The 144179-nt window shown below is 39.8% G+C and overlaps 2 protein-coding genes across 7 annotated transcripts; one reads left to right on the forward strand and one right to left on the reverse strand.

The window, feature by feature from the left end:
- Nucleotides 1–1157: 1157 nt before the first annotated feature.
- On the reverse strand, nt 1158–68386 carry LOC100557540 (cysteine-rich venom protein pseudechetoxin-like). 3 transcript variants are annotated; one of them, XM_062959167.1, is made up of 16 exons: nt 64029–68386; nt 61473–61672; nt 60205–60316; nt 53527–53588; nt 50696–50815; nt 49679–49766; nt 46680–46828; nt 43759–43853; nt 38211–38299; nt 14135–14196; nt 13338–13445; nt 5368–5455; nt 4165–4313; nt 3151–3245; nt 2049–2137; nt 1158–1408 (listed from the first exon to the last, which is right to left on the reverse strand). In XM_062959167.1, the coding sequence occupies exons 4-16, from the start codon at nt 53584–53586 to the stop codon at nt 1281–1283; spliced, it is 1320 nt and encodes a 439-aa protein (XP_062815237.1). In that variant the 5' UTR covers nt 53587–53588; nt 60205–60316; nt 61473–61672; nt 64029–68386; the 3' UTR covers nt 1158–1280. The 3 variants fall into 3 exon arrangements, with proteins under 3 accessions (XP_062815237.1, XP_062815220.1, XP_062815229.1); XM_062959150.1 differs by having other exon boundaries at nt 64000–68386; XM_062959159.1 differs by having other exon boundaries at nt 60205–60319; nt 64000–68386.
- LOC100557734 (serotriflin) lies at nt 54060–107428 on the forward strand. Of its 4 annotated transcripts, XM_062959193.1 has the most exons (9): nt 77097–77203; nt 84861–85070; nt 87804–87868; nt 90485–90607; nt 91987–92077; nt 93844–93992; nt 99079–99173; nt 101903–101994; nt 106918–107428. In XM_062959193.1, the coding sequence occupies exons 3-9, from the start codon at nt 87806–87808 to the stop codon at nt 107043–107045; spliced, it is 741 nt and encodes a 246-aa protein (XP_062815263.1). In that variant the 5' UTR covers nt 77097–77203; nt 84861–85070; nt 87804–87805; the 3' UTR covers nt 107046–107428. The 4 variants fall into 4 exon arrangements, with proteins under 4 accessions (XP_003215259.2, XP_062815263.1, XP_062815247.1 ...); XM_003215211.4 differs by lacking the exons at nt 77097–77203; nt 84861–85070 and adding an exon at nt 54060–54247; XM_062959177.1 differs by lacking the exon at nt 84861–85070 and having other exon boundaries at nt 77119–77203.
- Nucleotides 107429–144179: the final 36751 nt, after the last annotated feature.

Below are 144179 nucleotides of genomic sequence, written 5' to 3' on the forward strand. Positions count from 1 at the left end.
AATTATAGTATGCCAAGTACATCATGTACAATCAACCAGCTGAATATCCACGAGGTCCCCATGGTCCCATGATGAGCTAGCAGTAACAACAAGCCACAAGACCCTGGCCACTCTTCACACACCTACGTGTATCTATTCCTTTTTATTAATTACCATTTGCAAGCTGCATTTGCATTACAATGTGGGTCCTGTCTGAATATTTGTGGCATGTTATATCAGCATAAAAATAATTGTGGAAATGGGTTGTTGTATGTCTGTGTGGCCATGTTCCAGAAGTATTCTCTCCTGACGTTTCACCCACATCTATGGCAGGCATCCTCAGAGGTTGTGAGGTATGGATAAACTAGGCAAGGAAAGGAAAAAATATGTATCTGTGGAGAGTCCAGGGTGTGGCAAGAGTCCTTTGTCACTGGGAAGCCAGCATTAATGGCTGCAATTTTCCAGAAACTGAATAAATGTAACTTCTGGAAAATGCTAAGGGCATTTCTGTAAATACACATGGGGCACATTCTTTTACTTTTGTCTTGGTGGATAGGGAGTTAATGGATCTTTTCTCAATGAGTGACGTAAAGACCTGGCACATATTGTTACAGACAATGCCTGTTTACACTGTGTTTTGGCCTCCTATCTGTATGGCTATGACTGCCTATTGCTGCTGCTTTGACAACTTAATGTTCTGTTCTTTTACCTGCTCTCAGGACAGGTCATCGTCCATGCTTGCCTGCTCCAGCTTCCTTTTCTGTAGCTGCTGAAGGGAATAATTCTAAGAAATGTGTGGACCTTCTCTGCATGGGTAAAATGGGCATCATCTGCAAAAAACTGTGGGTTGACAGCAGAGTCACCTATCACTCTGGGCACATGTGTTGCTGTATTGACTTTTGTGTCTTGTGGTGGCATTCCTTCACTTGCTGGTTAAGGACAGGGAGCAATACTACATTTTACACATCATGGTATAGCAGCAACTCCGCCAGTGATGCTGTGAGATTGCATAGTAATCCACCCATCTTGTATTTCTGGTTTCCAGTATTAGCATTTACTTATTATAGTTTGAAACTATCTTGGAATGTGTTGTACATGTTTTTGTCTGACACCTTAAGAAAAGTGGAAAATGGAAAATTAGACAACATTACACGCATACAAACAAACAGAGCCTTAAATTTTCAGTTTTGAAAATATGTTTATAACTTCGAATTGAAATTGACCTCCCAGAAAACTCTGAAATATGGGATGATTTTAGTGACAATGCAGAGTTCTTCTACAAGGAGCAGAAAAGGTTCTTGTTATTTTATTTCTGTCTTGCATAGGCAAGAAGCAGCGCAGTCTTCCATCATATTTCCGTGACTGCAACCAGGTTGTCTTGCTAAGCTACCACAGTTAGAGTACTTATCATCGTGTTTGCAAGGGTTGGCTGAAAATGAAAGGACATCAAAATTAATACAAGTTGAAATGCAACCAAGAAGGAAATCTTTAAGGAGATTTTTTCTTAAGTACGGCCATTTGGAAGATTCTTTAAAATAGAGAATTTGAGATCACTGCAAATATATTAGTAGCCATTTAAATAGATCTATTTATTGAAGTAGTAGTAGTCAAAAAGTAGGAGTCCAAAAATCATTTTAAAATATGGAAGGTCCTGTATGGGAGGGTCTCTCTCATTCTCCCATCTTCCTGTTTGTTAATGCTATGTGATAGCATCATGGGTTTTATTTTGGCTCCTCTATTTGTTGCCCCCAACAAATGGTCTCCAGGGATTTTCACAAATAGCTATGAATCTGCCCCTAGTTACACAAACACAGCTTTTTTACTGGCTGGGCATATGCAGTGGTGCAATTCTAGGGTCTGGACTCGGGGGTTTCTTACCACACTACCCTTTGTTCCTAGGGACAAATTCAGAAGTGCAGTCTATATATAAGCATAAACTTGCCATCTTCACTCACTTCCTTTCTTATACAACATGGTGACAGTAAACAGGCTACGTTGCATCCGTGTTCTAGTTGGGTGTCATTTTTTTTAAAATTTCTGCTTTTATAATGGAAGTTTCTTTCACTTACTGCAAAGTCCATTGTCACATGCATATGGGCAGTCTCCACAAGGTGGTCCTGACTTATATGGCGTTGGAATTAAGTGCTCTATGTTTCCGCTGAAAGATAAATATGAAGACATGCATACTCTAAATGAATCTGGATGCATCTAAGCTTATAGCAGCACTGGTCTTGTCACTAGAAGATTTTCTCAGTTAGGAAAAAATGTATTTATTGAACAGATAAACACATGGGAATGGGCCTCATGGGCCATCTAGTCCATTCCTCCTGCTAAGTGCAGGATCTCCATTGAAAACATCCCTAGTAAATCCAGCCTCTTTCTTTTTTGAAGACATCCAGAGAAGGAGACCTCAGTATCCAAACCACTCTTAGTATCAATAAGTTTCTTTTAAGCTTCAATTGAAATCTATCTTGTGACTTAATACCATTAGACCTGTTCCTACCCATTGGGGCAGAAGAGACCAGACCTTCCCTCTTTCTTTATGTATTTATAATCCTTGGGAGATTTAAAGAGTATAATCTCGTGATTCGTCTGTCATCTCTTCACCCAGTTAAACATGCCCAGTTTCTTTAAACTTTTCCCATATGTTCTCCTTACTTCTTCTCATCTTTGTTGCCCTTCTCTGAACCTGCTTCAACATGAGGTGCCCAAAATGAGGTGCCCAAAAATGAATGCAATGTTTTTGACAAGGCCAAATCAGCATAGCATATTACTTTTACTTCTCTCTATTTGGAAACAATGCTTCAATTAATGTAAGCTAAGGTAGCAGTCACGTTTTTGCTGCAGCATCACCCTTTTGGCTCATGTTCAACTTATGATCAACAATAATCCCAAAATCCTTTTTGCACCAAGAGAATAACCTGAAAACATTGGCTAAGGTCTTGTATCAGGAAATATAAAGTGCTCTTATGATGGAATTATAGTATGTCTCCTTTTCCCCCTGTTGCAGGACTTATCTTCCTTTTGACCGGCCATGGCAAAAGGACACACACTCAAACATATGTTAGAGTTACACTTGGGATGTCAGTTGTTATGTAAACTGGTTTTCTTTGCAAGTTACATTTTAACAGGATTATATCCTAGATATGTCAAAAACATAAAAACACATACGCAGGGCAGTACTGGCATACATAGTAGAATGGAAAAGGGGCGCTAGAACATCTGGCTTCATAGCATCCGACTTGGTAAGACCTGTACCAAACTACCTGTAGATATCAAAGCAAACACAGAAAAAATGATATTTGTTGTAGCATAAAAACGTGAATGACATACTGGCCTAAATTCTGTTACTATTCCCAAATAGAGTCATCTCACTGAGTCAGTTTTTATGCAAATCCTTTTTGATTCAGTGAGTCTAGCTATTGGATTTAATTCCACAAATGTCTGGAGGACATGGTAAAACAAAGAAATGTTAGACAGAATGATATGCTAGTGCCTGAATAGTGAATTAAAATGTCATATTTCTAGGAACAATCTAGCCAAGGTGCATGGTGACCCATCTGCCTGGAAACAACCCAGCGGACCCCAAAGTAATCTCTTAGGGTCCTTCTACACTGCTCAAAATGCGAGAGGTATCGGCATTTAAAATTTCAATTTCTCTGGAGCATCATTTGGATGTGGCAACATAGATGGGGCCTTACTGTGTCAGATTTCTTTTCAAAGGAGCAGCAGAACCAGCCTCTGACAAGGCTAGAATACATGGCAGATTGTTCTAAAAATATAAAACTCATGTATTCTGCTGCCCTGGAATCTAGAACTTGGAGCAATGGGTTTAAATGATAGGAAAGGAGATTCCAGTTGAACATTAGGAAAAACTTCCTGACTATAAGAGCTGTTCAGCAGTGGAACTCTCTGCCTTGGAGTGTGGTGGAAGCTCTTTCCTTGGAGGCTTTTAACAGAGGCTGGATGGCCATCTGATGGGGGTGCATTGATTGTGCTTTTCCTGCATGGCAGAATGGGGTTGGACAAGCTCTTCCAACTCTGTTATTCTACGATTCTATGTTTACCTCACTAATATCATTTAAAAATACCACCACTCTCCCATATGTTTTCTACCAGTTCCTGTATGAATTGTATGGATTTTTCAGTTGAACATACATTTGATAGAAGATAGGATTAGGCTACCTGAGTGTAATGTCCAATTACAGCGTTTGGGCTTGTTTTTCCAACGCCATACTTGAAATCTTTCTCCTCATCGTAAAGGGCCTGAATAACGACATCCCAGCGAGTAGCTGCCGTTGACATGTACAGATTTTCACCACATTGTCTTCCATCTAGAAAAAAGCAAATATTAGCAAAATACTTTGTACACTCAATTCTGCACAAAACGAATGCTTTCTAGTATTCTAACCCAACTTCAAGAATTCCACCTTTCCCCCCAAGTTAGCTGGACATCCCTTTGATTTAATCTTTAGAGGTCAAATCAAAATCCTCATGTTTAGATACATGAGGATTTTGATTTAACCTCTAAAGTATTTACCCAATATTCCTTCCTTTTTTTGTAGAAGAATCCTTTAAGCAACTCTGAAGGTTTTTGTAGTCAACACCTCCCAACAAACGATTCCCCCAGGCAGGAAGCAGCCAGGCTTGGAAGCTGCCAGGCTAATCGGAGCTAATCAAGCTAGCCAATTGCATCATTCACACTTGCTTCAGGCAGACAAGAGTTCTTTCTCCCACCCTGAACATTCCACAGATATATAAACCTCTCTTACCCAGTTTCTAACAGACCTCACAACTTCTGAGGATGCCTGCCATAAATGTGGGCAAAACGTCAGGAGATAATGCTTCTGGAAAATGGCCATACATCCCGGAAAACTCACAGCCACCAAGTGTTTTGTATTATTTTAATTGTTTGTGCATGAGTGCAAACTATATAACACCAAATTATTTAGAAATCTGGCAGCCCTATCCAGATCATTTTCAAACTACAAGTTTTTATATTATGAATTGATTGTTTTAATATGTATGCTTTTAACTCATGAGCTTTTAACTGATAACATTGGTGTTTATGTTTTTAACTGTGTTATATGTCTACTTGTTGCATATCTTAATCTGTTCTTCCTTTCGTTAAGTAAGGCAAGGAATATGCTACTACTATTACTACTATTACTTCTATTAAGTGGTTTGCAGCTAGAGCAGAGAGGTTATTCCAGTTCAGCACATGCTCTCTATCTTTCCAACAATGAGCCATCACCAATATTATTATTGCTGCTGTTTCATGTTTTACGAACCAAAATTCATTGTTGGTACAATATTATCCAAATACTACCGATGTGTGGAAGGCTTGCCAACTATATTCATATTGTGATTACTTATAATTGTACTCACCAACCATTCTCTCTGCTTTTGGGCTGTGCTCTTGAATACATTTGAGTGCCCACTTTTTTGCATTCTCAGCTGCTTTGGCATTCCATTCCTACATGGGAAAAAAGAAAGAAAACAACAAACTCTTGAGAATACATAATGTAAATATGAAGATGGTAAAACTGCTCTGCCTCTTTGTCAGTTTCATCTTCCTTCAAAATTTGGGCCCCATTTACACTGCCATAGAACACAGTTTCAGAATACAGTTTAACAGCATTATATTGCAGTGTAGACTCATAATCCAGTTCAGTGTGATTAAACTGTATCTTGCGACTGAATTCTATGGCAGTGTAGGTCCAGCCTGGGGGAGGAGGAACATTTGAAAATCCTGGATCCTGTACTTTTTGTAAAAACAATATTGATTGCATAACATTTCTCTCAAACAAATTATTTTTGGACTATTCTTCCACAAGTCAAAAGAATAATTTGTCCAAATCTGTCTTCTTTGAAAGCATAGATAATTATAAAAAGTTAGATTGGGGAAATTGTTTGAATGAGATAACTGATTGTGCTCCAGTTTCTACTACTGTAGAGTTTGGTTCCAGGATCACAGGATCCATGGATGTCCATTTCTAAATATATGCAATGTCTTAATAAAATTGTGTCCCTTCTTAAATGCCGAAGAACTCAAAAAAGTGACACTGTGTTGGATTGTAGAAGATACAGAATAAGATTTTTGTTCTTGGCTCAGTATACAAAGAACAGGAAAACAAATAAAGAGGCAAATCCTCAATTTCCAGGGCCCCACAAACATGCAGGCAAAGAGCCAGTGGGTGCCTGAGTATCTGCCATCAATCACCGCTTTAGGTATACTTTGAATACAAAGGGCTGTGAAGGCTTGCCTAAGCTTTAGGGCTGTGCAATCGATGAAAAACATATCTCAAAACTCATTATACAATTAGGGGGCACCAGTGTTTCATTTATAATCTTTTTCTAAAGTATTGTTAGCAAAAATGTCATTACTGTAACGAGAGTAACGAAATTTCGGTACTTTTTCGTTATAGTAATTGCACAAGTGGGGAAACTTTAATGGCTCATTTCTCTCTCATTTTTACAGCTATTGGGAGTTAAATTTGCAACAATGGTTGAACACATTTACCACTGTTAGCCCATTAAGTTTTGAACATTTCATGTATCCATAGAGTTTTGGGGAATTTTAAAAGTTTTTATAAACATCATTTTTAAAAAGAAACTACAGACGATCTCCTTGAATTTTCATCTATAATGAAACAAGGTAACAGGGGATCATGCCCCCCAACCTTCAGAAAAATCAATACACCTACTGATTTTAAGGATTTTCTAATAACTTTTGAAAAAAATGTGGTTATTTTTTAAGTTACAACAGCTATCTCATCGAAAGTCTCTCATATTAACCAATATTACTTCCATTTAGGGATTTCTTCCCAGCCTAGCACAGAGATTTACCTACTAGAAGTATCAGTCAGTCCTTCTCTTTGAGATTCAACAATTTATTGGAACTCTGGCTGGCCACTGCTAGGAGGGACAAATCTCTCCCCTATATTGACTGGGGCTTTCTGCTGCTGAGTGGAATTCTGGGAAATGTAGTTTAGGGCAGGCCCTTTTGAATTTTATGCCATAAGGCTCTTCGCATTCCCAAACTACATTTCCTGGAATTCTGAGCTTTCTCAGTTTCTTTCCCAGTGAATTCTGCTTTCTCCCTGCTGCTTCCCTCTCCTATTTGCAACTGGCCATTCATCTAAAGAGGAAAGGCAACCTTTTTGGCTTTGCTTTGCTTGCTTGTGCTGAAAATGAAACTGACTTTGGGAGCCTTTCAAGATTTACAAAATTTAAACAAAAAAGAATTGGGTAAGTTTAGATTCTTAAGTTTTTGGCATGGGCCACACACACGTTTTGGATATTGCCTTGTAAGTACGAATTTAATGAATTCAATCTGACTAATGAGGACTAATGATAATTTTGCACAGCCCCACTAAGTTTTGAAAATGTCAGGTAGATAGCCCTTTTGTTGTCAAGTTTGTACAGTCTCAAAAGTCATTCCCAACCTTTTTTTGACCAGGGCCCACTTGACCATGGACCACTCTCCAACATTACTACCAAAAGGGTTATGAATCAGTTTTTTGTCAACTTTAGATTTGGTTTGGTTATTTGCGGTTGCTGATTCAGAAAATTGCATTGGATAGACCACATCAGCTCTAGTTTCTGAAATAGAACATATGCTATCCAGTAGTTGCCATCTGCTCGCCTACAGAAATCATATTTAATAATCTAGAGCTGATGTGGTTATCCAATGCAATGGTCAGCTCTGCGGAAAGGAGTGGAAGCAAAATAAACAAATAAATAAATAAAGAGGAAGGAGGTTCGCAGACTGGATTTTTGTTTTCGTGGCCCACTGCTGGGCCACAGCCGACAGGTTGAGAACCACTGGTCTAAACTTGTTGGAAAATTTGGAATGATTCATAGCCTGCCTATCCTGGTAAACACCATGATTAAAAATATATTCATGGAGCTTCTCTTTTGAGTTCAGGACAGAGAGCTTATCAGACAGAGTGGAGTGGAATTTAAGCAGCTTCTGATGTTTTGTAGTCCAGGCTTTGCATTCTGCTAGCTGTTCAAAACATCCCTTGTGGAGAACCTAACTGAGGAATCTTTTATACTTCTCCAACAGTTAAATAGGGTAAAGTGAACCCGGGATATAATGGAGGGGGGATCAACCTCTGCCCAGACCAAAGCATCCTAGGACGCTAAATTCCCCCCATCTGATGTCCTAAATCAATAATTTAGTCTGTTGAAGCCCTTTGCACTATAATAGCCCACTGTCATGCAAGAAAGGGAACAATCAGAAGCAAATGCTGGAAACATATCAATGGAAGATAGAAAGTGAATAAGAAGATAAAGAAATTCAATAAATATGCAGAAAAATAAGCAGAAAAAATGAAAGGAAAACAACATAAGGTACATATCATTTTAAAATAACATATGAAACATTTACAGCTAGCTCTCCATATTATCTAGGGTGAAAGGTATAGAACCCCTGTGAAAATGAATATATATCTTGAGAAAATATCATTTTAGGAATCACTAGGTTCTCCAGCATGACTCTATAGTCAACCACCAGTAGAGGTTGATGATAGAATCACCTTGGAGGACCACAGAGATTACTAGAGAATGTTCTGTCTAGGAATTTCTGTCCTCCGTTGTGACTCAGGTCCTTTCTACACTGCTCTATAAAATCCAGATGATCTACTTTGATAATCTGGATTATATGGCAGTGTAGAGGGGGCCTAAATGGCCAACATCTGGAGGAAGATGACCTCAGAGTCTCACTGGAGGACCTAGAGATCTCTAGAGATAGCATTCTAATCAAATCTGCAAAAGTCAATGTGGAGCGGTGAGGGCGACCACTTTCCTTGCCCTTCCTGGCTTTTAAAACAGGCCAGTGGTGGGTTGGTAGATTGGTTTGTGAGAATTATTAATGCCTCTTTAGAACAGGGCAAATTTCCATCTTGCCTTAAACACGCGATAGTGAGGCCAGTTTTGAAGAAGGCCTCTTTAGATTCTACCGTTTTGAGTAACTTCCGACCAATCTCCAACCTCCCTTTTTTGGGCAGGGTCTTGGAGCGGGTGGTTGCCTCTCAGCTTCAGGGATTCTTGGATGATACTGATTTTCTGGACCAATCATAGTCTGGTTTCAGACCTGGGCACAGTACTGAGACGGCTTTGGTCGCCTTGGTGGATGACCTCCGCAGGGAACTGGACAGGGGGAGTGTGACCCTGCTGGTTCTCTTGGACATCTCAGTGGCTTTCGATACCATCGACCATGGTATCCTTCTGGGACATCTCTCTGGATTGGGCCTTGGGGACACAGCTTTGCTGTGGCTCCAGTCCTTTCTGGAGGGCCGTTCGCAGTCGGTGAAGCTGGGGGACACGTGCTCGGACCCCTGGCCATTGACCTGTGGGGTCCCTCAAGGTTCTATTCTGTCCCCCATGCTTTTTAACATCTACATGAAGCTGCTGGGAGAGGTCATCCGGAGTTTTGGAGTTCAGTGCCATCTCTACGCAGATGACACCCAAACTCTACTACTCTTTTCCACCAAAATCCAAGGAAGCCCCTTGGATACTGGACCAGTGCCTGGCCGCTGTGTTGGCCTGGATGAGGGTGAACAAGCTGAAGCTTAATCCTGACAAGACAGAGGTCCTCCAGGTCAGTCGTACGTCTGATTGGGGCATAGGGTGGCAACCTGTGCTTGATGGGGTTGCACTCCCCCTGAAGGCGCAGGTCCACAGCTTGGGGGTCCTCCTGGACTCAGCACTGACACTTGATGCTCAGGTGTCGGCGGTGGCTGGGAGTGCCTTTGCACAATTAAAACTTGTGCACCAGCTGCGGCCGTACCTTGAGAAGTCGGATCTGGCCATGGTGGTCCATGCCTTAGTTACCTCCAGACTGGATTATTGCAATGCGCTCTACGTGGGGCTGCCTTTGAAGACAGCCCGGAAATTGCAACTAGTCGTGTTTGGCAGCCAGGCTTCTAACTGGAGCAAATTACAGGGCGCGTTCAACACCACTGTTCAAGGATCTCAATTGGCTGCCGTTTATTTTCCGAGCCCAATTCAAGGTGCAGGTGATCACCTACAAAGCCCTGAACGGTTTGGGACCCACCTACCTTTGTGACCGCATTTCCCCCTATGAATCTGCACGGTCTCTACGCTCGTCGGGGGAGGCCCTCCTCTCGATACCACCACCTTCGCAATCGCGGTTGGTGGGGACGAGGGAGAGGGCCTTCTCCATCGTGGCCCCCCGGCTCTGGAACTCTCTCCCCAGGGAGATCAGGCAGGCCCCCACCCTCCTCACCTTTCGAAAGAGCCTGAAAACTTGGCTCTTCCAACAGGCCTTTGGTGACTGATCTCCATAGTAATAGATTGACCTGTTGCTTATCTCACTTATTATACCCTATTCCTTTAGCAGGCCATAGTGTATGCCTTCGCCAGCACTTTAATGGGACAATCATTCTGGGATCTACCTCACCTTGATTGAATCTGACACTAATTGCACTTTTTTGGCCCAGTTCTTTTTTAGAGCCGACCCAGGATTTTATCATAGTATATTTACTGTATCTTGACCTATGACTTGTTTTATTGTTGATTGATTGTTTTATTGTTATGTTTTTATATTGTTTGTGACCTGGACTTGGCCCCATGTAAGCCGCCCTGAGTCCCTTCGGGGAGATGGGGCGGGGTATAAAAATAAAATTATTATTATTATTAAGAGATGGCTATATAATTTAAAGGATCTAAAGTATATCTAACTAGAATGAACTGCATTATGCCTTAAAATATTAGAGTAAAAGTAAATACACGACTGATACATTTAAACTAGCTAGTAATAATAATGCACAATAGCAGCAAAATTCAGCACTAGATTAGACAGAAGAAATTTCCTTCTCTGTTTTTGTGGCCAGAAAAATGAAATCTGGCAATTGTCTCTGTTTAAGACTTGCTCCGATCTGCCAATAAATAAGTCAAATACTACACACATTTTTTTCTGAAATTTTCAAGAGAGTGGGCAGTAGTAACCTGAATAAAATTACATACAAACTAATATGAGTCAAAGATTCTACAACCCATTTCACTGTAAATTGGGCATCCAGTTTGACTAGTAAACAACAAATTGTACTGGAAAACAGTTAAGTTCTCCAGATAGCAAACAGGGCTCTCTTGGGAGACAAAGTACAAACCTAAATACATTAGGGGACAAATTTCTTATGTGATAGACACAGAGTACTAAACGCCAGTGTCCTTCATCCATAGAAGGATACCTGTGGTAGGTCTGGTGGTCCACAGACTGGCCAAATGCCTACACACACACACACACACACACACACACACACACCTAAAATGGAAAGTAGCCATAGTTTACTCCTGGCACTGAACAGTGTTTTTTTTAAGTTAAGCAAGATGGCCCTATAACCTATAGAAAGTAGAAATCGCCAGTTGTGAAGGCAGTGGGCGGAGTCATGCAAGAGAAAAGAACACTGGGATGCCTGTGGTGGAGGAAAAACAGAAAATCTAAGATGAAATGGTCCTCGCATGAAAGTCTTCACTTGGAGGGTGGGCAGGATGGTATTTGTGGAGGACATTGGCAGGGCTTTTGGACACTTTTATTATGTGTATAGATAGATTATGATTGGGAAAGGTCACAAAACAATATCTTCTCACAATTATGGTATGCCCTACAGGCAAATTCAGATAAAGTGGTAAGCATGAGATAGATGACAGATGTCAATTTTCTTATAATCTAAAGTCCCAGGCTTTCAACCGGTAAGCTTTGGCTTCACTACGTCATGGTATTGTGAACCTGAGCAGTGATAGCACTCTCTGGTAAATAGATGTTATCTCAGCTTCTACTTAGTTGTGCCTTTAAGAAGTGTCTATTCGTTCCGCATACATGCCTAGACAGGGGAAGGGAAGGAGAAAGGCAAAGCATGTATGGGAAACTATTTTGAAGAGAGCAACACAAAGAAGGAACTAAAAGTAAGCAAGAATGTTGACATTATCTGTCAAAAGGAATATGAAGCCAAGATCGGAGGAAATGTATCATTATATTTTGACAAGTCTCCACCCCATAATTATGATTGTTTCTCATCAAGCTTGTTTGTTTAAACTGAATTTACATGATCAGCTCCTATACAGATCCTCACATGACAAACTTAGGACACACAAGCCTTCTTTTCCATTGGCATGCAATGATTTCATAGAGTTGAAAGGTTTTATTGTTTCAGATACTTAGCAGATATAAAAAATCTAATGAACAAAATATCGTGTTTCATCACACAATCATCACATTTTAATCCAGTGGTTCTCAATCTGTGGGTCCCCAGATGTTTTGGCCTTCAACTCCCAGAAATCCTAATAGCTAGTAAACTGGCTGGGATTTCTGGGAGTTGTAGGCCAAAACACCTGGGGACTCACAGGTTGAAAACCACTGCTTTAATCTCATTTTTGGTAGGAAAAAGGGAGGTGCGACTATTATGTAATGAAATAAAATTGTTGCTTTCTGTTCGCCAAATTCCATTTAAAAAAATAAAGAACACCCTGTTTTATATTCAGGATGCACACTCAAGAATTCTGTGTTTGCTAAAATTGTCCTTGAGGGAGAAAGGGATGAGGGCGAGCTTCGTGTTTATTTACACTGTCTGTGAAGAGAAAAGAGAGTTTCTCAGCTTTATAAACACCTGTGATGACTATGTGAGGAAAAGAAAAAAACCATTACGGGACCATAAAACTTTGGGTGAAACTATTATGTGATGAAATGTGGTAGTTTACAAATCTTAACACAAGGGATCTGAGGAGGCTGCTCCACAAATGAAAATAAACTTTTTCAGTGTAACTCAGGCTGAATCTACATTGCCATATAATGCAGTTTCAGAATGCAGATTAACTATATTGAACTGATTATATGGCAGTGTAGACTCATATAATCAAGTTCAATGAAGTTAATCTGCGTTCTGAAACTGCACTAGATTCAGCCTCATAGGAGTCTTAGCACAGGTTTGAAAGCACTGCTTTTCAGATAGCATTCAAAGAGATAGCTGTGCTAATCTATTGTAGCATAAAACGACATCAGATTGCATGTGTTGAAGTGGACTGTAGTCAATAAAAGATTAAGCTAGTATTCTTTTGGAAATCTTTACTGTCTTTCATGTAAAAGAAGGAAACTCCAGTGAGTTAGGGCATCATGCTGTGGCTTCACTCCTAAGTACGACTCAAACTCAACTCAGTGGGATGCAGTTCTGAGTGAATGTGTTTAGGATTAAATTGCAAAGGAAATATATAGCACAGATCAGTGAGACTAGTCGTGGCTTTTGTTCCTGTCAAAACATTTCAACTGGCAAAGGTGCACATTGTAACCAACAGAAAGGCCAAGGAGGTACCATGCAATATTTTTTTTGCCTTACCATTTTTAACATGTTACTAGCAGATGGTCTGACTCCTCTACGCAGGGCATTGTGCTTGTCAACAATGATTCTTTGATCTTCAATGGAGGTTGATTCTGCTGTATGCATCTAAAGTGACAGGAGATACATTTTTTCACGTGGATATCTTGATATGAATATAAACCAGTTTTTCGCATAGCAATTGATTTTAGCAATGACATCACTAAAAAAGTGGCGGAGAGGCTTTTGAAGGGATCCCTATCTCCCCCTCCCGCCCTCGCCTCTGGTTTTTCACTCAAGTCAAGGCTGCTCTGCTTGTCAGAATCCATCCTTCATTAATAAGCAGTAGTGATGCAAAAAGCTCTCCCTCCACAAATTTAGCTTTGAGGATCCAAGAATGGAGTCTGCCGATCTATGCCTGAGCTTGCAGCACATTGTGTATATGTGTATGCGACTTCAGAAAAATGCTATGAAGTTTCTCCGTTTACTTTGCTTAACTCTCCTTTCTCCAGCCCCCCCCCCCCCCCCAATGCCTCATTCCTGATCTACTTTAAAAAGCAGTTTGTCAACAAATTTCTGGTTTGGTGAAGGGGGATGCAACCCAGAAGGAATTCAACTACAGCCACTTACCTTTGCAGCTGTCACCACTGGCCCCACCATGTCAGGGTCAGATGGAGACCAGGTATGGGGGAAGAAGGAAGGAAGGGGTGGCGAGTTCCCATCAAAGACCCCTGGAATAATTTATGTCCCAATGATTTTAATAGCTGTTCAACATAAGCCAGGATTGCTAGCACTCTTTGCAAATTTTAGAAACTTACATATCCAGGTAATAGTTGCAGTACAGTAGGAAGACACAGCAAGACAATGAACAAGCCCATCTCTGAAAACAAAAGGCATAAAGATTTCTATTTACTTTTGCAGTCTATATGTAATGGTAAATATTTCCCATGACATTAAGTCTAGTCATGTCTGACTCTGGGTGCTCACCTCCATTTCTAAGCCAAAGAGCTGGCATTGTCCATAGACATCTCCAAGATCATGTGGCTGGCATGACTGCATACAGTGCTGTTACTTTCCCGCTGGAGCAGTACCTATTGATCTACTCACATTTGCATGTTTTCAAACTGCTAGGTTGGCAGAAGCTGGGGTTAATAGCAGGAGCTCATCCCGCTCCCCAGATTCAAACTGCCGACCTTTTGATCAGCAAGTTCAGCAGCACAGCGGTTTGAATTGTTGTTTTTACATTGTTTTTAGGCATTGAATTTTTGCCTATTTATTGTAAGCCGCTTTGAGTCCCCTCGGGGAGAAAGGCGAGGTAAAAGTGATGTAAATAAAATAAATAAAAATAAAATAAATTAACCCACTGCACCACTGGGGGCTCCTATACAGTCTACTTACTGAAATTGGGGATATCTTTTGTGTGTGGTGGTTTAGATTCCAAAATGCTTGCATAGCTTTAGCCAGCCATGAAGTAAATATATATCACTCAAACCATAGTCTTGACTCCTCTCTTCCCCAAATATGGTCATTCCTTCCTAAGTTCCTTGAAGCAATGGCAGGTATATCTATGGCCTATGGATAGCTTTTTGGGAAATCAAGTAGAAATGGTTTAAATCTTCCCATGGCTGTTAATGTTTTTGTCTATGTTGAGCTTAATATATTGAAGGATACAATGTGGAACATATGTCCCAGAAGCAGCAAACATAGTGGCATACAAAGATGTTACCACCTGTCAGCTGCAGGCCTTTGCCATCTTAAAAATAAACCAACTTGAGGTAGAATAGCATTACTGTATTTCATCACATAATAGTCACGCTTTTGATCCCTTTATTTTTTCAGAAAAAGGAGTGTGCGACTATTACATGATGAAAACAAATGGGTGCATGCGTTCAGCTTTCAGATTCAGCTGCCTGAAGCACTGTGCCTGAACGGCAAGCGGGTGAGTTGGGAGAGTGAATGAAACACCATGCCTGAAGTTGTAGATGTAAAGGTATCTTCAGGCTTACCATCAAAGTAGAGAACTGCTGTTCTCAGAGAACCTCTATACTGTACATTCTCCTCAGTAGAAATCTGATGCTGAAGGTGCATCTTCCTTATCCTAACTTCACTAACTGCTACTCACTTTTTTGGAAGCAGACAACATTGGTAAAGCAGAATCCTTACCTTATTCTCCTGAGTATGACTGGAAAAAGTTTCTTTGTAGCTTGTAAGAAGGTATGGAAGTTAGTGGATGATGCTAATACCTTTATATAGACTTCCTGTTTTCTGAGTTGCCAAATGACTCAATGTTCAACGGTAAATTGCACTATGTAATTATGATCAGACAGATGTTCACACGTGTAATGATTTCATTTCTGGGAATTGAACAATAATTTTCTAATACAACAGAAAAACTTTGTTTCTTGATGCTAGCAAGAGATTAAATAATCCATTTAAAGTTTCTTATAAGCATCTGAATTATTGCACAAGTTCATATATGAGATTATGAAATGTTCATAGAGAACAGAGCCTTTAATTCCTATTTCTTAAATATTTTGTAACTAAATTTGAAGATGAAAAAATGAAGACGTGTGTATTATGGGTTATGTGTGAACAATGCAACAGCCAATTGTTTGAATGTTGTGTCTTCTGTGTGGTTCACATAGAAAATTGGGCTAAGAAAACAGAATTGGTTGTAAGTCAGATGTTTGTAACTCGGGGACTGTCTGTAATCAGAAACGTCCATGTGGTTATACTCCCTATGCCAAAAGAATGTTCCACATAAATTAATATATCCATTAATACAGGTATGGACGGGAAGGTAAAGGTAAAGGTTTCCCCTGACGTTAAGTCCAGTTGTGATCAACTCTGGGGGTTGGTGCCCATCTCCATTTCTAAGCCGAAGAGCCGGCATTGTCCATAGACACCTCCAGGTCATGTGGCCGGCATGACTGCATGGAGTGCTGTTACCTTCCCGCCAGAGTGGTACCTATTGATCTACTCACATTTGCATGTTTTCAAACTGCTAGGTTGGCAGGAGCTGGGGCTAACAGCGGGCGCTCATTCCGCTCCCAGGATTTGAACCTGGCATCTTTCGGTCCGCAAGTTCAGCAGCTCAGCCTTTAACACACTGTGCCACCAGGGTTTTCCATATCCTGCTGTTTCCCAGTAATTAAGTCACCCATTGCTACTGATGTGCAAAACCCACCAACAGCTCACAATCATAACGTACTTTACAAGCATGTTCCTATTTTGAAGTTTCCTCACATTTTGATGCTACTTATTGACCATAATAATAAAAGAATATAAATATAACATACTTCACAATCATGTCTACAAATAACAATATTTTTTTGGGGAAAAAGACCTGACCTAGGAACAGAATTCTTTGAAAAAGAATGGAAAACAGCCTAAACATCATATGATTAGTAAAGAGTAATTTGGATGTGGCGGGAAAAGAAGCAGCAGTAAATAAAAGAAGGAATAGTGATCTAGATAACATTTGACCTACTCGGAAGAATCGTAAGATATTTCTTTTCCTATAAGTGGATAGCAAATGTGCATCTTTCCAGTAAATGATGACTTAAGAAACTCTATAGTCTTTCACTGCTGATGTTGAAATATCAGGAACTCTGGATGTTTTCTTCTTCCTGGTTTGTATTTGTTTATGCATTGAAGATACCCAGTCAGGATTACTGGAATGGATGTCTGGCATACCATCTTTTAGCTATTGCGTAAATTCAATTAGCATCAGCATAGAGACACAATAGATGCACATGCCTTCCATTGTATCAGTTTCCATTGACTGCTTAAGCGGATTAGGGATTAATTTGAGTATGAAAATTTCTCGTGAAAGGCAGAAGGCAATGAGTAACACTATGTTACATGCCAAGAAACAATGTAGTAGTCTGGAATATAAGCATGCAAAAAGATCTTGTAGCACCTTAGAGGCAAAATAGACTATGGCTTCATCTACAGTAGGACTAATGCAGTTTGATATCAGTTTAACTGTTGAGGCACAATGCTAGGAAATCTTAGGATTTGTAGTTTGGTGATGAACCAGGACTTTTTGGCAGAGACAGCTAAAGCCCTCAAAAATTTACAACTCTCATTATTCTATAGGATTGAGCCATGTGAGTCAAAGTGGTATTAAACTGCATTAATTCTACAGTGTAGATGCACCCCAACTCTATGCAAGCTTATGCTACCAACTTCATAAAACTCATTCTATAAGGTGCTACAAGATCTTGTAAGCTCTGCACTGTAGGACATGATATGGCGCAAACTTGAGATTCACAACTTGAGATTCACAAGCATGAGATTCTTCTGCTATTGAAATCATTAGGCCAGTCATATGTTACCAAACCAATACCATACATTTTCATGTCTTGAAGTTTTGCTTCTCAGTTTGATTTTCTGATCACATGGATCATGAAGATGGAAAATTGTACAACTATCACTATGACTCTTTTTGTAGGTGCTATGAAGGTAATGGTAGCAGAGGAGTCAGAATTAAGGAGGGAAAGAGGAGACACATTGGAAAAATTATGCTGGACCAACAATACAGCTTTATTGGAATTAGAAAAAAACTTTTAAAATGTTAACCTGCCTTTGTTCTTTCCAAAATAAAAGAGAGTGGAAGGAGAGGGGAATATTTGTGTGCATGGAAGAGGTGGATAGTGACAAATACTGTCTTGAGAAATCAGCAGCCCAATGTGGGAGGATTTAGAGGATTTTTCTCTGCAGCTCAGAAATCTACCCAATAATAAACTTTAAGAGCAATCTGTGCTAGAGGAAGTGAGAGGGGCTCTGTCTGGCTGCCTTTGAGACAACACCTGTGTGCCCTGCACAGTGGCAGTGGTTGTATCTATGTGAGTGGGTGGCTGGGTGGAATTTTAGGTGTGGATTGTTTGTGGTTATTGTAATCAGAAATCTACACTGCCATATAATGCAGTTTCAGAATGCAGATTAGCTGCATTGAACTGGATTATATTGCAATGTAGATTCATATAATCCAGTTCAATCTGCATTATATGAGTCTACACTGATTATTATAATGCAGTTCAAACTGCGTTATATGACAATGGAGATGCGCCCTGAATCCACTGACCAAAAAGTTATCGAAGTCCAAACAGCTTCAAGTGGAAAGTCTCTTGGTCATCCCATTATGCAGAACCAAAAAAAGCACAACTTTCTAACTCTGTGGTTAGACAGTCTACTTGCTTTTATTCATTTCCCCCCTGTTGTCTCATCTTTTACCTATCAATTCACCTTCTTACACACTTACTCTTTCATATGAATGGTAAGCCTTCTTGAGCCATAGCAAGCCTTGTGGGTTTTCTCGACATGTGTCAAGCGTTGTGGTTTCCTAATCTGGTGACACAACATCAGTGCCCACTGTCTACATAAGCGGCTTGCTTTGAGGAAATGGTGAAGTTTTTACTTATGCTAGCTAGATCTTTGGTGGCACAATAGTCATAGCAATGGTAATATGTTAGTAATAGGAAACCCAGCAAGTGACTGTCTATATTGAAATCACAGTAACAGGTTGTAGATCTTAGGTAACAGATACAGTAACAAAGAGGTTTAAAAATGAACATTTCAAATCCTGGCTAATTTAAACTATAGGTAGCAGAACTAACAACTCAGGATTCATCCCACACAGTTGCAAGGTAGTTTCAAATAGCCTTAAATATCTTTTTTCCATTTCCTCACCTGCTCTCCCCCTCTATTTTGTAAGGATAATTATATGTGAACTAATCACTGATGCTGTGTGTGTGTATATAGCTTCTGAATAGGCCTATTGTTTTAACAAAAGAAGCCAGGATTTTCAGACTGGCCAGAAAAACTGGTCCTGGGGAGCAGTAAGGCACGTTTTGCTATAACTAGATTTGCAACTTCATGCAGCAGCTTTCAAAGTACAACTCGGTCCCCCTCCCCAAATGACAGTCATTGATCTTTGACAGATTTTTTTCCCCCTCCAGCTACATGGATGTTTAGAGACATTTTCTCACCTTCAAATATATATGGCCCAAAATGTCCTTGTATGTTTATGTACAAAAACTTGTGGAAATGGAAATACACTTGCTTTGTGTTGGGCAGTTGTACTGCATCAGACCACGGTGATGCAGCAGGTTAAATCGCTAGGCTAGAGAATTTGCTGACCGGAAGGTCAGCAGTTTGAGTCCGTGGGACGGGGTGAGCTTCTGTCGCTAGCCACAGCTTCTGCCAACCTAGCAGTTCGAAAACATGCAAATGTGAGTAGATCAATAGGTAGCACTTTGGTGGGAAGGTAACAGTGCTCCATGCAGTCATGCTGGCCATGACCTAGGAGATGTCTATGGACAATGCTGGCTCTTCAGCTTAGAAATGGAGATGAGCACAACCCCCCAGAGCCGGACTCGACTAGACTTAATGTCAAGAGGAAGCCTTTACCTTCTATCAACATGAGACGAAAATAGTCACAAGACACAGTGCCTCCTTCAGAATGTCAGGAGCAAACAGTGGCTGAGATGGGGCTCCAAAATGGCAAGGCAAGCTCCTTCTCTCACCTGTGTAGTGGTGGCATTCAGAAATTAAACTAATAATAATAATAATAATAATAATAATAATAATTTATATTCCACCTTATCGCTCCAGAGGGACTCAGGGCGGATTCCAAACATAAAAGGCCCAAACACAACAACAATACACCTATAATAATGAAAATTGACAGCCCAACATATAAAAACAAAATTTAGCTTAACAACTAAAATTAAATTAAAAACACAACCTGTTACAAAAAGCAAACCTATGATCAAATGGTCAGAAGGTGACAATGACAACCACTAAGCACTAAACATGAGATTGAAGAAAGAGAAATTGCAATGTCTAATCCTTGCTTTGGTCAGTCCAAATGGCAGAGTAAGTGTTCAAAGTTTGGCTCCAGAGTTCCTCCTTGTGCTCCTGGCTTACAACAGTGAGCTGATTGCTATTTCATTTCTTTTTTTCCCTGGTCAATATCCCTTCAGCCCCAAGGGACAAGTAGCTTCCAAAAGAGATCATGACAAATGGGACAAGCAAGCTTCTGGTTTGCTCTGATCAACCTGCCTAACTTTGAAGTGAAACTAGATAAAGTTTATCCTTATCTTATCTCTCTTTTACAGAATACTTGTTCATATGTCTGAAACAAAGGTTGGATAAGGAACAGGAAGGTTCTCTTATCCTAAGAGAAGAAAGGAGAAGATAAAGAGAGCTTATTCAAAGAATAGCAATCTGAAGTCCTAATTTCTCTGGGTGTTTGTAATCTTCAATTATCAACTTTTTGTTTGGCTTCAGAATTTACAACTCTTGGAGCCTAGCTTATAAATACGCGTAGCTAGTTTTGATCAGAGGAGTGAGATTTAGGAAAGATAAGGAGATACTAAGGAGAGATCAGTAGAGACAACCATACACTTGTTACAGGACTAAAACCAGAAAAATTATTTCAGATGAATGCTTTTATGAGTAAAATCCATAGACATTTGGCTTGGTAATTTACTACAAGGACTTTAAGAACTAAATGTATGCATAGTTTCTAATGTCCAACTATTCCCTAAGAGTAAATTCTATGCTTAAACCACTGAGAAAATTGAATTGTGTTATGGAACAACTGGAGATAACAACCTCATAAATATTCAATAAACATTTAATCTGGAAACAGTAAATGAATGATTCATCTGACACTATTCTGCATTCAACAGGCCACTGTTTTAGTAAAGAGATGAATTCCTGCTCATGAAAATCAACTGGAATTTTATTTATTTCTGAAAGCTTATCAACACAATAGCTATTCAAATCTGATGGCTATACTTAATTTCTATTATATATGACATCAATGACATAACAGCTTTGAAGAAATTAGTACATGGCTGTACACAAACCAACAGCCATGATGTATAAAACCGATAACCACTACAATAGTTACCTTATTGTGCAGCTCACAAGAAGCGATGAATACCAGAATGCAAGTCTTTGCTGTGTTTAAGTTGCTTTGGTTCTTATACTTTCTCAACAAGAAAAAAACCTGAACAAAGAGTCTCCAGAAGGTATGAATAGCTCATTCATGACTAGAAGAGTAGAAAAAAGCAAGAAGGACCAAGAAGGCTGTTTAACTCTTTGCAGATTCATTTTTTTTAAAAAAAAGAAGAATGGTCACATTTGTATTTCCTAAAGCAATATTGTGATATGAAAATAATGATGTAATCACACTACCAGCAGGGATAATACTGATTCCATTCTGTTCATTATTGTTGTCTGTTATGAGCTATATACATTTTCAGTTTCTGTTTAAGCAATAACATTGTAGTGCCAATTCTCCCATAATACACTGTTTGATTTTTATGCCTATTTTATATACCTGGATCACATAAAAATTTCTCAGACAGAAATGGATAGTGAGTGGGAAAAGTTTTAAAAGCTCTACGCTAGTGAAGGGTCAGGGCAAATATTCACATAAAGAATGCTCAAACTTCTGTACAATGGCACTTATTTCCCATGCCAGTAAGGTAATGCTTAAGATCCTGCAAGGTAGTCTCCAGCAATACATGGAGCGAGAGTTGCCAGATATACAAGCTGGCTTTAGAAAAGGCAGAGGAACAAGAGACCAAATTGCCAATATCCATTGGATAATGGAGGAAGCTAGGGAGTTTCAGAAGACATCTATTTCTGCTTTATTGACTATTCTAAAGCCTTTGACTGTGTGGATCATAATACATTGTGGCAAGTTCTTGGTGATATGGGGATACCAAGTCACCTTGTCTGTTTCCTGAGAAATCTGTATAACGACTAAGTAGCCACAGTAAGAACAGACCACGGAACAACAGACTGGTTCAAGATTGGGAAAGGAGTACGGCAGGGCTGCATACTTTCACCCTCCCTATTCAACTTGTAGGAAGAACACATCATGCGACGTGCGGGGCTTGATGAATCCAAGGCTGGAGTTAAAATTGCTGGAAGAAACATTAACAACCTTAGATATGCAGATGATACCACTCCGATGGCTGAAAGTGAGGAGGAGCTGAGGAGCCTTATCACCAAAGTGAAAGAAGAAAGTGCAAAAGCTGGGTTGCAGTTAAACATCAAGAAAACCAAGATTATGGTAACCAGACTGATTGATAACTGGCAAACAGAGGGAGAAAACATGGAGGCAGTGACAGACTTTGTATTTCTAGGCGCAAAGATTATTGCAGAGGCAGACTGCAGCCAGGAAATCAGAAGACGTTTACTTCTTGGGAGGAGAGCAATGACCAATCTCGATAAAATAGTGAAGAGTAAAGACATCACACTGGCAACGAAGGTCCACATAGTTAAAACAATGGTATTCCCTGTAGTAACCTATGGATACGAGAACAAGCTGAGCGAAGGAAGATAGATTCTTTTGAACTGTGATGCTGGAGGAAAATCCTGAGAGTGTCTTGGAACGCAAGAAGATCCAACCAGTCCATCCTCCAGGAAATAATGCCCGGCTGCTCACTGGAGGGAAGGATATTAGAGGCAAAGATGAAGTACTTTGGCCACATCATGAGAAGACAGAAAAGCTTGGAGAAAACAATGATGCTGGGGAAAATGGGAGGAAAAAGGAAAAGGGTCCGACCAAGGGCAAGATGGATGGATGTTATCCTTGAAGTGACTGGCTCATCCTTGAAGGAGCTGGGGGTGGTGATGGCCTACAGGGAACTCTGATGTGGGTTGATCCATGAGGTCATGAAGAGTTGGAAGCGACTGAACGAATAAACAACAAAAAGTAACAAACAAGCAGTATGGGAAAGTGAACATTTCAACCTAGAAAAAAGTAAATGGTATTCATTAGTCTTTGTTTGACAAATGTATATCTATCACTGTCTGTCAAAATCAGGTTAGTTGTACCCAGCCAGCTACCCTGTCATTTGGGGCCCATACTCTGCTTTTAGTGTTTGTAGCTGCTTGAATCGACTGGATAGCCATCCTGACTGCTTCCAGCCACTCTTCTTGTCATGATTCACCGTAAAAATGTTCTCACTCCCCTTTAATAACCATCATATGCACCATGTAACATAATTTTTTTAATGCCCACTTATATGCTACTTTGGATCCAATTTGAGGGAAAAGTAGGCTATAAATATATACATAATTAGGAAAAGTTGTGTTAGATTAAATGCCACATATGTCCATCATTAACATTATCAAGTTTTAAACTGTTTATTTTATCTTGTTTTATACTTATTATTGATTTATTGTTTATATGATTTTAATAAGTTATAAGCTGGTTTGGGTCCCGTGAGGGAGAAAAGCGGGATATAAATAAAGAATTACCATAATCATCATCATCATCATCATCATCATCATCATCATCAAAAGTTACAATTAAAGACCCCATAACACACGTTATTCATGCCTCTAAAGGGCAGGAATACTCATATGAAGATGAAAAACATGTCTGTGTTGAAGCTTGTCTTGGCATCAAAACATTATTTAATAGTCCCCAGTAGGTTGATGAGGTATCTTTAATCCATTGAAAGTAAAGGTAGGTGACTGTACTGACCTTAGTAAAAAAAAAAAAAAGGCTAAAACCAAGTAGACATGCCTTTTATTGTGTATTCAGCTCTACGTCTCATCTGGGTTTTTGTGTGTGTTTTATTTATTTATTTTGTGTCAAAAGCATTGCATAATAAATAAATTTAAAAGCGATAAAATAAAGGAATCACAAACAGCTAAATAGTTTTAGACCAAAAGCGGGCAACAGCAACCGTATTGTCCGTAGCTTTAAACAACTCCTCCTCCATGCATGAGGCAGGGCATTATGGGCAAGCATACATATGAGGAGTTGTTTGTTCTGTTCTACAGTCACACAAGGTGGAGGATTCCTCCAGGTAGTGCCATCTTGCCTGGTTGTCTTTTGATCTGCCCACTCCGCTTCTCAGTCTGTTCAGGGACTTCCAAGTTGCCCATTCTTGGTTTGCCCCTGGAGAAAGTCCCAGCTGGGGCCATCCAGTTGGGATTGCCTGGTTTAGCTGCCCAGAGAGATACTCTTGCTGTTGCTGGGGGAACATCAAGAAGAGTGGTGATTCTCATGAAGCTTTTTCTTGATTTGAGTCTGCTGGTAGGAGGCTGATAGCCATTTTGAGGATGGCTTTCACAGTGTTTGACCTTATTTCTCTCACCGTTAGCAGCAACTTCCCATCGCACATCCGGGGGGGGGGGGGGAGATGCCAGCTAGCTTATAGAGTTTATCAACAGGTGTAAGTTTAAGGCATCCTGTGATTATTTTACATGTTTCGTTCAGTACTATGTTCACCAGCTTCGCATGGACAGACTTGTGCCAGACAGGACAGGCGTACTCAGCAGTTGAGAAAGACAAGGCCAGGGCTGATGTTCTTATTAATTGTGGGTCTGCACCCCATGCACTGCTAGTAAGTTCCCGCAGGATGTTATTGCATGCAGCTACTTTGTGCTTGGTGTTCATACAGTGTTTCCTATATGTTAGTGTTCGATCTAAGGTGACGCCAAGATATTTAGGATGGAAACAGTGTTCGAGCTCTTGGCCTTCCCAAGTAACTTTGTTTTCTGTTGGCTTCATGGTTACGTAGGTGGAAAGCACACACTTGTGTCTTGGCAGGGTTTGGCTTCCGGTGGTTCTCTTTGTAGTAGCTGGAGAGATCTTTCAAGGCATTAGTGAGCTGGCTTTCAACTGTTTCAAAATCTTTAGCTTGTGTTGTTAGGCCAAGGTCATCAGCATATATAAAGCTCTTTGTGAGTGGTGGTTGTGGCTGATCGTTCGTGAAGATGTTAATCAAAGTCGGGGCAAGAACGCTGTCAAGAGTCAGACGCCAGTTACAAAACAGAGTTTATTCCGAAGATAAGCCAAAAAATAACATAAACACAGGAAATATCCTTGAAACACTTCACTATTCAGTGTTTCGAGAGTAGATTGGACAATAGTAACTCAAAAACGAGCCACGCTAATTTCCCATGCTGGCATTCAATAAAAAACTAAATAACGCTTCAATTCAGCTTTGGAAAACAAATAGAGTTAATTGCTGGAAAATAAACAAACTAGAAAAGCAGTAAAACTGCTTCCACGGTGCAGCTAAGCTGAGAGCCTCAAAGGGATGATGAATAGCCGTCGTCAGAAGAATCCAAGGTCAGGTCAGGAGGCAGCAGAAATTCCGAAAGACAAACCAGTAGTCAGAAGCCGGGAAAAGTAGTCAGTCAGAGGGCGAAGCCAGAAGCCAGGTCAAATACCAATCCAGAGTCCGAAGAGGGTGCAGTCATCCAAACCAGGCCCACGAAAAGGCACAAAGATGGTATCAGCAGATCCGAATCACAGTCCAAGTCCAGTCTTCACGAAAGCACAGAGATCCCAATGGCGCCTCAGCAACACCTTGCCACACGCAAAGTGCAGTGGCCAAACATTCCCATTTTATTCCCCTTCCTCCTGGGTGACCAAACACTCACACCCAAACACCAGGTGTCCCAAATCTACTCAGAGTCTGAACTCCACACAGCTAGAGCTCGTGGATCTGGAGTACCTAGCAATTCGTCGGAGTCCCAATCATCCTGCCCACACTTAGCCCCATGAACACTTAAAGAACCATCCTCCCTTCTCCAAGCATCCCAATTGGGATCAGCTCCTGCAGAAACCCCAGGTTCAGAAGTATCCATAGACCCCAAATCCCCAGACATCTCCGGTGGCTGTGCCCATTCAGTGCCCGCTTCCCCAGCCACCACCTGTTCCTCAGCATCCATCTCCCCATCTGAATCTTCCTCAGAAGATCCCCCATATAGCTCTCTAAGTCGCTTCCTGCGCAACTCCTCCAGTGAACCCTCATCACGAGGGTTTTTTCTTCCTCTTCGAATTCCATCACCATCAACCATAATCCCCGAAGGCGCAGTCACAACAAACGCTGCCTTGGGGTAAACCATTCTTTTGCCTCCTCCATCTACTTTTCCTGCCCTGAAACTCCACATAGAAGCTGCAGTTTTCCAGTAGGGTCTGGACAGTTTTTGTAAAGTCAAAGTCCCGGGTAATATGGTAGACTTAATGCAGCATTTTTCTATGTTGCACCGTGTCATAGGCTGTCGTAAAGTCCACAAAAATTGTTCCCATAATGCAGCCTTTCTCATAGCCTTCCTCGATATGCTCAGCCAGATTAAGAATTTGACCTGTACAGTTTTTCCCTGGTCTGAAACCTGCTTGTTGTGCAATAAGCTTAGGTTCGATGACAGGTCCTAATTGATTTAATAGCATCCTCTCATATACTTTATATAGATGACATAAGAGAGAGATTGGTCGGTAATTCCTGGCATTGGAGGCATCTTTACCAGGTTTTAAAATGGCAATGATCTTAGTTTTCCTCCATATTCTGGGAATCTGTTTGTGTGCCAAGCATTGATTGTAGAATTTCAAAAGCCAGTTTTCAGCTTTGGGCCCCAAGTGTTTGATTTGCTCCATAATTTAGTCATCTAGGCCAGCTTTACCAGTTGTGTTGTGAGAGGCTGAGGCAGAGATTTCTGTGGCTAAGACTTGGCTAGATCTGGGATTATGGATCAAGATCGTGATATTCTTAGTCTCCAAGGAGAAACAGACATTGGGTTATGTTATGGTTCAATTGCCTCTTACATCTTCTTGAGGATGATGGTGGTGAAGGGGTGCAGAAAAGAGACCAGAAGCAAGAGACACTGCATACCAAGGAAAGAACCAGCCTAACCATCAACTGCAACCAGAAGAAAAAGGTGCTTGTGGTAGAGGATGTACTGCCCAAGGGTACAGATGGTACATGTTAGCTAGCCAGATAAGATGAACAAGAAGTTACTGTACAGGATATACAGGATGTATATACAGGATGTTAGTGACAAGTTGCTGGAGCCAAGGAAGAACAGAAAATATTATCCCTTTCTTCTGACATCAGGAACAGTGCCAGAAATACCTTTAAGTAGACTTTTTTGGATCAGGGGTTCTCACACTTTGGTCTTCAGATGTTTTGAACTTCAACCCCCACAATTCCTAGCAGCTGGTAAAATGGCTAGGAAGTCCAAAACACCTGGAGGACCAATGGTTGAGAACCACTGCCTTGAATATGAAGTCTCAGGTAGAAAAGTGAAGAGTTTAATGACACATGTGACAATATTTTCAGTTTTCCCAGAGAAAGATGGAGGACCACACAGGGACAGAAAGACATTATAGCTGAATGACTGGCTATTCAGATGGTGTCAATGGGAGAGATTTGGCTTCTGAGACCATTGTTTTCACTTCCTAAAAGGACAGATGGTCTACATCTCAGAAAGACCAGGAAGAATGTCTTTGGCAAAAGCATGTCCAATTTGATCAATAGTGCTTTAAACTAAATTCTTGGGGAATTGGAGATGGTAGCTAAAACATTTGTCTAAATGCAAGCTTTAAAAGTAATGGGAATTCTACAGGAGAAGCTGAGAGAAAGAATGGGAGTCACAATAAAACTCTCAGAAGAATAAAAATGAAAACAAAAATGCTTTAGCTATTTTACACCACTGCAGAGAGTTTTAAGACAAACCTAAGGTTATAGTGCTGGTAAGTTAAACATGGTGCTATACATATAACAGAGATCTGGTGGGATAACAATTGTGGGATAAAATCTGTTAAAAATAGATTAAAATTTGAGAAAATAAAACGGCTGTACAACAAATTATTGGTGTGTCTTGCAGGCAATTTCCTTTTTTCAACAGATGGAGAGAGACACCAAGTTGAAGAGAGGAACACAACATAGAGAGAAGCAATCCTCCTCTGGATTTTGTCAAAAAGAGGTTGGGCAGACACATGCTGGAGATGATCTAGTGCAGTGGTTCTCAACCTGTGGGTCCCCAGATGTTTTGGTCCTTAACTGCCAGAAATCCTAACAGCTGGTGAACTGGCTGGAATTTCTGGGAGCTGTAGGCCAAAACACCTGGGGACCCACAGGTTGAGAACCAGTGATTTAGTGGGAAATCCTGCAATGAGCAAGGGGCTGGACTAGATGGCTCATGAGAACTTTTCCAACTCTATGATATCTCCTAGTGCAGAATCTAGTGTTGTGTCCAGCCCTGTACTGCAAGTATTATTGCCACTCTTTCATTCATGTACAGAAATCCCTCTCCATCATAGGTTTCCTCATTCTAGTTATCCAAATCTGAGTAACCTCATTGGCATATCATATAAAGGCTCGTCTCATAAAAAAAATCCTCCACTAAATATCTGAAGCAGGAGACAGGTGCCATCCTTAACTGTACTATTATCAATATCTTAGAACTTTTATGTACTGGATCTGGTTGGCTCTATATACAATAATAGTCCTTTACAGAATGTCCCTCCATTTTCATTTCAGTGTGTTATTTGTTCCTGATAATTGAGGTCCCTCCATCCCATGGTCAGTCTCTGTAGAGTCTCATTCTTTTAATTTGATCAGGCTTCTAGTTACATGATAAAGATAATGATGGTTGGTGGTGATGGCATGATAAAGATAGACATATTAATATTAGTCTTATTAACAGGTAGAGATACCTGCACCTTCTCCATGCCTATCTGGGGGCCCTTCACAGTAACTATAAGAATGGGTTAAAAAGGATCAGATTACGTTTGCTCAATCTCATCAACTGAGGGAAACCTCCTTTCAAAAAGGTCCTCCTTTATCCCAGTTCTGGGCAAAAAAAGTGGATTTTCCCATGACTGTGTGGCCCTGCATTCATGTAAAGTTTGGGATTTCCCTCTTTACCGCCCTGTAGAGACTGCTTCCAGCTTGTTCTACTTTTAAAAAGCCCAAAACAGCTGATCAGGAGACACGGCTGATTTCCAGCTGGTTTAAAGACAGGAGAAGCGGAGAGCCATTTGAGATTGCTGAAAGTATTTATTTTAAACTTTATAATATTAAATAGACTGTGAATAAGCAATTGGGGAAAAAGGGAAATCCAGTGGATTTTTTTAAATCTCGCCATTATGCGCTGATGTTTATAGGCACACATGGGAATCTTTTTTGTTTTTACATTGAGATTCGCATGTGCGTACATGAGGAGCAGCACATAATTGAGTGATTAAAAAAAAAAAAACTTCTGGCGGATGTTCCCCGTCTGCCCTCCATTTAATCCGAAGACACAGAATGGCTGTGAGGATGACGGGAGAAGAAAGCCTGGCACTGGCAGGTCTGTGTGAGGACCTGCTCTGAGATCCTGGGTTTTATTTATCCTCCCTTTAAAATCCTCCTTTTTGTGCTGTCTGGAAGCTCCCTGGGTATTTTAGTTTGTTCTTTCTGGTTTATTATTATGATTTAGTACTTTGCTAATGTCATGAGTAACCTGATGAATAGCTAAGCACATTGTGCTGAGGCACATAAAGTATCTTTTTACCTCATAACTAATGCAGATCTTCCAAGATATACTCAGAGAACAATTCATGACTAATGTTCATTTCAGTTCTGAAATTTATGTCCTCAGTTATAATAGGCAAGTCATATGGTGACTTTTACGTGCTTCACTGATTACAGACGTAATCTTTCCTTATTCTTTGTTGTTGTTTTCTTTCCTCAAGTATGGATTTTCAATGAGTTAAATACATACTGCTATCATTCATAACTTAATGTTAATAACCCAAATATAAATAACCATGGCCACAGGTTTTTTAACATTGTAGGTATGATAAATTACTGATATTGCATCTCTATTTAGATTTTGAAAAATCAGGATGAGATTTTTTTTTTTTACAAATGTGCTTATCCAGCTCATCATCTGGTTACATATTCCCAAATTTTTGTACAGAAGTTAAAGTTATATAGAAATAAGCCTTGTTCTTTGATGCATACGTTGTGAACATGTCTGAAAGAAGCAGAAACAAGTTTTGACGTATTAGTGTAGTTGAGGCCTAACAAATAATACTTGTAGCACTCTCCCAAGCTGAATCTACAGGGGCTAGATATTGCACCCTTTTCTGAATCCCAGTCCAGATGGAACACACAATGTCAGTGGAAAAATACTTCTTTTCAATGCCTAAGAGCTTTAAGACAGTTTTTAAAAGCTCTAGTTTACTTCTCTGTTTTTGGAAAGAAGTGAGCTTCTTAAATGCATGGTTTGATCTTTGAATTGGGACTGTAGTTGAATTGGGGCTTGATGGGCCATATGGGTTGGTGTTTGACCAGATACTCCCACTACAGAAGAGGAGCTCCCTTGTTAGTATTTGTTGCTGCTAAAACAGGCAGCTCCACTTGCCTGGTGCCATACAAAGTCAATTACTTATCAATGGAGTAAGAAATCACCCACAGCTTTTGTTCAATAATCTGCAGATAAAGATCAGACTGAGAGGTCACCCTCAAAAGCCAGTCAGTCAAAAATCGCAAGTTCAACATGATATTTATAGCATCAGTTTTTTTTCCTGATGCTATAAAGTTGGTTATATTTAAAATACGTGTTTTCCTCCTCAATATAAAATAGTTGTATTGACTAGCTGGGAATCATGCACGCCTGTCTCACTATACAGTCATTCTATAATTTGCATCTAATTGTAAAAGCAGAGGGTTTCAATATTTCCATGTAAATTAAAACTGTTCATCCAAAGTTTATGCTAATAGAGTCCATACCTGCCAGATCTTGTCCAAAACTGGTTGAGACTAGAAAAAGATAGCAGACAGACATACACACACCCTTATCTTTAACAGATTATTTCTGTCTCTATTGTCTTTTGTTTTTCAGCCATTCATCCAGCAGCTTCCAGCAGTGGTCTTAGCTGTCAATGAGGGAGAGTGTGTGTGCATATTTGATGCTTTGGCTGCATCCTATTGACAACTGGCAAATCTTTTATTGTTTATTTGATTTGATTTTTGTGGGAACACATTTACAAGTAGGCATTTACTTCCACCTTCTCTTCTGGCTTTGCTTCATAGAAGCACAAATGGGTAGTAAGAATGAAGGGACAAAAAGGCTTTTTGATGAAGTGATTGTACACATACAGTAGAGTCTCACTTATCCAACATTTGCTTATTCAACGTTCTGGATTATCCAATGCATTTTTGTAGTCAGTTTTCAATACATCGTGATATTTTGGTGCTACATTCGTAAATACAGTAATTACTACGTAGCATTACTGCATATTGAACTACTTTTTCAAATTTGTTGTATAACATGATGTTTTGGTGCTTAATTTGTAAAATCATAACCTAATTTGATGTTTAATAGGCTTCTCCTTAATCTCTCCTTGATATCTAACGTATTCGCTTATCCAACGTTCTGCCAGCCCATTTATGTTGGATAAGTGAGACTCTACTGTATATCACAGGAATAAAAATGCAGTCCAGCTTCTCCCCACTTCTCCAAGGCAACACGGGAACCTTCCCATGTTGCAGTGGTGGTAGAATGCTCCACTTCGCCGCCCCTTTAAGCATGGATCCCCACCAGAAGTAGTAGTACCTCATGTAATAAGAGCCAGCGGGCTCCGTGCTTAAAGTGGCGGTGAAGTGGAGCAAGCCACCAATTCTTCCCCTGTCTAATGAGATCATATGTAATGGAGGTCCATGTGGCTACTGAAACTGGTTTCATTTGGGTTAAAACAGGTGTATGTGGTAGTAAAGGGGTCAATGCAGGGCAGGATACCATGCTAAGATACAGCCTACTATAGACTCAGCCCCAGGTGTGGAACACATCGATAACAGGCAGATATGGAGACCTCCTATGGCCATGACTACTTGTTTCAATGTGCCCTGCAATCAGGAGGGCTGTGAAGACATGGTTTCTCAGAGCTTTGGTCTGCAGTGTCTCAGCAACACTTTAGCTGAAGTGTTGCCAGGCTGTATAGTTAGTTTTTTTGGACCATGTTCAGTTATTTATGACCATAAGTGTAAATCCCCAGAAAATATGATCTCCAATAACTTGGATGGCAGTTAATTCGTGATTTTAGCTGTGTTTCTATTGTAAGAGTGCTTATTGCCCCTGGAATCAAAGAACTGAATCGGAGCAGAAGGGATATTTATCCTAACCCCATTTTGCTCTGCAGGATTACACAATCAAAAAACTCTCTCAATATTGCCATCCAGTCTCTGTTTAAAACTTTTAAAGGAGGAGACTCTGTCATTCTCTGAGGCAGCAGGAGATTCCATTGTCAGACAGCTTTTACCATCAGAAAATTCTTCCTAAAGTTAAGGTGGAATCGTTTCCCTTCCAATTTGAATCCATCACCTAATCAAGCCCATTGACGAATCAATGAAGAAGGACCACAGATTAGGGAAGAAGAATTCACACTGTGCTGGATGAGATTACAATATCTCCTTGCAAGTGCATCTTGACAGGAGGGCCAGCAACTTATAGTCGCTTTACAGCAGGGATCCGCAGACTGTTGGGAGGCCAGACTATATGGAGGTTGAATGAAAACTAATGCCTCCACCTTTGTAATTCCTCAACAGATGGCAATATTGGTATGTGGCAGGTACTAGCTTGTTCAGTAGACTCTCTTCTACAGTTCCATTTGGCGGGAAGCCTTAGCATTGAATGATTGTGTTGTTAAAGTGTGAAATATGGAACCCTGCACCGATGGTCAGTCAATGCGACTTAAGCAACAGTCATTGCAGTCATTGAATTTTTGACAGCAGAAGATGTCACCCCAAAGGAGATTCATCAGAGAATGCAAGCTGTTTATGGTGATTGTGTTGATGTGAGTACTGTGCGTCATTGGCCGAGTAAGTTTAAAGATGTTGAGGTGGGAACACCTGACTTGTGTGACAAACAAAGAGTTGGACGTCCTGTCACAGCAACCACCGAGTTTCACAAGCAAAAGGTTGACAGATTGATTCAGGACGATCGTTGCATCACTCAGAGAGAAATTTCAAGCATAATCCGCATTTCACAAGAACGTGTGGGTCACATTATTGCTTTGCTTGGCTATTGGAAGATCTGTGCCCGATGGGTACTTTGAGATGCTGGTTGTGGAAACAGAGTGTTGACTTCTTCCATGACGATTTCAGAAAACTTGTTCATCGTTGGCAGAAATGTATCCAATTGTCTGGTGATTATGTGGAAATGTGAATAGTGGTAGTTAAAGAGCACATTCTAAGGATTTTTTTCCGTTTGATTTATTAAAATATTCCCATCCAAACCGAAGTAACGAAGGTGGAGGCATTACTTTTCATTCATTCCTTGTAGTTTAATAAAAAAATAAATTCCTATGCACACTGCACATATCTTATTTGTAGTGCAAACAAACATGAAAGAACAATACAATATTTAAAATGGAAAACAGTTTTAACCAACATAAATGTACCAGTATTTCAGTAGGAAGTGTGGGCCTGCTTTTGACTGATGAGATAGTTAAGTTAATTAGGATTGTTGTTGTCCCTTCAAGTCATTTTAGATTTAGAGTGACCTTAAATCTAAAGTTTAGGGCAGCGACTAGGGAAATGGCCCTGGAAGGCTGCATCTGGCCTGTGGGCCTTAGTTTGGGGACCCCTGCTTTAAAACTTACACCCAAATTCAAACTGGATTCACCATCCCATTAGTGAAGGGCACCAAATGGGTTCTCCACCTCACTAACATACCTACCACAAAATCTGGAGCCAGTCCTAAGCATAAATGCTTTGGGCTGTCCCCAGAGACCATTAAGGTGTTAATCTGCTCTGCTCCTGACCTGCATCAGTGGCAGGGTGGAGTCTTGTGTATCCAAAACCGATTAGGACTTTTGGCCATCTGATCAGGAAAAAGGGGAAGGGGTGTACGTAGGGAAAAGGGGATGGGGGCACCAGCCTCTGTGGACAGCAGACTTGTACACATTGGAGCTGGTGTGCTGCCCACACTCTGCCCAAAGTACAAGGTTGCTCCACAGTTTAGCTGAATTTCGGGAGCATTCTCCATCTTTGTTTAGGGTCGAATCTGGTTCAGTTCAGTTTACCTTATGTTAATAACAGGAAGTCCCTGGAATAATTTGGACATCCAGGAGCAACTTCTGGGCCGCCAGCTAACAGTGCATTAAATAATAAGTAGAATCGTACTCTGTCAGAACAGGGAAATTCTGTTTTGCAAGGTTTGTATACGTGGAATGTTCCTGTAGCAGCAACCAAGGCCAGGAGGAGACTAAGGACCTCATCACAAAGGCCAATGGATCTGGCACGCATCATGGCAAATCAATTATTTTTTAATATTATTTATTTACAGTATTTGTATTACGCCCTTCTCACCCCGAACGGGATTCAAGGTAGATCACAATGCTCATATACATGGCAAACATTCAATGTCATCAGACATACGACATAGAGACAGACACAAAGGCAATTTAACATTTTCCAGCTTCTGGCTTCATGAGCGTATGCTCGATTCCGGCCACGGGGGAGCCGCCACTTCATCATCCACTTGTGACATGGAGTCCTTGATGGAGTACTCTCTCATTCCTTTCCACACGCTGCTGGAAGTTTTTATGATGTCGTAAATTCGTTAAATTAGCCTCCCTACATAAAGTGGTCCCTAAATTTTCTACTTGACAGATGCAACTGTCTTTCGAGCTGCTTAGGTCAACAGCGAGCTAGGCTATTAAATGGTCAGGAGCTCATCTGGGCTTTGATCTTATGATCTCTCGGTCAGTAGTGATTTATTGCAGCTTTGCAATTTCTTCACTAATTAAGAAATAAAGTGAAGTGAAGTGAAGAAGCCTTGCTACTATCCAGCTGCGCCACAGCCCGGTCCCATGGGGTCCCAGTGCGGGAGCGTGGAGAACCCATTGCTCCATGTCTCACATTGCCTGTCTTACCTTGACCCCCCATCCCATAGGGGGAATTATCACCACCCGGCTTCCCCTCATTGCTTCTAAGGAAACTTGAGAAGCCTCCCATGTTACTGTCCTGGCGGTGTATATCACTTGCTCTCCTCTTTCAGCATAGAGCCTGGCCAGAAGTCCCTGTGCATTGGGCTCTGTGTTGAAAGTGGAAAACAAGTGATGTACGCCGGGCAAATCAACCTGTCATAGAATCATAGAATCATAGAATAGTAGAGTTGGAAGAGACCTCGTGGGCCATCCAGTCCAACCTCCTGCCAGGAAGCAGGAAAATCGCATTCAAGGCACCCCTGACATATGACCATCCAGCCTCTGCTTAAAAGCCTCCAAAGAAGGAGCCTCCACCACACTCTGAGGCAGAGAGTTCCACTGCTGAATAGCTCTCACAGTGAGGAAGTTCTTCCTAATGTTCAGGTGGAATCTCTTTCCTGTAGTTTAAAGCCATTGTTTTTGCGTCCTAGTCTTCAGGGCAGCAGAAAACAACCTTGCTCCCTCCTCCCTATGACTTCCCCTTACATATTTATACACGGCTATCATGTCTGACGAGGTCGAAAGAGAACTAGAAACAAGGAGGAGGAGGAGTCAGAGATGGTGAGAGAGAAATAGAGTGAGAAGGTGATCCTTGGTATTGGCTGAGTTTTGGTTCCAGGACCCCCAATGGATATCAAAAATCCATCGATGCTCAAGTCCTTTTATATATAGTAAAATGCCTTATATAAAATAGCAAAATCAAGGTATGCTTTTTTGGATATTTAAAAACTATTTTCAATCTGTGAATGGTTGAGTCTGTGTATATAGAATTCATAGATACAAAGGTCCAATTGTATAAGCCCAAATGGAAATGTTTCTCACTGTCCGAACATCTGGAGCAGAAACTACAGGAAGTTTTGAGAGACATTTGTGAGGGAGACTTCTCTAAAGTGCCCTATATTATATGTACTTGGGTAAAGTTTATCTCATGGGCAGGTTTGGGGACTAAATTGGATTTTGATATCACCCATTAATATGGCAAGGTAAAACTCTGGGGCTCAGCACAGGGATCCTCAGATCTATTCCTCACAGAGGCAAAAATGCCAGCCTTGACCCCTGTTGCTGCCATTTTACCACCAAGGTACTCTGAAAAGCCTTTGGCCACTCCGTTCAGAGAAGGGGACACTTTTTTTTAATTAAAAGTTAAGATGCAATATTAAGTCATATAAAAAAGGAACCATCCTTTTCTTTGAGTGCAATGGTAAAAGATGTGAGAGAGATTAGAAAGATTAGAGATTGGTCTGTGCTTCTTTTAGATTCTCCTGCCATCTAGTTAGAGAAGATTTTTTCATGAGAATTAAGGTACAGTACTTACAGTGACTCATAATAAGTTATTCCATAATAATATTAATCATAAGTGGATTTATTTTTTGATTACAATTTAGTCTCATTTTTAGTCTTATTCATGAGCAGATACAGTAAGTGCTGGTTCCAATCTAAACTGAACTAGGATGTTTGTCCGTCCCTTATAATTGTTAATAATATGAATGATATTACTAGAGCAGTTTATTACTTTTGATAATCACCATAGGAAAACATTTTAGTTTTTTAAAGTAAAATCAAAAACTTTATTAGTTTCTAAATTTAGATACAAATCAGAAAAAATACAAGTTTGATGGATAAAGCTGATTAAAAAAGACACCTTAGAAATCTGTGAAAAGACTTTTAAAAGTATATATGTTAGATATAATTTCCTAATGAAACTATTTTCTCCTGTAGAAGAGTACAAGCTTTGCTCAATGATGCTCAAAGCTGTATGATAGGCTAATTTAACCAAGTATCAATGCCGTACTTTAAATCAAAAGCGTTAATTTGGATGAGTAATTGACTAGACCCTTATTGTATTTCTGTGGTACATTTACAAGAAGCCTCGCAATCTTTCATTAGAGAAATATCACATCCCCATTCTTCCTTTAAATTTTTACAGTTACTGTAGTTATCGTCATAGTTGCATGGATTGGCTGAAAATTAAAGAAAACAACAAAACAGTTTTACTTGCACTGGAAAAAGAAAATGAAGAAAGTAGAAAACCAAAATGCATAGCTCACAAAAAGAGTGCTAGTCACTGGTTCATGTAATTGTGAGAAGTTCAATTTGCTTCTTGATGCGGTAGTAAACTTTCTTCATGCTGCCAATGAGCATGGTCTGTCCATGACAATCCGAAAATAAATGAGTGAGCAAAGATGTCAGACTAAGGGCCTCTTCACCTTTACCTTTTTTTGGCAGCAGCAATGGGGTTTTTAAATTCAGCCACGGAGCCCAGTGGCTCCCACCACACTCTGGAGAATACTTTCAGGGTGGCTCTGTGACTGAACTGGCGCAAAACCCCCAATGACACCGAAAAATTGCTACCAGTGGCCGACGTATGGCTCCCCATCTTTTCATAGGGAAAGATGGATCAAGCTGGCTTAAGGAGGCTTTTCCCCCGTCTCAAAAGGTAGGGGGGAAGTCGGAATGGTGTGAGCATGGGGCAACATGTCCCCACCCCCTCTGGGTGCCACCAAAATCATAGTGATCTGCGGAGATCCAGGACGATTCTGGCAGTGCATGTGAAAAGGCTGTAAGGGAAACTCTACTTGACAGCATTAGGATTTTAATGATTTTTGCATATAGCGATTAATTGGATAATTCAAACTTGAGTCCCTTTTATGGGAGAAAGGAGGGAGAGAAATAATGGGAATCAATGCATGGGTGGACATGTCAGAACAGGGATAGACAAAGAGTGGTCAGTGAATCTCATGCAACATGTGAGGATCCCAAAGTGTGAATGATGAAAATCTCTACGTCCTCTAAAAATATGTATTTGTGGGTATTTTTAAACAATCCTTTCCCAACTCACTCAAAAGCATGAACCCCTCAGACCTTAAAAACCTTGGAATAATCTAGAAGTAACTAGGTTGCAATCAAAATCTGATACTTCCTATTTCAATTTCAGCTGATTGCTGGTTTATTATTATTATTTTTTGATGGAAAGGGGTTTGATGGAAAGGGGTTTCTAGGTTTTGGTGCAACAGTGTGGCCACCAGGGTACACATGGGCAAGAATTGTCCCATTTTCTCTATACAGTATCTGCTAACCCTAACTCTGTAAGAACTGGGACATTAATACCACTTTTGTCTCACAACATTCATTCACATACTTACTGCATAATCCGTTGTCGCAGTGCTTTGGGCAATCCCCACACGGTGTTCCTGCTGCATAGGGGGTGTTTAAAAGGTCTTTCCTGTTTCCTCTGCAACATTAAATAAATATAAGTAAAATGAAAGAAAACAATACAGATAAGTTTGGTTGTCTACAACAATAAAAAGAAGTTAAACTGAGAGATGTGGTATTGGACCCCTTATTGCTCCAGAAAGGCCACTGTGCTGCCTGGGAGCAGGAGAGCCTTTTGCTCAGGCTCCCTTGTTACAGAGCTACCTCTATTCTCAGGAAAGCAGACCTGGTCACAATGATTCATGCCAAATTGCCCCCTAGGCTCACTATTAGAAGGCATTCTGTGTCTGGCTACCCCTGAAAATTGCTTCAATTATTGCAAAATGCAGCAGTTAAACAGTGGTCAGGTGTTTGTTTGCAACTTCTTATTTTGTCTGAATTGCACTGGCATTCAGTTTGCTTCTGTAGTCAATTTACAGTGTTTATTTTGACCTATAAAAGCTCAAATGGCTTCGGGCCAGGATATAGTGAAAGACTGAATCCTCCCACATCAGCCTGCCTGGAATATTTAATCCTCAAGAGAGGTCCTACTGCATGTCAACTTGTTGTATTATGTCAGTGGATACATGTGTTAGGGCAGCATTCATGTTATGGAGTTCCCTCCCAAGGGAAACCAGGCAGGGTTTAATCCTGTTGAGTTCCCACTAAAAAGAGAGGTCTGCACTCTATCACCTACCCTTTGGTCAGTAAAATCAAAAATAGTTTTTTCACTGTTTTCATTAAAGTGGCATTTTTAAAACCTTTTGAAAATTATTTTGGTTTGTTTTAAAGCATGTTCTAATTTCTGTTCTCTGTTGTACATTGTCTGAGGGCTTTTGGCAAGTTGAGAGGAAATATTTAAATAAAACTAGTAAATATTGGAGATGAACTACACTTCCTACAAACTAGACAACATTGTTTTTGTGTCCAGGCAAGGATGAGTAAGAGAAGTAGGACATCTGAGATACTTGGGTAGTGTCATGTGGTGCAGTAACTCATGGTGTCACCGCTGTGGACCTCCTCCCATACTGCAGTATTAGAGCTGAAATACCAGAAGATTTGACATAACCAGTGACTAAAAACCCCCAGCAGCAATGAAAACAACAGAACACTAGTATCATGAGTAGACAAAACCACATGAATCAATGTGTCATCATAACTTGGCCAATAATGATAGCTCTGACTGGAGAACATGTGCATTAGAAGGTTCAAACACTAAATAAGCATAGTGTTTTAACTTTGTAGGTATATTGGTACCGTATATGTAAGCAGGACATACAAAAGATGAACATGAAGAATACAACTTTGCTACCTCTGTTTTTTCTGCTCTGCAGAAACAACTATTATTGTGCCCTCAAATCCCCAATTTCTTTGTAAACAAAAGTCTCAAAATGCATTGGCCTTTTCTGTAAGATGCTTCCACCCCTGTTTTGACTACCTCTTAATTGCTAATGTCATCTCTTTCTACACTCTTTAACTGTGTGCATTTGCACAGAGAAGATTAGGGTTACAGCAGAATTTCTGACTACAGCCGGAGAAGCATTTGGGGAAGTAGGTGTGTATTCAATTTAGATTTCCTCTTAAGTTGGTGCTTTACTACCCATTTTTCTCTTTCAATGAAACTGACCTGTGGGTATGTGTATGCTGGGGGACAGGTTTTTAGTGAGAAACAGTAAATCCTATGTTATGGTTCCAATTCAGATGAGATTTTTTCAACACGTACAAATTGAAGTGATCTATACATGGAAGAACTCATTTACATTGCTGCTTTCTCTGAAATTCTGCCTTAATACAAAAAGTATTAAAGCACTAAAAGTCTTCCCACCTATGAAAGCAGCTACAACTTTTAGAGCAAAGGAAACAGCGGGGGCAAAGAAGTTAGAAAAAAGAACAAAAATATGCTGGTTTGAGTGGGAGACAGGTAAAAGAAGAAAGCACCAGCCAGAATGAAGGCAGGCACAGCAAATGACATTCTTCAAGGGCCTCATCGTAAAGGCCAGGCGGAATGTCCTGATTCACCTGACATTGTAGCAAAAGGAGAGGGACAGCGACCCAGCTCCCTCTCAGCTCCCTCTCAGCGACACCCAGCTCCCTCTCAGCGACATTTTCCCCATCACACGGGGCAGTGTTGCTCTCCTAGAGAAGTTGCATGCCGGCTCCATTGTGCTGACTCCATTGGAGTCAGCACAACACAGGATGCCTCCCATGTTGTGGGGAAAGCTTTCACCCCAGTTGGGGGCTGGACCTCTGCCAGAAGTGACACGACATTGGAGCTCCCTCCAGAAGACAAGGTGAAAGCCTCCCAGGATGCTAAATTTTCCCCATATGATTAGATCCCTAGTGATATAGTACAAGTGAGGAGGCGGAAGACAAAGAGGAAGAGGAGGAAGAACCATCAAGAGCAGCTCTTATCTCCCCCCCCCCCCTTTCTTATTAACAGCAGTGTTTTCCTTTGTATTATGAATGTGCAGCTTAGCCTTGCTGGCAGAAAAAGGCAGGTAAGAAGGCAGATGAAAAGGCGGGCAAGATGTGTGGTGATTAGCCAGGCTTTCTGGGCCTTCAGGCCCATCAGTGTGAAGTCCGCCTGCAAGAGAGGGAAAAAGAGAAGGGAACATACAAAGGTGGTCTTCCTTCTTCTGCTTTTCTCTTGCTGCCGCCTTCTCTTTCCTCCAGCGACTTAGAAATTGGGAAGCAGCTCTAACAGCAGTGGTGGCAGCAGTGGCCTACTGTGAGCGAGAATGTGTGTAAGAGGAAAAAAAACACTGGGGAGCAAAAGCAAGGAGGAGAAGTGAGGAAAAAAAACAGCAGCAGCAGTAACAGGAGAAGATGGTATCATCCTCCTCTGATGTTATCCCGTGGTGTGGACTGTACCACATGCACCCCCCTTTTGACACCACTGGTCTGAGAAGTGGTTGATAGCTGCCAACTAGACATGTGCACAAAATTTGTATTACAGTTTATTATCATTTCTCTCATATCTTCTATTTATTTGGAAGCACGGAACGGGATGCTCCTCCGCACACGAAACTCAGCTTGACACAAAAGCCTGCTTTCGTGTGGAGCCGAAATTCTGTGCATGCACACTTCTTCTCTTTCTCCTCCTCCCCCTTTCCCTCCTTTATGCCCACAATGCTCCACATTCACTCATGGAAGTCGTGGTCGGGCAGCCTCACATCCAGACCTCAGCATCAGGGTGGAAGGATCCACTGTCCCTCCCTCCTTTCTGGGAGTGTGTGTGTGGTGGGGTGTGTGACTGAGCAGGTACTCGGCTGCAGGCAGGCACTGACAGGTGCACACACACTTTTGCAGCCTGCCTGCACCCTGCAACACACACACTCTTTTTCCAGGGAGGATGTGTGTGTGGTGTGGGGTGTATAGGCACTGACAGGCGCACATGCACTTTCCAGGCCAGCCTGCGCCCGGCCACACATACACTCTCTTTCCAGGGAGAGTGTGTATGTAGTGTGGAGTGTGCAGGCAGGCTTGGAAAGCGTGTATGCCTGTCAGTGCCTGCCTGCAGCCGAGCGCCTGCACAGTGCCCATTCACACACCCCACCACACACACACGGAAAGGAGGGAGGGGTGGTGGTTCCTTCCGCCCTGATAAAGCATGCTTTCTGAGGTCCAGATGAGGGGCTGCCCAGCCATGATTCCCGTGAGTGAATGTGGGGAATTGTGGACGCGAGGGAGGAGAAAGAGAATAAGCATAGTGCCCACATATGCATGCACTTGCCAGTGACTGCCAGGCAGCCAAGTGCCTCAGGAAGGGGAACCTGTGGGTGGGAAGCCCCCTCCTCATAATGGGCCAATTTTCAGGCCCCAAATGAAAGAACCAAAAACAATCTTCCCAATTTCAGGAGGCTTTCCGAAAATGGATCACCCCACAAAAATGTCTGGAAACGAAACAGGATAAGCATTTACCCGAATGCACGCCACTACTGCCAACCTTTTTTCTGTTGATGTTTTTATTAATAATTTCCAAGTACAATAAAATAAAGAAAAAAGCATGTATGTATGTCTGCATGAAAATAAACATAGCAAAAACATATAATCAAGAGCAAAAATATATTTAAACTGATCCGACTGTCTTTGCAACTATAATAAAATATAGTTGTAATATATGAAATCCTTCTTCTTCATCTAAAATGTAATTCATATACTTCTATTAAGCCAGATCTACTAATAATTAAAAACACAGTTATATTATTCCCCTTTCTCTGCAAAAAGACAATCAGAACTCCCACCCTTTCAAAAAAGTCATTAATGACCTTTCTCCAATCAAAGCAGTGGCTGGTAATCTTTGAAGAGATGAGTTGACAACTAGATACATAGTCTACAGGATTGTCCTTCTTCAGTTCTTCTCTGACTTATTAATGAAAAATCAAGTCCCACAAAGCCTTCACTTCTCCCATACTCCAATGAACTTTGAAAACTTTATATGCTTCTGTTTATATGTTTGTGTACCTTGAGTTCACAGATTTGGTGATTAAAATAACATTGTGGTAGTCAGAGGTCTGTCATACTGTCAGCCCTCCATATCCATAGATCTCAACCCACCAATTCAATCATTCACCACTTGAATGTACTAAAAACATTCCAAAAAGCAAACCTGTATTTGCCATTTTGTATAAGGGACACCTTTTTTTTTTTACTATGCCATTGGATATAATGGGTCTTGAGCATCTATGGATTTTAATATCCAAAAGAGATCCCGAAAGCAAACCAAAACAAATACCAAGAGCCCATTAGATATCCTTTCAAACTGCAGCCAGCACTACTGGTCAATTATGGACTGTATGTGAAAGATCCTTGCACTTGACACTGTGGAGCTGTGTGGTTCACATACAGCCTTCAGCTTCAGGAATGACACTTGATTGGTCAAAACTCAGAAATAATGTGGCCTTGTTGGTACTCATTTCTCTAGGAAGCAAACTTGAAATACCACAACTGTCTTCAAAGTGACAGAACATTAGAAATATCTCAGATTTTTTCAATCCCTTTTCCAATGATAATTTTTTAGCTATAAATCTATTGCAAAAATAATGCTGCTAGCCTTATGCTAAAGAACTCTAGAATGAAACACACTAGTGGGCTACCAACGTTACGCTTGAGTGTGGGATGAAATAATAATAATAATAATAATAATAATAATAATAATAATAATAATAATAATAACTTTATGTTTATATCTCGCCACCATCTCCCAAGGGGACTCGGGGCAGCTTACATGGGACAAGGCCCGACAACACAATAAAAATAAAAATACATAAAAAGCAATTCACAATATAAAAATAGGATAAATAATAATATCAACTGGCAACCAGATACAGTTTCTGTCATCTTCATGGGTGGGTAGATTAAAAGCAGCTGTACAGAATAGGTTGATAATGAAAGTGCATGATCATGTGACAAAAGATAAGGACCAAATAAAGTGCAGGATAGATTATTATGATACATGAACACTGCTATGAAACAGAAAATTACAGAAGGAATACTTACGCAGGGCTGTACTGGCAGACATAATAGTTTTCGTATCTTTTATTAGGGCATCTGGCAAAACCACATCCCACTTTCCAAGAACGATACCAAACCACCTGCAAAGGTAGAAGTGAACACACTGTGAACGCATACCAAAAACAACTACTAGAACAGTGGTTCTCAAAGTGTGCTCCGTGGACCCCTTGGAGCTCCATGAAGCATCCCGAGAGGCTCTGTGATTCCTTTGGTCCTGAGAGCATCCCAAGAGGCTCTGTGGTCCCCTCCCCCTCTAAGCTTTCCCTCCTCTTTCCTGCTCTTCTCCCTCACCACTAAAGCCTTCTCAACCTGCCTCTCACCTTTCTTGCTATCCAGATCCTTTCCCCTTCACCTTTCTTGCTTTCGTCAGCTTCCTTGCAGAGTCTGCATTTTGGGTCACTGGCTGATTTTTCAATCTTGGTCTTAATTGCATTTGTTTTGATGGCTTGCTCCTGGGCTGCATGAATCAGGACTTCTGTCTCCTTCTTCAGTGTTCCATTGGTGAGCCATAGCCAGGTCTTCTCCTTATCAACTTTTCCTTCAATTTTGTCAAGGAACTGCTCATGCAATGCTTTGTTGTGCTAGCTGCCAGCTGTAGTTCGTAGTGCAGTTTTCTTGTACTGATTCTTTGTCTGCTGTGCTTTGAGGAGTTTCTGACTGAGGAGTTCTTCACTTTCCTTTACATATTCTGCCAGGGCATGTTCTTCTTTTTGACTGCTTGTTTTACTTGTAAGAGTCCTCTGCCACCAGATCTTCTAGGCAGATATAACCGGTCAACATCACTGAGAGGATGAAGTGAATGATGAATGGTCATGAGTTTTCTTGTTTTTCTGTCCAAATTGTCCAGTTCTACCTGCATCCAATTTATAATGCCAGCAGTATATCTTATGACAAGTATGGCCCAGGTGTTTATGATCTTGATGGTGTTGCCTCCATTGAGCTTGCTTTTGAGAATTTTTCTGACCCTTTGAGGCCTCTGGCTGGTGACACTTTATTGTTGGGCCATTAGGCATATTTATGACCTCACTTTCAATGATTTTTCCCTTCTTCAATGCCACTGTCAAACATTTTTCTAAACCAAACTCCATGCTGATATCAGCACTAAAGATTCCGACAGTGTTAATCAGAGACTGGATTTCTGTTTCAGTTTTCCCATACAGCTTCAGGTCATCCATGTACATCAGATGTGAAATTTTGTGAGATTTCTTAGACGCATGATAGCAGAGGTTTGTTTTTTGTAAGATTGTTGACAGAGGGATCATGGCAATAATGAAAAGCAGTGGGGATAATGAGTCTCCCTGGAAAATTCCTCTTCTGATGTTGACAAGTCCATAGCTTGCATTTCCAAAAAACAGTTCAGTTTTCCGGTGCTCCATCATATTTTCAATATAAGTGCCAACGTTTTTTTAATTATTATTATTATTATTATTATTATTATTATTATTATTATTGTTATTATTATTACAAAGGCTGAATGGCCATCTGTTGGGGGTCCATTGATTGAGCTTTTCCTACATGGCAGAAGGGGGTTGCACTGGATAACCCCTGGGATCTTCCACTGCAGTACTGTTAAGTTTATGTTAGTAAAAAAGTTTGCTCATGTCTGATATATATACATGATATATAATATAATATATAAACATTTCTTCGGGCTCCACGAGAAACTTTTGCTTCAAAAAGGGCTCTGCAGCTGAAAAAGTTTGAGAACTCCTGTACTAGAGGATTAAAATAGTGTATTTTCATATGGTCACATACAGTAGAGACTCACTTATCCAACATAAATGGACCGGCAGAACATTGGATAAGTGAAAATGTTGGATAATAAGGAGGCATTAAGGAAAAGCCTCTTAAATGTCAAAATACACTATGATTTTACAAATTAGGCACCTAAACATCATGTTTTACAACAAATCAAAAGAATAAGCAGTTCAATACACAGTAACGTTATGTTGTAATTGCTGTATCTACAAATTTAGCACCAAAACATTGCAATGTATTGAAAACATTGACTACAAAAACATTAACTACTAAAATTGACTACAAATAAAGATAGAATTGCTGCCAAAAGAAACAACTGTGGATCTGGGCAGGAGGCAGACTGCGTTGGATAATACAGAATGTTGGATGAGTGAAGGTTGGATAAGCGAGACTCTACTGTACTTGTGCGGTTGATGTACAATGGATTTTCATCTGGATGCACAAGCTCCTTTTTTGTATTTTGCTTCTGTTGTAGATAAGCATTTCTCTAACATGCGGAGAACAATATTTTCTTTTTCTTTTATGTGGACTTCCCTCAGTATAAAGAAGGAAAGGTCCAGTGGATCTGAACAACTAACATTTTCTACAGCATAAGATTTTCTGGACAGCTTCACACTTCATCTGCCCTTGCAGAGATAGAGTATTTGAAAGGCCATGGATTTCTCCTCTTTTGTGAGAAGAGTGCATATACAACCAATTTGTGTTTCTGTTTTTAAATTAAAAAATGAATGGTTGGTAGTATTATAAGTGTCTTTGCTTTTTAGGATTTCAGCAATTCTAGATTCTGTTTAGAAAAGGGTTTGGCATTGCAATATTGTGTTGTTTATTTGCTACTAGGAGGTAGTAATTGAGGACCTGGTTAGGGGACACTTTTGTTTTTCCAGCATGTTTATATTTTGGGGTTGTACAATTCCCCCCTTCCTTCCATTCCATTTTCTGATTAATTGCAACTGGGATTCAGTAGCTCTTCAGTTGACTGGAAGCAGTCTATTCAGTCCTGGCCTATGTAGGGGTTCATTGTGATTTCTTACTGAAGATCAGTATTTTTTCTTGTTAACACTCCATCCCAAGAAAATTATAGGTCCCTGATTTGTCCAAACTTGGCTGAACTTTGTCAACACTTTGACATACTGAGGCTAACAATATACCTGAGTGTAATGGCCAACAACTGCATCTTGCCATATTGCTCCATAACCATGTTCAAAATCATGGACTTCATCATACCATGACTGAACGGCATCAGACCATGGGTTCGGTGCAGTTGACATGTAGAGGTTTTCTCCACATTTTTTGCCATCTGTAAATGGAAAAAGAATTATTTACAAAAACTTAAAATGTTTAGCAACTGAAACTACTTTAGAAAAAGTGGCATTTTAAATCTTTAGGGCAGGCTTGCCCAAGTATTAGTATTATTTTAATTCCAGCATGGATTCCACAGCATCTCAAAAGCAAACAGAACCCCCAAAAGAAAAATAGCAGATGAAAGAAGGTTGCTCTGCGAAAAGTGGTCAGATGGCTACTATTCTGTCAAGGCAAATAGTAAGGCGCTCTGCTTAATTTGTAGGGCACGTGTGACCATTTGCAAAGTCTATAATGCAAAAAGGCATTGCATGCAAAAACATGGTGCCAAATTTGATCTATATCAAGGAATGTGTCATAAGAACAAAATAGAACTAAAAAAAATCTCTCTTTTCAACAATTTTTAACATTTTACCACTCATGCAGACTTTGTTGTAAAAGCTAACTATGTAGTAGCAAATTTAATAAGAAAAAATCAAAATCATTAACTGATGGTGGTTTTAATAAGCAATATATGAAAAACATGGCAGATATAATTTACTCTGATAAAAAGCGGATATTTCTGAATTCAGATTGTTTTACCAAACTATAGCCAGGGGAATCGAAGAAACTGGAAAATTTATCAAAAGTAGCTTGGTGAATAAAGCTGTTAATTTTAAATTTTATGCTAGATTAGTAGAGAGATAGCTGACCATGAAGTAACTGAAATATTGGTCTCTGCCACTCTGTCTGTCATTTTATTTTATTGGAATACTTTACAGTATTTTACCAAATGGAAACATTTCTCTTAAGTGGTTGTGAATGGGTCTATGGCAAAAATATTTGTGCAGCCAGGTCCATTCAAAATATCTAGACAAACTTAAACCACCTTGATTTGTTTTTGAGTAATGGGAAGTTTGTTTCTGGGGGGATGGTGGTGGTAGAATGTCAGGATCATATTTATTTATTTATTTATTTTACAAACTTATATGCCGCCACTCCCCTAGGGCTCGGAGCGGCTTACAAGAACCGGCTAAAATCAACAATTTAAAAAACATTTTAAAAACATCTTTAAAAAAAAACATCTTAAAAACATCCAGCATGATTAGGATCTGCCATGCTTCATACATCTATGTTATTATGGTATATTGTTACTTGCTTGATATAGTGTCTAGATTCAGGGAAGTCATACTACCCCTCTATTCCGCCTTGATCAGACCACACCTGGAATCACACTGTATCCAATTCTGGGCACCGAAATTGAAGAAAGTTGTTGACAAGCTGGAAAGTGTCCAGAGGAGGGCGGCTAAAATGATCGAGGGTCTGGAGAACAAGCCCTATGAGGAGCGGCTTAAAGAGCGGTTTCGCCTGAAGAAGAGAAGGCTGTGAGGAGACATGATGGTCATGTATAAATATGTGAGGGGAAGTCATAGGGAGGAGGGAGCAAGCTTGTTTTCTGCTGCCCTGGAGACTAGGATGCAGAACAATGGCTTCAAACTACAGGAAAGGAGATTCTACCTGAACATCAGGAAGAACTTCCTCACTGTGAGAGCTGCTTGGCAGTGGAATTCTCTGCGCTGGAGTGTGGTGGAGGCTCCTTCTTTGGAGGTTTTTAAGCAGAGGCTTGATGGCCATCTGTCGGGGGTGGTTTGAATGAGATTTGCCTGCTTCTTGTCAGGGGGTTGGACTAGATGGCCCATGAGGTCTCTTCCAGCTCTGTGATTCTATGATTCTATATATATTTTGTAGTGTTAATACAGCTTGTATTATTACATAGTTTGCATTTTTCTGTTTGTGTGTATTATGGTTGTGAAAGATGTGTACAGTTGTGAAAGGTGAATAGTGAAAAGGCTGATAGGAAGAACATTCATTTATTTAAAAAGTAATTCTGGAGAAGAGTTCTATGGTATACCATGAGCTTCTAAAATGACAAATAAATGGGTTCTAGAGGAAATCAAGCCTAAACTCTGCTAAGATGACTAAATGGAGATTGTGGTACTTTGGCCATATCACGAGAAGACATGACTCACAAGAGAAAATATCATAATGCTTGGGAAGGCAGAAGGCAGTAGGAGAAAAGGAAGACAGCATTTCAGATGAACAGACTCAACCACAGAAGCCATGAATCTACAAGACCTGAACAGGAATGTCAAGGATAGGATAACCTGGAGGTATCTCAGGCTGTTCCAGTATTCCTTTTTAAAAATCAGAAGTCACTGGAAGTCAATTCTTCTGGGAAATGTTTTAGACCTTAAATACATTTCAGTTAAAAAGGTAAAGGTTTCCCCTGACGTTAAGTCCAGTCGTGACCGACTCTGGGGGTTGGTGCTCATCTCCATTTCTAAGCCGAAGAGCTGGCGTTGTCCATAGACATCTCCAAGGTCATGTGGCCGGCATGACTGCATGGAGCGCCATTACCTTCCTGCCGGAGCGGTACCTATTGATCTACTCACATTGGCATGTTTTCAAACTGCTAGGTTGGCAGAAGCTGGAGCTAACAGGGGCCGCTCCTGGCGCTCCCGGGGTTTGAACCTGGGACCTTTCGGTCTCCAGCTCAGTGCTTTAACGCACTTCACCACTGGGGCTCCTGTTAAATGAGGGCATTTACCCTGAAGTCTTGGGACCATTTTTTTTTGCCATGGTAGATTTTGTGGAAATGACAGCAGAGCTTTCCAGGCATTTGATGCTGATAACACACCATTTTTAGACAAGCATCATTTCGTGACAAAGTAATTCAGTTTTACTAGCAAACCAACCACTTTATGATGTTTTGTACAATGATACTGATTGAATGTGATTCTTTCAAGTAAGCTTTCATTTATATCATGAATTAGAAATTTATATTCCTGAAAACACATCCTTTACTTACTTATAATTCTGCTTGATTTTGAACTGTGTTTAAAAGTACACCGGTTTGCCCATTTTTGTGCATTTTTTGCAAGTTCATTGTCCCATTCCTACGAGTCATAAGAAAATGCATTAGTGTGTTGTGAGACAGGGAGATTTTGAGTTGATCAGACTAAGTCAGTGGTGGAAGTAGTGCTGCTGTTCTTGTTATGACATACTGGAAGACTGTTTCATAGATATCTGTGGAAGCTTGATTAAATAAGTTGTGTGACAAAGAGAACATGATCAATTTTTAAATTATAAGCATTTAAAACACGGGTTCTTGAAACCACTTCTGAAGAAGACCAAGGCTATTTTTGCAGCAAACAGGGTCCCCAGAGATCATACATGTGTGTGTAGTGAATACTAATTTTTTAAAATCATGTTCCCCAAGATACACTTTCGGGAAAGAACCTTTTTTTAAAAAAAGGAAATAAACTGGATGTGATGGGCCAAATGTGTTCCAGGAAGGTCTAAAAACATGGGCAAAAATGCCCTAGAAGGCATTGAGGACATTTGGAAACATTAGTTCAATAAACCTTCAAAATGTTGGCATATGCATACTTTTTTATCCTTATTGGAAATATCTTAACAACCACACATTATGGTAATTTATTGGAGTTTTTTTTAAGAAAAAAGATAAAACAAAATATATATTGCTTGTAACTATGTCTAGACACTAATTTTTGATGTAATTAGTATTATTTTTTACACATTTTCAAAATATTTTTCTGTTTTTGTGTCCAATCAATTCCAGAAGACGTCCACATTCTAGGAAGGTTGTACAGTGAAATGAATTCAATGCTTATAAGTTTTGCCTGGAACAAGAGCTTTCATTTGCAGACTAGCAAGGACCAATAGCTAGTGGCTTCTTTAAAAAATAATAGCTAACACAATGCTTAACAAAACAATAACGAAGTCATTTTTGAGGTCCTTAAAGAGCAGGGAAATGAAATTATCTTTTCCTGCTCATGTTCCAAGCTTTCTGAATTGATCTTACCATTTTCAGCATGTTTCTGGCTGTTGGTTTCACTGATCTGCGTAAGTTATTGTGCTTGTCCACAATCTCCTTTTGCTGATCAGCCCTGGTGGTCATCAGAGCATCGATATCACCCTCAGCCTTCAAACAAAGACATGTTATGCTGATACAATTCTGTTGACAGACTTTAACTAAGAACTTCATCAGATGAGCAAGAGGGAAGCAGGGAAAAGCACTGGGAAGACCAGGGAAACCGTTTTATCCCGTTATCTCCTGGAAAGGTCCATCTTTGAGGATGGCCAGCCATCCCACAACTTTTCCCCATCTTCTTTTCGCTTTCCCTTGCTTCTCCCCACTTAATGGAAATAGGAGTCGGGTAACACCTGACTCCTGAGAATGGAATCTTCTCTCCCTTGTAGCACACTGGCAAGACAGAGTCCCACAGGTGGCCACTTGAAGTGGCTGTGTGTCATGGGATGCCCCCCGTGAGACTCCATTTCACCAGTTTGCGAAAACAGAGTGAAAATACTGGGAAACAGCCATGTGATGAGGTCCAAAAACTCATAGATATATCAAACATTGCACAACCCATGGTAAGATTCATTTGTGGGAGGAAATTCTATCCCACCATCAACCACCTTTTTGCGAATGCTAGATTCATGCATTAATCTCTCCTCCCTTATCTATCCCCCCTCCTCTTTCTCCTCCTTCTTCTTCTATGTCAGGGGTATTCAAACTTTTTAAGCCAAGGGCCAGTTCATGGTCCTGCAGAGGTTTTTTATCTGTTGGGAGGGCTTTGATTATGGCAAGGGGGCTTATAGTTGCCACCTCGCTCTCCTCTTTTCTTCCCAAAGGAAGAGCTGCAGCGAAGGGCAGCCTTTTGTAAAATGTGGGATAAAGGCTGGCCAGAGAAGGAAGGGAGGGAAGTCAGGCAGATGATTTGCCTCAAGGGCCCACCCTTCCCGGCCATGCAGCAGCAAGGACCTGGAGCAAACAGGGCAATTGGGGAATTTTCCATTGCAAAGAAATAAAGAAAATGTGGGGGAAGAGAGAAAGAGAGAGAGGGGTGGGGGAAGGGACCACTGGGATGGGATGCCTTAGGTCAGAGCAACCTGAGGTGGAGGCAATGCTTAATCGAGGTGAAGTAACACAAGAGGCAGCCATCACCATTGGGGGCTCTAATCCCCAAGAAGGGGCCGGGCTGTGGCACAGGCTGGTGAGCAGCCTGCTGCAATAAATCACTCTGACCATAAGGTCATGAGTTCGAGGCCAGCCCATGGCGGGGTGAGCACCTGTCAATTAAAAAATAAAAAATAGCCCCTGCTTGTTGCTGACCTAGCAACCTGAAAGATAGTGGCATCTATTAAGTAGGAAATAAGGTACCACTTATAAAGTGGGGAGGCAAATTTAACTAATTTACGACGTTGGAATGAGGAAGTGCTGTCACAGTGGATGATGAAGCCGCTGCTCCCCCCTGTGGCCAGAATTGAACATCCCCTCAGGAGAAGGTTAAATTGCCTCTTCGTCTGTCTCTGTCTCGGTTCTATGTGTATATGGGCATTGAATGTTTGCCCTATATGTATATAATGTGATCCGCCCTGAGTCCCCGTCGGAGTGAGAAGGGCGGAATATAAATACTGTAAATAAATAAATAAATAAATAAATAAGAAGGAAGGAAGAAAGGAACAGAGAGGAAGGGAGGGAGTCTTGGAGAGAGAGGGCTCATGGAAATTGGAACAGGGCCACAATTAGCCCCTGGGCCGGACTTTGGACTTGCCTATTCTATGGCATGTAAGAGAGATTAGCATGCTAGCCTTGCCTTGCTCCATTGGCTACCTCAAGAGGAGGTGAGATGCCGCTAAGAGTGCCCTTTGGGGTGAGAAGGGTGGTGAATAAATAAATAAATAAATAAATGTCTAAAAAGGATTGCTTCCCCTACACATGGACACTCTCAGTATGATTTCAAAAGTTTCCGACTGTGTACATGTGGACGAAGCTCTTCTCTTCAGCTTTGTCATTCTCTGCCTGAGAGACTAACAGAAATGGAGGGAAAAAGGGAAAGACAGACTTGTTTCCTCTTCCGCTTGATGTGTTCATTCAAAACACTTTGTTCATTAATGAACACGGTTTTCGAGTTAGAAAGTCCAATGTTTGAGATTTCTTTTAAGACATTTTGCACAAAAGTATTCAATTGAAAGGTTCTGCTTCCAAATGGAAATCTGGAGCAATTTAGGCCTAAAGAATTCTTGGACGTGTGTGCAAAGATGGTTTTCCATTCCTTCAGTGTCAGTGGGAAGGTGAAACCCATCCAGATTTCTCTCCAATCCAGGTTTCTCTCAAAACTTTTAAGAAGCTGTCCAACGTGCTGAATCTATTTTGAGTAAGTACACTAAAATTCCTTTAAACCTTAGACAAAAATCTGAAATAAATTAAAATTTCTGTTGATGTGAAAGCCACGCACCATCAAGAACTCCCTGACAACGCTGGATATATTTTGATTCATAGAAACATGATTGCATGGATATATTCTCCATCCATTTGCTATTTTGTATGAACAAACAAGTTTTATTTTTTTATTCAGACAGGCTTTTAAAGATGAAGATTTTAAAGATCAAGCCAGGGGGTGCTATGGCTTTAACTTGGATATGTTTTGATTGGATTTTAACTGTGAATTTTTAATACTATTTATATTTAATTCTGTATTAATGTTTGCATATTTGTAAATTTTAATTGTATGCTAATGGTTTTATATTAAGCTGTTTTGAGTCTCCTTTGGGAGAGATAAATTGGGTAATAATAATAATAATAATAATAATAATAATAATAATAATAATAATAATAATATGTCTTACCTTAATCCCAGACTGGTGCAACAATATGATCACACATATATATAAACCGTGCAGGACCATTGCTGAAAAGCAAAGAACATGGATTGTCTGCTACTTGTGATAATTTTACACGAATCTTTGAAACATTTGATGCTGCATGCTTCTCTATATCTTTGCATGCATCATATCTTTGGATTAAGATTTTGCTATTTCTTAATCGCTTGTAGTTTGATTTCCATTTAAACCTAGGGGGAAAAAACATCAACTGAATGCTCCACTTCTAGTGTGAAACTCAATTTAATATGTTAATGCACAAATTAAGTTGTTTGGGATTGCTCCACTCTTCCCAACCTTTTGCATTCCTTTGTTAAGCTATTCGTAGGTGAGTCTTAATTGGCTGAAACTAGTTGTTGTGAACTTTTTGACCAGAGGGCTTTTACTTGGCATTGGTGGTCACAAGCTGGAAAAAAATGTTGGCTGGATGCCTAGTACAATATATTTCTTGAACCTGACCTCCAATTTGAAGGAGATTGTTTGGCTTTGGAAAGAGATCTCTCTCCTGATAAAACAACCACGAGAGATGCTAGTCTATAGTGGCCTGTCAATATTGGGCTGAGCAACTTCCTCATGTGGTAATCCAACTGGATCCTGTCCTACAAAACAGAGACCACTCCCTGCCAGTGCCATGCAATTGGGATTCTTCTTGCTTGGAGGGTGCGTGTGACTCTGCCTTTTTGAAAAAGTACGTTTTCTTCCTGTACTACTGCACTTTTGCAATTGAGTAGTGTTGTACACCTTGTGGCAAGGGCAGGGTTTGGGGCAGTTATAAAAGGATTAAGGGAACTATATGCAGCACATGAGATATGTGTTGCCCAATCCAGAGTTCTTTCATATATATATTTTTGAAATGTGTCCCTTTTTCCAAAGTATTTACTATGCATTATATGCAACTATAATGTAGAAATTTATAATTACTAATATGAAGCTGTTTAAAATGTACTCATAATGTATGATCTCTTTATGCATTGAACGTAGGAGCTAATAGCTTGGGGCATTTAGATTTTCTCAACTTTTCTCTTTGCTAACTTCTCTAGGATCTTCTGCATAACACACTTAAATCCCCCAGTGTCCAAAAGAACCTAGGAGTTATGCAGTCCCATTTAGTTAAGCAGTGTGAAAAATTCACTTATCTAAGAAACGTATCAGGTGAAAAATATTTTAATGTTCTGTTTATGCTATTGATTTTCTTTTTCTGTGTAATAAACTCCCCATATTTACTTGAGTCTAATGTGCCACTGAATCTAATGTGCACTTCAATTTTCAAAATCCTGAAACCAAAAAAGTATTTTCTGGCTAAGTGCACTCTTTGTAATTTGGCCATTACAGCATTACAGTGGCTGCCTTTGTTTTTAAAAAAACAAAAGTGTTAGAGCACCAAAGCTTTCAGCAATGGAAAAGAAAACTTTGGGGTGCACCACTCTAACTGTCCTTGATCAATGATATGAGATCATGGGGGCTGTCAAAGAATGTGATGCCTCACCAAACTACAAATCCCAGCATTGTATAACACTGAGCCATGGCAATTAAATTTAAGACGAGGTCCCTCAAAGTGGAGCACCAGAGGCAGCTCCTGAAAATCTAAGTCCTCTTTTTCTCTGTTGCAGTAGTTCTCAACCTGGGGTCCCTAGATGTTTTTGGCCTATAAATCCCAGAAATCCCAGCCAGTTTGCAATCTGTTAGGATTTCTGGATGTTGAAGTCCAAAAATATCTGGGGACCCCAGGTTGAGAACCACTGCTCTAGTGGCATCTCAAAATTGGAGAGAGGGAGAAGCTTTCTTTTTTGCTTTGGCTTTGACTAAAATTACTAGATTACTGGAATCTAATGCACACCCTAATTTTGGGAAAGGAAATTTAGCCAAAAAAGGTGAGCATTCGATTCGAGTAAATACAGTAGCTTTATCCAAAATAAAGAGTTGTAGGAACTAAGGTTCCTTTCATATTTTATGCTCAAACAAATAATAATAATAACTTAATAACTTTATTTTTGTATCCCGCCCCATCTCCCCAAGGGGACTTGGGGCGGCTCACATGGGGACCAAGCCCAACAACACACAATAAAATATAGTGGTATAAAATACACAGTATAAAATACAACAATATAAAATACACAACAATCACAACAGATTAATATATCAACTCTAAAACACAGCTTCACAAAATAAAAGCATTGCCATTGAACAGAGGCAATATCATGGCACTTCAATTCACGATCTTGGAGGAGGAATAATTATAATTTGCAATGTATTAGGAGAACTAATGGCAAAGATTGTGACAACATATTTTCACTTCAAATAACAGGGTCAAGCTTGCCAGGGAAAACCTAGGAAAAACAGAATGGATTCAGAGCTGAAAGCAATTCTTCCCCATGTCTTGTGCTTCTTTTGTAGTATCCGTATTAATAATGTGGTGGTGTCATGTACTAACAACTAGGCTTGTGCAATTCATCTGGAGGGCGATCCATTTTTGGTATCCAAAATTTCATTGGGTACTCAGATCAGTTTTTGGGATTCTTCCAAAAATTGGCTAATAGAAACATTGGTTTTTGACTAGGCTGCTGAAAGATCTGGGAAGATCCGGCCAGTTGGTGGCAATGGGAAACTTATAAGGCTCCTCTTTCTATTCCTGGGATCCTTTCCTTTCTTCCTTTCAAGAGGGCCTGGGTTTGAGCAACAGGGTTAAGGAAGCATGTGCTGCATATTCCCAAATAGAAGTGAAGAAGCTGCACCTGGCAGCTATGTGGACTGTTTTAGGCAAAATAACCCAAACAAAACAAAACCTGGTGGCTGAGCCCTTGCTGTTACAGTCATCCAGGGAAGCCGAAGAAGCTGAAGAAGACAAAGGAAAATGGATAAAACGGATCTGTGCACAAGTCCACTAACAATCCTTGCTAGAATATTAGAACTCAACACAACTTTTCAGTAGGAGACTTTGTCCAAGAGGTTTAAAGCAGTTTTATAATGCCATGCCATAAACAGCTTTGATGCTGGTATATAGGAACTGGATGCTTGTTTATAATTTCTTGGATCACATCAACACCGGGATTAGTTCTTGTCAGCCTTTCTATGCTGGGTGGAGACTTTATCTGCAGCTGTTGCAAACAGGGTTTTTTTAATAAAAAGAAAATACTACTGAACAGCACAGAACTAAGTGAAAAAAATTGGCATGGAAAACAGTTCTAAAAGGATGAAGAGAACATCCACCACTAAGGCATCTCAAGTACTTCTGGCAACAGGCAACAAATAGAAACAATCTTCCTTTTTAGCTAAACCCAGAATAAAGCTGCAGTAACACCAAGTTGAGCCAGTGAGTCAGCATATCATTACAATCATCCACCAGAACAGGTCTATGAAAAATGCTTTAGAACATGTCTCTTTTGTTTTTGGAAGAACCCCACTGTGGCTGTCAAGTAATGTTTGCATGCCAAAAACTGTACCACACAGTTACCGTATATGTACAATGTACAATACGATCTCATGTATAAGTTGAGGTTAGGTTTGGAAGCCAGAAAAATAGATATTGACCTGACCTACAGATTAGTTGAAGATCATTCCATGGAGAGGGGAAAACAGCAATGCTGCTTGAGGGGGATCACCTACCTATGGCCACTGTCACCTCTCATTTCCCCACCTAAGCATGCTTAAAGATGCGATGGGGTACCATGGCAGAGGGTGCTTCTTTTAGATTCTTCCCAGGTGAACGATTGTCTTCTACCATTGTATTCAAATAAGGAGATTGTTCTTCTTCCTCTTCCTTCCCCCCCCTTTTTTTTGATACCTCACAACCTCTAAGGATGCCTGCCATCGATGTGGGCGTACCATCAGGAGAGAATACTTCTGGAACATGGCCATACAGCCCGAAAAACATACAACAAACCCAGTTAAGCTACTGCTCTTACATTGGTCCATTGATAAGTTAACTCAAGTTTTTGGGGTCAATTTCTTGACCAAATTTTCTAGACCTATACATGAGTACAGACAGTCCCTGTGTTACAAACATCCAACTTACATATGTCTCCTGGTTACAAATGTGTGTGTGTGTATGTGTGCTAGGAGGGCATGGGAGCAGGAGCACCAGCCAGAAGCACACATCAAGCCTTTTGCAGCATTTGAAAATGTTTACGCATTTACATGCACAGGTAAATATAAATAATACGTTAAGACAAACACCTGTAAGTAGGACTCTACGCAAATATTATTTTTTGAGTTTTGGTTATATGGTGTAGATGAGAGGCACTGCGATATTTTGCTACTTCTGTCTCTCATTTGAAGGATTTACTCTTACTTCGTGTCCCTGGGACAACAGGAATGCCAAGGAAATCTACCCCTAGACAGGTGAAGTCGCTCCTGGAAGAGTTATCATAGGAAAAAGATGTCTCTGCTAAATCTTATCATTAGTCCTTGTTTCAATGACAACCCAAAATTTTCAAAATCCAGTTGTCATAGGGACAGAAAGTGAGGTGAAATCTTCTGATCAGGGACATAGTCAGCAAAACAAAAGCTACAAGGATGTTAACCCTTCCCTTTGTCATGAAAATCTAAAAAAAAATGGCTGGAATTTCACTTACAAAATGTACTTGTTTTGACTTACATACAGATTCAAAAACCAATAGAACCCATATTGTTTGTAACATAGGGACTGACTCTATATATAGTACTTGGAACTGGAATATGGCACATGCTCACTTATGCCACTTACCTGAAAGTGCAGTTTCACACAACTAAGGAGTTGTAGTCAAACAATAGCAGCAGATGTATGATGTCACCTGTCATTATGATGATAAGGAGCCACATGTGGCAATACTCTTTGAAATCGCATTAGTGACTTCTAGTGAATTTCTGTTGTTTTTAATAATAATAATAATAATAATAATAATAATAATAATAATAATAATAATAATAATAATGGAACTTGTGCCACAAATACCATCTGTCTGCGACCAATAACTGGTGGGATCACAAGCCGGAAAAAGTTACAGAAAATGAACATGTCAAGCTACTCTGAGACTTCCGAATTCAGACAGACAGAGTTTTGGAGCACAATACTCCTGACCTCACAATCGTGTTAAAAAACAAAGTATGGATTGTCGATGTTGCAATCCCAGGGGACAGCAGGATTGAAGAAAAACAACTGGAAAAGCTGACACGATATGAGGATTTAAAGATCGAATTGCAAAGACTATGGCACAAGCCAGTCAAGGTGGTCCCGGTGGTGATCGGAACACTGGGTGCAGTGCCTAAAGACCTTGGCCTGCACTTAAACACAATCGGTGCTGACAAAATTACCACCTGCCAACTGCAGAAGGCCACCTTACTGGGATCTGCACGCATTATTCACCGATGCATCACACAGTCCTAGACACTTGGGAAGTGTCCAACGTGTGATTCAATACAAGAGCCAGCAAAGTGTCTGCTGTGGACTCATCTTGTTGTGTTGCTAATAATAATAATAATAATAATAATAATAATAATAATAATAATAATAACAACAACAATAATAATTTTTTTCTTATAACCTGCCTCCATCTCTCCGAAGGGACTCGGGATGGCTCACATGGGGATAAGCCCTAAAACCATCAATTTGAAGTATAATTAAAACATAAAACACATTAAAGAATAACATAATACAACAATTATTTAAACATCTTAAAATAAAAACAACAATATCAATTAAAAAGTGAAGTGGAATTATTCAGGTTACATGGAGGGGCAGGCTGTGCAACCGTGGGTAATAGGACCATAGAGGCATAAAGAGCTAAGAACTGGGCAGGAGCGATTGAGATTGTGCAGTGAAGTACAGGCTGATTTATTCAAAAGCACATTTGAACAGCAATGTTTTCAATTCTTTTTGGAATATGGCCAGGGTGGGCGCTAATCTGATCTCTCTGGGGAGAGAGTTCCAGAGCTGGGGGGCCACCACTGAGAAGGCCCTCTCCCTCGTCCCCACCAACCATGCTTGTGACAGTGGTGGAAGCGAGAGGAGAGCCTCCCTGGCAGATTTTGGAGCCTGCACTGGTTCATAGGGAGAGATATGATCACGAAGGTAAGCAAGACCTGAACCGTTTAGGGCTTTGTAGGTCATGACCTGCACTTTAAATTGGGACCGGAAACTTATCAGCAGCCAGTGGAGCTGTTTCAGGAGAGGTGTAGTACGTTTCCTATAACTAGCTCCTGTCAACAATCTGGCTGTGAACCTTTGCACCAATTGCATTTTCTGAGCCGTCTTCAAAGGCAGCCCCATGTAGAGTGCATTGCAGTAGTCCAGTCTTGATGTAACCAATGTGTGGGTCGATTTTGTTAGATTGATTTTCGTTAGATTGATTTTGTTGAAGCATTATTGTTTTTTCTTCTTTTCAGCCTTCAATTACATTTTCAGTCTACATTTTTATTTGGTCAGTGTCTTCAGATTTCTCCCTTATCCTGATGTGTGTGTATGTGTATGCATATAATTTCAGAGTGAACAGTCATTATCATCTCAGATGAGCACATTTATACATGCTATAACATTTAAATAAATCCAAGATTCAAGTCATAAAACTACTAAGTTCAGGTTTTTGATCTTCTCCAGTTTAACAACGTTATGCTAATCCTTGTAATAGGGAGTATTTAAAAATATACATTTTTAATTTTTTAAAATCTTACCTTTATTTTTCCAGAAGCTTCAGTACAATAGTCAGCTACTTGAATGGGTTTCCTTGCTTCAATGAAGCATTTTATGTGTGTTTATATGCACACACCTCATCTTATGGACTTCCTGCTTTACAAAGTGAGTCATACAAGTGCTTTGTGAATTAGGAGGTAAGAGGTATATCACATTATTTCCTGAATATGCATTTAATAGGTTTTATTTCCTGATCAATTGTTATAAAAACAATATTATAAATGTTAAAGATTTGGAAGAGTATATTATGCCTCTCCTGTAAATGGGGCATTATACAAAGAAAGTAAATACATCTTTCCATAATGCTTGTGTCATGGACTACCAATTAGTGGTTTCAAACTCAACCCTTCCATATGTTTGGGAATACAGTTCTCATACTTCCAAACCATTGGTCACAAAGGCTAGCAATTATTGGAGGTGAAGTTCAAAATATACAAAGGAAAAAAATTTGGGAACCTCTGGACTACACACTAGAGGTGTGAGTGAAATTCTTGATGATTAAATTTATATTAATATTAAGAACTGCAGTTATTCTGGTGCCCTAAATTGAGTCTGGGTCCGGAAGAGAGCCTCAGAAGCCCTCCCATTGCAGCCAATGGTCCAAAAGTTTAGAGTTTTTTTGTAAGCCAGACAAAAAATTGTGTCGTATAGGTGGCCTATTTTTGTTAGTGGGACACTAATATGAAAATGAGACGACACGAATATAACTACACAAAATGAACAGCAATTCTATATGAATGCATATTTCTATTACACACACACACACCTGAACAAGTTGGTAGCCCCTGGCTTCTGTAGAAACCACTACATTTGCTGCTCTAGAAGAGGTACAAATAGCACTCTCCTTTTTGTAAAGCATCACACAGAGTCCTTGTGTGCCTCAATTATCATCTCAAGAATCTCTTGGAAATGTGATTCCTTGTCTATGAAAGACACATGTTTTGAGGCAACAAATCCAGAGGCAATGGTGGCAGATGTGGGTGAGTGTGGACCCCAGTTGATTCAGGAAGATCCCATGTGGTCCACCACCGCCGGGGAGTTTGGGAACATACCATCTAAATGTTATTCCCTCCTCATTGTTTATTTCAATTTAATGGCCAATTACTAGAAGAACTACAATACTATATTTTAGGCTTTGCTACAGCACAATAGAATGTGGTTAATTCAGATTGCATCAAGTAAACTTTTGTAAAAAAAACCCTAATACAGATTATTAGGTGATATTGTATCAGAATGGGAGTACCATTACCTTATGTGCTGTTAACAGGAATCCTTTAGTAACTGCAAGATCTGAGAAAGAAAGTCCGAACACCTCTTCTGCATTAATGATGACTGAGCACAGCTCTTTCAAAATGGGTCTGGAGTCACTCTTCATTTAGCTGATACCTATTTTGTTTTCGTCAAACAGTTTTATAGGAACCTCATTATATACGTATAGTTTACTTTTCACTGTAAAACACAATGGCCAATGAAAAGCATGCGACATTATTCTGTCTATAGTAATATGACATCATTAGTTAATTGCAAGTTCTAACACCATTTGATGAGTGCAGCAGAAGCAAACAGATTTGTTGGTATTGCTATAACAGGTTAAAAAAGCTACCTCCTGGAAATTTGCCCAGAAACAGTAAACACGAGCCAGGACAACAGCAATTACCTGCTTTTCTATATACATTGTTCATGGCGGCAATCTGTTTCACACTGAAAGTTTCTTTTAAGACCTGCTCCTAACACAAGAGCATGTGCAAAAGTAATACAGCATAAGCAGACAAAAGACTTATTCCTTATGGTCTGGAAATTATTTAATTACACCTTTTGATAAACAGAATGGGCACCACTGGGTAGATCAAATCTCCCTTTTCCATGAAACTCCCTCTCTCCAATTTTGAGATGTCACTAGAGAAAAAGAGGTCTTAGGTTGTACAAGTGTATGTCTGCTGTCAATATAAATTTAGCAACAAAAATTATAAATTACTGACCAATACTCTTAAAAAGAAATTAATTTAAATAGTGTAAATTCAATTAAAAATCAAAATAATATTCTTATTTCGAATCCAAATGAAATAAGTAATACCTTCAAAGGTTTCTATTCTGAGTATATTCTTTGGATATAGGTAGAGGTATGAATGTCAAAGACTGTATAAGAAATTGCCTATTAAATATATCAAAAATGATCTGTTGAATGTCCCAATATCTCATATGTCATGAGAAATAAAAATAACAATTGATAAATTAAAAGTGTATAAAGTACAAGTCTCAAATGGCCTTGATACAAATTTCTGTAACAAATGTGCATTTAGTCTAGCCAGGGGTCCCCATATGAAAGCCTGTGGGCCAGATGCCGCCCTCCAAGGTCATGTACCAGACCCTGCCCTAAACTTCAGATTTTGTTTGAAGGCATACAACAACAACAACAATCCAAATTAACTTGACTCTTTCATCAGCCAAAGGCAGGCCCACACTTTCCACACTTTCCATTGAAATATTGGTAAGTTAATGTTGGTTAAAATTGTTCTTCATTTTAAATATTGGATTGTTCTTTCATTGTTTTTTGCATTACAATTAGGGACCTTATCACATGAGCCAGGCAAAGTGATCCAAAGTGGGGTTAATCCATAGCCCTGCACACCTCTTTCTTGCGGCAATACTTCCCCCATCACACGTGGGAAACATTGCCCTCATGGCAAGGATTTGTGATGGCTCCATTGCAACCAGCACAACATGGGCAGGCTCCTGATTTTTTTTTTTGGGGGGGGGGGGAGCACTGTAAAACAATTCCACTCCACTTGTGAGCAAGGCCTCCATTGGAGGTCCAGCAACGTTGTGGGATGGGCAGCATGAATATCTGTCACTGAACATGGTTAGGAAGCATCACATAGTGCACAACCAACTAAATTCTGATCTGGACAGCTTGTTTAGATAAGTATTTTCCAGTCTTGGGTGAGAGAGTGGAAAGTTGCTCTGGCTACCTGTTCACTGCTAAATCCTCACAAAAACTACTGCGGTTTATGGCCTGGCAGCACTTTTAAGATCCCGTAGCTCCTTCTGGGTTCAAAAGCCTCTTTCTTTTGGGCAGGAATCTAAGGATGTTTGCAGATGTATTGGGTCACACTTGTGTCACTTTCAAATTGGGAATTGGATTTTCTGGTGCTGCAATGCTTACGGTATATATAATTTAAAGCAGATTTGGCACAGCTTCACTTCAGGAATAAAAAAACTCTTAAGTTAAGATGGAAGTATGCAATTCAGCCAAAAGGAATGCCGTTTTGGGGTCCATTGTTGGCTGATCCCTCATTCTGTTTACCGGGAAGTTACTCGAATTGGTTTTGGCCATTTTTATTCAGCAAAGATACAGCCTATTGGCTACAATGGGAAACTTTAAAGATATAATCCTCAGCTATTTTAAGGCCTATCTGCATGAAACCTACCTCAGTTTTAGATCCCATTTATAACTGCAGGCCTGCCAAGTTTTAAAACAATTCACCAATCTACTAATTTTTTAGAATTATTTTACATTTTAACCATAACATTTTTAAACTAAGACAAATTGCAAGTAATAAGTAATAAACAGTAATAGAAATTACCAAATGGAAGTGTAAACTTTGAGCAGGGTGTCATCACTGCACTAAATTTTAGTAAAATTTTAATTATTTTCGACTTTCAAAAGATATATCATATTTCATTTAATCTAGGGGGCACTCCCCCCCCCAATTTAAGGGGCTTCAAAATAGATGTATCTTAGATTTGATGGTTTGGCTTTTATAGAACTGTCTTACCTCATAGAAAAGAAAAAGAGGAAGGGTACCTGCCCTAATAGCTCTACCAGGTCCCCATTATTTTGTCCTTCTCAGTCAGATGGCTGTTTTCTGGAATTTTTCTTAGTGCTGTTTCCTGTTTCTGCTTTCTCCTCATTGGGCTCATAGACTTAGGAAGACAGATTCATGCAGACAAGATGACTTCTACTGTTCTTCACACTCTTGCCTCACCGCACAGAAACATTGTGTGACACATACACATTGAAACATACATACAAACAAAAAGATATCATGAATGCAGAGGAAATCCTAAAAATATTAAGATAATCATTTTTTTTGTAAAGCTTCAGGGTGTGCCTTCCATCATAGGCTCCTTAAATTTCATGAAATTCAGTGAAATTTAGTATTATAATTCATTTTTTTTAAAAAGAAACCAACCTAAGAACCAACTGACTTTACTTTCAATCTTCATATTTAGTCTGCAATGAATCTGAGATCCCTTCTACACTTTCCTGAAACCTGGGAGGAAGTGGGTTAAAATAATCTGTCTGCTACTAGGTTTTGATCCCCACCCTCAACCCAAACCCCGGGTTTTCCCTTGAGGGGTGGCTAGATGCTATCCCGATAAACCAAAGGTTGATTCTGAATGGAAATAATTGTATTGCATTGCTGCACAGGCATTTCCTGGGCTACAGTACCCAAATGAGCCCCCTGTCTAAAAATATTGCTCCACATAAGTTTATACCAGAAAGAAGTGTAAAAGAACAGTCAGTATTCTTGATATGCTATATTCTACATGTAGGAAAATTACTCTTATTCGCTTGCTCTGATGTTTTTGATTTGGTGAGTAGAAAAACAATGCTTTGGAGGACATTTCTCAAACTTTTGACATTTGAGGCACCAAAACATTTGAAGCACCAAAATGTATGTTGGCTAGTGTTATTTAAAGATAATAAGACTTTTCCTTGGAACAAAAAGACGGCTGGAAACCTTAACAAGAACACATGAATCTACAGATATAGGTTTCCTGCACAGACACTTCATATCAGTTTTCTCTTATGGAAAATCCTACTTAAGGAATCTCATGTGAGTGTGCAGGCTTTGTAGTATATGGCCCTACATGCAGTGAATATATGAAGCTTGTCATATACTACAGGTGCTAGGAGTAGTGCAAGGAGTAGTGGTGAGGTTTGAGGACAGAGCTGTGAGTATCAACACGTTGCCTCAAAGGTTGTAGGGGAAGGATCATATTATGCTGGCCGTGATGAAATAAGGTTCAGCTGCTTTCTGGCCAGAAAAGGAGAAGGCACCATCTTATTCTTCGCTTTAGGCAGCAAAATATTTGGTGCTATAATAAGAAGTGCTGCCAGATCTCTAAGGATCCATCAATCCTTCTGATGTGGTTGAATAGTTACAAAAAGACTACACATCTAGGATGGATTAGAAGGAGGTTGATGTTTTCATATCTTTGCATACCTTACTGGGTTGTATGGAATTGCACTTGTTTTTCTTGCAAACATCACTGTTACAAAAAATACCTGGGGAATCACTGTTCTTTCATACTGAGCGAAAGAAAATGATCAAGCAATGAAGGCTCTTTCATCATCATTTATTGCTTGATGATCTAATTATATAATTGCACATGTGCATTGAGCAGATGCCACAGAAAAAGGAATGAAAAAATAATGAAAGCATAGGGTAATTTTACAAGCTAGTTATTCCAGAGATTTTGTAAAAGAAGAAACTGCTGCACTCAAAAGTGACAAGAGGAAAAAAGAAGTTTCAGAGGAAGACAAAGAACAGATGGCACAATGGATGAAAAGGGAGCCTGGAGAAAATGTGATTGTGAAGGAGGTCCAGAAAAACGGGGAACTTCATGCCAGATGGGGTGGTAGATAGTAAGCTGATGGTGAAGTTGGCCAATATATCAGTAAGCTCTGAGATCTAAGCAGGCACAGCTACTCATGTTAAAGAGAATGAAGAATAGTTTCAGACAAGCCAGTTCTTTTTTACTTCCAGTATGTTTTGTATCTATAGTGTACTTTCAGTTCCCTTTAAAGTGGAGGTGGTAATTTAGAGCAGGCAAGGAGTTCTCAACTAAAACATGTCAAAGGATCTAACATTCTTTTATTCAGCTTCATTCCTACAACATAATATGTGAGCCCATTGCTATTGCCCATTTGTCTGGACTTCCAGTATTCTCATCCTTTCCCTTTCTCTCTCTCTTTGATACTTCTTAACTTTTCTCATCCAATGATAAACTAGGAACTAACTCTCTTAGCTTCAGATATCAGATGAGATCGGATGACTTCAGGATAGCTGTATGAAACTTTTAAGCATGCCAACCTCTCTCAAAGTCTTTGAATGTATCCACCACCTCATTGTTCATCCCATTCTCAGTCTCATTGAGGGCATAGTGTGCAACCTAAGTAGTCATCCTGCTGTCTATTTATGATACTTATACTTTTCTAGTCTGGTTTCTACTTCTTGAACCCTACAAGCCCTATGCAAGCATTGACCAGCTTATGTGAAGGACTAAACTAAGGTCAGGGATGTAGGTATGTACACAAACCTCACCCTGAAAACCAGTTTCACAGACCCTCACACATTGGGCAAAATGTCTGTGTAGGGTTCAGTAAACTATGTTCTGCACAATGACAGTGATTGGAGTACAACCTTGTCTCTATATGACTAGTCTTATTAAAGATGTTTGTGTGCACATGTTTTGGATCCAGCCTCCAGCATTACTGAACTTGGGAATACTTTCCCCATAGCTGCAAACAGGGCCCAGAGTCTTTCACGTCCAGTGATTTTCCCTTTTAGAACTGTGATATATTTATTTATTTCCAATATTTATATCCCACCCTTCTCACCCGAAGGGACTCAGGGTGGCTTACAACACTGGCACAATTAGATGCTGCAAGGCTCACTTCAAAAAAGGCACAAGAGTGGCTTCTCAAACAGGCAGGGGGGAAATCTCTCTTTCAAGATCCCAACCACTGCCACCATTAAATGTGGGACACCCTGCCCAAAGCCCTTTACATTTAGGCTATGGGAATCTTCTTCTTAATATCCCACACCTTTGCCACGCCTTTTTAATATGGGATCTCTCAAATCCCACTATGGCAGGGGGCAATCCTTCTTTCAGGATCCCAGCCACTGCCAGCTATAAACACTTGGGTCTCTGCGTGTGCATGTATGAGAGGATGTGACACTGAGGGGAAGTATGTGAGACAAATCTTCCGTTGACTCTAAGTAGAGCAATTCACCACTCAGGAACACCGTCTTTATTAAAAAACAAAGAATTATTTATTTATGGTTTCTTTAGTCCAAAAAGCGTAACTTGTTACAAAGATTTACTTTTTCAGTTTCATTTGTACATACTATAGATAATATCTTTCATTCTTTAACATCAACCACTTGACTAAAACTTTGTCTCAACGGTATTCTTTTTCCTCAGCTCTATCTCACTGGAAACCTAAACCTAACTGACTTCAGACATCTTCTTTCTAGCTCACCGGCTAGAGAACTTCACTAACTAACTCTTTTAAAAACATTCCCTCCTTTTTCATCCAGCTAGCTCCGCCCCTTTCATGCTAGCCTCGAAATAGTTACATTTCTACAGAAGCAGCTACGTTACCATGGTGACACATAGCCAATCAGCAGTAGCTAACTCCTGCCCACCTTCACCACTGAATCAACATTAAATAACATAGACAAAAATCCTCAATAAAATAAGGCTTTTTGTTACAGATGCCTATACAAAATCAATCAACAAGAAGAATGGCACCAAGAATTAAATATTGGACTGGGATTAGGTGCAGCTTTCATCTACATGGACCATTTAAAGCAACCTGGAACCAGCTTGAAATTGACATCATGAAAGTGTGCTGCATTGTGTTTAAAGCACATTAAACCAAGATATGCAAAATCAAGGGAAAGTCCAAAAGAAATTCCTTAATGGATATCAGTGCTTTAAGATGTAAATCACATTACAGGGTGAAATTGGCTCTACAGAATGTGAATCACTGTGCAGACAAAGTGTCCTGGTGATGTCCATATGCACATTCCAAGGGGCGAATTTAGAAAAAAATTAAAAAACATTCTCTGCAGCTTCCAAGCCTCAGATATTACAGATCATGGGCACAGTTCAAAGCTGCCCTCTGTAATCACCATCAGGACCTTGAACCAATTCCATAGATGTCAATCTAATTACCATATATACTAGAGTATAAACCGACCCGAATATAAGCCGAGGCACCTAATTTTACCACAAAAAACCTGGGAAAATGTTGACTCCAGTATAAGCCGAGGGTGGTAAATTTCAGAAATAAAAATAGATATCAATAAAATTACATTAATTGAGGCATCAGTAGGTTAGATGTTTTTGAATATTTACATAAAGCTCAAATTTAAGATAAGACTGTCCAACTCTGATCAAATCATTATTCTCATCTTCTTCAATGTAAATGTGCCTATGCATCCTTTTAATAATAATAGAATAAAATAATACATGTAATAATAATAATAATAATAATAATAATAATAATAATAATAATAATATTAAATACAGGAAAATAATACAAGTAATAATAAATAGAGTAAAATAATAAATGCAATAATAATAATAATATCAGAGTGAAATAATGTATTATTAATAATAAAAATAGAGTAAAAGAAATGTAATACAGTAGTAGCAACAATAATAGAGAAAAATAATAAATGTAATAATACCAATAATAATAGAGAAAAATAATAAATGTACCATATATTTTCGAGTATAAGCTGACCCAAATATAAGCCAACCAGAACCCTCACCCGAGGGCTTTTTCAGTCTTAAAAAAAGGGCTGAAAAACTAGGCTTATACTCGAGTATATACAGTACATGCATTGTGAAATCATTTCTGCTTAGTTTGGAACCAACCTCAGTGGACAGTGTAAATGTGCTCTCAAAGGAAGGAGGCATGAAAAGGAGGAAGGAACATCAACAATTTAAGACACACGGATGACAGCATATTGTTAGTAAAAAAAAAAATAGCAAGGGAAATGGCTGATGTAAGCATGGAAACTTAAAAGGCTCCCTTAATTTTTTTGGAGATTTTGCTGTTTGCTGCCAACAGAGCCGGCCCTTGGTATTTTTCAAGTGTAGGAATTTTGGCGCCTCCCCCCCAAACCAATCACTGAAAAATAAAAGCGTTGGATAAGCAAATATGTTTGATAATAAGGAGGGATTAAGGAAAAGCCTATTAAACATCAAATTACATTAAGATTTTACAAATTAAGCACTACAACAACATGTTTTACAACAAATCAACAGAAAAAGCAGTTCAATACCTTGCCGAAGCAGGCCGCAGGAGACAGGAGTTGCTTCGATGGCGCCCCCAACAAGATGGCACCACAGGCAACTGCCTAGTTGGCCTGGTGGTTGAACCACCTCCTGCCAAGGAGTGAGATTACCCAGAAAGTTCATAGCAGAAATGTTAGTTTGGAGAACTAATATCAACTTGATCAACTAGATCATACTGAGCCTTGAGAAAAGCTGGGTAACAAATAAATAATCATAATCATAATATAATAATATAATAATATTAATAGTATTGACACAGCATATTAATGACATAAGTGTCCTAGAAAATATGCTGTAATTCGGTGCCATAAGTCTCATGTTTCAGCTGTGAAAACCCCAGCATTAATGAAAAACAAAAACATTTGTATTAATATGCATCCATGGCAGTACAGGCAAACATAAAAGTATTTGAACATTGATTTTTAAGACAGTATGCAATAGTGTGTCTCACTTTATAAGAATTATGCCAAACAACCTGAAGCTATACAAATCAATATGAATGTGATTACATTTTAAATTAGTGTTCATACCAAAAACAAGTTTAAAGTAAAGGTAAAGGTTTCCCCTTACGTTATGTCTAGTCATGTCCGACTCTGTGGGGTTGGTGTTCATCTCCATTTCTAAGCCGAAGAGCCGGTGTTGTCCGTAGACACCTCCAAGGTCATGTGGCTGGCATGACTGCATGGAGCACTGTTACCTTTCGACTGGAGTGGTACCTATTGATCTACTCACACTTGCATGTTTTCCAACTGCTAGGTTGGCAGAAGCTGGGGCTAACAGTGGGAGCTCACCCTGTTCCCCAGATTTGAACCACCAACCTTTTGGTCAGCAACTTCAGCAGCTCAGCGGTTTAATCTGTTGCACCACCAAGGGGCCCAAAAACAAGTTTATGATGACTTAAATACTGTTACTATAATTATGACAGGCTACGTAGCAGTTTTACATATTGATATTATGAGTTGATCATGTTACGAATTGATCATGTTGGTCACATTTCTTAATCACAAATCAGATACATTCATAACCAATATTTTCCTTGGGTAGACAATGTGTAGGCAAAGTAGGGTTGAGGGGACATGGAGCCTGATGGCTTTGAGACTAGTAAACATTTGGGCAGGGCTTTTGTATATCTGCCAATATGTGAGATATGCCCAAACAAGCAACATGAAGTGAAGTCACTTGCATCAGCCCTGATTGCAGGCATACCTCTTTTCCATTTCTCCATCCACAATATGGCTTCCACAGGGGTGCTATAAATTCTGTATGTGTCCATGTGTTGTCCTTGGATAGAGACTCAGTTTCTTCTGCTGCAGTTTTTAAATCTATTTGTCTCTTTCATTTGCTGGCATTTAATCCAATTCAGCCTGTGTGAAAGGCTCTGGTACAGCAGAGTTCTGGTTAACCGAGTTCCGGTTAACTGAGACTCCGTATTATTTGAGGTGCCGCTGGGGGCGCCCCTCCCTCTCCCTCTCCTTCTCTCGAGTTCGAGAGAAGGAGAGGGAGAGGAGAAGGAAACGCCCCGTGATCGCTACTGGTTAGCAACGCTCGTGGGGTGCTTCCCAAGGGGTGAGGGCTTGCCAAGGGATGTCATCTGCATTTAGATGGCACTGCACCTGGTCCCTGAGGCATTGGATCTGACCATGGTGGTATATGCCTTAGGATTTCTTCAGACTGAGCTGGGGAAAAAAGGGGAAAGTGGGGGGAATTGCCTTTGTGTGTGTCAAATTGTTTTTGTGTGGCATTTCATGGGATTCTGTTTTTTAAAGAAGACAAAGAGTTTACTTACCCCCATCACAAGATCATCTCCTCCCACCTCAACCATCTGCTTAGAGGTGACACAAGGCACTATTCATGTGACACAACTTCTGGGATCCTTTACATTCCTTCACAATCTGCTTTCTCTTGAGGAGGTAGGAGGCATCATTTTTAAGGCAGGCCCCTCTTCTCTGGGCTCTTCTCCTTTCTTCCCAATCCCATTACTCTCAATTGCGGACATCTGAAACAAAGTAAAAAAGCAAGCAATAGTGCAATTTCAAAAGGAGAAGGACAGGAAAAATGGTTACAATGAGTGCACAATTCCTTTGTTGCAACAACTTCACTAGCTGCCATTTCATTTCCGGGTGCAATTCAAAGCACTAGTTATGACCTATAAAGCCCTATACAGCTCAAGTATAGGCTATTTGACAGATTCTATCTCCCAATATGAACCTGCCCGGGCTCTGGGATCCTGAGGAGAAGCCCTTTTCTCAGTCCCACCATCATTGCAAGGACAGTTGGTTGGGATGCTTGAGAGGTGTGGGAGGCAAATTGATCAAGATTTCGGATGAATTTAGAAAATCTCATGAAATGTACAATCATGAATACTTGTTTCATGTTAAAACTTGGACTGAAAGAGGGAAGTCTCAGGCTTTATAATTCCTTAGCTACCTTTCTGTGCAGATTTATTTGGTAATAATATATTCCACAAATGCAGTGGGACAAAAAGTCTCTTCTGCTGAGAGATTATTGTCATTTGGATGAAAGAGCCATTCATGAGTAAGTTTCCGGGATGAGGCTTTCCCTTGGCACATTCTCAGTATCCTCATGCAGTCCAACAATGCACAGGTTGTAACAAAAAAAAAAATCCTGATTAATTTATTTTTAATCCAGTCAATAGTGGAAAACCTTTTAAAGATATTCTTCAAGTTACTGGTTAGTATGCAATTTTAAGAAGCATATAATTAAATAAAGCACTGAAAGTTTTACCGCAAGTACTAAACTACTTTTTATCTGTATACATGTATTTGCTGCATGTTTTACAACCCACTTTCGAAAGCTTCCCCTTTGCCTAATATACTTCTCTTTTCTTCATCAAGAATCATTTGGAGTGGCTGTTCTTTAAGGGGAAGGTACCATCTTGATCAAAGGTTAATTATCTTCTCAAGCCGATTCACTCTCAACCTGAGGATCCACTGGTGATATGCAGCAGGTTTCATATTTTAGATCTAATGCAACAGTATTTGATTGGTCCTTGTGGGGAGGTTCTTGGAGCATCTGATTGGTATCTTCTTTCAAGCAGCATGATAGGCATGATACCTTTTTTGGCAATTCAGGACTTCTGTCTTTGTCAGTCCACTCAGGTGGAAGCTGCAGGTAGAACCTGCTGCTTTGAGTCTGTGGAGAGGACAATCTTCCCGGCAAAGTTCCACAGGAAGAAACAACCTGGCAGTAGCAACAGCAACAGTGGCTTGTTTCTTTTCAGTACAAAATTCTTCTTATTCTCAGGCAAATGTTTTTAGTAGAAACAGTTTCTCTTTTAATTGTTATGCTCTATGTTCATGGTAACCATGATGGTGTTGTGATTTAAATAAATTAAGAATGAAAAGTGTTTGTTTTCAGAGAATTATTTTTAAAATGAAGGTGTTAACAAAGTATTTCTCAATTTATTTTGAATGCTCATGTACAGCATTTGATTATTAAAAAATCTTGAATTTGGCTATAGGAAGTTTATATTAATGGTTGCAATGTTTACAGTTTCTGGCTGGTGCACAGACATGTCCATGAAATGCTTCAGTAGTACACTGCAATGGTTACAACCATTTTTGAAAGTACACCAAATGCTATAATAATAAATAACAATCAACTTTATTTATATCCCATCCCCTCTCCAAACAGAACTCGGGGTGGCTTACAGAAAATAAAAATAAAACACAGTACAGATTGTGACGCAGAGGCTGGATGGCCATCTGTCGGGGGTGCTTTGAATGTGATTTCCTGCTTCTTGGCAGGGGGTTGGACTGGATGGCCCATGAGGTCTCTTCCAACTCTACTATTCTATGATTCTATACCTCTCACTTTGCATACATGTTTTCCTGGAAGAACATGGTATTTTATGCAGGAGAAGTTTTCCTTATGTTCTTCAACAGAATGGGATGGTGAGCTGAGCTGAGCTCTCTCCTGGAGATGGTGAAGAGCATGCTGGCAGATACTCATCTTCTCTGCAGATGCTGGAATGTCACCATCATGATTGCAGTTTTTTGCCAAAATATATTGCCAACTGAAGGCACCATACAAACACAATTTCAGTTGTGCCATATCAGAACCTTTAGAAGCACATCAGAACCTTTGGGAACATTGTCTATGCATGCATACTGAAATAAACGCGACACAAACTAGATTCTAAAACTAACAGAATATTGTAATTTGCTTTGCTTCTCAAAACAAAGGCTACACAGTAAGTAACCTAAAGACTGGCAAAGTTACTACTAGACATAAAGTTCACAGTGATGTACTAAAAAGAGTAGATAAAAGAACTGTGCTAGATTTTCCAAATGAACAAACAATTATACAATTGGTCCTCAGGATTCATGGGGATTAGGTGTGAAGAACCCTGGAAAAGTGGGGAAAACACAAATATCTCCAGGAGGTGGGGAGCTTTCTTGTAGACCTAGTGGATGAGGGGAGCTCACTCTCCCTCCACCTTTCCTGAAGCCACGGGAGGGGGCAGAGCATAAGCACACACCTTTGCAACTAACTTTGGCATCTAGCCAGTGCACAGGCTTCTAGAGTTGGTTGGCAAAGTGGCTTACTGTTCCTCCATCTCTCCCTAGTGATGTTGCAAAGCTGTAAGCTGCTCTAAGTCCCCCTTGGGGTGGTGGTGGTGGTGGTGGGGAGGGTAGAAATATGGTAAATAATAAATGTTGGCGTTGGCAAACCCGGGAATGCTAAACCCATGAATAAGGAAGGCCAACAGTATTAAACTCCTCACAAGAAGGAGAGTTTATGTTAGAGCCCATGGAACAAAATGACGACCTTTCATATAAGAACAAAGATGCTGTCCTTTGGTACACCACAAGTATATGTACAACCTGATGCTGAATAAAAGAGTGCTTGTCCCTTCTCACAAGACTGATGCTTCCCAGTAAACCATCAAATTTAAAAGAAATTGAGCAAATGCACGTCAGTGGAGAAAGCTGTAGAAGAAGAAACAGATGCTCTGCATTAAAATGGAATATGGACACTTGCACAGCTCCCACTAGGAGCTCCCCCAAAAGATTTAGATACTCCAGGACTCCGCGATACTTAATTTGAAGCAATGCCTATGGCAAGAGACTTTCTTTAAAGTAACAAAGAAAGTGATTATCTGCCAAATAACAGTTTTCATAGATGAGCAATAGGAAAACTTCTATATTTGTCTGCTAATCAAGGCCTGATATTGCTTCTGCTGAGCAAGAAAATTAGTGCACCAACTTAAGACTGGACTGGAGTGAAAAGGGTGGTTAGATACTTTAAAGGGAATGTGGACTTTTAACTGAAACTATCAGCCCGCAGTAATACAATATAAAGATCCAAAAATTGATTGTCATAAAATGAGAAGATGAAAGACTGTGTCCCCATCTACAGTGCAATATTATGTAATTTGAAACAGTGTAGCTGGTGCCTGTGATTCCTTTTTTTAGTGTGTCTGCTGTTCAAGGTGGATATGTGGCCTATGCCATCAAATGGTGCCAACATAAATGAGGTCTTTCATCAGCAGAACTACTCATTCTAAACTGGTAAAAAGGGGTCTCCCACCACATGTCATTAAATATGAAAATAAAATCTGATTAGATATCATCATTACACAATGGTCTTGAGAAGACAACTACTTGCACAGTTGTACGTAAACTTGAGTACGTCATCAACAGGATTCTGGCATTCATAGAATACTTACATGTTGGATCTAGTGTGATGTATCAACCTGGGGGAGTAAAATCTTCTGTCCTACCACTTCATCACATGAAGGGAGAGAAGTGTCTTCTCCCTGCTTTTCTCCTCTGCCGGCACAAAGTCCCCTGGAGCCCATCATAAGATGCAGGGCTATTTCTGGTGGGACTCCATGAGGCTCATAGGGGGAAAAAAGGCAGAGGAGTTGAAGAGGAAGCGGGGGACAGTGGGGAAATATTTTGGGAAAGGATGTCATGGACCCCATCAGTAGGGAACACAGTGAGATGATTCTCTATGCTGCCCCATAATTTCCCCCACTGTCCCCCGCTTTACAAAGGTCCAATGATGAGGTCCAATGCAAGAGAATGAATTGGGGCTTTCATTTCTGCTGTTTGTCTCCCCACACTCCCCACCCAATCTAGGTTGTGGGTGGAATAATCTCCCCGCTTCCACCTTCAAAAAAAGATCACTGGCAGCAAGAGTGTTTGAGTACAAAATTCCATCTTAAAATCAGAATGGAAAGAAATGAGAAAACCACCCTCATTAAAATAAATGCATTACTCATATCAGCAGAGTTCAATTACTCTAAAGTTATTTCAGAACATGGTTAAATGTTATACATTGAGAAAAGTGGATTATACAACCTCCCAAGTGGATTCTTTTGGTTTTCCTTGGAGCTTTTGCCATTTAGCAGAACAAAAGATTAAGAAATCTGGAGGTAATGCAGCGAGGCGTTTTTCATACTGAAGGAATTTCCATTTGTTTTTCATGAGCTTCAAGGGATAAAGAGATATTTTCAAATAGCTCCACACCCCGTCCTTTGTTTGTTCAGTTTTGTTCTTATGTGTACTGTGATTACAGAAACTTCTAGTGTCATTTTTTTTTCTTTTAACCCACCTCCCTCCATGGCCTGATGCAATCTGGAACTTTTAACGCAACTGACCTTAGAGCACAATTGGAGTCTTTGATAATTGGCATAACATTGTGAAATTAAAAGAAAAACCACACAAACAAATCAGGAGCAAATGAGAGAACCTCAAGTCCATCAATTCCCATGTCAGAGGCAATTTCCCTCTGTATATTTATTCTTGGAGAACATAAGATTGAAGGCATAATTGACCTCGTGTCCTGCTGGCAGCTGTCCCATGGGCTTCTGGTTGCCTGCAGTGGGATCAGATGTTGGACTAAAATTGCCTATGGGGCTGGATCTACACTGCCATATAATCCCGTTCCACTCATTCTATGAGTCTACACTGCCATACAATCCAATGCAGTTAGTCTGCATTTTGAAACTGCATTATATGACAGTATAGATCTAGCCTGGGTTGCTCCAGCATGAGTCCTCTTAATATCTTATGATGCTTTAGCTGTAGGTCAAATGATTTGTAACATTTCATTTTAATTTCTAATTGGAACAAAAAGAATCAAAGAGACAGAAAAATGATGTAGAAAAGGAGATCTAAAAGCCAACAGTTGTTAAGTAGAGCATCATTTCTTGGGGGGGGGGGGGTGAGGTGCAGGACGGAAACATGGTAAGCACACCAAAGACATTTATCACCAGAGGAACAAATTTGGTCTCTATGGGTAATCCCATAATCTTAAAAATATACTTTGCAAGTACAATTACACATTCAGGCTGTGAAAACAGAAGCATTCATCAGAGAAGAAATGAATTAGCTGTACTCTTGCCAGAGCGAATTCAAGAGTCTTTAAGGGTTAATTGGACATAAGAAGGGAAACTTAAAAGAGAACAACAGGGACATTTACAGAAGGCAAAGATGCAAGTTGCTACTTCTTGTTTAGCTCAGATTAATGAATCTATAATTGAACCATTTTATTTGGAAGAAATTAGCATTGATTGAAGATGAAGCCAGCTGACAGGTCCAAGCACCTCATGCAAGCAAGCTCATGTTAGCAGTAATCCAGGCTGGATAACAGTGGTGAACAGACATTTCCTTAAGAAACGGCAGAGCTGGTCTTGTGTTCCCACCTTTCAATCATTAAACCAGGACACCCACAACAACCTCATATTGCACTTAAGTAATGCCAGAGCAGTTAAAAATAAAGCACATATCGTGTTGATCTCTTCAAGAATGCGGGAGGTGACCTGGCATGCTTCACAGAAACTTGGCTGGGGGATGATAGTGGTCCAGCATATGCTTAGGCTTTCCCAGCTGGATATGGCATTAACAGGTGAGGAAAGTGGGTCGTATGTATGTTTGTGGTTGCTGTGATCTATAAAGACCAGCTTAACTTGGTCAGATTATCAACCATATATAAATGAGTATAAATACCAGGATAGACTGGGGATTCTCTTAGGCCCCTTCTACACAGGCCTTAAAATCTGAAATAAAATGGGATAAAAGGGGGGTGGGGGTGGCAAGTTGATGCTCACCGAAAATGTATGCTGGATCACATGATCAGATGAAAAACACATGTCAAAAAGGTTCTCTTAAAATTCACGATTGGCCAAAAAATGAGCTGCCACAGAGGACTGCACTAAAATCCCCAAAATATGGGACTTGGTTGGGGTACGCTGGCATGGACTGCTTTTATCCTCATTTTATAATCTTGAAACAGCTGATGAGAGATGTAAACAGATGGAGCCATGGACACACAGATAACTAAATGGAAGTCCAAGAGGACAATAATTCCTTTGTTCTCATATTTCTGAAATCAAATTAGCTTGAATTTAATTGTTTTCTGATTAAATAATTTTTAAATATATAATACACCAACAATATACATATACAAACATGTTCACATACACATACATAGACAACCCACCGCCCCTGTTGCAGTTACCCCTCATCCCACCCCAAATGCACCCTCCACCTTGGCTTTTATGTAGAGTTTATGTTCATTTTGTTTACCCCTCTGTAAGGTCAATAGATTCCTCTTCTTTTTATTTGTTAAATTCTCTCATCAGATATGCTATAGACAGCTTTCAGTTTCTTCCAAAAACTTCATGGCTTTCATGCTTCAAATTTCCAGAAATCTTGGCTATCTGTGTGTAATCCCACAGTCTGTCCCTCTAATTTTTAATGCTTAGTGTTTTTTCACCTTTCCAATCTCTGGAAAATGTTATATGTACAGCCGTGAAGCTGTACTAGCAAATTTAATTTACACAGTAGGCACCATCTTGAATTTAATGTATACAGTAAGTATCAGCATGGCAGGCAAGTGACCCCAAAAGAAAACAGGGGTCAAAGAAAAAAAATATGGCACGTGCGAAGAAGCCAGAATGGATGTCCAAAGAACTTCTAACTGAGCTAAAACTCAAAAGTGACATGTACAAGAAGTGGAAAAGGGGAGAAATCACCAAAGAAGAATTCAAACGTATAGCCAACTCCTGTAGGGAAAAGGTTCGCAAGGCTAAAGCGCAAAATGAGCTCAGGCTTGCCAGGGACATTAAAAACAACAAAAAAGGCTTTTTTGCTTACGTTGGTAGAAAAAGGAAGAAAAAGGAGGCGATAGGGCCACTGCGAGGAGAAGATGGGGTGATGGCGACAGGGGACAGGGAAAAGGCAGAACTGCTTAATGCCTTCTTTGCCTCGGTCTTCTCACAAAAAGAAAGCCATCTTCAACCTCAGCAACATGAAATGGATGAAGGATTTGGGGAAATCCAACCCCAAATAGGGAAACAAGTTGTCCAGGAACACCTGGCCACTCTAAATGAATTCAAGTCGCCAGGGCCAGATCAACTACATCCAAGAGTACTGAAGGAACTAGCGGAAGTTATTTCAGAACCACTGGCGATCATATTTGAGAGTTCTTGGAGAACGGGAGAAGTCCCAGCAGATTGGAGGAGGGCGAATGTGGTCCCTATCTTCAAGAAGGGAAAAAAGAACGACCCAAACAATTACCGTCCAGTCAGCCTCACATCGATACCAGGCAAGATTCTGGAAAAGATCATTAAGGAAGTGGTCTGCAAACACTTAGAAACAGATGCAATCATTGCTAATAGTCAACACGGATTTACCAAAAACAAGTCATGCCGGACTAATCTGATCTCTTTTTTCGACAGAGTTACAAGTTGGGTCGATACAGGGAATGCCGTGGATGTAGCGTACCTGGATTTCAGTAAGGCCTTCGACAAAGTCCCCCACGACCTTCTGGCAAACAAACTAGTAAAATGTGGGCTAGACAAAACTACAGTTAGGTGGATCTGTAATTGGCTAAGCGAACAAACCTAAAGGGTGCTCACCAATGCGTCGTCCTCATCTTGGAAAGAAATCACAAGTGGAGTGCCGCAGGGCTCTGTCCTGGGCCCGGTTCTGTTCAACATCTTTATTAATGACTTAGACGAAGGGTTAGAAGGCACGATCATCAAGTTTGCAGACGACACCAAACTGGGAAGGATAGCCAACACACCAGAAGAAAGGAGCAGAATTCAAAACGATCTTGACCAGGGGTCCCCAAACTAAGGCCCGGGGGCCGGATGCGGCCCTCCAAGGTCATTTACCTGGCCCCTGCCCTCAGTTTTATAATATACTATTTTTATATCAGTTTTAATAATATAATATTGTATATACATATAATATTGATAGTAATATTATAATGTAATACAATGTAATACTAATAATAATACCATATTATTATTAATAATATGGTATTATTAGTAATAATAATATTAATTATATATTATATATTACATGTAATATTACTAATAATATTACAGTATAGTGGTATAATTCAATATAGTAATATATAATGCTAATATTGTTCTATGCTACTAATATAATATATTTTATATAGATATATAGATATAAATTGTAAGCTGCTCTGAGTCCCCTTCGGGGTGAGAAGGACAGGATATAAATGTAGTAAATAAATAAATAATAAATAAATAATTTTTTGACTTAGGCTCGCCCAAAATCTGAAATGACTTGAAGGCACACAACAACAATAATCCTAAATAACTTGACTATCTTGTTGGCCAGAAGCAGGCCCACACTTCCCATTGAAATCCTGATCGGTTTGAGTTGGTTAAAATTGTTTTTATTTTTAAATATTGTATTTTTCTTTTGTTGTTGTTGTTGTTGTTGTTGTTGTTTTTGCACTACAAATAAGACATATGCAGTGTGCATAGGAATTTGTTCGGGTTTTTTTTCAAATGATAATTCGGCCCCTCAACAGTCTGAAGGATTGTGGACTGGCCCTCTGCTTTGAAAGTTTGAGGACCCCTGATCTTGACAGACTAGAGAGATGGGCCGAAACTAACAAAATGAAGTTCAACAGGGACAAATGCAGGATACTTCACTTCGGCAGAAAAAATGGAATGCAAAGATACAGAATGGGGGACACCTGGCTAGACAGCAGTACATATGAAAAAGATCTTGGAGTCCTTGTGGACAACAAGTTAAACATGAGCCAGCAATGTGATGCGGCTGCTAAGAAAGCCAACGGGATTCTGGCCTGCATCAATAGGGGAATAGCGTCTAGATCCAGGGAAGTTATGCTCCCCCTCTATTCTGCCTTGGTCAGACCACACCTGGAATCACACTGTGTCCAATTCTGGGCACCACAGGTGAAGGGAGATGTTGACAAGCTGGAAAGCGTCCAGAGGAGGGCAACTAAAATGATCAAAGGTCTGGAGAACAAGCCCTATGAGGAGAGGCTTAAAGAACTGGGCATGTTTAGCCTGCAGAAGAGAAGGCTGAGAGGAGACATGATCGCCATGTACAAATATGTGAGGGGAAGTCATAGGGAGGAGGGAGCAAGCTTGTTTTCTGCTGCCCTGCAGACTAGGACACGGAACAATGGCTACAAACTACAGGAAATGAGATTCCACCTGAACATTAGGAAGAACTTCCTCACAGTGAGGGCTGTTCGGCAGTGGAACTCTCTCCACTGTGGTGGAGGCGCCTTCTTTGGAGGCTTTTAAACAGAGGCTGGATGGCCATCTGTCGGGGGTGCTATGAATGTGATTTCCTGCTTCTTGGCAGGGGGCTGGACTGGATGGCCCATGTGGTCTCTTCCAACTCTACTATTCTATGATTCTATGATTCTAGGGTTCAAGAAGGCAAACTTAAAAGCATTAGGAAAGTTAGGAGAGATGATGACAAAAAATCTGCTTGTACACATTTTCTTATATCCACATCAGTACTTATGAGGAGCAGAACATCTTGGAGAGTCAATAAGAATTTTTTTTAAAAGAAAACTTTCAGAGGATGTCCCAGGTCCATTTTGCAAATCTGCTACAACCAAGCCTTTTGGATGTCGGGGTACTATTTACTGAGATTGAGAGTTCCGTGTTTGGACTTTCCTTCATGTGCAGCAATTTTTTTTTACCCCACTTCCTTCTCCCAAATTAAGAGACTGTCTGGAAGGGCCCTTAGTGTACTATCTACCTTGATGCCTATCACAGTCTATGGACAAGATCACAGAATTAGTCTCAGAGGTATTGTTAGACTTGTTCCATTAGCAGCAATGGGGAAAATTTTAAGGTTAGTTTTTCTGTCATTTTATGGCTATCAGGATAAAACTTGGCACACTTGTAAGCAACATTTACAACTTTAAGCCTACCAAGTTTCAGAATGTTTTGGTCATCCATTGATTTTTAGGAATTTAATTTTTTTTGCACATAAAAAATCTCCAAGAGGTATTGTATCCCCCTTAATTTCTGCACAATGAGGCAACATAAGCAGGGCATCAATCCTGCAAGTTCTTTTATTTATTTCTCACTTATCCCTGTTCAAATTCAACTAGAACACTTGCTAGCTTGCAAAAACCTCCCCTCCCTCCTTTCATTTGATGTCAGAAACGGCACTCTTTCATTATGGGCTGTCAAAGAGGGGTAAAGTTAGCTGTGAATTTAAAAACAATTTATAAGAACACACTTCTAGACAACCACAAAACAAAGACAGCCTGACATGTAAAGGAATGTAATCAATAGTCCCCATTATAAAAAGAAACAGGCCAGTTTCAATAAATGAAACTCCACTTATTCTTGCTCATTGCTTTGCTGCCTATGAAAACCCTGAAGATGGCTCTCTTGCATAAGAACCAATTCAGACACTGTCATTGGAGCAGAAGTCAATAATTAGGTGTCCAGCAACTCTGTGAGAGGGATTACACTGGATCAGTTTTAATTGGTGAATATTGGTGATGTGGAGAAACTGCTGCAGCAAGTATGGAAGACAACCTGATTATCCCTGGTTCTTTTGGCTGGTTATCCAGGGAGAATATGCAATGCAGTTTCAAATACTATCGATTATTAATTCATCTCTCAGGGAGGGGAACTTTCTATCTTGTTTAAAACAATTTTAAACCATTTCTAACTTGTTAGATCATTGCTGAAAAAAAGCCTTCTTTGGATCCTCTGGACCTTAATAATTAAGGACCTTCATCTGAGCCAAATTTTTCTTTTTTTGGGCAAATGATTGAGAAGGCAGTTATCTTCCAACTCCAAGCACCTTGGCCCATTCCAAACCAGTTTCAGAACACAATACAGAGTTGAGACTGTTGTGATCACCTTAGTGGATGATGTCTATCTTAACATTGATTGTATCCCTAGTGGTGTTTTTAGATCTCTTCGTGGTGTTCGATACTATTGGCCATGGTATCCTTCTGGAACAATTGGGGGGTTGGAAATCAGAGGTACTGTGTTGCAATGGTTCTGGTCATACCTCTCAGGCAGATTGCAGATGTTGTTACTTGTGGACAGCTACTCCTTAAAAAAGGAGTTATGTGGCATACCACAAAGTGCCATTCTATCCACAATGCTTTTTACCTGAAACTGCTGGGACAGATCATCTGGAGAGATGGATTGCAATCAGTACATTGATGACAGTCTTAGCTAAGGATAATGTGCCTCCTATGAATGAATGCCTGGAGGAGATAAAGGGTTGAATAAAAAAAAACAACAACAAATTGAAATTGAATCCAGATAAGACAGTGGTGTTTGACATTAAGGGTTCTAACCTAGAGTTGGAGATGTATCAATAAATTCTGGATGGGATAAATTCTTTAAAACCCTACATGGTTTGGGTTCAGGTTATCTGCAGGATCACTTCCTCCTGTGCAATACACTTAGTTTCTCTGGGACACATTTACTCCAACCAGTGAGAACTTGATTGGCAATTGTTTCCCAGAGGACCTGTGCATTGCCCACCCCTTGACTGTGGAATGACCTGCCAGAAGATCTTCATCAGCTAAGTAAGCTGGAAAAAAACAAACAAACCGAATTTAAAAACTTCATCTTCTGGGACAGGTTTTGGAATCATTACAATTCATACCCAAGCAGCCAACCTAAACATTAAAGCGCAGAGTACCAGATCTTATCTTCTTTCATACTGGTAATGAATCAGACAATGATAACTTGTGTCAACCTTGTCTCCACCTTTCTGCTGGGCAGCCATGTATATCCATCATAGTGGATTGTATGTTGTCTTATACCAGTGCATCTTGCCCCAGTCTGCATCCTTAAACATATGCTAAAGTTTCATTTTCAAGTCTGCATTTTTTTCTATTTGATCTGTAGCCCAAAACATCAAGCAAAAGAAGGATCACCAAAGAGAAGAGAAGCTGGGATGTAAGAGGTGGGGGATGTATGGGTAGCTACTAGAGTTGAGTGAAAAAGTCGGAATCGTCATTAATCATAAAAGAATCATATCTTTTTGGGTTCTGAATGGGGTTCTGAGGTGGTTTGGCCCTTTCGAATTAACCTTCTAATTTGAAGCATTGGAGCCCATTCATTTAATAGCCTCAGAAAACCTTCAGATATACGGGCAAGGGCACTTCTGCCAGGGAAGGGGAGGAGAAGGAGAGAAAAACACTCCCCGGCAATGAGAGCTGCCTCTTGCTGTGCCAGGAAAGGGAAGGAAACAGAGGGAAAGTCAAGCGCTTTTGTCTTCTTCTCTTTCCCTTCCTCAGTGGGGAAGGCGCTTCTGCTGGGCCGGGGAAGGGGAGGAGGAGGAGAGAAAAACATTCCCCAGCGATGAGGGCTGCCTCTTGCTCTGCCAGGGAAGGAAGAAAACGGAGGGAAAGATGAGCGTTTTCTCTCCTGGGTAGTTAGAACAGGGCTAAGCCTCATAGGAAGAAACAGCGGGCCGATTTGAGACCCACTGGGTGATCTTGGGCAGGTCACACACTCTCAGCCCCAGAAAACCCAATGAAACAGGAAATAACACTTCCAAACCAGGAACAGATTTTTGTTATTATAAAAAATTTTTTATGAAAACTTTGAAAATTTGCCAAAAATCTGAGGATAAGTCAAATGTTCTTAGATTTGATGAACTAACAGTGGTAAATGTGTTCTACTACTGTAGCAAATTTAATTAGGATAGGTCAAACAATGAGGGAGAGAAGGGTCCCTCAAGTTGCCCCATTGACAATAATGTTCCCTTCATGCGCATGCGCATCCACCATTAACGAAGTACATACAAAGAATCGGAATGTTCAGAAAGTTTTGAACTTTTTGCTTCAAAATTCAGAAATGAAGTGCCAGCACCTCTACTTTCGAAGCGAGTATTCAACCATTTTTTCATGGATTGCACATACCTAGTAGCTACCATTTATAATTTAGAGAAGGTAATATGTTTCCTATAAACTGCTCATGAGCAGTAAACCGTAACCATAAGACGGATACATGACATCTGAAAATAGTTGTTTGAGGACTTCCTCAATGCTTTTTTTAATCTTAATGTAATACCGTATTTCTTTGACTCTAAGACACAATTTCCACCATATAAACATCTAAAAACTGGGGTTGGTGATACTGAAATTAGTGTGCATCTTAGAATCTATGTAATGTTAGAATCTAAAAGATATGGTAGTTTCTATCTCGAAATCTGGTAGACTGATGACTACTGTTTGGCATGTTTATTCTTTTTTTGTGTGTTGATAGTAAGCCAAGGTGAACTTCATGACCATGAGCTTAAACAAATACCACGCATGCAGTGAAAGAAACAACCCCCATTCTGGGATTAAGGGATGTTCACACCAAAATATAAGAGACTTCTCTGGTCATTTGTTGGCTTCTTTCTCTTGCTGCAACCATCAGCCTGTCTTTGTTGGATTATAGCACATCTGCAGATCTGACCCCACCCTCATTAAGGTATAGTTGGTTCTCAAGATATTGTCTATCTCAGCAGTTATTGATTTTTATCTTTGGCAATGGAAGAAAAAAAATTAGACATTATATTTTTCCCTTTTGCTTCCCTTTTGAATTTAGGGATTTGGTGATGAGAATAGCTGTAAGAGTATCAGTTTAACTCAGATGTTATTTGACTTGATCTGGAATACATAGACAACAAATAACTTGATTTAGCATCTCTTTTGGGAAGATCCGATATGAACAAAGAAGGAACTAATGCAGAATAGAAGGACTCTTGTGTTTGTAACTGTTCATGCACCAGGTTTCATGTGGCTCTATAGTTTGGGATAGATATGAAAATAATAATAGTAATAATAATTTTATTTTTACTTCCCTCTCTTTGTGGCTTGAGGCAAGTTACAGCATAATTAAAACATATACATTATCATGATCACCGTATCAGCCTAGAACTGGCTGATTCAGTTCTCTGCCATAAAGAAGGGAGGGGGTGGGGAAGGGAGGTTGGGTACAGAGTAATGTAGATAAGACATCTGTTTGTGAGGGAATTAGAAATTGCAGTTAACAGACTATGGTCACAGTGTTTGATCACTAGAGGGTGGATGGGAGTTGGGCTGTTATAGTGCAGGGTGTTTGAAATTTTTAGAACTGTTATTCAGCAATTGTGGAAAGATGGAATAAATCATTTGCTTCCAGCGTATTGTTGTTGTGAGCTTGATTTCAACTCCAAAACTTCCAGAGTCTTACATGCACATTGTAAAAAATGTTTTATATTTCCAGTTCATACAGTAGTAAATCGATGTTGAAATTAGAAGTGTATTTATATATATCAATACTTGGAATATATCGTCATTTAGACATTTTAAATTTCCCTCATAAGTCTTTCTGTTGGTTTCTGATTTGAAGCATATAGTTGAGCCCATTGTACTATCATCTTATAATGCTTGGGACCAAAAGTGTTTTTGATTTCTGATTATTTTTTTGTATATACATAATAAGATATCTTGGAGATGGGATCCAAGTCTTAACACAAAATTAATTTATGTTTCATATACACCTTCTGTAAGCAGCAGCAGCAGCAACAACAATGTTTTATTTATAACCCGCCTCTATTGATGGTTCAAAGTGGGGGTACAACAAATAAAAAAAAACATATCAACATATATATATATATATATATATATATATATATATATATACACACACACGATCAATTACATAGATAAAACACAAAAATATAAAAACATAGATACAGAATTGACATATAGTAGCAAAAGAATGCAGATCAAAATTCATGATTGAAAGTTGACTGGGTAGGTCTGACAGAAGAAATTGGTCTTCAATTGTGTTTTAAATTCGTGCAGTGGCTGGACCTCTTCCGGCAGATCATTTCACAGTCATGTGGTGGCCAATGAAAAGATCTGGGTGACTGTTGCCAGTCAAGTTCTGGCTGGTCAGAGTAAGTGTCCCTCAGAGGATCTAAGTGTCCTAAAAAGAGGATTGTGCAGGAGTAAGTGATCCTGTAGGTAACCTGGACTCAAAGCATGTAGGACTTTAAAGGTCAAAACCAATGTTTAGTTTTTTGGCCTAAAACTAATTGGCAGCCAGTGGAGTGATTTTAGCATGAGTGTAATATGCTCACGCCTAGAAGATCCTGTAACCAATTTGGCTACAGTAATGCCTTGAAAGATGTCTCCAGCTACTACAGAGATGACCACCTGAAGCCTAATCCTGCCAAGAAACACACACACACACACACACACAAAAGTGTTGCCGAAGGCTTTCATGGCCGGAATCACAGGGTTGTTGTGTATTTTCCAGGCTGTATGGCCATGTTCCAGAAGTATTCTCTCCTGACGTTTCGCCCACATCTATGGCAGGCATCCTCAGAGGTTGTGAGGTACCTGCCACAGATGTGGGCGAAACATCAGGAGAGAATACTTCTGGAACATGGCCATACAGCCCAGAAAACACACAACAGTCCTACAAAAATGTGTGAAAGAAAGTCAATGTGCATCAGTGCTCTGTGGTTTGCGTAAAAACCATCTGGGCTTCAGGCTGGTTTCATGATTTTCTCTGCACAGAGAAATCACTTTCTTCCATTCCTGTTTGAAAATGTATTAACTAGGGCCATAGTGAAATTATAAAATAAAAGCAATGCCCTCTGAATATTTACTCTTTGCAGACAGTTTAAATGTCAGGCTTTTAGACATTATTCTGAGAGTATTGTGGTTATCAGTCAATCAAGAAGCAAACAGAAATGGAAAATACAATTCCATTATTGAGTATGCTAACAAAAACACTCTTAAAAGATGACCACAAAACTCTCACAGTAATAAGCGACATATAGCTACATATACTGAATGAAAGTGATTTAAAAAAATCTGAGACACCTAAATTGTGAAATGGAACCTTTCATAGTTGTTTTTTATTTATTAAAAGCCTGTTTTGAATATTGTGCTGTTGTGTAACAAATATAATGCTAACAAAAATGATACTTTTCCACTTGAAGAAGAGCTTGCATAACATCTTGTATAAGAGGAGGAATTAATGCAACCTACATATAAGATCACTGGTGTGATTTATTGTGAAAACTCTTGTATGTTTGTGGAACAGTACTACTATTGCAATCAGTTCTTGGATTCACACCAATATTAATACATGCTTATAAATGATAACTGGAACCATTGCAATAGCACAAATAAAGAAACTCAATCATCTGTTTTCTTTTCCCAGCAATGTCTCCTCTGCTGGCACTTTTAGTCTTGGCTGCTGGCCTACATCCATGTGTTGGAAATGAGGTATGACTGCATGTGTGAAATGTGAAATTAATTCCAAAAGAAGCACTCTCTGTCTTCAACCAAATAGGATTTCACTGCTGTGCCTTCAACGTACTTTCCAGGGATTACGAAAAAAGGATAACACATAGGAGTAATGTATACTCATTCCTTTCACTGATAGCCTTTATTAGCTACATATGTATTCATTCTGCAGATAATGAAATAATGTACTTTATAGCTATTTTGAAAGCAGTAACCTAAGACCAAAGGCTCTTCCAGACAGGCCCAAAACGCGGGACACCTCAGGTAAAGGTGTAACACCCCTAGACTGCGTGAGCACTGGAAACCAACACGGAGGCCAATAAACAATCTAATATCTTTATTAAAGCAATAAAGTATGCAGAGTATATCGTCAAGCAATTGTCCTTATAGGAAATATCAAAAATAGTCCAAATAAATGAAGTTATATGTCCAGAATTAGAGTCTAAATTCTACAATCCAATAACCGAAACACACTCAAAGTCTTTGGAAGTTTGAGTGGGGAAAGAGCAAGGATTCACCGGGAGATTCTTGAAGTAAGTCCAGACAAGGATTCGAGGCTAGGCAAGGTAATTCGTGGTGGATCTGAAACGCAGTCCAAACTTGAACAGGAGTGAAAACACAACTCCCGGTCTACTCGTGAGTAAGCACTCCGAAAGGCCACTTAGGAGCTCGGAAACAAGGGACGATGTTCTTCTTTGATTAGTCACGTTGACACCGCGATAGGGAAAGCTCAGTGCAGAACTTTTATGGAAGTTCAAGAGCTCCCCCCAACAGGTGTTTAACTCCCCAATTGTTCCCAGAGAAAGTAGCTGTTTCAACATGCCTGCCTCCCCGAAACTTCCCAAGGGAAACGGTTTAATTACAATCGTCTCTCTCCGCTAATCTCGCGCTTCGTCTCAGAAACTCCTTATGGGAGCGATGTGTTTTGAGAAAGGACTTCCTATCAAACACGACACTTTCCGGGGAACCAGGCTCTGTTTCAAGGGTGTTCGTAATTGGCTTTGGCACGAAAATGTCAACAGGGGACATCTGGAATGGAACAGAATCTTGCTGAGATGGGAAAAAACCCATATCCTCTTCAGTTTGATCTATGATGGCTGCGGGGTCATGGGTCAAAGGTCCCTGTGACATCACAAAAGGTGAATTAATGCAGAGTAAACTGGGTTTTACAAGTTTAGGTAAAGGGTTTCCCCTGACATTAAGTCTAGTTGTGTCTGACTCTGGGGGTTGGTTTCTAAACCAAAGAGCCGGCATTGTCTATAGACGCCTCCAAGGTCATATGGCTGCATGACTGCATGGAACACTGTTACCTTCCCACCAGAGTGGTACCTATTGATCTACTCACAATAGCATGTTTTCGAACTACTAGGTTGGCAGAAATTGGGGCTAACGGCAGGAGCTCATCCTGCTCCCTGGATTTGAACTGCTGACCTTTCGGTCAGCAAGTTCAGCAGCTCAGTGGTTCGACCCACTGTGCCACTGGGGGGCACTAGATAGTATTTTTTCTACTGTTTTCAGAATCTTAATTGGCCACCAGGGGTTGCTAGATAGTATGTTTCCTATTATTTTCAATATCTGGACACTAGGGGGCAGTAAATAGTATATTTTTCAATTATCTTCAGTATCTGAATTGGCCACTAAATAAGATTTTTTCCTGTTAATTTCCCAGTTTACTCCGCATTAATTAGACACTTCTAAAGAGCAAGACCTTAAGCTAAGGTCCGGGTCTTTAGAGGTGAGGGCCTTGTGGGGACTGACTCCTGGATCTGCCTCCGCATCCTTCTCCTCTGGGCTCCCAAGTTCCCAGAAGAGCAGGATGGTGCCCCACTCTCTGCCCAGCCACCCATTTCGCCCCCAAAACTTACCAGAGGGGCCTGCAGGTAAAATCCTTCCTCCCCCCACTGCATGATGTGCCATTTTCATGTGTCAAAAGTCCTGTCCAGAGTGACCTGTGCTACCTGCAGCTCCCCTGGTAAGTTTGGGGGGCAAAATGGGAAGTTGGAGGGTGGGGGCTGGATGGAGTCCCAGAAAATCTGAGGGTTTGGGTTGAAGGTGGAGACCAGAACTCGAGAGGAAGTGGGTTATTTTAACCCACTTCCTCTTGGGGTTTAGCATAGTGTAGAAGGTCTCTCAGTCACACTAGTGTCATATGAGAAAGACCCCATATGAAAAGAGATGATTGCATTTGATTGGAATAAGATGGGAGAAAGACAAGCAACTAATAGCACTCTGATTTATGTGTGCTCCCTGTAGAAATTATTATACTAATACCTGCACTACCAAGAATGTTAAGTTATATGATTCATTTATGCATTCAAACAGCCTGGAAAGCATTTCAACATCTTGGTCTGGAAAGCATTTATTTTATGAACAAAAATAAATCATTAATGACCTCCTTTTTGAATGAGAAAGGCCTCCCAATTCTTGAGAACAACAAGAAAGGAATAATGACATGTGATAAGTTCAAGGCAAAGATGCTGCTGTTCTGCTGTAATTGCAATTTTCCAGTCTCCTGCGATAAACTCCTTAATGGATTCTATATGTGTGTGTTTTCTCATTTTTGTGTTTGTGACTAAAAAATTGATTTCATGACAGAAACATACTGCAGCTTTTGCTGCATTGTCAACTGATTTACCAGAAGTACAGAAGGAAATTGTTGACATACACAATGCCCTCAGGAAGCAAGTCGAGCCAAGTGCTTCTAACATGCTGAAGACGGTAAGAATTTATGCAGCACTTTTTGGGTGCTTCATTTTTTTGTCTCTCATACCTTTGAATGACTTCTGCTTTGTTTTCCAAGGCATTCTCAAAAAAGTTATTTTTACACATAATTGTAAGAGAGAGAGAGAGAGAGAGAGAGAGAAAGAGAGAGAGAGAGAAAGTATAGACTTCTTAGAAAAAAGAAAAGAATAGCTATTGTTCGTTATCATGAAAATATTTGAATGATTCAAATGATCTGTGGTGCAAAACTTATTTTGATGTCAAACTACTTTTTGACTCACATTCACAACAATACAAGAAAACTTGCAAAGGGTTATGTGATATTCCTTCACTATTCAATGAATCCACACTAAGGTTGTGCTCAGAATCCATTTCCTCTGTTTCCTCCGTTTAATTCAGTACCTTTGGTACTTCAGGAGCACCCTTATTGAACAAAAATCAAATAAACATGAAACCAAGTGGGAGCCAATCCCGGCTCCTCGCCTGCTTTTCATGAGCAGCCTCCTTGCCTTGGAGAGTGTGTTTGTGCCATGCAGGCCCAGAAAGCATGTGCTTGCCTTCAGCCGAGCACCTCTCTTCTAGAGTAGAGATACAGGTAAGAAGCTCTTAAAACACACATCTGCCTGCAGCTGAGCGCCTCTTCTCTAGAATAGAATCAGCTTAAATAATTGCCTATGATGGGCAGGTAACCTGGGAAGCCCGCCCTACATAATGGGCTGATAGAAAATGGATCTTTCGGTACCTCAAAGAGAAAACAGATATCTACCCTCCTGATTTTGGGAGGCTCTCAAAAAATGGATCAGGGCTCCCACTGAAAGCATGGACACAAAACGGGTCAAAGTTTACCCGGATTGCACAACTCTAATCCACACCTGTAACATGTTTATAAAAATTAATGAGACTATCCATCCTTAAGTTACAAACCTATTCTAATGTGGTTGCCTTAGTTATTGGGAAAAGTACAAAATTTGCAATTAACTCATTTGTAATGACATATTTTCAAAAGCCTGAGAATAGTTAGATAACAGTGTCATCTTTGATACTACAGGTGGGGGATCTGTATTAATCTCTCATACACACACACAGAAAGACACACAAAGAGCCATGTCTAATATCTGTTGCTATGAGTCTAAGCAGGGGTCAAGATCTGATAATGAATGAATTGCCAAAGATAGCTTTTAACCCAAATAACCTTGAGGGGTGATGATGATATTTTGCTACAAGATGTTAAAATTGATAGGACATTTTTCTTGGGTACCATCCAATATGTGGGTTCAAGTTGAGTAGCCCTTATTTAAAATGGGTGATTCATTCACAAATGGTAAATCTGGTACATGAAAGCTTGAGGTCAGCTATATACTTTTGTTTCTTTCAAGGAATGGAACGGGACAGCTGCAATTAATGCCAAAAGGTGGGCTGAAAATTGTGTATACTCCCACAGCCCTGGAAATCAAAGAAAAATAGAAGGTAGGTTAAACTATCTCCTGAAGTTTTCCTCTTTACCCTGGAGAAAAATAGTGCATGTAGTCTAACATCTTATGAGTGCAGTTGCCTTCCATGACCCTTAATTAAAACAGCAAGACAGCTTCCTTCAATCACATTGGGATAGCCAGCAAGTTTTAACCCTTCCCAGAAAATAGAGGTGACTGAGCTGATGGAAGAATAATAATGTTATTTCTATATGGCTTAGCAAAAAGTATATAATGCTTGGGACAGAAGGACAGGCAGTGTGATGTAGTAGTTAAAATGTCAGGCTCTATCTACACTGCACTAAAATGTGGTGAAGATAGTGCATTATCGTAAGGCACCTAATGCAGTTTAACCCAGAATAAACCTGGAAAAAACACCTCCAGAGATCTGGACCTTTCAGTAAGGTATGCATCTTTGGAGGTGTGGGGCCTGTGGAGATTCTCCTGAGATTGCCATCTACCATCTCAGCAGCAGTCTTGAAAGCAATCTCACCTCTATGAGCTCAAGCAGTCTTCCTTCCCTCCCTCCCTCACTTTCCTGGCTTGAAAAGGTAAAAAAACGCCCCTCGCCAAGATTGGAGAATTCCAAGGGCTCCCTTTTGCATCTGAATGATGCATCGAGCTCTGGAGGGACTTCCCTTCCCTTCTTTAGAAGTCTGTCGTGTTAATTAGGTGCAAAATAGATTTGTTAGAAGTCTTTACAGCTAGGAAATCGGTCAAGGGAGTACAGGGGGCTTGTTCAGCATGAAAGGAAATGTGGCCACCCACTCTCCAAAAAGACAGGGTTTTGGTCTTCTGTGAGAGCAGCAAATGCGCAGGGAAGTGGAGGTTTAAACTCCAGTTCCATGCGCATTTTGCATTGTGCAGAAGTGCCCTTGGATTCAGGTTCAAATTCACAAACTCCTTAACTTTATCCAAGCTACTGGAGTCACAATACATCAGTCATTCACTTATTATATTGGAAGATGATGGTGACAAAATTGTAGTGACGAGAGAAGTCATGTAAAAATAAGCATAAAGAAATGAACTATTTTTTGTCTGTTTCAGGTACTTTCTGAGATTCAGGTCAAATCATCTGAGGCTGGATTTACACTGTCATATAATCCAGTTTCTAAATCCAGATTATCTACTTTGAACTGGATTATATGCATCTACACTGTCATATAGTCCACTTCAAAGCAGGTTACCTGGATTCAGAAACAGGATTATATGGCAGTTTAGGTGAGACCTGATAGACATATACAGTCACTCCCCAGGTTACAAATGACCTCTAGATTTTTTCTCAAATTCTATAGGTTTGTTCTTAAGTTGAATTTGTATGTACTTCAGAACAGATACACTTTTAAAAGTAATTCCAGCCATTTTTGTTTTGTTTTGGGTAGCATATAGAAGAGTTAACACCCCTGTAATGTTTGTTTTGCTGTCTTTGCCCCTGTTTTCATCGCAATTTTTGTTCCAGTGACAATTGGATTTTGAAAATTTTGGCTTTTTGTGGAAACAAGGATTGGTGATAAAACCTCAGTGGAGACACATTTTTCCCCATGACAACTCTTTCAGGAGTGAGTTTTGCTCCTTAGGGGTAGATTTCCTTTCACTTCCTGTTGTCTCACTCCCATTTGTAACTAGAAGTTGTATGTAAACTAAATGGTTGTAACTTGGGGACTGCCTGTAATAAAAAATATCCCAGGCTGTTTTCATTCAATATCTTTTAATGTGATCTGCTTTTACTTATTTGTATTTATTTCTCTCTTTCCTTCTTTTCAGGTGACATGGCATGTGGTGAAAACCTCTTTTATTCGAGTGTCCCAAAGCCTTGGTCAGATGTAATGCAAGCATGGTTCGATGAAAGGAAAGACTTCATATATGGAAAGGGACCGACATATGAGAAAGCAGCAATTGGGCATTACACTCAGGTACATTACTTAGGTAACATATGGCAGCCCATATTTCATTCAGCCATGTTCCAAAAATGTCTCAATGTTCAGTGAACATATGGACGATAGGAGTAGGGGTAGGAGCATACTTACTGAATCCACTGTTTAGACTCTGTATATTCAACTAAGCCCTCTTGTCTATCAAATGTGCACACATATTTTACCTGTACAATCCACAACATGGGCCTTACAAGCTCTCAGAGCGCATCCAGACAGCACTTAAAGCGCATGCCCTCTCGCATTTTCCCCATGGGCGTTCCGATGATGTCTTAGGGAAAAATGAATGCTTTTGGCACAAAGCAGGAAACCCTGCTTTGAGCCAAGGTAATTTGTCTGCTGAAAAGACCTTTCAGAAGACCTGGGTCTTTCCAGGTGCAGGAGCTGTGTAGATGGGACCAGGGATTGTGCTGCGTGACTTCCAGTGCCCATCTACACATCTGTCTTGGGTTTCTTGGCCTCCCAGAGCCCAAGAAACCCAAGACAGCTCCTACCCTCTCTCAAATCCCCTTTAAAAGCCTTAGGTAAGGTAAAGGTTTTCCCCTGATGTTAAGTCCAGTCATGACCGACTCTGGGGGTTGGTGCTCATCTCCATTTCTAAGCCGAAGAGCCGGCATTGTTCGCAGACACCTCCAAGGTCATGTGGCCAGCTTGACTGCATGGAGTGCCGTTACCTTCCCGCCAGAGCTATTGATGTACTCACATTTGCATGTTTTCATACTGCTAGGTTGGCAGGAGCTGGGGCTAACAGCGGGTGCTCATTCCGCTCCCAGGATTTGAACCTGGCACCTTTTGGTCCACAAGTTCAGCAGCTCAGTGCTTTAACGCACTGTGCCACCAGTCTGTTAAAAGCCTTAAAACAAGGAAAATAACTCACTCAGTTACCATTCCCCCTTCTCCGGAGTTCTCCTGGTACTTACCAATGACGCGCCAGGAGAAGGGGAGAGGAGAAAAATCGCTCCTGCCCTCCCTCCTGGCATATCATTGGTACATGCCAGGAGAACTTTGGAGAAAGGGGAATAGCAGCCAGGTGAGTTGTTTTCCTTGTTTTAAGGCTTGCTAAAAGGTTTTATTTTGTGTCGCAGTGCCCTGCTGGAAAGCCTGGCAGGGCATGTGGACACCCCACCCAGAAAAGCATGTGCTTTTTGGGGTGTGTGTGGTCTAGAACCTGGGTTCAGATGGACACTTGGGAAGTGAAGGAAGAAGCACTGTGCAAAATCCAGTTTAGTCCATACATTCACTGATAAATAATTATATCTTCTCAATTGTTGTATGCTGCTCAATATTTTTCACATCATGTACTAATCATGTGTCAGTATTCCATGTACTGTACACAATATTCTCCTTAACTCAGATAAAAAATTGGATTTGCAAACAATCATATCATTCTGATTTTATGACTGGAAGTGGATTAATTGCTAATCCTAGGTTGAACTAAAGTTATATCATATTTTAAGAAAAACATCTAAATTGCAGGGATGGTCATCTTCAAAAGGCTACTGATCCCTTCTGACTCAGTGCTTGGTGCACTGCCACTATTTTCCAGAACTGAAACACACATTCTTTTTTGATCTTTTGATCTGTTTCAGAACCATACTTAATAATAATAATAATAATAATAATAATAATAATAATAATAATAATAATAATAATATTTATTCTTATATCTCCGATATAAGGGGACTCGGGGCGGCTCACAACAATAATAAAAAGAGTGACAAATTACACATTGTAAAATCAAACATGAAAAGCAGTCATACAATCAATACATACATCACATGTTAAAAACAAGGAGATAAAACAGTTCTAGCCGAAATAGAGGGCTTCTGTAGCTTCGTGGCAGAAGTACTCAGCAAGGTATCAATAATCATGGCAGAACACTCTCTAATTAAATTAAATGGGCAGACAAATCTACTCCCAAAAATTAGTCGTCGAAGGCCCTCTGGAAAAGCCAGGTTTTAAGGCTTTTTCGAAAGGCAAGGAGGGTGGGGGCCTGTCTAATCTCCCTCGGGAGTGAGTTCCAGAGGAGGGGGGCCACAGCGGAGAAGGCCCTCTCTCTCGTCCCCACCAGCCGCAACTGCGGGAGCGAGAGGAGGGCCTCCCCCGAAGAGCGAAGAGATCGTGCAGGTTCATTGGGGGAGATGCGGTCTCTAGGGTAGGTGGGTCCCAAACCGTTTAGGGCTTTGTAGGTGATAACCTGCACCTTGAATTGGGCCCGGAAAACAAACGGCAGCCAGTGGAGCTCCTTAAACAGAAGCGTAGAACGAGCCCTGTAGTTTGCTCCTGTTAGAAGCCTGGCTGCCGAGCGCTGAACTAATTGCAATTTCCGGGCCGTCTTCAAAGGCAGCCCCACGTAGAGCGCATTGCAATAGTCCAGTCTAGAGGTAACTAAGGCGTGGACCACCGTAGTCAGATCAGACTTCTCGAGGTATGGTCGCAGCTGGCGCACAAGTTTTAGTTGTGCAAAGGCCCTCCCGGCCACGGCCGACACCTGAGCCCCAAGAGTCAGCCCCGAATCCAGGAGGACCCCCAAGCTGCGGACCTGCGCCTTCAGGGGGAGTGCAACCCCGTCAAGCACAGGTTGCCACCCAATACCCTGATCGGACTTTCGACTGACCTGGAGGACCTCTGTCTTATTAGGATTAAGTCTCAGCTTGTTCGCCCTCATCCAGGCCAACACAGCGGCCAGACACTGATCCAGTATCCGAGAGGCTTCCTTGGATTTTGGTGGAAAATAGTAGTAGAGTTGGGTGTCATCCGCGTAGAGATGGCACCGAACTCCAAAACCCCGGATGACCTCGCCCAGCGGTTTCATGTAGATATTGAAAAGCATGGGGGACAGAATAGAACCTTGCGGGACCCCACAGGACAATGGCCAGGGGTCTGAGCAGGTGTCCCCCAGCTTCACCATCTGGGAACGCCCCTCCAGGAAGGACTGAAGCCACTGCAGAACAGTACCCCCAAGACCCATCCCGGAGAGACGTCCCAGAAGGATACCATGGTCGATGGTATCGAAAGCCGCTGAGATATCCAAGAGAACCAGCAGGGTCACACTCCCCCTGTCCAGCTCCCTGCGGAGGTCATCCACCAAGGCGATCAAAGCCGTCTCGGTACTGAAACCAGGCCTGAAGCCAGACTGCGATTGGTCCAGAGAATCCGTATCATCCAAGAATCCCTGGAGCTGAGAGGCAACCACCCGCTCCAAGACCTTGCCCAAAAATGGAAGGTTGGAGATTGGTCTGTAGTTATGCAAGTTGGTCGAATCTAGGGAGGCCTTCTTTAAGATAGGTCTCACCACCGCTTGTTTTAGATTAGATGGAAATCTACCCTGCTCCAAAGAGGCATTAATTATTCTCACAAACCAATCAACCAACCCACCACTGGCCTGTTTACTTCTTAAAGTCCCCCCTTCACACCCAAAATAAAGGTGCACTTTTGGCCATTGTCAATTTCCACCACACATTCAGAATAGTTCTATGTGCTGTTGACCCATGACTTCCAATGCAATTGCTAACATAGCCCTTGGGGCAAAAGAGATCACTCATTCCTTCTTTTGTGTTACTAAAGAATGCTTTCAAAGCTAAAACGGGGCTTTGTGGATGAAGAAGCTGTTGCAAAACATTATCTGAAGCTACAATATGATTGACATTTGGTTGGCCTCCTTTCATGAGGATTTCTTGTTGATGGGAAGTGGTCATTACAGCACGTCTGGGATAATCTAGCACTTCTGGGGCCTTCTTGAAGAACCACAGCATTTGTCATTGATTGTGTAAGAAAAGGTAGAGTCTGGAAGATAGCAGACTCAGATCCAGGTTGAGTAGGCACAATCCTGGCAAATAGCAAACAAAGAAAAAAAGTGGCATGACAGCAAATATGTTGAACAATAACTGGATTAAAACAAAGAAGAAACCCTCCCCCCAGTATGCCCACTTGAAACACCAAACAAAGGAAAAGGGGAGAGAAAAAAGACAAGGAAAAGTGGGAGAGGCAAGGGTTAGAAATCAAAGCTTGGGTGTGGGATTGTATTTTCTTAAGAACATTTAAAAATAAGGTGCAGAGGAAGTTGTATGAAGGATCAGAAAGTAGAAATGAGATAGCAAAAGAAAATGGGTGGTGGAGATGCATATAGAAGTTCAGCTCAGTGGCAAATAGCATTGGGTGGGTGTGAACAGGAACATAAAGCAAAAGCAGTTTAGATTAAATGATGATGATGATGATTATGATTATAATTATTACATTTATTTATACCCTGGTTTTTCTCTCCACTAGGAGAGATGAGAGAGAGCCAAAAACTTAATGCTAATTAGCAACAGAAAGTAGATCTTCTGTGTTAGTGAAGGAAGAAATGTGAATTAAACAAATACAAAACAAAGTCATAAAGTTGGAAGAGCCCCTAAGGGCCATACAGTCCAATGCTATTTTGCCATGCAGGAAAATCTAATCAAAGCACTCCTGATTCAAGGCCTCTGCTTAAAAACCTCCAGAAAAGGAGATTCCAACACACTTTGAGGTAGTCTATTCCACTGATGATTCAGTGCTGAACAGTTGTTACTGAACAACTCAAGATTATAAAACGGGAAGGAAGAGGGTGAAGAAATGAATGAGAATTCTTTGTTACAAAGGAGAAAATTATAAGTCCAGCTGGGAAAGAATGGAGGGAAAGACAGGGCAGGGAAACTGCAGTTCTGTGAGGTTACAAGACTCCAACTCCTATCATCCTTGACCACTGGCTGTGCTGACTTGAGCTGACATGACTTGTTATACAGGAATATCTGAAAGACCCCAAGATCTCTAATTCTGGAATTTGCAGTACAAGAATAATAGCAGGTCTTACTGAATGTTAAAAGACTCTCCTTTGTGGAGTCCAACCAACTTCATCAGTTGCGTGCTCTTTAGGCTTTGAGGTGTCACAAGACTTCTTGTTTTGCTGTTATAGATAAAAATAGTTGTCTTACCCCTTTGACATTTTTGCAGTACATAAACTCCCACTCCCCATATAAAAAGTGACTAGTTGGGTACTTCATTTTAAAGTGGGGATGCTTAATAAAATGTATCTTCTTGTTTACAGCTAGTTTGGTATACATCCTACCTGATTGCTTGTGCAACTTCCCAGTGTGACCACGCCAAGTATAACTTCTTCTACGTTTGCCAATATTGCCCTGCGTATGTATAACAGATATTGTTCATTTGGTATAATTCCTAAGACCCTGGAGCAATTTTTAACATATCATCTGAATTTGTAGTTCTGAGTTAGGAAAAAGACAATATTGAAACAGCAGGATCCTATTTTGGGATGAAAGGGAACCATTGGAGAAAGAGTGAAAATTTGCTACGTTTAACAGCACTGAAGACTGTTCTTAAGAAATTCATTCTTAAAAAATGCAATTGTTATCAAATAAATTGATTTTGATTTTCTGATAAGAAATTCTTAAAATTCCTATAAAGAGTGCTTTCATCTAAGGGCCCATCTATGCTGCTTTATAACACATTATGAGTTAGTGTAGGCTCATGTAACGTAGTTCAGTGCAGTTAGACTGCATTATATGAGTTTGAAACTGCAGTGTAAATGGGTCTAAGAGAAGGCAGAAAAGGTCATAATCTTTACTAGCTTTCTAGCTGCCTCATACTGCACTGTTAGTCCCATCCCTGTACCTCATTATAGGAGGCTGAGTCCAGCAACAACCTGGTGTATTTACTTGCTGTGATGTTTGGAGGAGGCCTTCTACTGATTGTTCTACCTTTAGAGACAGGATTGGGAAAGGAAGGTTTTCTTAGAAAAAATGCTTAATTGCTAGACAGGTTTAGATAGATAGGTCTTAAATGTCTACTCATGACCCATTTCTGTCTGAGACTGTTTCATATGACCCCAGATGTATATAATATAGGTATTCAAATAAAACATGCACTGATAAAAACCAGCATTTGCAAGGCTTGCTAAACAGGATGGTTTTCCTTTTTGTGGAGTGCAGTTGAAGCATTTTCTACAGAGACCACTGCAAACACTGCATGTTGTTGCTAACAGATGTGTGTAAATGGGTGGCATTAAAAAAACTTTTAGTGTTGCCATCGTTTTGGTAAATCCAACATTGAGATAAGGGGACCCCATTTGGAGTCAGGACCCACAGTTTCTGAAGGAGGGGTCTAGGCTACGAAAAGGAGACTAACAAGCTGAATATCTATAGCACTGCTCATTTAGCAACTCACCTATTCTAATGTTAGCAAAACTAGTATTCTACCCACCCTAAAATTATTATGTTAGACATAATATATTTCTAAAGGTAGAAAGGTTGAGGGCAGAATAATTTTCCAACATATCAGGAAGAGGTGAGGAAATAGATTTTTCTCAAAACTCCAGATGTTTTGGCAAATTTTGAGAGCACTCATTCCTCTCAGGTCAGAATCATCCAATTTGTGGGAAGAGAAATTGGGGAAGGAGTCAAAATAAACTTTTTTGGGGGCAATTTCCTTTTGCTCCCCAAGCAGGAAAGTTTGGTTGTAAGCTACCTCATAATGCTTCTACTTTGCAAAATAATAAAATAGCCTTTTAGGGTACCTTTTTCCTTCCATGATTTGTCTGTGTCCTGTGTTGGGAGGGCCAGTGCTGTTGCCGTTCCAAATGGGATCCCCCCCACCCCATCTCTCTCCCTCTCCCTCTCTGCTGTTGGGAATTGTGGGAGTTAAAGTACCAAAAAGCACCAAGAGGGATAGTGGGCAGGGCCAAATGTCTGCAGTGTGGAAACCTCTTCATTGAAAAATAGGCAAGACAACTGAGTGCACTACAGTGTGATTGTAGGGTAGGGAAAAATTCCTTTTATTACGGAATGGAGTTAGACTGAACTCTCTTCTTCTGAACTCTTCTGAACACTTCCCAGTGTAATCTGATGAAGTCCTTAGTTATATCCCATCTGGATTACTGTAATACACTCTATATGGGGCTGTCTCTGAAGAATGCTCGGAAACTTCAGCTGGCCCAAAGAGCTGCAGCCAGGTTGCTCACTGGGGCTGGCTGCAGGGAGTGGACAAGCCCCCTGTTGCAGCAGTTCCACTGGCTGCCAGTCTGTTTCTGGGCACAATTCAAAGTGCTGGTTATGATCTTTTAAGCCCTAGACCAGGTCCAGGCTATTTGGCCAACTGCATCCCCTTGTATAAACCTGCCTGGGCCCTGAGATCTTCACAAGAGGCCTCTCTCTCAGTCCCACCTCTACCTTAAGCACAGTTGGTGGGATAAGAGAGCGGGCCTTCCTTCTTGGTGGTTGCCCCTTGACTCTGTAACTCCCTTCTTCCCAGGGAAGCCAGACTGGCCCCCTTCTTGCTATCCTTCTGGTGGCAGGCTAAAACCTTTCTATTTAGACAGGCTTTTAAAGATAAAGGTTCTTAAGATCAATTCAGGGGATGCTGTGGGTTTTAACACTGAATTTGTTTTAATAAATTTTAACTGGGAATTTTTAAAACACTATTTATATTTAACCTTGTTTTAAAGTTTGTATATTTGTATATTTTAAATGGTCATGCTGATGCTGATCCCTTTGGGGGAGATAAAGTGGGGTATAAATAACAACAACAACAACCACATTGTCTGGAACTATGATTGAAATATGAAATGAATAGATGTGCTTTTGTAAGATTATATTATACATGGCAACATTATCTAATTAGAGCTGCCAAAATGAGGATGGCAGGGTGTTCCCTGTTCTAATTACTTGGGAGACAACATTTATGGATTTCTTAATATACATCCAGTTTGAACTCGTATCCTCCTAATATCTATGACTCGAAATGGATTGCCTTACTTTATGGATTACAAAATGAATTACTTTGCCAGGAAGCTACACATTTAAGAATAAAGGGGAAAGTATTTTTGATGTTCTTTTTGTCCCTTTTTGAAATTTCAGGGGAAATGTGCTAGGAATTAATTTTTATTATCCTTACAAGGAAGGAGAGAAATGTGGCGATTGTCCCAGCAAATGTGACGATGGGCTGTGCAGTAAGTATAAATGGTCCTATTTCATTAATTCTTTTGACAATATTTGCAGTATTCAGTTAGTGGATAGTATTCAGAAACAAGTATGGTGATGGTTGTGGTGGTGCATGTAGAGCCTGTGAGCACTAAAAGTCACCATGGATTTCTCAAAAGCAGCTCATGGCAGACTAATCTGATCTCTTTTTTTGAGAGCACAATGAGCTTAGTAGATGAAGGGAAAGCTGTGGTGGGCATATCTTGATTTCAGTAAGGCCTTTAGCAAAGTGCCTCGTGATATTCTTGCCAAAAAATGCTAGTGAAATGTGGACTAGACGTTAGACAATGATGCTGTTAAGTGGATTGGTAATTGATTGATGAACTGAACCCAAAGAGTGCTCATCAATAGCTCCTCTTCATCTTGGAGAAAGAGAGGTGATTATCAAGGTGCCACAGGGTTCTGTCCTGGACTCAGTGCTATTCAGCATCTTTATCAATGATTTGGATAATGGCTTAAAGGACGTGCTTATCAAATTTGCATACAACATCAAATTAGGAGGTGCAGCTACTACCCTAGAGAACACGATCAGAATCCAAAATCATCTTAATAGATTGGAGAGCTAGTCCAAAACTTTAAAAATGAATTTCAACACAGAAATTGGTGATACCTTGCTTGAGATCAGTATGTGTGAAAGGGATCTAGGAGTTTTAGTACTCTACAAACTGAACATGAACCAATGTAGTTCTATGCTGCATAGTGCTTAGATCAAGGGAAATACTGAAGAAATATTATTCAAAAAATCAACACCCCCCCCCCCCCCGTGTCGACTTATTCACAAAAAAGAAACCATTTCTTTCTCTGAGCAGAGCATTGAAAGGTGAGAGCTTAATCTGTCCCAGGAGAACCTAAAAGAAATACTGTTCCCCTCCACTCTCACCTCTATGCCAACACTTCTGGACTTTCCCCACTTCTGCCTGGCTGGGGAAATGGCAGTGACGACCAGAGGTAGATGTCTTTCTGAGGCATACTGGCATTTTCCCTTCTCTGCAGAATAATTCTCAACTGATTCATGGGTCATATCAAAATCCATAATTATGAGGATGACTTATACACAAGTATATTTGATAATAGCACCTCTTTATTCTGCTTTGGTTAAGACTTACCTGGAATACTGTGTCCCGTTCTGAGCACCAAAATTCAGGGAAAATATTGACATGCTGAAACATGACCAGAGGAAAACAACCAAAATAATCAAAGCTGTGAAAGCCATGCCCTATGAAAAGCAGCTTAGGGAGTTGGGTGTGTTTAGCATGGAGAAGAAAATGTTAACAGGTGACATGATTGCCAGAATTAAATAATGAATATGAAGCTAACTTGTTTTCTGCTGCTCTAGAAACTGGGACATGGAAGCCATGGATTCAAAACACCTTGATAAAGAAAGATGTCTTACAAGAGATGACTTGTATCTCAAAGTAGATGGAAAATAAATTATTTGCTAGGTGTCTAAGAAATCTGACATGAAAGAGGGAGACAGTATTTCAGAGGGCAGGCAGATGCCAGGTGCAGAAGTTACTAGCCTTAATGATATTGGGGGAATTGAGCTTTTGATTTTAAAAATCCCAAGAGTGGACAGAAAGAAAAATGAGGAAGCAGCTGAAATTGATGTCTCTGTATTAATGCACTGATTGTGGGAAATAAACAAGATGAACTCAAAGTCTTGACATAGGAGGGCAAATATAATTCTGTAAGAATCACTGAAATGTTGTGGCACGAGTCTTATGGTTGGAATATATAACTGAAGGGTATAACCCATTCCAAAGAAATGCACAAAATAAGAAAAGAGAAGGAGTAGAGTTATATGTCGAGGAAATGTATCCTTGTGAGGAGATCCATAACACAAATCAAGAAAACAGGCTGAGAGCATTTGAGAAGAAAATTAAGGGAGAGAAACAACAGTGAACTTGCAGTGGGGGTGTCCTATAGGCCCCAATCAGACTGAAGATTTGGATGATGACCTCCTAAAATAGACCAAGCATTCAAAAAAGAGAGCCATAATAGTACTTGGAAACTTAAATCATCTTGATATTTGTGGAAAGTAAAACTCTGCCAAGAGTAACATCCAACAGTTTCCTCACTTACCTTGAATAAAAGGTGGAGGGGACAGCAACATGATCAGCTATTTTGGATTTGACTGTACTCAAAACAGAATAATTAGTAAATTGGGTTGAAATCTTTAGGTGGGAGTAACTACCCTGTTTCCCCGAAAATAGGACAGGGTTTTATATTAATTTTTGCTCCCAAAGATGCACTAGGTCTTATTTTCAGGGGATGTCTTATTTTTCCATGAAGAAGAGCTCACATTTATTGTTGAACAACAAAATGAACATTTATTATATACTGTAAAGTAGTTGTCATCACAAACCAGCATAACCAGACAAACTGAATCCTATCAAGAATTTCTTGTTACTACCATTATTTACATGTGCAACAATCTATGGTACCTCTTGCAGTTTAGGTTTCACAAGGTTTCCACGCTGATTTCTCTCTATTCTAGTTTCAGTGTAGTCATGAATGATGAATAATATAATATACTATAATAATAATATGATAATATAATAATAATATAATGATATACAATATATTAATTAGATAATATAATAATAGGATATAATAATAATAGAATATGATAATAATATGGTATTAATAGGATAATATAATAATGGGATATAATAACAGAATAGCATAATAATATAATAATAATAGGATAATATAATAGAATAATAGAATGGAATAGAATGATATAAAATATATTAATAGGATAATATAAAATGGAATATAATAATAATAAAAGAATATGCTAATAATGATAAAATAATAATATGATAATATAATAGAATAATAGTATAGAATATAATGATATAAAATATATTAATAGGATAATATAAAATGGAATATAATAATAACAGAATAATAATATAATAATATGAAAATATAATAGAATAATAATAGAATAATAATATAATGATATAATAATAATAGAAAAATATAATATAATGATATAAAATATATTAATATTATAATATAATAATGGGATATAATAATAGTTACAGAATATGATGATAATAATATGGCAATAGAATAATAGTATAAAATAATGTTTCAGGGCATAGGATAGGAATAAGGATGAGAGGAGAATCCCAATGCGTCCTGTACCTTTAAGGAGCAGAAGCAGCAGGACGAGTGGAAAGCCCTCTTCCTTCCCTCCCACCCTCCCTTGCCCTGGCTCCAGGAGCCAATCAGAAGCCTTGGGGGCGAAGGCAGCATGGCCAGGACGGAGAGAAGGAAGAAACGGCAGCGCAGCAGCAGCCACGGAAGGTTTTTCAAGCCGCGGCTGGGGGACAGGCAAGGCAAGGCCAGCCAGGGAGGGAGGCACAGAAAGCAAGCACTTTCCCTCCCTCCCTCCGGTGTGTGTATGAGTGCTGCTTCTGCCCTGCAGCCATGCTTCCCAATGGAACTCTGCTGCAGCCTTAGTTGCTAGGTCTTACTTTCAGGGGAGGCCTTATATTTGGCAATCCCTCCAAACCCCTGCTAGGTCTTATTCTTTGGGGAGGTCTTATTTTCGGGGAAACACGGTATGTTCTCTTGAGATTTTTAAAGGAAAGTGGAAGCAGAACGTAGTAAGGCATATACTCTGGACTTCAAGAAAGCTAATTTTGATAATCCTAGGGAAATACTGAATGAGACACCTTGGTCAGAAATGCTTAAAGTGAAAGGTGCTAATGATGTGTATGAGTTTCTTGAAAGGTGAGATATTGAAGACACAGTTGCAAACTGATCCAATGAGGATGAAAACTGGAAGATGTTTAAGGAAACCCAGGATTAATGGACAAAACCTTTCAGTTGACCTATATTTTAAAAAGACATGAATAAGAATTTGTAGAAGGGGAGAATTATCAAAGATGGAGGAGCCCCCTGTGGTGCAATAGGTTAAACCCTTGTGCCATCAGGACTGCTGACTTGAAGGTTGGGTTGCTGACCTGAAGGTTGCTGGCTCGAATCCGGGGAGAGCGCGGATGAGTTTTCTCTGTCAGCTCCAGCTCCCTATGTGGGAAGATGAGAGAAGCCTTCCACAAGGACGGTAAAACATCAAAAACATCTGGGTATCCCCTGGGTAATGTCCTTGCAGACTGGCAATTCTCTCACAGCAGTAGCAGTTTCTCAAGTCGCTTCTGACATTAAAAAAAAAAAAAACAAAGAGGAAAAGAAGCATCCAATACTGGCAGGAGGGATGTCAGAAAAATTAAAGCCTAGAATAAGGTTTGCTAGAGGCCAAAAATAATAAAGTTAGATGTTTTGGCTATATTCAAAGGAGAGGAAAAATATGAAATTATAGGGGCAGAAAGAAAACATAACTGTTGTATACCTTCTTTGCTTCTGTTTTCTTCCAAAAAGTGTACAGTGTTCTAAGAATAAGTCATGCAGTATAGCGCTATAATCTGGAATAGGTAAAGAGGGAAAAGAAATATTAAATGGATTCATGTCTTCAGGTCTGGGTGAACTGCATCCAAGAGTACTAAAGAATTTGCATATGTAACTTCAGGGCCACTCTTAATAAATTTGGGGGGAATTGGAGTTAGTCTAGAGCAGTGATTCTCAACCTGTGGGTCCCCAGATGTTTTGGTCTTCAACTCCCAGAAATCCTAACAGCTGGCAAACTGGCTGGAGTTGTAGGCCAATACCCCTGGGGACCCACAGGCTGAGAACCACTGGTCTAGAAGGTCATGAATGAGTAAATATTGTTACCATGTTTAAAGAGGCGGGACACTCTCCTATTGATGATTGGTCATCTACTAGATATGTCTTTGGTGTGATCCAGCCAGGGATTATTTATGTTCTCATGTTAGCTTGGGACTTCTTGCATTAAATATAGTCATCCCTTTTTATTTCAGCCAATCCTTGCCCACAGGAAGATTTGCTCAGCAACTGTGCCAATCTAAAGAAGGCACATTCATGTGAACATCCAGTAATGAAACAGAATTGCCATGCGTCCTGTCTCTGTGTTTCTGAAATACATTAATATCAGGATTCTCCCTATAAATCTAGTGGAAGAAGATGAAGCCAACGTAAACATAAAATGAATGAAATGGCAATATACTTGTAATGTTAATTTCAAATTACAATAGGTTTTGTATTATTGTATGCTTTTATCCTTTAATCTGTTTTCTCTGTTTCTCCAAGAAGGTATGTTGTTACTTTGGTGTGAAAAGCAGCTCCTGTTCTGGAATAGCTTATTAATTATCAGGAAATCGGGGGGGACTTTCCTAAGAAATCTATGCATATTATCCTATAGATTTATTCTGAGAGCTTCTTAAAGGTATTTTACTTAGTAAAAAAGAAATAATTCACTGTATCTGGAATTTTGTAATATATGTGGAAGTCTAAATAAATATATAAACAATATTATTTGAGTCATAAAAATTACATTTTATTAATATACTAATTATATACATATCACTTCTGAATATGTTGTTTTCATAGTTGTTTACTTAGTCATGTGTAAAATGTTGTTAGACCATCTTCCGCCAATGCAGTCTGCTTTCCAAATTACAACAATTTACAAGATTTGGTCATGAATCTTTCAGCTCTTGTGCTGTTTTTGTTTATCCCTGCAACTGTGTGTGTATATAGATACCTGTGCCAATTTAGCAACAATAGAAAACCACAGTCATTAAGCACAGTATGTTCTCGGGTTCACAATGATGCTGAATGCAGCCAATTACTTATCAAGGGGCAATTTACTACAGTGTGCATACATATCACATTTTTTTGGTTAAAAAAAAGTGATTGGCAAGAATCAGGCATCTCCCTTCTTCAGAACTTCGGTTATTGCAAACTCCCGGTAGATTAACCATTAGAGTAGAACAATTTTCACTGGCAGTTACTTAAAATGATTTCTGCAAAGTACTACAGTGAAACCAGAAGCTCTGCAAATAAATAAAAGACCATTGTGCCTGAACTGTATTGTGTTGGCACTGCAGGGATCATATGCAGTTACTCAGGGTAAAGTTCCTTGCAGGGTATCATTGAGGTACTAGATCTACCAGATTTTGTTCAGTCATGCTCAGGAACTAGCAATGTTTAGAGAAGTCTTCTTTCCAGGCCTCCAGCATAATTCTATGGCCTAGTTCCACAAAAAAATTCTTCCAGAAATTGATCATATAGTCATGCTGGAAGCCTAGGTTTTTTAAAAATAGTGTCAGAAGCGAATTGAGGCAAGTTGTTTCTGGAGTGAGAAAATTGGCCGTCTACAGAGACGTTACCCAGAGGATGCCTGGATGTGTTACTATCCTGCTGGGAGGCTTCTCTCATGTTCCCGCATGGGAAGCTAGGGCTGACAGATGGGAGCTCACCTCGACTCACAGATTCGAACCGCCAGCCTTCAGGTCAGCAGTTCAGCCAGCCTCTTGGTAGCCTAGTGAAAACAAGAGTTCCCACTATGTGACTTTATGCTATGTTTCAGTGGGACGCCTACAATATTGTTCATTTTAGGTAAGAAAAATAGCGCTTCTGATTACATGTGAAAGTCATATTACACAAAGAGTTTTTTCACATAATATGCTGCATACTGTACTTTCAAGTGAAACAGTAAGCCTGTTCCAACAAGGAAAAAGTATCTGGAAGAGTTCTGAATGACTTTTCCCACATCCTGAAATTCTCACAAGAAACACTCGGCATTTCCACTTAACTCACCGGTGTCCTTTCTGAACCACTTGCCATCATTTCTAAGAAATCTTGAAGAACAGGTGAGGAGCCAAAGGACTGGAGAAGGGCAAATGTTATACCTCTGTTAAAGAAAGGCAAAAAATATTATCCAGGAAATTACAGACCAATCAGCCTAACCTCAGCACCAGGAAAAAGATTAGAATGGATTATAAAAAGGTCTGTCTGCAATACACTATGTAACACGGTTTTTGTTCATGGGTTATAAATGTTGTGTTCTGATTGGTTCTATCTTTAAAACATGGAAAATGCTTTAACTACAAAAACTTTGTTTTTGTGGGACATCCTGCAGCATATTTTGCTATAGTTTTTCAGTTAATATGTCATTGAGTCTCAACCAATTCAACATAGTTTGTGGCAGCCACAAAAATATTCTCTGGAGTATAACATCTACTTTCAAAATAAGTACCGCACCTGCTGATTGCAGATCAATTGGAAAGTGATGGTGAGGATGGTGGTGGTGGTGGTGGTGGTGGGGAGATCGCACCTTGTCTAGTGGAATGTGGCAATAGGCAGCAGCCCATCCAATAAGGACCAAGGAAACCTTATGTGCAAGATTTCCTTGGGCACGTTATTTTGTTAAGATGCGTGAATATGACAAGACATGGATTAAAGATTGTGGTCCGCATTAGGCATGTGCAAAATTTTCGTATCTTAAGTCGGAACTATTTCATTAGTTCCATTCTTATGATGTGATATCTGATGCATGGGCATGGCCCGCATCAAAAAAACAAGAATCAAACTTTAGTCTGGTATTTCTTCATAAGTTGCATAACATTCATAAGTCTTTGTGATGCACTTAAAATTCACAGAACAACCAAGCGCTACCAGAAGACGAAGCCAAACGACTGCCATGCCTCTCAGCCAATCAGGACAGGAGGGGTGGGAGAGGAGGCGGAGGTTGAGCTGCAACTATTGGCCTTTAAATTTCCGAGTGTGATGGAGCAGGGTCCATTTGCACTCAGGAAGGGATTGAGGCAGGAGCTCCAGGCAGAAAGACACCAGAGAAGGGAGAAGGAGATCAGCTGGGTTGCACCAGTGAAGGGACAAGAAGGGTGACCATTAGCTGATAGCTGGCTGCTGCTTTAGTTTAGTTGGGGAAAGAGAAGAGAAAAGCTAGTTTTTTTACATGCTGTACCAACAGAGAGAGACACAATCACTTGCAGAAAGGGGCAACATTGTCCTTTTTTTATTTTGTTAGACACCTTTAGCTTTTAAAGTTTGGTATTAAAGCTGCATTTTTGGGAATAGGGTCATTGCCTGCTGAGCTACATTGCTTTCTGTCAGAAAAGAACACAAACACTTGTTGCACTCTGAGAAAAGTTGTGTCAAGCATTTCCAGAGAAACTGGCCTTGTAATCCAGCAAAAGAGAATACAAACATTAGTTAAACTCAGACAATAGTTGTGTCAAGCATATCCAAAGATACTCTCCTCATAATCCAGCAAAAGAGAATACAAACATTTGTTACACTCAGAAAATAGTTGTGTCAAGCTGTTCCAGAAATACTGGCCTTGTAATCCAGCAAAAGAGAATGCAAATACTTGTTACACTCTGACAAAAAGTTGTGTCAAGTATTTCCAGATATACAATAAACATGAAGTGTTCCGATAACAATGGGTTGGGTTGTACATCTTCTGAGTCTGCCCATGGTTTCCGAGGAGGGAAGAAAGGGCGGGGCAGCATTCCGCATATAACTTTGGGTGGTGGAGGTGATGGTGCTTCTGCCAGTAGAACTGCTGTGATTCAACCCTCTCAGTCCCAGCTGCCAGTTCCAATTTTTTTGGTGGAGGCAGGGCTGGATTTGCCTACAGAGCTAACACAGGAGGATAATGTATTGGAATCTGAAGAAGGGAACTAATAAAACTTGTTTCCCTCCCTGAGTCTCCCTCTGAGTCCACAGCTGGCAGTGAGCAGGATGAGGGGTCTGCAGAGGGGGCAGTGCCATCAACCATCTACTTCCCTCACCCCCCCCCCCCCCCCCCACACACACACACACCTACTGTTGTGCTGGGAAGGCCAAGGTCAAACCTATGGGATTATTTTCAGGTGCATCCTGAGTTTGCCACACAGACAGTGTGCAAGCATTTCAATGGGAAAGTCAGCAGGGGGAAAGACTTGAGGCATATGGCTACAACGTGGTTGAGAATGCACTTTAAGAGGCATCACCCAATGGTTAGAGTAGAGGGAGAAACTGGAAGTAGTAGGGAAGAGTAGTCCCACTTCCCCTGCTGCCGTAGAGGGGAAGATGCAGCCCACCCTGGATCTTTGGGGCATGTCAACTAGGGACACGGTCACATCGGGGAAAAGCTGACCACCACCAAGCAGATCACCCAGCATGTGGGGAGGGGATGCTGATTTTTGACCACCAGCCTTTCAAGATGGTGGAGCAGGATGGATTTTGTTTCTTATTGGCACTCTTGGCTCCCCAGTGCGGGATTCTCTCACGCACCACCCTCTCCCGAACGGTGATATCAGCCCTGTATAAGGGCTGCAGGGTGGCGAAGTTGATGGAGGGGACTCACAGAGGCTATATCCATTTCAATTCGGATCAATCACATAGTACAGTTGCACTCAGGGTGGCTGTGCAGCAGCTTCGTAAAGTTGGGGTTTCTTTGGGGAATCCCGGAGCCATACTGAAGAGGATCCCTAGATTTCCATTTCGGTTTCTCCATTGTAAACTGCCTAAAATGCTGGAATTCAGTGGGTGGGTCATCATGTTTCATCTGAGGTTGTGTCTTTTGATGCTCTAGGGCCACGGTCGGTTGCTTCTTTCTTTTCATGTTAACCTCTGGGTCGACATTAGAATACTTCTCCAAGTATATCCTGGGTGGCAGGATGACTTGGAGGTCTCTCATTCATAGGGTTGCTGTAAGTCAAAATTGACAGATAACAATACAAACACACATGCACACTGAACAGAGTGATTGGCCTTAATCTCTATAGAACAATGCAGAAACTCCCTCTAGTGGTGCCTTCTTTGTTTGCATACAATTGGTTGTCAAATTCTGCTAGTCTGCCTGGGCATGTATTCAGATCTAAGCTGAAAAAAATGAGAAAAAGAAAATGCTCTACTAATGTACTGGGCAATCTTGATTTTTTAAAAAGACACTCATGTTTTCATTCATCTTGATTCCGTGCACCTGTCACCATCCTTCAAAATGTTGTTGAACTTGCTCCCTGCTTTGTACTTAGAATTTCCCAGACTGTTCACGTGTCAGTTGTGACCTTAAGTTATCAATCTATCATTGTTTCCCTGTTTCACTGAGCATACATTTTATGTCCAGTCTTATGTACACAATTGAAATGAATGTTCCTAAATAAACTAGAAGTTTTAACACATCACATAGCATGAGTGAAGTCCTTGAGGAAGTATTTCTCCCCTATTTGTTTAAGATAGAATAAAATGAAGACAAAGATCAGTAAGGACTTAATGTTTCTATAGGAAATATTCTCAAGGAACCACAGTTATGAAAGAGAATGTTTTAAGATGATAAATAACACCACAATTTCTAACACAATATGGGATAAAACAACAGTTAGAATTGACACTTGCACAATGTAAGGGAGACTTGCTGAAAATCAGCACAGAGTTCTTTTGGGTTGCATTGGGCAGAAAAGGCTTTTGAATGCCATATCCTACATAAATTGAAGCACTTCAAATTTTTGTGTATTTCAAGCCTTGACATAACCAAGTCAGATCTTTTCTATAACAATTTCTGCTACTTCTAACTTTTCCACTCTATCTTTTATGTGCTCCATAAGAAAAGTGTTAGACTAGAACCCCATGAACCCTTCCTTATCTTGGAGTATGCCACATTAGGGTATAGCTGTCCCAGGAGTCGGCCCCCCGACTCTGGAACGCCCTCCTCAGAGAGATCAGGCAAGTCCCTACACTGTCTTCTTTCCACTAGGACCTGAAAACCTGGTGGTTCCTGCAGGTTTTCGAGCAGGATTAATCCCTAGGCCCCCTGGCTATCAAATAGGACCTTGCTTTGCACCTTATCCACTACCTTGCCCTACGATATTCTGATGCACTAGTCCCAGCCTAGCCTGTCATAGTTGGCTCTGGTCACTGGTATATTGAACCCATTGATGGAACATATTGAAACTAGATTTTAACTTTTGTGGATTGTTTTGAATTGTATGTTCTTGTTTTTATTATGTTTATTATTTTTATTATGTTCACATTCTTGTATGGTCAATTGAATGTCTTGCTTTATGTTGGAAACTGCCCTTAGTCCTCCTGAGAGCTAGGGCGGTAGATAAATAAAACAGTATTATTATTATTATTATTATTATTATTATTATTATTATTATTATTATTATTATTATTAGAAGCATGTTATAAGAAATACTGACATGAAAGGTACTTTGGTACAAGGCTAGGTTTAAAAGCTGAATTCTGAACTCTGGGTTTTTTAAAAAAAAATTATTACCCTCTAACTTTCCTGTAAACGGTTCTGTGCTAGATTCTATCTAGGTAAAGGTAAAGATTTCCCCTGACGTTAAGTACAGTCATGTCTGACTCTGTGAGTTGGTGCTCATCTCCATTTCCAGGCCGAAGAGCCGGCGTTGTCCGTAGACACCTCCAAGGTCATGTGGCTGGCATGACTGCATGGAGCGCCATTACCTTCCTGCCGAAGCGGTACCTATTGATCTACTCACATTGGCATGTTTTTGAACTGCTAGGTTGGCAGGAGCTGGAGCTAACAGCGGCCGCTTGCACCGCTCCTGGGGCTTGAACCTGTGACCTTTTGGTCTCCAGCTCAGTGCTTTAACGCACTTCGCCACCGGGGCTTCTATCTACACTGCCATATAACACAGTTTCAGAATGATGATGATGATGATTATAGGCCACCCTATCTCTCTGAGGGGACTCAGGGTGGCTTCCATCAAAATAAAACACTGTGGCAAACATTCAGTACCAGTTGTAACATATAACAAAGACAGTCTCAATAAAATAAGTCAATAAGAATACTGTTTAACTGTGTTGAATTGCATTATATGGCAGTGTAGACTGATATAATCCAGTTCAATGCAGCTAATCTTCATTCTGTAACTGCTGCATTACATTGCAGTGCAGATTCAACCAGAGAAGCCACAAAAGAAATAATTGGGTGCCATCTAGTGGACTAACAGCCAATTTCCATTTTCAGTTTGAGAATCTATGATAAAGCAACATTAAAAAGCAATATGGAAGAGTAATGTGAAGTGTTTGGGAAAACAAATAATTAAGAGATGTAGTATAGTGGCAAAGGCTGCTCACATACCTTGGAGGAAGTCCTATGGAACTTAATATACCTCATTCTGGTTATGCATGTAGAAAAAGAAGCTGTTATTTATTTTGTATCAAAACCATTGCATTTTACTGATTAAAATAGAGGGAAAACAAGCAGCTAAATAATTTTTGACCAAAAATGGGCAACAGCGACTGCATTGTCTGTAGCTTTCAATAATTCTTCCTCTGTACATGAGGCAATCATACAGATGCAGAGTTGTTTGTTCTGCTCCGCAGTCGTACAAGGTGGAGGATTCTTCTAGGTGGTGCCATTTTTCTAGGTTGTCTTTTGATCTGCCAACTCTGCTTCTGAGTCTATTTAGGGACTTCCAAGTTGCCCATTCTTGGTTTGCCCCTGGAGGAAGACCCTCGTGGAGGAGGGGGGGCATCCAGTTGGTATTGCCTGGTTTAGCTGCCCAGAGGGATACTCTTGCTCTTGCTGGGGGAATATTAAGAGGAGTGGTGGTTCTTATGAAGCTTTTCCTTGATTTGAGTCTACTGGGAAGAGGTTGATAGCCATGCTGAGGATGGCTTTCACAGTGTCCAACCTTATTTCTCTCACAGTTAACAGCAACTTTCCATTACACATGGGGGGGGGGGGGGGAGAGAGAGAGAGAGAGGAATGCCAGCTAGCTTGTAGAGTTTATCAACAGGTGTAGGTTTAAGACATCCTGTGATTATTCTGCATGTTTTGTTCAGTAGAAATCTACTATATATATCGATGCATAAGTCAATCTCAAGTTGGCTTGAGGGCAAGTTTTGGGGCTAAAATTATGGAATTTTATAGGACTTGTGGATAAATCAAGGCTCATTACATGGAGAGGAAAAAGCCAACTGCTGCCACAATTATTCTGCCCATGCATATGAATAGGCCAGAAGTGGTCCATGACAAAGAGAACAGAAGGCCTTTGTGCTTCTGTTATGCACACTAGACTTGAACCGTTTACCACTCTACTCAGAGAGTTTTTGGTGAGTATTAAGGCACAGGACCTACATTGATCCATTAAGTCTACCCAGTTTTTGAGGGTCAACATTTTTGATTAAAATATCTTGATAAGTATGTGAAGTTGGAAGTTATACCGTAGTTTAAAACTCACCTCATCAATTTACTAGAAGCCAGTTTCAGATCCACTTATTGACAAAATTATGCTAGATCACTTTACAGACAGGATACCATAGTTGGGAGTGGTTGGATGGAGTTAAACTGGGTGTTAAAGAAGTGTGAAATGCACAGTAAAACCACACCAGGAAGACAATTCATGTAGTCCTTTCGAGGAAGGTCTTATCATTATTTTGCCTTAATATTCTAACATACATCCATTTGAGAATGCAGTTTTCAATTCTTATGTATAAATATATTGAGAGTGCTATTATTTTATTCTAGTTTCACATTCTTTCAAAAAGGAAATCATTGGAGTCTGTTGATTGCCACAAGCAGGCATTATGTCTGCTTTTATCTTTTAAGAGTCATTGGAAAGATGCCATCCATTTCCTTCATGCAATAAGCCCACGAGTAAGCAACTAACAATTTCCCACCAGCATGCACTTCATGGACATTTAGTGGCCAGGGCAGTGTGAGGGATGACTAAGCAACAGGGGTCACAAAAAAAAGGTAACCCCTCTGGATCTCGCCTGCTGAAGGTCCAGAAGGATTAAGAGTTATTCATGTATTTGGTGGCATATACACAGATGGCCATCCACTGGCTGCCCCTATCGTCCCCTGGCCATGAAATAGTCATGAATATGCATGTGTGTGGCATCAAGGTAGGTGGCATGTGCAGGGAGAGAGACAGAAAATGAAGCATGCAAGAACTCAATCTTAATTTTCAATATTTTTCACAATGATATATTCACAAACAGCCATGATATACCTTGAGAGTTATGTTCTTGGTTTTCAAAATGAGTTTGTTAATGATATCTGCAAGGAATTGGCAAATTAATTCATTGTCTTCACTTCCAATGACTGACAATTTTAATGTGTTACATTGCAATTTTAATTCATCATTTGTCATTTTACAGAAGAAATAGTAGAAGTTTCAGAGAATGGCATTGAAGTTGCCACAAGTCACTCCTAGAGATACATTTTATCTTTTTCGAAAGTAATTTTACAGTTGCCTTCTTATACACGGGGCTTTCCCCCCATATGAACTTCTTGTTAACTGTTGTCAAGTTGACTTCGACTTCTAGTGACCCTATGAATGAGAGACTTCTAAGTCACCCTATCATTATCATGTCTTAAAGATTATGGCTGGTGATTTCCTAATTAGAGTCTAGCCTTCCCTGAAGTCTAATTGATAGGCTTTGGTCAGATTGCATTATATCATTTCTCTGCTTTTGGTATTCCTCTTCTCATTGTAAATACCACCCCATTTCTTCTTATATATTAATTTTCTGACTGACACACTGTCATTATCTGACTCAAAATGTCTTTCACCCCAAGTATTGCAATTTCTTTTTTTATTAAGGACCTCTTCACATGGGGCATTTTTGCCCCATTTTGCTACATTTAATCACAGCAAGGACAGGGCCTGCTGTGCTCCATCACACGACACACGGCAGGCCCCGTCCACATTCTTCCCAAAGTGGAGGGGAAGCACTGAAAGGTGCTTCCTCCACCACTACAAAGAAGAAAGTGTATTTTGGATAGCTCTGATGGAGCTACCTGCACTTTCCTCCCCTTTTCCCTGTATGATGTGAGAAAAGGGCAGTGGGGCAATGCACGTTACTACACATTGCTGCCCTTTCTCCCATCTGATGGGGATGGGGACAGGGTGCCAATGCACAGCCCGAAAGGGCCGTGTGAAGATGTCGTAAGTCAATCCTCCCTGATTCACATTTCTTACATTCCATGATCCTGTAACATTTCTTGTGTAGTTTTCCCTTTGTCTCTGAGGATGTCAACTTGTGAATGGCCAGAATTCTTCTTAGAAGCCAAGATGAGACTGTCATAGTTTGGACTATTTTGAGAAAGTATGACTTACTAGAAAAACAATAATCCTTGGTAAGGAAGAAGGCAGTAGGAGAAAAATAGGCTGCATTCTAGTTGGATAGACTCAAACAAGGAATCCCTGAGGTCCCATCTACACTGACCATCTAATACATTTTCAAATTTGTATTGAAAAAAAGCAGTTTTGCTGTGCAGAAATCCTGAAACCAGTTTGAGATCCCGATGGCAATTGCACAAACCACAGAGCACTGGTGCGCACTAAGGTCTTTTTAAATGTGCTTTCATGGGCATTTATTGTCTAACCACCTTATTTGGAAGCTAACTTTCAGATACATTAAATAGTCAGTGTAGATGGGGTCTTGGAGGTATCTCATTCATGAGGTCACCAGGTGTCAAAATCGATTTGACAGTAGTTAACAACAAGTGCCTCAGTTACTTCCTCAGACTCTATCTTCAATATCAAATCAGAATTAATTCAAGCAATGTTCCCCAAAATATGAGGCATACTCATCAGAGCAAATTTCGAAGGGCTTATTCAATAGCCTGAGGTCTAATCTGCAATAGCCCTTTGATGTTTTTAAAAGATGTTTTTAAGATGTTTTTAAATTGTTAGATTTTAGCCTGTTCTTGTAAGCCGCCCCGAGCCCTAGGGGAGTGGTGGCATATAAGTTTGAATGATAAATAAATAAATAAATGATTGAATAGAGGCAGTGAAGAATTGTTGTGTTGTGCTGTGAAATAGGTTCTAAAATGGGTTCCAACCCCTCCTCAAACAGGTTCATCACATCTCTATTGCTATCTAGCAACTGCTTCATTACCCCAAGTCCTCAGAAAATCAACAAGCCTGTGCTCTATATCTACATAAAATATGTCACTTTCCTGATTCCACAAATCATCAAGGGAATCAACAAACTTGCACCTCTATGACCTGGAAAAATTTGACAGTGCACTCAGGTTTCTTTCTGGATCAGTTATCATTTCAGTGCCTCTCCTATCCTATGATATGATTGTTGTGTCCCAACAATTCTAAATTATATTACATAGTGGTCTGTCCATGACAAAAATTGTTTTCGGTATATTTCCCACATATATCCTTTGCAGAAAATAGATCAAGTGCATAGCCTACTATTTATGTTGGGTCAGATAATAATAGATACATGCCCATGGTTGCCATGGAATCCATAATCCTAAGCAAGTTTCAGTAAGGGAGTGTGTTGAAATCCTCAATAAAATAGAATAATACCATAAAGATGGAAGGAACCACAGGGGCCATTCAATCCAAGCCTCTGCCATTCAGGAACACACAATCAAAGCCATTAGATGACCAATCTCCATAAAAGGAGATTCTACCACACACGGAGGCAGCATAGTCTGTTGAGAAGCTGTCTTACCATGGGTTGAATTCATTGCTTCATGTCCTAATTTCTGGAGCAGTAGAAAAGGTGTGCTTCATTCTCCATATGGCATAATTTCTAGTATTTACAAAAGGCTATTATGCCCCTTCTTAACCTTTTCTTCTCATGGCTAACCTCTCTAAATCACCCCATATAGGGCTTAACTTCCACGTCTTTTAGCGTTTTGATCACCCTCCTCTGGACACAATCCAGCTTGAGAGAGATCAGTATGTCTCCAAGACCAGACCACCCCCACCAGCTCAGGAAGGGAAACGATTGTGTAGTGGGGTGGACAGTACACTAACAAAAATAATAAACATGTGTAATTGCCCTATCATCCTCTATTACCAAGTAGAAGCAGTCCCCAAGTTACAAACATCTGACTTACAAACTACTTATAGTTAAGAACAGGGTGATACAACAGGAAGTGGGAAGAATCTATCCCTAGAAAGGGAAATTCACCCCTGAAAGAGTTATCATGGGGAAAATGTGTCTCCAAATTCCATTGTCACAAGGATATTGAGATTAAATCTTCTGAACAGGGGCACAGATAGCAAAACAACTCTTCCCTATGCTATCCAAAGCTGAAACAAAATATTTTTGGCTGGAGTTACCTGTTCCAACTTACATACACATTCAAATTTACAGAGCCTATCTTATTCATAACTTGGAACTTGGAATTCAGACCTTGAAATTGGTCAGACAGGATTATTTGGTTTACAGAATATGGATTCTCGAATGCTTTAGGGCAGTGTTTCTCAAACTCTGCTCCTCCAGTTCTTTTGGACTTCAACTTCCACAATTTATAACAGCTAATAAGATGGCTGGGATTTTTGGGAGTTGAGCATGGTTTGGGAAACATTGTTTTTGGGGAAATGCTGGCTGACAGGGCAAATAGTTCAGTCAAGATCCTGGCCTCATGATGCAAAGGTGAAATGGGAAAGGACCATCAACCAATTGCTAAGTGTTTTGCTAAGCATTAAATAATTCTTCTGATTTCCCCAAAGTCCTGAAACGTCAACTAGCCCCAGAATTTGATCTCTTGTTACCTCCTTTTCACTTGGCACTCTGATGCCCTTTCCAGATGGTTCTTCAGGGATAACTAGCTATCTGACATATTCTTCAGAAGACTGGTGGAAAGAATTCGCTCAGCCTATTCAAGTTTAACAGTGCTTTTGTTTCTTTGTTGTCTAGTGTTTGCACTGTTGCTTCTATTGTCTTGCTCCCCATGTTATAAGGAATTATAGCTATCATGGTTTATTGTTTAGTTTGCCATCTTTAATCAAAGGAGACTAGATTTCCCCCAAAGATTTGCTTCATCTTTTCAACCAGAGGAAGTTGATCTGTATAAAGAGAATGTGATTGTTATGAAATCTACTAAGAAGCCTCAATAGTAAAGTCCTGCATTTGAAATTGGAGTTATTCAGACTCATTTTCTTGTATGAGGTTGTGAGTTATGAAGTATGTTGACTCAGATACTGAACTGTGAATCGATATTCTGGTTGAGCTCTTAAATTACTACCTATCAGGTTTGTCTTTCTCTGACATAAGACAGCTTTGTCTTATGGAGGCAAAATGCATGTTAAAAGCTACATAAATCAAGATTAATGCACAGCTGAGACAGCTGTGCCCAAGCTCCTTTGACTGCAACTTCTCACATTCAATCACAGAAGCTCAATTTTTCAAAACATCATTTCTTCAAATGGACGCTCCCTATTCTTCTTCTGCTTCATAAAGGCAAATGGATGCTCCCCATTCTTCTTCTACTCCATAAAGGCAAAATGTATGATTTCCATCTGTAATAAATCAACTAGTACATTACAGCTTCATGTCAAGTTATCACCTTCATGATGGAATTAAATTAGCAAAGCAAATAATGTCATCTAATTGGAGAAGATGCTAATTACCCACACTGCCTGTAAAATAAGGCATGAGTGATGTATGATGAGTCTCATTCAGGGAAAGTCATGAACACTTGGAAATGCAAGACTTAAATAATGTCTCAAACTGCTTAGGCAGAGGGAAATGAAGAATTAGCAGGGACCATCAAGCACATGCTGTTTGGCAAGAAATAGCTTTATACAAAGTTGAAAACCTGTTCTTATTGGGATGAAATAAATGGTGTGGGAAATTGGTAACAAAAGTTGGCCACATTAATACTGCAATGGGCATCATGCTAAGAGATGGACAGTGGTGCAGTGACAAATGTTCAAGTGCAGGTGCTTGTCACTGGCATAACATAAAGACAGTCTCAAAATGCAAACATGCCATCAGTATTATAACTGACCCATACCCAAGGGAAGCAAATCATATTTGCTATTTTTTCAACCTCCGCAAGAAAAGAATATGTTGAGACATTCTATTAAAAACCACAAACTGGTGGAGAACTTTCCCCCTCCTGTTGTAGTTTCTTCCCTTTGTCAATTTTCCTGCTATTTGTGCAGAACAGGTCTGCACAAAATTCAGTTTTTCTGTCTTTGTTAAGGAAAGCACACATGCGACCCATAATATGAAAACAACCAATGTCCACTATTTATTTTTGCCATAAAATCATGTGACAAGGCATAAATACAGTAGAGTCTCACCAACGGGCCGGCAGAACGTTGGATAAGCGAATATGTTGGATAATAAGGAAGGATTAAGGAGAAGCCTATTACACATCAAATTAGGTTATGATTTTACAAATTGAGCACCAAAACATTATGTTATACAACAAATTTGACAGAAAAAGTAGTTCAATACGCAGTAATGCTATGTAGTAATTACTGTATTTATGAATTTAGCACCAAAATATCATGATTTATTGAAAATATTGACTACAGAAATGCGTTGGATAATCCAGAATGTTGGATAAGCGAATGTTGGATAAGTGAGACTCTACTGTAATTGCATTTTGCTTCCCAAGAATGACTATGTCTGTAAAAATGAGCAAACCCCCATTCTGTCTCACTTGACAAAGAAATTTCCCCCAGATTTTTCATTCTTTCTTGCACAAATGGGATAAGCGAGGCTCTATGTCCCTATTCTATCAAACATATGTCTCCAAACAATATAGGTCCAAGGGTTTTCTTTTCTCATCAGAAAGAAATATTTTTCTGCAACCCACACTGCACAATAGTATTCCTGTTCCTCTTTAACTGCCATTGCAACACCATATGGCACCTGGGAACATGATTGTACTCTTTAAATACCTCAAGAACTTACAGACAGAGGAGAGACAGGCTGGTTCTCTGCTCTTTGAAAGGCAGAACTGGGTATAATGGTTTTAGGTTACAGAAAAATAGATTTCAATTGAACATTAAAAGGAACTTCTTGCCAATAAGAGCAGTTTGCAATGGAACTATTGCCTAGGACTGGGTGGTGGGGTCTCCGTTGGATATCTTCAAAAAGAAACTGGACTTCTCCCTGCTAGGGAAGTTGTAGCTGTTGATCCTACACTGAAAAGGGGATTGGACTTGATGGCCCAGAAGGAATCTTCCAACTTTATGATTCTATAGTTATATGAATTGTACTTATTTTCATTTATAAACGCTGTCTCGATACCCAGTATTGTGGGAAAGGAAAAATATAAAAGATGATAATGATGAGGATGATTTTCTGGCTCTATAATGGTGGAAGCTGCTAACCTGACTTTAATGAGACGGACACAAGCTGGCAATGAGGATCATTGACTGTTTAGAAAATTTGATGGCCAAAATCCTCCCTGAAGAACTGAGAATTGGAGGGGACCCCACATATTCGCATGATATGGACAGAATTTGGGGTGGTGCCAAAGTCTATGGCTGGGAGGAGGAGTCGTGGATGGGAAGGTCCCATTGTTGGACACCAGTGTGGCACAGTACTTATATGGTTGCTTTTAAGATTGAAGAACTGGTATTCGGAGAGACACTGTTAGCCCCTTTATAATTTTGTCCTATCTTTCCCTCCAACAATTTATCTCCTAGAACATGGTATTACAGATCTTTACGGGGCCTCGTGAAGGAGGAAAAGGTACATATGCTGTTATTATGATAACGTTCTTAATGCAATAACCAATTTACCTGGACATTTATTAAATTGTTAAGTCCAGAAAGCAAGTTCGTAGTCTCTTACTGGAATATATCTACTGTTTCTTGCAATGTGATCTCATTGACTTGTAACAATATTAGAGCTGATTTTATCAGATGTCTCAAAAATGTTCAGGACATATTCCCTGTAGTTCATCACACCAGGCTGAAATCTGAAATAGTATCAGTACCTCTTTTGAGGTTAACCATCTGCATTAATATAATGGGAAGTCAAGAATTATTAATATCACAGGATTTTGATAAGATTAGCAAAATTGCCTGACAATTATTTGGTTGACAAGTGATTGGTTTGCATATTTCCAAAAGAGAATGCACCTACCTGAGTGTGGGAAACCGGCACAGGGAATAATTGTTAGGGAGAAAAAAACAGAACGGCTGTGAAGAATCATAAAGATGGATTTCACATACATTGCATACAAAAGTCTCGAATTTACAGTAAAAATAGAGGTATCATCTGTTGAGGATTTTGTTAAAAATGTTTTTTAAAAATAATATTCTGCAAAAAGTTTTAAGCAGGTACAAAAAACAGTACAGAATATTTAGAGTTAGATTACATATTCCTCTGAGCATTACTCCCAACATATTGCAGTAATATGTTGAGACAGCTGTCACTGTATAGTGCTATTAGAATAAAACAATGTAAAAAAAAGAATAGTTTTCTTATGCACTGTTCCTTTTAAAAAATACGACTGCTGAAATGATTATGAGGAATGTTAGCGGTCTGTTGTTTTGCAACTTTATGGAATTGGCTTTGAAATAGATTGTTGTATTTTCCCCTCATGTAGCCAAAAGACCTCCTGCTGCGAAAAAGACCAGTGGTTATTATAGCAATAGCCGTAAGTTTACTGTTTATAGGTTCTAAGCTGAAATCTTGGCAATTCTGAATTGCTGAGTTATCTTAGATTTATGGAGATGAAGGATCATTTCGAATTGCGGTTCTTTCAAAAGGGGAGATTACCCAAACCAATTTTCCTATAGTAATGTGATTGCAATACCATATTTATGGGTTTATCAGTATTTTCCATTATAAACTTCCACCTTCAGTTGTTATAATTTGGGTATAAAAATTCACTCCATGTTGCTACTGTTGATTTTAAGCATTACGTAATGCACCCTCCACAAAATAACTTAGCCATAGCTTATATGTCAAGATTTCTAAACTATGTTTATGATATTTAGCCCCTTCAACTATCTCTACATTCATCTAGCTTCTGAAAATGCACCTATATGCTAGGGGAATAAAGCTTAATTTGAGCATTAACTGTGATATTAAAATTTATCATTAAAAAGAAAGGAAAAGGCTTCCCTTCATTGACATGTACAGCAACACCTTTACCTTCCACAGAAGAAGCACTGCATTGCAATTCAGTATCTAGTGGGGCTGATTAAATTGAATGGAATTGTGGAGAGAGGATTAGAGTCTTTATTATTTCATTTTGTATTTTCTTGAAAGTCTAAAGTAGATCATGCGATTTTCAAATCAAAACCATTTTTAAGTGCAAGGTACAGGAAAACTTGACTTGAGAGGTCCTGTTCTATTATGTGCGAGGACTACTTCATGTCAGACTTGCTTCCAAAAGTCAACATTATTTGGGGCCTGGTTGCAAAAAAGATGTAGGTTTATTACTTTAGTTTAAGACTGGCACTGATTTCTTATCTATATTTGTCTTCTATAGCCTCAATACCCAGAATCAAATCTCTAAATCAGCTCAGTAACATTTCAAAAATTATAAAAAGTTTACATTTATATATCTTTGAAAAGTTTTCAGGGCTTGAGTCTCAGAATTCCAAACTTATGTTGTTTTCAGGCTGAGAGTATTTTAAAAAATTAACTTCCTGGTGCCTTTTGTCTCCCCACCCCAATCCTTCCACATGAATTAAGGAACGCACAAAGGAGGAGACTAACACAATTACCTTTCTGCTCTGCCTCTCACCGGTTGACCAAAGCATTTTCCATGCAAGCACACAGAGATGCTCCCCTACTAAAACTCTCAAGAGGTTTGGGATGGTGAGCTGTATATACAGTGTTCCCTCATTACTTCGCAGTTCGCTTTTTTGTGGACTCGCTGTTTTGCGGTTTTTAAATAAACACTAAAATAATATTATATATCATAAAATAATATTATGAATCTCTCTTTCTACTTCGTTCCTAAGAAGAAGTCGAAGGAAGGAAGGAAGGAAGGAAGGAAGGAAGGAAGGAAGGAAGGAAGGAAGGAAGGAAGGAGATAGAAGCTGAAGGGAGAGAAAAGGAGGCTGAAGCAGCTTTGTTTTCACCTCGCAAGGCAGCGGCAGCGATGGGAGCGTCCCTATATAGTGTCCAAATATAGAGTCCCTACTTCGTGGATTTTCACTTATTGCGGGTGGTCCTGGAACATAATCCCCGCGATAAGTGAGGGAACACTGTATGAAGAATATATACTATCCTGGTGTTCTCAGGAATGGCTGACATTTCTACACAGACAGGCCAATCTGGTTTAATCTCTGACAAGGTCACCTTAACACATAATTCAATCTCTCTTCAAACTTAGGGGCAGTCAGGACACTTGAGCTAGTTCCCATTTGGAACCAACCACAACTATCCCGGCTACTATCTTGCATTCCCCAGGTTCAGGCTGTCAAGGGACATGGGATGTCAGTTTCCTGTCTCCCCACCCTGTGTCATGGCAGTCCCCAGCAGGGAAACAGTTCCCATCTTCTTCCCAGTGCTCTGCCTGATGTCAGCTAGAACATTGGGAGGAAGATAGGTGCTGTGTTGCAGAGGTGCCAAACTATGTTCATTGTGGCTGGGCAATAGGCAATCCCTCTCACCTCTGAGGAGGCTGAGGGAGTCCCTATGCAAATTCCATGTGGGTATGACCTGACATCCGGTACATCAGCTAGGGGTTACATTTCAGGTCTGTGTAGAGGGGTCTATGGAGACAATGGTAAGTATGGAAACCTTGTATTACTATCATTCCTCCACATGCAGTCATGGGTGGGGCTAAAGAGACAGAACAGAATGTGCTTTCAAATGTTGTATGTTGGGATTTCCCCGTATTTATTGAAAAAGTAACTTCCTTCCTCTTTGCATACCTCTTGATTATGAATTGTAGAGTACTGGGTAGAATTAGAATACAAAGTTTTGACATGAAAAGCCAGCTAAGAGCCCTTCTACATATGCACTAAAACCTGGCAAAAACTCTGATAAAAAGGGATGGGGTGGCTAAATGACGTTCTGTGAAAGTGTGCATGGAATTGGGTTAACGGCTGATAAGCATGTGTTTAAAAGGTGCAGTTAAACGCCAGTTTGGTCCAAAAGCACACATATTCACATGACTGTATGTCTCTGCAGTCATGGAAAACACATGACTTCCTTCCTGTACCTAGTGTGGACTGCTCCTACACATGTGCACATTTTAAATGCCTGAAACAGGTAATCAGGGCTGTCCAAAAATGAAGCCATAGACACACAGGTGGCTAAATGGAAGCACTATTGGAAAGCAATTACAATTAGAACTCTTTGCAACCATTCTTTTGTTCTGATCTTTATTAAATTAAATACAGCTTGAATTTATATTGGGTAAGGATTGAGAATAAGAAATCTGCTTGTGTGTACATTGAGATATCCGCATGAGTGCATATACAACCCAGCACATCTCAGAGAGAATTTTTTAAATATAAAAAAATTCTGCCAGATCTCCTCCATTCATCTGCAGACTTGTAAAATCCGCTACAAAGGAAGGAGTCAGGATGGTGGGGGACCATTTCTCGGAACTGATAGTTCTGTGTCTGGACTTGCTGTCAGGTCCCTTCGATTTTTGAAACCACTTATATAATAATAATAATAATAATAATAATAATAATAATAATAATAATAAGTTTATTTGTATCCCGCCTCCATCTCCCCCAAAGGGGACTCGGGGCGGCTTACAGCAAAATCAAAATACAAACAATGATAAAATATAAAACATCAGGACAAAAACAAAAACCAATAAAAATATACACAATAAGTTAAAAAACACAACGCAGAATTAAAACATCAGGTTAAAAACAATGAGGTTGCAATAGTGGATAAGCAAAGTGTACGGTGCACATTATGGGTAACAAATTCATAAATAGATAAAGTGCATTAGAATCATTTAAGGTCACATTAGGTACAGTAGGGAGGAGTCCTGAGTAATATCAATCAATCAGGAATCGGGAAGAGCGACCAATGCAAAAAGGTCGAAATCCAAATTTTGATTCTGTCTGGTAGTGCCCTAAAAAGTATTCATTAGAATAAATAAAAAATAAATATCTGTTTTATGGAAATACATTCCTTTAGGTACCCGTAGAATTATAATTTCTCTTCCAGTACAAAACAAATGGATTCCATTTCTATGCTGTATGAGTCTATGGGTTCATTGGGTTTGACCAGCTCCAAAGAAACTTGGAAATATTACTAAAAATAGTCAATCAATACACATTAGTGATTAATTAATCTTGAAAAAAATAATTATATTTCAACAGTAGTACTTTTGATGATTTTTGAATTATTCTAAATCCTAAAAAAAGAAAAACGTATTTCATAATGATTTAGAAAGTATAATTTGAAATCAGTGAGTAAATGTTACCCATGACACACCAAACTATAATGTTTTAGCATTAAAACTGAAATATACTAAAAAAACTTGCTAGCATGTTATATTTCTGAGTTTAAGCACCAATCCCTGGCAAGTATAGAAGCTGTAATTCACACCCAGGAGAAGTTTTTCTGTTACTAAGACTGAGGGGAAATAGTTATACAATTTATGAATTTTAATTTTGGAAATTTACAATCATGTACTTTCCTGACATAATTTTGATGATTTTTAAAAAATAAATAAATTTTTCTTTGGAATTGAATTACTTGGGTCTAAATTATTAAGAATAAATTATGATTAAATATGCCAATAATGTTTTTCACCTCATACTAACTTACTTGTCTTCCTTTCCTTCCTCCTCTGTATTTTTTACTTCCTATACTAATTGGTAATATATGTTACTGCATCATGTTATTCCTGCAAACATTTTAAACAAATACCTCACACAATTTTTTAATATTTTGTAATTTTATTGGGCAATTATGGAACAAGTTTGAAAAAAAAATCAATGAATTTTTATGCACACTGCACATCTCTTATTTGTAGTGCCAAAAGCACATCAAAGAGCAATACATTATTTAAAATTAAGAACAATTTTTTACCAATATAAACCTGCTAGTATTTCAATGGGAAGTGTGGGTCTGCTTTTGGCTGTTGAGATAGTCAAGTTAATTAGGATTCTTGTTGTTGTTGTTGTTGTTGTTGTTGTTGTTGTTGTTGTTGTTGTGTGCCTTCAGGTCATTTCAGACTTAGGGCAACCCTAAGTCTGAAGTTTAAGGTCTGGGCCAGGTAAATGGCCTTGCAGGACCGCATCTGACCTGCAGGCTTTAGTTTGTGGACTGCTGGTCTAAATGTCGCTTTTTGGGCTTTATATTGTTTGCTATATGACTTCCATTGTAAATTTTGTTATTGCTAGCTGTATCTGACATATTACATAGAAGATCCAGCTACAAATGCCAATGAATAAAAATGTAATGTTGAAAAATAAAATGTGAAACTTTAAACAAGATAATTAAAAACAAATGATATTGTTGTTTTTGTTGTATGCCTTCAAGTTGTTTCTGAACTTTGACAACTCTGAGGTGAACGTATCACAGTGTTTTCTTGGTAAGATTTCTTCAGAAGCAAAAACCAAAGTGCTTTCTCTTTCAGGCATCAACCAATCCCTCCACAATGCCAGAAATACAGCTTACTGGTGTAACATTAGAAAATGTTGATCACTTCTGCTACCTTGGCAGCCACCTCTCCACAAAAGTCAACATCAACACTGAAATACAAAACCGTCTGAGCTCTGTGAGTGCAAAATTTTTCCGAATGAAGCAGGGATTCTTTGACGATCGGGGGATTTGCAGGGATACCAAGATGCTTGTTAATAAAGCTATTGTCCTCCCAACCCTGTTATACGCCTGCGAAACATGGACTGTCTACAAATGTCACTCTCAACTTCTGGAACAATTCCATCAGCGTTGCCTTTGAAAAATCTTGCAAATCTCTTGGGAAGACAGGTGGACAAATGTCAGCATTCTCAAAGAAGCAAAGACCACTACCACTAAAGCGATGATCCTCCGCCATCAACTTCGCTGCCCTGGCCACATTGTCCGAATGCCTGATCATTGTCTCCCAAAGCAGTTACTTTGGAACAGAACTCAAGAACAGAAAACAGTCTGTTGATGGATGGAAAAAGAGATTTAAAGATGAGCTTAAAGCCCATCTTAAAAACTGTGCCATAGACACTGAGAATTGGGAAGCTCTGGCACTCTAGCATCCTAACTGGGGGTCAGAAGTTACCAACAGTGAAATAGATTTTAAAGAGGCACAAATAGAGTGTGAAAGGAAGAAACCTGCCAAGAAGAAGATGCATCAAGCAAACCCTTGTCGGGACCACCTTTCATGTCTTCATTGTGATAGACCATGCAGATCCAGAATAGGTATCTACAGTCACCTACAGGCCTACCACCAAGACCCTACACATGGAAGCCAATCATACTCTGCCACGAGTGATAGCCAATGATCATGATCATCATCATGACATCCCACTTCATCTCAGTTCCTGTTTGTGGAGCCTTTGGTGGCCTAGGGGATAAAAGCCTCCTGACTTGAAGGTTGGGTTGCTGATCTGAAAGCTGCCATGTTCAAATCCCACTCGGGGAGAGCGCGGATGAGCTCCCTCTATCAGCTCCAGCTCCATGCGGGGACATGAGAGAAGCCTCCCACAAAGATGGTAAAAACATCAAAAACATCCCGGTGTCCCCTGGGCAACGTCCTTGCAGACGGCCAATTCTCTCACTCCAGAAGCAACTCCAGTTGCTCCTGACACGGAAAAAAAAAAGTTCCTGCTTCAGACTACATTGACTTTTTACAAAGGCTAATTCATCAGTTTGTGTCACTACTATGCATGTTGCTCGGTGCTAAATTCTTGCGTGTATATTCATGTACATAAACAGCATACAGTACATGCAAAGATTTAGCACTGACCAGATATACATAGCAGTGATAACAGAAACTTAACAAGACAATGTAGTCTGAAACAGAGAATGCTGCAAGAAGCAGGGAGGTAGAATGCAGTACGATTCCATAAATAACATTGCTTCAAACTTTTAAAAATTGGATGAGAACTGTGCTGTAGTTACAGTTATGCTTTGCTCAAGAAGTGAGATGCTAGCAAAAGGGAACTTTGTGTTACTAACCAGCACAGGAAGCAATCATGAAAAAAAAATAATCTAGATTTGCAAGGTACTTTAAAACCTTGCAAAGAACAATGAAGAAAATTAAATCATATTAGACCTATTAGAGAAAGGATAGAGATTTGCTTCTGGTTAGCCCACAGCAGGATTTGAGGGCTACAGCTCTCTTCATTACCATCATGTTTCCCAGCAAGTAATAGACAGAAGTATGTTGCCTATGCTATTAGATGATATATCTATCTATCGCAAGCTGTTGTCAGTGATCATATCTTCCATGAACTTGTCAATTACCATTTTAAGGCAATCAAATCTAAGGCCATTTCTACAATTAGCAGAAGAGAAATCAATAGTTTAATTATGAACTCTGTAGTAATGCAGGATTTGCTTTCAGGTGTATTGAATTTTCCATTGTTACTGGATTTTTAACCTATTTTCTCCTCATGGTGCATAATTTTATACACCTCTATCATGTGTTCCTTTAAGACACAGTTGCATGAAGGTACTATCCTGAAGTGTTCCCGAGACCTGACAGCAGTTGCTTGCTTTCATTACCACCCTCCATATTGCACCACCACTGTTGTCGAGCAACTCTGTCCTCCTTCTGTGCCACTTCCTCCTGGCCACTTTTAATTTTATGTTTTAAAAGACACTTCACAATTACAAATTTTTTTTCAGTGATGTGAGGGAACACCATGCCATCACAGAAGTGCCTAGACATCATTTTACTATGATACAACTAGATTGGCAAGGTACTTTAAATGAATGGGACAACTTCATTGCAGTGAGGAAGTGCACCAAGAATGGCTATCACATTACACTGGGCAATATGTTTTCACCTCTGTGAGATAAAAGTCCCTGATTAACTTTTTTAAAGTTCAAAAACAAAACTTTGCCACTTTTACTCAGAGGAGAACGACTTTAGTGTCTGGATTGACCTGCTTGCCCTTTTCTGCACCTGTATTTTAATCAATATATAGCTCTAATTCAGGATTTGCTTACTACTTTTTGTTGTTGTCCTTTTTCTGATAGGAGGGACATTCTTTCAAACCATTGGCATTTACTGGTAAGAAGTTCTGTAGCTGAAGGAGGATGTAACTGACTGAGAATTGGCTATGGTCCCATCTACACTGACACTTGGAGCCCCCGGTGGCACAGCGGATTAAGCCGTTGAGCTGCGGAACTTGCTTACCAAAAGGTCGGTGGTTCAAATCCTGGGAGAGGGGTGAGCTCCCACTGTTAGCCCCACCTCCTGCCAACCTAGCAATTTGAAAACATGCAAATATGAGTAGATCAATAGGTACTGCTCTGGTGGGAAGGTAAAAGCGCTCCATGCAGTCATGCCGGCCACATGACCTTGGAGGTGTCTACAGACAACGCTGGTTCTTCTGCTTAGAAATGGAGATGAGCACCAACCCCCAGAGTCGGCCATGACTAACCTTAATGTCAGGGGAAAACCTTTACCTTTACCTTACACTGATGCTGTAATGCAGCTTCCAGACAACTGTGGTGGCCTCAAAATACATGCTGCCATAGAGTGCTGCAGTGCATATTAAAGGGGATACAGTACATTTAAAAAATAGCAGGAAAGTCCTAGTTAAGTTATAAAATGCACTGCCCAGATGCAGGGCAAAATCTGCAGTGTGGTTTGAGGCTAGGTTCCATGACTTCAAACCAGTTGCCCACCTGTCGATCTAATCATCCATGCAGTAAAACTGTTTCCTTCCAAACTAGACCCAGTCTCTATTACAGTAGATGTGTTCTATGTCTCTGATGGTAGTGTTTGAGTTGCATTCTTAACACATTTGTTTTCATGCTGTTTACTCTTCTTATGTCCTTAGCTACCCAGTTTGTCTTTCTTACTACCTCATCACACTAGAGCATGAATCCACTTTAAATCCAGTTTCTGCCTCCTGCAGAATTTTGGGGTTTATAGCTTGGTGAAGCCTAGGACCTGTCTGGCTGAGCTGATTAAAGCCTCCTCCCTAAAGTGGATTTAAAGTGGATCCAAGCCCCAGTGTGATAAGGTCCTTGAAGATGGTGTAAACTTGCATTGAAAAAAACAACAAAAGACCCTGGACAAAATTCCATTGAATAATGTAATAGACTGTGGTCTTTAACACAGTTATGTCATAATAACATTGTTAAAGGTTAAATAAAACAATTTAAATGTTTAAGTTGGAACAAAACCTGTCTCTGTCTGTAACATATTTACACATGTGCTTTCATACTCTTGAGTCAGTTTTGCAGATAGTCATGAATGCGTTGTTGAAAGTTGAAATTTCTAACTTGTATTTCTTGAGAATGTATTTTTTCCAATTTTCAGTTACCACACCAAAATAAAAAATAAAACAGTAAATAGTTGCAGCACAATACATTTAAAGCATTATATACCATAGCCAATGTAAATCAATTAACCCATTGTCATTGTCAATACAAGAAAAAAGGCATATATTTGACTTGCAAAATATCAGCATGGCTGAGACATTCTTTGCCAAAATTCTCTTTGAAGGTGGCTTTCTGATAGGTACCTTGTTTCCCAACAAATTAGGGAACTGTTTTGCAATCAGAACACAGCCGTTACACAGCGGTGCACTGCGCCATTCCTCTCCCTGCCTCAAGCCATGCACTGCTCTCCGGCAATACGTTATCTCTTCCGTCTGCATTCTTATTATGGGTTTCTAAATAATTGCTGTCTTCCCCAAAGTCTCATTCTTCTTTTACTAAACAGGCTTGTTAGAGAGGCAGAACATTCACACAGCCAGCTAGACACCAAGAGCCCCAAACAGGCATCTTTCCACTTTTGTCTTTGCCAGCCAAAGGAACATTCACTTTGGTCAGTCCGTATGCAGTATTTCCCAGACAACTGAATGGGCAGGAAATGAATTATTGTGCAGTGATGCGGGAAGGCCACAATGTCCTGTTCCATGGTGGAACAAAATTATCGAATAATTTGAATCACTGCACACTGTTCTGTACAGGAAAGAAGTCAGAAAAACTTCTGCTGTAACAGTATTTCAAGGTGCTTCAACAAACACGATGATAACTTTTTTAAAAAGCTGGGGAAAACCTGAGAGGGAGCTTTGAACTTTCAAAACACCTAGTTCAAGAAATATGTTTTAATGTAACATATTTTCATCAACCTTCTCTACATTCCAGAGAAGATTATTTAGTAATGCTGTAGCTACTGGAAATACATTAAGAGAATTCTTCCTGTATATCATTTAAGAAATGTGGATGACAAGTGCGCTTCTCTTTGGAAACCTGAACAAGAGGGACAATAATACCCTTGCCAGTTTTCTGTTCCTGAATGCAGTCCATGGTTCTACTAATTTCACTCCCTTTTTCATTAGTTTCTTAGTTCCAAACTAGACCTGTTAACAGATCTCCAGCTCTTTTTTCAAAAAGTAAAATAAGCATCATCAAACAGCTCTCACAGTGAGGAAGTTCTTCCTAATGTTCAGGTGGAATCTCCTTTCCTGTAGTTTGAAGCCGTTGTTCCGCGTCCTGGTCTGCAGGGCAGCAGAAAACAAGCTTGCTCCCTCCTCCCTATGACTTCCCCTCACATATTTGTACATGTCTATCATGTCTCCTCTCAGCCTTCTCTTCTGCAGGCTAAACATACCCAATTCTGTAAGCCGCTCCTCATAGGGCTTGTTCTCCAGACCCTTAATCATTTTAGTCGCCCTCCTCTGGACACATTCCAGCTTGTCAACATCTCCCTTCGATTGCAGTGCCCAGAATTGGACACAGTGTGATTCCAGGTGTGGTCTGACCAAGGCAGAATAGAGGGGTAGTATGACTTCCCTGGATCTAGACACTATACTCCTATTGATGTAGGCCAAAATCCCATTGGCTTTTTTAGCTGCTGCATCACATTCTTGGCTCATGTTTAACTTGCTGTCCATGAGGACTCCAAGGTCTTTTTCACACATACTGCTGTCAAGCCCGAAATCCCCCATTCTGTATCTTTGTATTTCATTTTTTTCTGCCTAAGTGAAGTATCTTGCATTTGTCCCTGTTAAACTTCATTTTGTTAGTTTCGGCCCATCTCTCTAGTCTGTCAAGATCATTTTGAATTCTGCTCCTGTCTTCTGGAGTGTTGGCTATCCCTCCCAGTTTAGTGTCGTCTGCAAACTTGATGATCGTGCCTTCTAACCCTTCGTCTAAGTCGTTAATAAAGATGTTGAACAGAACCAGGCCCAGGACAGAACCCTGCGGCACTCCACTCGTGACTTCTTTCCAGGATGAAGACGACACATTGGTGAGCACCCTTTGGGTTCATTTGCTTAGGCAATTACAGATCCACCTAACCGTAGTTTTGTCTAGCCCACATTTGACTAGTTTGTATGCCAGAAGGTCATGGGGGACCTTGTCGAAGGCCTTACTGAAATTCAGGTATGCTACATCCAAAGTGTTCTCTGTATCAACTCAGCTTGTAACTCTATCAGAAAAAGAGATCAGATTAGTCTGGCATGACTAGCATGATTATTTATTTATAGTGTCAGAAACAAACCAAGGGTACAAGTTGTAATGTATTTGAAAACACAAACAAAGTTAAAAAAAAAACTTGGCATTATACTAAATGCCCTTTGATCAGTAGCTGGTCATTTGGAGTGCTCTGGTGTTGCTATAAGAAGGTCCTCCATTGTGCACGTGGCAGGGCTCAGGCTGCATTGTAATAGGCGGTCTGTGGTTTTCTCTTCTCCATACTGGCATGTTGTGGACTCCACTTTGTGGCTCCATTACTTAAGGTTGGTTCTGCATCTTGTGGTGACAGAGCACAGCCTGTTCAGCGCCTTCCAAGTCGCCCATTCTTCTGTGTGCCCAGGAGAGAGTCTCTCATCCATCATCAGTCACTGATTGAGATTTTGGGTTTTAGCCTGCCACTTTTGGACTCTCGCTTGCTGAGATGTTCTTGAGAGTATCTCTACAGATCTTAGAAAAACTTAGAAAATCTTAGAAAAAAAGGCGTTGGAAAAAAACCCAATAATACTTCCATGTGTGGGTGTGATTTAATTCAAACAAACAATATAGGAGACCAGATCATGGACACTATGAAAAAGAATGCTCAGATGTTTGAGCAATATAGAAAACTTAAGAAGTTATCTTCAAAATGCTCCAAAATGAAAGCTGAGAGTGAATTGGAATTTGCTTATTGAAATGCAGTTTCCAATTTGGATTAAGGCTTTATCAGCACCCTCCAACCACAGTGTGGGTGTGGGGTGGAAGGATGGCAAAGACTTGTTCTTTCTCTCTTAGCAGCAGGTTTTCTTTCTTTATATTTAAAAAAGAACTTATTGAAACTTGATGCTAGCTTTTTTATATTGTAACATGATCATCCCACAAGTGTCCAATTTTCAATCCTCATATTCCAGCCTATATCCATCCATTCTTTTTTATGTCTGAATCAAGTTAGGGGCCAGTCTGAATAAATGAATTTGATCCTGGACTAAATTGGGGAGTAATTTCTCAATATATCTTAAGTTATAAAAATATGTCAAACACCTTCACATCTAAAAAAATGTGCATGAAGCAAAGTCTGTGTACACTGAGCCACCAGAAAGCAAAAATGTCTCAACCACCCATGTGGACAATTTTGGATCTGGGAATATGTTGGAATTATAGTTAAAGGATGCTTAACTATTGATGAACCAACCTGTCTTTTTTTTTTCTAGTAGTCACCATCATGTCTACTGACAGAATTAAAATATGGATTACATGAAAAAGTACTTTTATTTGTCCTAATTTCACTATCAATTGGTTCCTGTATATTGGGTGATAGATCAGCCCTAACAGAGTGTGTTAGCCACATCAGGAAGCTGGCTTTGGATTCCATGAAATGGCAAGTTGTTAGTTTAGAAGTTTACTTATTTAAAATAACTTAAATGGTAACTTATTCAGCTGACAGTTATATTTTTACTACGATCAAGAAGCAGAGGATTTCCTGCTTTCTTCATCAGCCTTGGGTTCTCTGTAGCATGGCTTATCCACCTGGGTGATCTTCAAGCATGCCATACATTTTTACTAGTCAAAATTTTATCATTTGGTACATTGTTTTCCCTCTGGTTTCACAAAGTGACTTGTATTAATTGTTTGGATGTCCAGGGGTTCTTTGGGCTCTGTTTAAACTTCTTCAAACTAATCGGGGAGGAGGAGGGTTAAACCCCTCAAAATTATAATTGGCGCTAACCTATCACTTGTTCACTCTCCCCTCCTCTTCTCATTTACCAACCGCAGCAGCAGCAGCTCCTCTTTCTCCTCTTCCGCTCTGATTTAACTCCCAAATGATGTCAATTATCCACAAATCTCACAGGGTCTGTACCATCTGAATAACAATTCATTAACCTTCACTTTCCTCAACTGATTAGCACACCCCCCACCACCACATGCAGGAGACAGCATGTCAGAAACTCAACCAAACTTTTTAATTATGCAAATCATACAGTACCTGGAGATAATTATTTTTCTGGAGACCTGCGGCTGCAGACTTCCTGCTCTCATAGCTTCTACATCCCATTCTTCCCTTTCTTTTCTTTATACTATCTGAGCACTGTCAAGGAGAATGAAGGATTTTACTCTAAGTTCCAGGTAGGAGATCCCCAAGGAGACCAAGTACATAGATGGACTGCTGGTTTGAACATGTGAATCTGGGGTTCATTTTTTTATGTTGATAAAGACCACCAAGATCTAATGCTGAGATCCAAGACTCTGCTTGCAAGTAAAATAACTGCTTCAGAACGTTGTCCTGTTCAGCTGGAATAAAATATACCAACTAAATGTTATTCCATAGGCATGGGTCCTGATAATGTGAATTCCTATGCACCTAAACAGTAATTGTATCCTTTCATTCTGTAAATTGTTCAGTTCCATCAACATATTTAATTAATTAATTAATATACTGCTCTTCTCCCCCGGGGGACCCAGAGCGGTCTTACATAATGGCAGAATTAAATGCCACATATAATACAACATGTAGTAAAAATCAACATAAAACACAAATAAAAGCCGGTATCCAAATCAAATTAAAACAATTAAAACCATGTGACTATTACAACAGGGGACGTTTTGAGCCAAAGTCAGAGCCAATCCGTGTTTGACTTAATATTAATTCACAGAATTCATCAGGTCATATCAACTCATATCTTAGGATGGGCCAAAAGCTTGGTCTCACAGCCAGGTCTTCAGCTGCTTCCTGAATGACATGAGTGAAAGGGCTTCCCTAATCTCCCTTAGCAAGGAGTTCCACAGCCGCGGAGCCACCACTGAAAAAACTCTGTCTGTCGTCCCTGCCAACCGCACCTGTGACGGCGGTGGGACCGAGAACAGGACCTCACTCAAAGATCTTAATCTGCGGGACGGCCCGTAGGGGGAGATACCTCATATCATGTATACTAGTAAGTGGGAAAATTATATGTAAGTGCTTTTTTGCAGGTTATATTAAGAACTCTTTAGAAGACACGCCCAGCCCCACAGAACCCTAACTCTGACCTTGGTTTTCCGGTGGAACCTTAGCATGGTGAACTCACAAAGATATTCCTTCTTTCATCTACTCCTATTTCTTGAGTTTTTTGTATAATATAGTAGGGGTGTGCACGGTACTGTTTTTCAAAATGGGATCTGGAAATTCAGGCAGTCCTGGAAACCAAACCTACGAAAACGGGATGGGCAATGGGGCTTGAACTGACTCAGCCAAAATGGACCACATGGTGGCCAAAATTGACTTTTTTGGGTTGCACCATGGCAGCAGCCACATGCTCGTGGTTTTTCCCTCATACTTTGCCTGAGTCAATCAGAGCAAGAAAGTGGATCACATGTCTTTTTGCCAAGCTGGTCTATGTATACCAGGGTGAGCTCATCCATTTTCCTGTGGCATCCTGGCATTTGAGAGACAGATTGTGTGCTAGAGTAGCTAGCTCTGTCTTCTATCTCAGTGCTGTCACTGCTTAAGATTGTTTTTTGACTCAGTTCCAATCTTTTTCTTTGGCAACTTTATTAAATTTTCTTAGTTTAATATCTTTAAGCCCTTCTTTTTTAAAAATATTTTGCTAGAGAGGTGAGGGTAGGCATGCATTTGCGGGGGGGGGCTTTGAAAGGGCATATTTATGGGGGGGGAGGGTGTTTCTTTATTTTTTTACCTTTGTGGGAGGGTGGTTTAGGGGAGGGAGGGGATAGCCTGACTCCCTTGAGTCTCCATGGGCAGAATACTATGATTTCAATTTACATCCCTCCCCAGCCCTATTTATCTTCTCACTTCTGTACTCTGTCCTGGACCTTCCTTCCCCCCAGAAAACTTTAAGATTTTCCTAAAAATCAGTGGATGACCCAAACATTCTGAAACTCGTGGCCTTGCAGTCAAAAATGTGTTCTCCAAGTGTTTCATCCTGAACGCTCTAAAAATGACAAAAAGGGGAGCCTCAGAATCTTCCTGGAACGAAAATAGTACTTCTGGCTGATGGAATGAAAAATTGTATTTCTTCCCTCCCAATTTTGGGAAGTTCCCAAAAAACAGAATGGGCATCGAAAATGGCACAGTTTTTTCTGAATTGCACACACCTATAATATAGTAGGCTTGGAAATACAGAGAAAATGTTTTAAATATAACCACACTCCTTCCCCCTTTTTTTGAATAATTTTTTATTAATAACACACATGGGTAAGTTTTACAATATAATAAAAAATAGGGATAAAGATATAAGTGCTTGAAATGGAAAGAAATGACACAATAAACAACACAAAAACACAAAAGAAAAAAGGGAAAAGGGAGGTAAAAAGGGATTACTGGGGTATTTTGACTTGGAAGTCAAAATATCACAATCCTTTTGATGCAAGAAAATATTGGACATAACTACAAGCATTTATTTTGGTACAGGAAAATATTAGATTCCCACCTAACATGATTAATTAAATTTATTTCTGAACTTGAAATAGCTTTGAAATTGAACTTAAAGTATTAAGGCTGAATAAGCAGAGCTGGGCTGGTATCTAACTCATTCCTAAATTTGTTTTTTTTTTTTTTTTTGGTGTAAGCATAAGTTGAAAAGCCTGATCTTTTCTGGCTCCTCATTGCTATATGTCTATCAGTCCTATGCAATAGATATTCAGTGGCAGATTCAAATTTCATTTTTTAAAACAGTGGTACATTGAAATTCAATAAGATGTTGATACTCTGGCTGGCATGGACATTTAAAAAATAAAGATTTTTTGTGGAACCAGTTTGGAAACTGCCGTCCCAGAAAACAAATAAGCACAAACACAAAACCAGGTAAAACACTCACTAGTTTCTGTTCCCCAACCCTACCAGAGAGGAGGGTTCCCCCCCCCACCGCCAATGTGAATGGTTTAGTATGTTTTACATTGTTGCCTTGACTATGTTAGGAAACAGAATTCAAGATGACTTTGCCATTTCCTTTTGACCAATTGGTTCAGGGTCACAAGTGGGGAAGGGAAGGGGAAAAAAAAACAAACAAGAAAGTGAAATGTTTCTGAAAAGTGCTCTGGGAGCTAAACATTTTGGGCCCAGGTTCCATGAAAGTTGTCTCTTTGCCTAAAGTTTGTTTATAGATGTTGTTCAAGGATTTCATGATAAGAAAAATCAAAGCAGTGGGTTGCTGTGAGTTTTTTGGGCTGTGTGGCCGTGTTCCAGCAGCATTCTTTCCTGTTGTTTCACCTGTATCTGTGGCTGGCATCTTCAGAGGTTCTGTTCTACAAAGCATTTTGTAGTGTGTGCATTTTTGAAATATAAAGAGAAGCCTTTACTGGATCAGATATTGAATAAGGTCAGAAAGAAATGTTATGAGCTGTCTTTATGTCTAAAAGTTATTATATCTGAGTTAGTGCCTACAAAATACACATTCCTGTACTAATGAAGCAGAAAGTTCTTCCAACCATTGAAGGATCACTGATATTTCCAGCCCTGGAGAATAAGTCCTTTTGCTACAAAACAGGCACATGGGATCCAGCCACAATTACCACTAGTTATATTCTAGATCATAAGAATATGATTTAAAAGTAAGCATTTACAAATATAAGAGATTTCTCCAACACAAATCAATGCAAAATTAAACATCGAGCTACAAAAGACCCCGTACAGAATATGTCTATATAATACACCACCAGAAAGCATTTCTACATTGCGTCACTGGGCACATTTTTCCTGAAAAGGTGAATAGGTTTCTACTAGGTTTAAGATGTCAATTACTATGTAACTCAAATTTTATCTTGGGTTATAAGTGTCATTTCCTAATTGGTTCTATAATAAAACATGGGAAAATTATTAAACTGCAAAACTTTGTTTTTACGACACATCCTGCAATACGTTTTGCTATGGTTTTTCAATGAATATTTGATAGAGTATCTATCAATTCAACATAATTAGTGGCAGCAACAAAAACAAAGTTTCTGGAGTATAACAACTATTTTCAAAGTAAGTACTACACAATTAAACAGGAAATAACACTTTCAAAGCAGGAACATATTTTTTTTTTCAAATTTTGTTATATAGTGTTATTGCCAGAGCAAATGCAATTTAAATCTGCAGAAACTTTGTAACCACAAAATTCAACATTTAACAACAAACATTTATATACAACAATTTTTGGTTTCAGTTTCTCTAAAGAGAAATGTAAAATTCCCTAAATGTTTTGTTTGAACATGAATCAGGTCCCATTTGACTTGTGTAGAGTTTATATAAACTGCTTTTAATATTTTACAGTTGCATCTGCAGTTATTTCCAGTAATAATTATTGCAAATGTAGAATCAGTTAGAAGCACTATTATCACTTTAATGTTTTAAAAACACAATGAATAAAAACACTATACTAAATTTTATTTATTTCCTGCCTTTCCTCGTGGCTCAAGGTGAGGTACAACATAGTTATAATACAAAGATAAAACAAAGAATCATATATTAAAAACATAGAACAGACATTGAAAACATTAATACTAATCAAATAAAAACTTAAAATTCATAATTTCAAAAATGACTGCATAAAACAATCTTAACAAGATATTTATTAACTGTTGGGACAGTTATAAAGTAGCTGTTTTGTATATACAGCCAAGGATCAATTTAATTGTAAGTACAGGCAGTCCCCGAGTTACAAACATCCAACGTACATATGACTCATAGTTCAGAATAGGGATAAGAGAACAGGAAGTGAGAGAATTCTATTCCTCGGAAGGGAAATTCATTCCTGGAAGAGTTATTATCACGGGCAAAAGGTGTCTCCACTGAAGCTTTATCACCAATCCTTGTTTCTACAACAAGCCACATTTGTCAAAATCCAATTCTCACAGGGACAGAAAGTGAGGCAAAATCTTCTAAACAGCGGCACAGACAGCAAAAGAAATACCATAGGGGTGTTAAATATATATATTCCGACTAACATACAAATTCAGTGTAAGAACAAACCCACAGTACCTATCTTGTTCATAACTTGGTGATTGCCTGTAGTTGAAGATTCAACGCTGATCATGGAAACTCAGGCTTTAGTAGTGGCCCGGTGTGCATTTGCACAGTTCAGGCATGTGTAACACTGTATCTGTTCCTAGAAATGTTGGATCTGACCACGCCTTTATTATATCCTGTTTAAATTACTGTAGTGCCATGCTCTCTCTCTCTCTGTATTATATATATGCGTATGGCTGAGTTACACTTAAAATGTACCTGTTCCGAATTACATCCAAATTGAACTTAAGAACAAATCTACAGAACCTATTTTGTTCGTGACTTGGGTACTACCTGTATGAGCTAGAAAAGATGCAATGAATTAATGGACTTGCAATAAATATTAACTTATCAAGTCAGAACTAAAAAGTGGATCTAACCCACACAAGTAAAGATAAGATAGACATAGCTCACAGTCCTACACGAGGATCCAGAATTTTTATTGGCATTTGTGCACAGAATTGCATTTTTTGCAGGATGGCATTTAGAACTAGCTATTCCTTGGCATACGCATTGACAAGGAATCATCCATGTCGTTGAACGGGAATGGCTTGAGTGTCATTTTGTTGCCCAAGAAGACTGACCTTCAAAACTTGCACTGTGGCAAGAACTTACTTAATGTGCGCCCGCAAACTTGCAACATGATTTTTATATAAGTGCCAAGCTAACTCTGCTTAATTGATTTTTCCCTGTTGTACACTGAGAAATAGGATTTTTTGTAGGTCTTGAATAATTCAGGACGACGATTCCTAAGGCAAAAAAAAAAAAAGGGGGGGGGGGCAAGAAATAAGCAAATAATTATCACTGCAGCCGAGGTCAAAAGGACAGTCTGGCCTCCCGTTCGTGGTGCACTGGGGCACCTGGATTCCTTGCAGACCTTGGTTGCTGGAGATTATTACCCTTCCGAAATATTATTACAAAAAATAAAGGGAGGGCATGGCTAGGCAGTTCACTCTAGAAGAAATAGAAGAAGTGTTAATTTTTAAGCAAGTTTGACAAAGATTGAGTTTCATATGACAAATACTGTCAGCAAGACAGGGTTCTGTCAGTGGAAGGAGTTTAAACATTAACAATGTCTGTCAGGCTGTTGACACAACCACGGCAGACATTTCCCAAGATGCTGAGATGACTGCTGGCATTTGTCAACAATCCTGTCACAGTGACAGCAATAAGACCATGTCTGGAAATGTGACAGTTTTGGCTTTGTGCTCCCCTGGGCATTAGCCCAGGTGTTCAGAGAAAGTGTGGGAAAAACCCACATTTCTGCATTGTCATTCGAACGCAGGGAGAGCGAGAAAGGGGAGGAAAATGAGCTGTCACTCCAATTCCCATGGTGCTTTTCTGCTTAGCATAACTGTACTCTGTGGCCCAGGGTCCACTGGTCCATACGCTGACAGATAATTAAGAAAGCAGCAGCTTTTCTAGACGGCTCTTCTTCATGATTTGCATTTTAGCCAGAGGCGACCAGTTATAAAAAAAACATGATGGAAGATGGTAAGAAGGCAATTAGATGGATGGATGGCTGACTGACAGCTCTCTGGTATTGCTATTCCAGATTCCATCATACACAGCCTGGCAGGAACTAACTTTTGCACTTTTTAAAGCTGAAAAATGTAGGTCTATATATACACAGTGAAATCTCACATAACGCCGATTTTCTTTCTACCATTTCCCCTTCAATAAACATACATCATTTCATCAACACTACACTCATGATTTAACCATATTTTAATCATCTTAGAAGTAATGGCACAAACTCATTCTATGCTTTGATTGTGCTCTTGAAGTAGTCGTCATGGTTGTAGTTATTATTAAATGAATAAATACTAACGGTGAGAGTGGAATAAACAGAGGCAATAAGTGCAGCCAAGGAAAGTTATTTAATCATTGTTGGTGGTGAAGTGCATCGTTTCTTTTCTGTAAACCTGGATAAAAACACAATCTACTTGCAGAAGAGAAACTTTACTGCGAATATCATATGCTGAGCACTCACGTCATACTAAATTATTTATTAGGCAGCAAATAAGTTCATGTAAATGATGATGATGATGATGATGATGATGATGATGATTATTTACCTTATCATCAATACAAATATTTTGTATTCAGGTATTTTGAACATTTTATAAATGGTACCCCTGTACACACAAATTCTACATCAAAACCTAGCAGTTGTTAGCTCTGTAAACCATTTTAATATAACAGTGCTAATCTGATGCCTGAATATCTATCTATATATATTCTTGAAGGCTTTCATGGCCAGTATCACTGGGTTGCTCTGAGATTTCCGGACTGCATAGCCATGTTCAAGAAGCTATCTGGAACTCTATCTATCTATCTATCTGTCTGTCTGTCTGTCTGTCTGTCTGTCTGTCTGTCTGTCTGTCTCTCTATCTCTCTATACACACACATTTATATATGTTAATAAACAAAAAATATTTAATTAAGACACATTTTAAGATCTATTTATCTATAGAAATATAGATAGATGCTAAAATATGTTTTCAATTAAATGTTTTGTAAAATTACCAACCAGTTACAAGAGATTTTACCTTTTGGGGAACACTGAAAATAAACAGTGTTTCTTCCACCTCCCACCCCATGGTATTTAATTTAAGAAAGTATATATTTTTTAATAGAAATGTTGCATCGACTTCTTAAAAAGCACCATAACATATTTCTCTTTATGCCCATATCTATTCTACTTTTAAAAGATAATTTACAAGCCATTGTGTCAAGAATGGCATTCAGGGCAGCATGGCACTACTTTAAGAAACACCAAAAGGATAGTGACAAGCATATCAAATAAAGGAGCACATTTTTGCAAACAAATCAATCAGCCCCCAAAAAGTGCGACAGTGCATCCCCTCTATATCACTGTCCAAAGGTAAGCACACTATACATTCAATCATGTGCAATAGACTCAGGTAATTGCTTAGAGTTCATATGGTATCTAGAAGAAATAAAAATATATTGTAATATATTAAAGATGCTGTGCATTTGAGATTAAAT

This window comes from Anolis carolinensis, chromosome 1, assembly GCF_035594765.1.
Source record: "Anolis carolinensis isolate JA03-04 chromosome 1, rAnoCar3.1.pri, whole genome shotgun sequence".
Classification (NCBI taxonomy): domain Eukaryota; kingdom Metazoa; phylum Chordata; class Lepidosauria; order Squamata; family Dactyloidae; genus Anolis; species Anolis carolinensis.

Bases quoted from the DNA above. Each gene is read 5' to 3' on its own strand.
- LOC100557540 (XM_062959167.1), bottom strand. From the start codon at position 53,586: ATGGTCCTGCACGGTTTATATATATGTGTGATCATATTGTTGCACCAG. The intron at 43,854-46,679 runs GTATATTGTTAG...CTACCTTTGCAG, and splicing joins TTGTTGGCCATTACACTCAG to GTGGTTTGGTATCGTTCTTG. The intron at 14,197-38,210 runs GTAAGTATGTGA...TTTTGTTTTCAG, and splicing joins CTGCGACAACGGATTATGCA to AGATGGGCTTGTTCATTGTC.
- LOC100557734 (XM_062959177.1), top strand. From the start codon at position 77,149: ATGATAGTGGTCCAGCATATGCTTAGGCTTTCCCAGCTGGATATGGCA. The intron at 92,078-93,843 runs GTAGGTTAAACT...CCTTCTTTTCAG, and splicing joins AAATCAAAGAAAAATAGAAG to GTGACATGGCATGTGGTGAA. The intron at 101,995-106,917 runs GTAAGTATAAAT...TTTTTATTTCAG, and splicing joins ATGTGACGATGGGCTGTGCA to CCAATCCTTGCCCACAGGAA.